This window comes from Drosophila pseudoobscura, chromosome 2 (genome assembly GCF_009870125.1).
Source record: "Drosophila pseudoobscura strain MV-25-SWS-2005 chromosome 2, UCI_Dpse_MV25, whole genome shotgun sequence".
NCBI classification, from domain to species: Eukaryota; Metazoa; Arthropoda; class Insecta; order Diptera; family Drosophilidae; genus Drosophila; species Drosophila pseudoobscura.
Genome location: NC_046679.1, coordinates 881467 through 996220, shown reverse-complemented (window position 1 = coordinate 996220; position 114754 = coordinate 881467). Strand labels below are relative to the sequence as shown.

The window sequence follows — 114754 nt, the reverse complement described above, 5'->3', positions numbered from 1 at the left end:
GAGAGTCAGAGATAGAGAGAGAGAGGGAGAGAGAGACAGGGAGAGAGTGCAGACATATGTTGTCTGCGAGATGGAAAGGTCTGCTCCAATCTGTATCTGCATCTGTTGGCTCAAAAGGTGGAATCAAGACAAATGCATTCCTTACTCTCAGATACTTTAAGACGTGGCCTGCCTAGAGAGTGGGCGAAGGAAAACCCAGGGAAAAGTGCACGCCATCAATCTTAATTGAAAGCCAAGTCGGAAAACCAAGAAAACCCCAGGAAACTTTCGGCAAACAAACAGGAACTAGAGTGGCGGATAGGAAGACGATAAATCTGAGAAATTATTAGCAGCACCAATCGAAAGCGAAGTGCAAAAGTTGCAAAGGAATATTACGTAAAGGATGAGGAGGATGCAGGGACAGCCAGGCGTGATAAATGGGGAGCAGATAGGGAGGGATGACGATGCCGGAGAGTACTGCGGCTAATTGAATTTAATTGCCACTTAATGGTGCAATGAGCCGAGTGCCAGAGCCTGAGCCAAAGCCAGAGCCAGTGCCAGAGAAGAAAGCGAATCCAACCGCGAGTCGAAGGTCAAGGTACGAAGGATAACCCACCCTCCGTTCCAGAGCGGAGAAATGGAATGCTATAGATGAGTAGGTAATCTGCTTGAAGTGTTCTCTAGGATTGCACTCTGCAGTAATGGAATGAGGAATGGAAACAATTTTGGTTTAGCTCTTCACATTTTCATACCAAAATTTTGAGACTGGGGACTACTTTTGCACTTGGAGATAATTTAACGATTTATATGATATGATTTTTGATAGATATGGAAGTGTGCATTTTCTGGTGGGATATACTCTCTATTGATCTTCTCCTCAACGGTTCTTCCCAAATGATTGTGAATCCAGCACATGTGTCATACTGCTTATATCTTTGTTGAAAGTAAAGCAAGTACAACCTATCAGTAATCACTGTGGCAATGTTCGTTAAATATGATACAATCATGTGACCCAAATACAAAAAAGCCTTCGACTCTTAGGAGCTATTTAACAGCGGAAGTCTCAATTAAATTGCCTGTAGTCCTTCTGCCGAGGTGGATAGTAGGTGGACTTGACAAACATCTGATCCCACTCGTATATCCAGCGCGTCATCACTGTACGGAAAGAGTAATACATATACATATATAGGCATACTATCTACGCGAGTATACAGATACATCCTCCCGACTCACCCATTTTAGTGCCAACGATAACGGGACAGGCGCCGTGGAGGGTGCGATAGTCAAGGTCGTATGTCTCGCCATCCATGTTGTGCCAGAAGAGGACTGCGCCCCGCTCCGTGGGCACCACTAGATCCAAATTGGGGAAGGCAGTGGCCCCCCCATGCTCCACATCGTTCAGCTGTGCAAACAGAATCTATAGAAATGAGTCGAAATTCTTTGGATTCCACTGGGAGTACCCACGTAGAAGATCACGGTGGCAATGCGATCACCATGGAGACGTGAGGTCGGTGTGTGCACGCTGAAGAAGTCGTGGTGAGGCACGTAGATCCCGCCAAAGCCGTACTTCAGGAATTGAATACGTCTCATGCTCGTTAGCATGAGGCCCGTGAGATCCGTCATTCGTTTCTGAATGCGCTCCACCAGCTGTAAATCCTCGGCCACCAGCTTGGGGTTCGGGATCTGGACTTCATCGGCAGTGCGGGCGGGTGAGATTTTCGGCTTTCTTATCCCGCTGTCGAAGACGCGCGCGCGGTGCAGCAGAGGGGTGCTCATGTTTTCCAGCCTGGCCATCTCTTCGTCGCTCAGGACATTGTGGTACAGCACGATGTAGGGGTCCAAGGAGAGCTCCTCCATCCGTAGGGGGGCCAGTCGCAGGAAGGCTGTGGTTGTGGCATTGTAGCGACAATGCAGGCGCGCAGGCTTCGAGTGGGCAGCGGATCCGTCCGTCTTCCGTCTGCTCATGGAACTGCAAAGTCGGTTGAATTTCTCCGTGAAGTTCCCGTTCTCCATGTTGATGGATTGCTGCGGTGGATGCTTCTGGAAGTGCGACACGATGTGGTAGGCCTTGTTCCCGAACGTCTTGTCCCCCCCCAGAAGAATCACTGCCTCGTCGAACCTGTCTGAGGCCACCAAGCAGCGGGCCAGCAGAAGGGTAATGCCACTGCTCGTGGCCCCCAGCTCATCGTAGTACTCCAGAGGTTGCTCCTCCATCAAATCTTGGGACAGGGTCAGCCACTTGATGGCTGTCTGGTAGTCGGCTACGTGGAAGTAGAACTTCCCCAGCGCCTGGCAGTCCAAAGCAGAGAGCCGACCCCTTTAAGAGCGAGGAATATCAACAATCTGCATCCAGGATCTCTCAGCGGTACCCACCTGTACTGGATGCCATCCAGGACTCCCTCGGCCACATCCTTCGGTTCGAGATTATGCGTGTGGACAATGCGGAAAATTCCCCACATGGCCTCTGCCACATCTTCCGCCCCGGGAAGATGCTCCCGCATCAGCTCCAACGCAGCGATCTGCTCTTGCCCCACGAGCTGCTGCATGAGCCTCTCCACGGGGCCCCAGTCCTCGTGCAACGTGCGGATGAGCGGGAAACTGTGCAGCGGATTCGATAGGTACTCCTCCTCCCTGCCCTTTGCCTCGTCCAAAGCCCGCCGCCAATTCTCAGCCACTCTAAGACCACAGATTATATCTAAGACTGGTCCCGTATGAAACTCTCCCCCTGAACTCACCTCCTCAGCACACTGATCTTCTTCTGCAGCTGCTCCGCGTATGCGTTGAGATTCGCCGCCAGCTCGAGGTCCTGCTCCACAAGCTGCAGTCTGCTCTGCTCCGAGACGACATAGTTCTTGCGGTGGGTGTGGTCTTTCACAGTCTCATCGTACCAGCCCTCAGCCACGGAGGCCAGGCCGAGTCCAAGAGCCAGCATCCGCATTATGGGAGTCATCTTTCGTGAGTATCGCTTTGCCAGCGAGTGGGTGATGGAAAATCGATGCATAAATAGCATGTCATCGGGCATTCGTTGCGGTCAAAAAGTGATGTAAAAATGTAGCTGTAGCACACCACAGCTGGAAGTACGCTTGATAAGCACTGAATTGTGATGCCACTGATTTACGGGGAATGTAATAAAGAGGAGTATGACTGGAACGCAACAAACACATTTTCAAATCGATTACCTGCATAAACAAACAGGAAGTCTCAATGCAATACAGAGCCCTATACTAATCAACACGAACAAGTGCGTTCTCCAGAAGCAATCCGACACCGATCGCCAGCTGCAGTCGCGCCTTTTATGCAGTCCCACCGTCTCCCACACGTAGGCCAACGTGCCGATCGCTTATCAGCCGCTCTCAAAAAGTCAACGACGCTGACGCTTTAAGCCGAAGTCGAAGCCGAAGCCGAAATAAGCTTTAAGCTCCGCAGCCGAGGTGCAACGATCAACAGCTTATGAAGAATAAAACAGTTCCTTGTGAGACTTTCTAGAATTCTAGTGTACCAAGTTCCAAGTCAAATTTATAGGTACCGAAAAAACTCTATTATAATTCACATCAGTTTCCATTGCAATCTTCAAACAGCGAATATTGCTCTCTGAGAAGTGCCAAACTATTCCTCTAAGACAATCATCGAAAGTCGCTCTTTCCCTTTCTAACCCATACACACTGCTGCAGAGGAACACGCTCAACGCGCGCTTGCTTCATTTTGTCCCCTTTGAGCCTCTCTGAGCGAGTCGTCTCTCTCCTGCGCACTCTCTCACTAACACCTACCCAGCAATGGGACAGACAGTGGATAAAAACAAACGGTAAATTGTAAAGAAGGCAACGAAAGAATACCCTGAGAAAAATACTTGGTCCCGAGATACATACATATATTAGTACCACTTAGGAAAACTGCTGAATACCAATAATATCAACCCCTTTCTGTTTTTCAGATGGTATTTTGTGCTTTTGATGACGGTTTGTAACTTATCACATCCAACACTACAATGCTGCCACTCCTGGTCCTCCTAATCCTCACGAGTGCTGCTGGTCAGAGTCAGAGTAAGACGAGCGCGGAAACGAGCTCCAATCCACCCAAGGAGTTTATGACCTCAATGGCTGATCGAATGGAGCTGCTGCTGCTGGACAGGGAGCTGATCTCAAACCTCGTGCAATATGCTGAAGAGTTGCAGGAAAAAGTCGACGTGCTGCAGAGGTGAGACTCGAGATAACTACTGAGAACCGTTTCAATCATTTGGGTGGTGTTGGGCGCTCCCACAGATGTGCAAAGGCGATGCAAATACCTCTGGAGGATTCGAAGGGCAGGGAGGAGGAGTACCTATCGAATCCGCTGCACAGTTTCCAACTCATCCGACACATGCACGAGGACTGGCGCCATTTAGAGAAGTTCATGCGGCAGCCTGTGGGGCAGGGTGAGTGCAAATCTACGAAAGAATAATGGATATAATCGCCACGCTTTCCATTCAGATCAGATTAATTTCCTTAAAAACAAGGCAACAAAATTTCCTTCAGTAGAAGGGACTGAGGAAGCCACGGAGGCTATTTATCGGATTATCCTCACCTATAATGTGGAGCCAGCGGATCTCGTCCAGGGGCTAATCGATGGCGTACAGTACAAGTAGGTCTCCAGCAAGATTACTCTGCTTTAGCCGGTTATTCCATAATCCTCCTGCAGCAGTAGCATTTCAGCCATCGATTGCTTCTCTATTGGAACTCTGTTCTTCCACTTTGGGGAGTACGAAAATGCAGCCCAATTTCTACAGTACTCCTTGGACCTGGTAAAACCAGAATATTATTCCGTCAACCATGTGCTGGAATTTGAGTCAAGCGAGGTCATCATGCTCCTGGCCCGATGCTCGGTAGAACTGGGTGAGTGATCATGATCCAACATTCCTCTGCTTAAAATCTATTTCACATTTATTTCCAGACATGGTAGAGGATGCTCGAAGGATACTTATGGGCCACCGTGATCTGGCGGAGCACTCGGACCGTCTGCTCAACTTCTACACACACACGAGACACGTCCCAACCTCGTGGGAAGAGAAGCCCTTTCTGCCCCTGGAATTCATTCAGATCTGCCGCTCCTCGCACCAAAATAAACCCTCGCGATTGCACTGTCGCTACAATGCCACAACCACACCCTTCCTGCGCCTGGCCCCGCTACGGATGGAGGAGCTGTCGCTGGATCCATATATCGCCGTCTACCATAATGTCCTCTCCGACGCGGAAATAGCCGAAGTGGAGCGCGTGATAGAGCCGTTACTGCAACGCATTGGCAGGTATGATGAAACGCCAAATTCGATGTCCCCCAGCAAGAGGCGCACGGGCTTTACAGGCCCCCATATCGATGATTATATGCATGTCTCGCGCGCTCCGGTGATCGAACGTGTCCACAGACACATACGCGATATGACCGGGCTGTTCATGAACGAGCATCTGATGATGATAAAATACGGATTAGGGGGCCACTGCGATCAACACTACGATTTCCTCAACGCTTCTTATCCGAGCACCCACGCTATGGGCGACCGCATGGCCACTGTCCTCTTCTACGTGAGTCGGTTCGAAGCTTTTTTTGGTCACCCACTAACTAAAGGATTATCGCTCTGTCCTTTGAAGCTAAACGATGTGAAACACGGCGGCTCCACTGCCTTTACCGATCTACAGCTTAAGGTCCCCTCGGAGCGGGGCAAGGTCCTCTTCTGGTACAATATGCGGGGGGAGACACATAATCTGGACAGAGGAACCGTTCACGGTTCTTGCCCCGTCATTGATGGCAGCAAAAAGAGTGAGTATTTCTTGTAGGTTTTTATTCCTCCAACTTAAATGTATCTCCCCTTTTGCAGTCCTGTCCTGCTTCATAAATGAGCTGGATCAAATGTTTATCCAGCGCACGTATCGGCCAGGGAATAGGCACTCAGAGAACATAAAGGAATGGCATTAAATTCGTGTCGTAGCCTGAAGGAAGCATTTCTTAGGAAGAGGTTGCGATACTTTGTTGTGGTTTCTATAGTTTGATTCTTGTTTAAACGATTAGCATCCGAAACCTGCCCTAACTTGGGAAATTCTGATGATTCGAATAGTATTTACTGAAAATCAAATTATTTCTGTTACAATATATTTTGTATGAAAAAATTCTTCAAAATTCTCTAAAATATATCATTTCTAGCAGACTATTGAGGATTAAGCGAAATACATTAGTTTTTTATCAAGTAAAATGGATCTAATCGAGTCTTACATGTGGATCTAAAAAGTTAGCTATTTTTCAAATGAATGTTCAAAGAATTGATTATAAAATAAATTTTAATTAAAAGTAATACATTGAAACTCATCTTTACTTTTAATAATATTCGTGCAAAGTAAAAATTCTCTATCTTTAAATTTAGAATAAATAAACACAATTTGTGCCGTGTGCTTTTTTTCAAAGCATTCGATGCCCACTAATTAAACACCTTATTATTTCCATTCAAACGATACGTTCAAGTCGCCCTTCACTTTTTAAACAAACGAAATAGCACAAAATAAAAGGTATTTTCTGCTTTTCAGATGATATGTTGTGCTTTTGATGACTATGTGTAACTTATCACATCCAACATTACAATGCTGCCACTCCTGGTCCTCCTAATCCTCACGAGTGCTGCTGGTCAAAATCAGAGTCAGACGAGCACGGAAACGAGCTCCAATCCACCCAAGGAGTTTATGACCTCAATGCCTGATCGAATGGAGCTGCTGCTGCTGGACAGGGAGCTGATCTCAAACCTCGTGCAATATGCTGAAGAGTTGCAGGAAAAAGTCGACGTGCTGCAGAGGTGAGACTCGAGATAACTACTGAGAACCGTTTCAATCATTTGGGTGGTGTTGGGCGCTCCCACAGATGTGCAAAGGCGATGCAAATACCTCTGGAGAATTCCAAGGGCAGGGAGGAGGAGTACCTTTCGAATCCGCTGCACAGTTTCCAACTCATCCGACACATGCACGAGGACTGGCGCCATTTAGAGAAGTTCATGCGGCAGCCTGTGGGGCAGGGTGAGTGCCCATCTACGAAAGAATAATGGATATAATCGCCACGCTTTCCATTCAGATCAGATTAATTTCCTTAAAAACAAGGCAACGAAATTTCCTTCAATAGAAGAGACTGAGGAAGCCACGGAGGCTATTTATCGGATTATCCTCACCTATAATGTGGAGCCAGCGGATCTCGTAAAGGGCTAATCGATGGCGTGCAGTACAAGTATAACTCCAGCACGAACTACACTGATGGCCCACCCAGCTCTGGCGGAGCACTCGGAGCGTCTGCTCACCCTCTACAGAAACACGAGACACGTCCCTGTTTCGTGGGAACTGATGCCCTTTCTTCCCGAGGAATTCAATCAGATCTGCCGCTCCTCGCACCAAAATAAACCCTCGCGTCTGCACTGTCGCTACAATACCACAACCACTCCCTTTCTGCGCCTGGCCCCACTACGGATGGAGGAGCTGTCGCTGGATCCTTATATCGTGGTCTACCATAATGTCCTCTGCGACGCGGAAATAGCCGAAGTGGAGAGAGTTACTGAGCCGCTTCTGAAACGCAGTGTCGTGTTTGATGGAAAGGAAAATAAGATGTCCACCAGCAAGAAGCGCACAGCCCTGGGAGCCTGGCTCCCCGACTATAATATGGAGGTCTCGGGCTGGCCAGTGATACAACGTATCTTCAGGCGCATACGATACAGGTCTATTTTTGTATCATGCAATAAAAAAGAATCAAGAGTTGTGTGGTGTTCCTAACTGTACCTAATTAGTCCCTAACTGTACCGCCACACTGAAATAAGTCTAAATAAACGGTCACTTAAAAAGTATGTAGATCGGCTTTCGGCCGATCGACAATCCTCGTCTCGCTCTCATATTTACTTACAGTGATGTTCGTGCCTGGTCTTTTGGGGTCCCTATCTCCTATAGCCTCTGAGATCAAGGCGGACGAACTTACAGTTAAAATGCTTGGCTCTCCGAATACGGCGTTTCACCGTTACAAAACTGGCACTAACACCGCATTCTTCCCTGATTTTGCTGCAGAGCGTTATTCGTTATAATGATAAGTCGCTTGGCTACTGGTGTAGTCGAGTGCTGAGACCCTATCACATTTTTACCATACCTCGTATTCTTCTTCATGACAAATACAACCAAATGTTTCGAAAAAAAAACAATTTACTTATAAGTACATACATACGTGCTCTAGAGACCGCATATTTTGTTGTTGCATTATTAATTAATCAATCTTTAAAATAAAAATTACTCCATCAAAATCAGTTGGTGGAAATGATATAACTTGGCTCGGCTTTACTTTTGAAAATTGTTGTTGGTTTATACTTGGGGGCTAGCCCCTTGCGCCAAACCCCGGCACACTCGCTTCTTTCACTCGCATCGATCTCTTTTATATGATCTCTTCTAAGCCTTAGCCTTACAATTGCCCCATAATCTACGTGATAAACGATCTATTCCCTGGATGATAGGTGGGCTGGATAAACATTTGATCCCACTCGTGTATCCAGCAGGACAGGACTGCAAAAGGGGAAATAAATTGTAGCTGGAGAAATGAAAACCCACAAGAAATACTCACCCGTTTTGGCGCCATCGATGACGGGGCAAGAACCATGAAGGGTTCGACTGTCCAGATCGTGCGTCTCCCCGTGCATGTTGTACCAGACGAGGACCTTGCCTCGCTCCGAGGGGACCTTCAGTTGTAGTACCGGAAAGACAGTTGAGCCGCCGTGTTTTACATCGTTAAGCTTCGGGTGATAAACAGAGAATCCATCGGTTAGTAAGAGCTTAAAAATAAGCTTGAAACCGACTCACGTAGAAAAGGACAGTGGCCATGCGGTCACCTAAGGCCTGGGTGATCGGAAGGGAGTCATTAAGGTAGTCGAAATGGGTGTCGTAGTGGCCTCCGTAGCCGTATTTTATCAGCTGCACGACCTGGCCGTGCTTTATAATCAGTCCGGTCATGTCGTGTATGCGTCTGACGATACGTTGTATCACCGGCCAGCCGGAGATATGCATATTTTTGTCGGGGATCCAAGCTCCCAGGGCGGTGCGCACCTTGCTCTTTTTACTGTTGTCCATCTCCCCCACGCCAATGCTTTTCAGAAGCGGCTCTGCAACGCGCTCCACTTTGGCTATTTCCGCGTCGGAGAGGACATTATGGTAGACGACGATATATGGATCCAGCGACAGCTCCTCCATCCGTAGCGGGGCCAATCGCAGGAAGGGTGTGGTTGTGGCATTGTAGCGACAGTGAAGGCGCGAGGGTTTATTTTGGTGCGAGGAGCGGCAGATCTGATTGAATTCCTCGTCCAGAATGGGCTTCATTTCCTCCGAAACTGGGACGTGTCTCGTGCTAGTGTAGAAGTTGAGCAGACGCTTCGAGTGCTCCGCCAGATCAGGGTGTCCCATAAGTGTCGTTCGAGCGTCCGCTTCCTGGTCTGAAAATTAATGAGAAATTGATTTTATGCTGGGGAAAGTCGGATCATAATCACTCACCCAGCTCCACGAAACAGCGGGCCAGTAGCATGAAGACCTCACTTGAGGTCAATCCCAGCACATGGAGGACCGAATAATGCTCTGGTCTCACCAGATCCAAGGAGTAGGCCAGAAATTGTGCAGCTCTTCCGTACTCCCCCCAATGGAAAAGCAGTTTCCCAAGAGAGAAGCAATCGATGACTGAAATGCTACTGCTGCAGGAGGAACATTGAATGTATGGCTGAAGTAGAGAAATCCTGCTGAACACCTACTTGTAGTGCACACCTTCGATTATCCCGTGGACGAGATCCCCTGGCCCCACATCATAGGTACGAATAATCCGATAAATAGCCTCCGTGGCATCCTCGGTCTCTGCTACTGAAGGAAATTTCGTTGCCTTGTTTTTAAGGAAATTAATCTGATCTGAATGGAAAGCGTGGCGATTATATCCATTATTCTTTCGTAGATGTGCACTTACCCTGCCCCACAGGCTGCCGCATGAACTTCTCTAAATGGCGCCAGTCCTCGTGCATGTGTCGGATGAGTGGGAAACTGTGCAGCGGATTCGATAGGTACTCCTCCTCCCTGCCCTTCGCTCCCTTAAGGGGTATGCGCATCGCCTTCGCAAATCTGTGTCGGCACCCAACCCCACCCAAGCGATTAAAACCGTTTTCAGAGGGTCGGGTCTTGTTATCTCGAGTCTCACCTCCGCAGAACGTCGACTTTTTTCTGCAACTCTTCAGCATATTGCACGAGGTTTGAGATGAGCTGCCTATCCAGCAGGAGCAGCTCCATTCGGTCTGCCATTGAGGTCACAAACTCCTTGGGTGGATTGTAGCTCGTTTCCCCTTTTGTCTTACTCTGACTCTGACTCTGAACAGCAGCACTCGCGAGCATCAGGAGAGCCTGGAGGAACACTTGCATAGATGCGAGTGGTAGCATTATAGTCTTGTATCTGAGAAACGATTCCTTATCCTGGTATTTTCGCCGCTTTCAATGATATTATAGTGTGACGGGAACACAGATGCTTGCGAGAAAAATACTAGGGTTGCTATTTAAGTTTCTGGCCTAGGTCGCTTTTAGCCCTAATAGGACCCAATGGTCAACGATGATTTTCTATAATATGTAATGTGTATTTTTAAGCAAAGATTACTTAGATCAGCTTAGTTCAACTTTGATTGTGACAAACCGGTAAAAGACTGAATTTCGCGAATGTTATCCGAAATCAGCTGTTATGCCACAAAATATTGTTCGCGTAGGATCCCAAATAATTTAAAAATCTTGCAAAAAGAGGCTCGTGTCGATTGGTGAAAAAAAATAATATAAAAATACGACCGTGGTGCTTTAAAAGCTGTATATACCATCTATACATGTTACGGATGAGATATATATAAATTTGAGCCCGAAACAAAACAGTTATCGACGGTATGGATGCTTTAAAGCGAGACAAATGTCAAACAGTCAATACAAATTATAAGGTAATTATCTCATATAAGAATTGTTCAAAATTAAATTTGTCACGCTAGGCTACATTGTAAAGAAGAGAACAACAAAATTTAAAAAAAAAATGCTCAAGAAGAAATATTAAGAATGGTAAAAAAAAACGTACAACTTTTCAAATGACCAATTTTTCTGTGCGTAATTAATAAAGACTAAGAAGGAATGCTATTTAAAAATAATATGAAAAAAATGTATCTTAAGTTAAATTTAAAATTGAGTCTTTGACTTGAAATATCTTCAACCTCTTTGTAACTACGGTGTCAGGTGATCTACTCAACCAAGTAGATCAGGCCTAAAAATTACTAATTTTTGTCTTGTGCAAAGTACAGCTTTATTGAGGCGTAAAGTGCTGCGATTGATTATTGCTCGGCTCCACACCGCATCGAATGGGGAAGAATGGGGGGACCGCTTCGCTCAGTCTTCCGGGTCCACGTACAGAAACTTTAACAAGACTGCAAAAAGAGAAGATTATCGATCATTGATGAGAGGCCATAACTGGTGAAGGACTGCCAAAGCTATACCCAATCCACTGCCCACCACATTGGGGCAGACGGTGTGCTCAAAGTCGCCTTCGTGGAATGTGATCAAGACGTCGCCCTGCCGCGGATGCACTGACATTGGATAGTGTGGTATAGTGATAGCTCCGCCAACCTCTACATCATTCAGCTGGAAAGAAATGGGAATCAGTGAGGGAGGCAGAAATTTCCTTAAAACCTACAAAGAAGATAGCAGTTCCCTCGATTTCGTTAAAGTCCAGGTCGGAAAACTGCAATGAAATCATACATAAAGGAAAGAGAGACAAAGAAACCTAAAAGGATCATCCGATTACTTTGGAGGAGTCCTTGAACAGCTGGAACAGACGGAAGGGCTCTTGCTGGGCGTACTCTAGCACATGGAAGTTATCTGCGGGCTTGAAGTAACCCGTCATGTCCTGCACCCGCTGCTCCAGGCGCTTCATCACCGGACTGTATTCATCCGGGATAGAACAGCCTTCTATACCGCCATCCATATGGATCATGGCTTCCAGTGGACACCGCTTGAGGGCGTCTCGGATATGTGCGACCTCTGTCTCGTAAAAGGCATCCCTGTAGATTACAATGTAGGGAGAGGAGAGCACCTCCTCGTAGCGTAGCGGGGCCAGCCACAGGAAGGGCGACAATATCGAATTGTACGCACAAACGGCGAAGTGCGCGTCGAAGCTTTCCTGACACTGGCGCTGCAGGGGACTGGGTGTAGTCACGGGCGCCTCGATGGGTTTCATGGGCTCGGGCTCGCGCAGGCTGCGCAGCTCTTGGACACCGGACTCCTGCAGCAGGTGCACGTTGTATTCATCAAGTATTACGGCATTCTGGTAGGCCAGGAACACCTCCTCTCGGTCTGCAAGAGAACCAAAATTTACGCGGAGATCTTTGGATCTGTGACCATCACCCACTGAGTTTGTCGTAGGTCCTGGCCTGCATTCGATACGCCTCAGAGCGAGACGTACCCAGCACGCTGTAGAGATCGCTGTACGGCGACGCGGTGTAGTTCTCGGCTGCTACGGTGAACCATTTGATGGCCTCATGGTAGTTCTCCTTCTTGTATATCTCCAAACCCATGTGGTAGCAGTCCAAAGGGGAAAGATAAAGGTTGCTAAACGAAACCAGGAGGTAAGGAGGGGGTTTACCCAGGAGAAGCTTTCCTTTCTCACCTGTAGAACTCCTTTTGGGCCACCAGGAAGGAAGGTTCGTATGCGTAAAACTCGGCCAGGCTCTGCACTGTTTGGGCCGCCGCCTGGAAGTCCTGCCGCTGGGGCAGCTGCGGCAGGATGCGTTCCAGCTTCGCCACCTGGTCAGGCCCTACTTGCTCCTCCATGTATACTTGCCAGCTGACCCAATCCTGGTGCATGTGCCGTATCAGCCGGAAGGCATTCAGCGGATTCGACAGATACACCTCCGGATCCTCGTTGGCCTCTTCGATCTCTTCGTTGTACTCCCTCAGAGCGCTATGGAGGACGAAGAGGTATCGATCAGAAGGGAAAGGACCCTCTTTCAGACTCACCCATTGATGAGGCTGATCTTCCCCGTCAGCTCCAGGGCATAGTCTCGCAGATTCTGAATCAGTTCCCGCTCTAGAGTTAGCATTCCCTGGAAGCGTTTCTCGTCAAGAACCGCCTCGAGAAAGGGGCAAGCCAGGCACAAGAGCAACAACGTGTACCGTAGCGCAGCCATAATGAGGAAATGATCTTCAAGAAATGCCACAAGTGGCCTTCAGATTTAGCCATTTGACACGGATGATTATGCCCTGACAAATTTAATTATCTGTGCCACTAAAAATGCATCGTTTATGCGTGCAAAATACAGAGAATACACTTTCATTGCCCCCTCCTCCTGAGGGTCTGCTCCTTCGCAGAGAGGAACTTCGTGGCTATCCACTTGTCGCCATCAATGACGGGGCAGCCAAAGTGTCTAGTGCGTGTATCCCCCACCAACGAGTCCAGCAGATTGTAGAAGACTAAAGCAGTGCCTGCTTGGGGCTTCACGGCCACTTCCAGATTGGGGAACACTGTGTAGCCGCCCTGCGAGACGTTGCTCAGCTGAAGGGAAGAAGGAAAGAAGGGAATAACGAGTCAGCTTATCCTGTATGAAGACCTGCTTCTCAACTTACAAATATCTGGATGGTGAACAGGCGATTGTCGCCTTGCAATTCCTCTTCGATCTGCAAAACGCAATCACAAAATGAAAATCTATAAGGTTAAAAAAGAATAACGTAAGGATAACCTCATCGAAGTAGTCCTTGTGGAGGCCAAGGAAGCCCCCAATCCCGTAGTTGGTAATAAGCCAACTCTCGGATCCGTTTAAACTCAATCCAGTCATGTCCCAAAGTCGCTGGTGGAGGCTCTGCACCAGCGGAAGGGATTCGGGGAGAGCGCAGTGCTTAGCCGAAAGCCCGCTTCTCAGGGGATCATGTGTTAGATTCGTCCTTCCGTAGTCCTTAAGCAGCTCCATCTCCTTACCGGACACCACGTCGTGGTAGAGCACAATGTAGGGATCCAGCAGGACCTCTTCAACCTTAAGTCGGGCATAGAAGGATGGTCTCCAACTGAACCGACAGTGGAGCGTCGACTTCCATGGGTACTCGCCGCGACATCCTCGCTGCACATCGGTGACTGCTGGCAGAGAATCCTCTTCGTAGTCCAGGCGGGGCCTCACTAGCCAGCGATTTTCCAGCCTCGAACGCAGGCTCAGCAGACGCATGTCAAAAGGCAGCTTTTCCAAGGCACCGTTAATGACAGCCAAGGCATCATCGTTGCGACCTGCGAAAGGTAATCTCTTGAAACGTAGAAATGTAAGAGGAAAATGGTATCCCACTCTGTCGCATCAGAGATCCCGCCTGCAGCTGCCACAACTCAACGCGATGGAAGCCCTGGACGGCATATATATCCTCCTCACTGACATTGTACCGATCCGCGGCCAATCCCAGCCAAACACTCGCCTGCACAAAGCTCTTCAGGTGGAAGTAATGTTTGCCCAGGCTCCAGCAATCCATGGCAGTGAGTTGGACGCTGCAAAAGAGGAAAATCAGTTCGGAATCCTTTCGCGGCAGCAGTATCTCACTTATGCTGCTGTCCATCGAGCAGTCCGATGGCCATATCCCGCTCAGTCTGCCCATACATATCCCGGATCTGCTCCAATCCAAAAGCAGCATCGGCTATGTCCGCCCGGCTAGGGAGCAGCAGTTCCAGAGAGCGGAAGTGCTTAATCTCCTCTGCACCAACAGGTTCCTCTACAAAATCCAACCAATTGGGCCAGTCGTGGTGCAGGTGTCTCAGAAGGGAGTACGCGTGCAGAGGATTTCCCACAAAGCGCTCTTGCTTGTCCTCGGCCGCCTCCAGGACAGGGCGCATCTTGGAAAGTGCCCTGACAAGAATATTAATCAATTAATTGTCAATTTTATTCCATAAAAATATTTATTTACCGTCGAATCGTGATCAATTTTGCCTCCATTTTGTCCGCAAATGCACTCAAATTGCCGTAATAGTAGCGTTCCAACGGTATCAGCTCCCCCAGGGAATCCACAGCCAAACTATAGTCAGCTTCCTCATCGGCAGAACATGCGCAGATATAAAACAATAGCACCAGCAACATGTCCAAAGAGTTTAAAACACTTTATATCAATGATCTCGGTTTCACGATTTCACACTAAAACAAAATATTTTGCACGCTCCACATTTAAAATTTTCCCCGCTTACCAATTTGCCAGTCGAGTGCTTTAATCGAGTGCACAAAATGTGCTCATTTGCGCAGAACGACTGTCTGGCAACGCCCCGCGCAACACTCAACAGCTGGCAGATTAGAAACTCATTTCGGAGCAATTTATTTTCGAACGTGTCCTCCCCAAAGAGTAATTATCTCTCTAGTTGCTTCAGCTAAGTTCAGTGTGTGTGTATGTACTTCTCTATTTATTTCTCTGTGCTGCACCGTGTGTAGCAGCTGCGGCTGCCCACGCCGACGCCACTTCAGTTGCTGTTCTCACGCGCAGCGAAAGAGTCAAAATAACTGTAAAAATAACTCGAGAATTTCAATCAATAATTCAGATAAAACAACGAAAACAAGAGCAGAAGGAAAGGAAGATATAGATATAGATATCGAAGAAGTGCAGCCATATTCAGAGGAACTGCGTCATGCTGCTGCAGCGGAACAAGTAAAAGCGGCTTTTGGCTTTCCATTTACATATTTCTGTGTTCCATATATAATTTAATTAGTGTCTCTCCCACTGCGTGTTTCTGATGTTTGTGTGTGTGTGTGTCTACCCTCCTCCCTCCCGCTTTGTGTTTTAATTATTTGTGTTCTCCACTCCTCCCCCTCTCCATCCTGTGACTGTGTCTGTGTCTACCTTCCCAGTGCCCGTCAACATGCTGTTAGCCAGGTTGTGAGAATATATTCCATTTATATGTACAGACGTTTCTGTTGCTTGTTTGTTTAACCAATTTGAAATTGCGTGCTAACCAAAAAACCAGTTCCTGCTCCCAAACTGTGCCCTTCACCACCCTCCCCGTGATCTGGTGTTCTCTTTGCTTTGATTTTTTTATTTACCATTTAAAAACATTTATTTTGAATAATTTAAATAACTGCATCCATACACTGCCACATCAAACAGCTGTTCGCATCTTACTCTGGCAGTCTGGCAACGCTGGCCGCTCTCACCTCACTCTATTTTGCGCTCCATTTTGCCTTCTATTCCAATTCGCTTTTATTTATACAAAAGAGGAACCGAGAAAGAAGAGTGCGGTCTGTCTTTTTTTATTGATTTCATGTTAATTGAAAGCGTTAATCAGGTCGGAAGCCCTTACACTCGGTTCGGTCTTTCGGTTGCTGCCTGCCTGCTGATCCACTCACATTCCGCCTTGCTGCTGGCACGCTCGCCACACTCTTATCAGCGGTTTTCGCGCGTGTTTTCCGAGTCGAGTGTGGCTGAGTGAGATTTCTGTCGCCTGCCCCCGATCCTTTCCCAGGTAATGGGTGGTACAGCTGATGCCTGCCGCTGACTGCATTGGTATAATTTGCTATATAAATGTGTGTGTATAAGATAAGATAAAAGTGGGACAGACATCCAGCTAATTGATATTACACTCGCACTCTGCACTCACGTGCTGTTGTTGAGTAGAAGGTCGCGTCGCACACACTCGACTCACTTGCCACTCATTTCTCACACTGTGTGTGTGTGTGTTCGTGTCTTTGCATAGTGGCTGCTCTTTGTTTATTTGTTCGTAGTCACATCTAACGGCGCTTTTAATATGCAATAGACATCCACCTAGACATGATTCGACTTGATACGAGTGATGAGTGCTATCTCGCAATGCAATGAGTCGAGTCATTCCCCTCCCGACGAATCGCCTCCTGGCAGGGGGCCAAATGGTGCGCAACAGCACAGAGATAAGCGGATAAGCCCAGCAAATGGCATTCCCACTCATTCGCCGACCCACCTGACTTGTTGCTCAATTTTCGGAGACATTAACTGTTTATTTAGAAAAAACGAAGCGGAAAGCGTACAAAAGGAACAATTACAGTTATCCACTTACTCTCTCTCTCTCTCTCTCACTCACTCACTCTCTTTCTATCGCCTGTCGGCTGCATCGAAACTGTTCGATTTGAGCTTCAGGCTACCCCTCGTCAGCTGATTGAGGTCAATGATGGAGAGGTAGGGCTTGGGGGGTACGTTCACGGGCAGCGGCACCTCGATGGTCACCCTCGCCGATCTCTTGCCCTGGCCAACGGCTCCTCCATGATCACTTCCTGTTTTGAGTGCACCCAAGGAAAAAGAGGAATACTGATCGTGGGCCGCAGGGCAAGTGGCAGTAGCCGCCCTCCGGTAGTTGCGGCAGCCGCTGAAGCTGCTGCTTCCGGGTGCCAGTGGTCGGACGGGGGAGAAGCCTCCTTCATCGGAGGATCCTCCTCCACCTCCTCCGGAATCGTAGCAGATGCTCAGATTGTTGTACGATATGGGGGCGTGACAGCGCGGGGTCTTGGGTCGGGGCTTGACCTCGTAGCGCGTCTTGGAACGTGAGCGGGAGTGCTGGTTGCGCAGGCGGCCCCTTCGTTTGCCCCGCACCTCCGGCACGAGGGGCACGGGCAGGATGTTGATAAAGCGGTAGTACTGGAGCAGGGTGCGGGCAAGATTCCTACCCACGCGGTAGTCTACGAAGAGGCAAGGGAAGAATTTAGCTAGAGAACATCTGGCGGAGTGACTGTACTCACATCCATCCTCGTTGTAGAGGGCCACCGTCTTGCCGTCGCGCAGAAAATGACCCGCCATGGACACCTCCAGGGTGTAGGCGTTTACCGTGTCGCTGAGGCGCTCGCAGCTGAATCTCCTGAGGCTGCCCGCCTTTCGGTCGTCGGCATTGAACATCGTGTGCTCGGCCACATAGTCGGGGGCATTGCTGGCGAAGAGTCGCGGGAAGACCAGGTGTCGCTCGTAGCGGTAGACATCCTCGTACGTGTTCCCGTACACGAAGCAGCCGTGCATGCTGCTGTTGGCATGCAGATCGATCACGAAATCAATCTGATATGTCTGCAAAGGGAGGAGCAGGTGAGTCCATCTCCATCTGAGATCCAATTCCACTTCCACTGCAAACCCGCACTCACATCCGAATTATCCAGCTCCTTCAGCATCCCCCTGATGGCGTGCAGCTCCGGCTGCGTGAACTCCGAGGCCAGATGCCAGTTGCGGTTCATGTCCTGGCCCATCAGATTGCAGCGGTTGTTGCCCAGGAACACGCCATCCGGATTGGCCATCGGCACGATCTTGAACACAAAGTTCTCGCGCAGGACCGCCGCTATCGGATGGTTGCCCACGAGGAACTCGATGAGGCCCTGGCAGACGTGGGAGGCGGGGGCCTCGCTGGAGTGCGTTCGACAGACGATCACGATGACACGAATGAAGCTGCGATCCAAGCGATTAGTGGAGCGCTGCTTATGCGTCACCTGATCGATGGTCAGCAGATCCACATTTCTGTTTTGCTGCGGGAAAAAGACGGTTAGAGACGGGAATCTGGAAACAGGAAACAAGAGAGGACTCCACTGCACTCACCAGCGACTTGATGAGGACGCATCGCGTGAAGCGCTTGTCTGTGCCCTGCCGTGCATCGATCACATTCAAATAGGACTGGAGGCGGGAGTAGCTGTAGGGCCAGGCCAGAGCGAACTGGTAGACGTCCTCCTCCTTCTCGAAGATGAAGGCAAAGCTGAGGACGTAGTGGCCCTGGTGCATGGCCGACCGGTAGAAGAACACCTGCCGCTTGGACATCCGCTGCCACTTGGGCCGACTGGAGCTCTTGACGAGTGGCGTGAGGCCGGAGGCGAACAGATTGCGGCTCTTGCTGAGGTTCACGATGTTGAAGAGCACCCGCTGGTCCTGCTTGACGTTGTCCACCGTGAAGTTGAACCAGAAGCGGAAGCGCGGATTGCACGTGTCCGGCCGCAGGAACAGATCGTACTCGAACTCCCCCACCAGCTCGGCCTTGCCCAGATTCCCCGTCTCGAAGGCCGCATCGAAGCACAGGTGGCCCCGCTTCGCCTTGCCGCTCTGCCCCGGCGGACGGATAATCACGCGGGACACATTGCCCAGGCCGCCCTCTCCATCGCTGTCCTCGCTGTCTGTAAATGGAAATTGGGGGAAGGTCAATCAGTGGAAGTGGACTTATAATGTCTTATATGCTCTTATACCCTCCGAGCCACGCTCGTACATGCTCGTGTGCTCAAGCGGATCACAGGCAATGCCCAGCATTATGTCGTTCACTGTTCCGCGTCTTCTGTTTTGTGCGTCTGCCTCTGGGAACGTTCTACTTTCCTCTAAGTCGAAGGGCCTCTGAAGTGTCGGACCTAATCCTCTGGCAGGCAGCCCCAACCTGTCATAACTTTCTTCGCCTGCGGATGGGCCGACTGCACCACCTCCTTTCTAATCCCTCCCAGATGCTATCTTTAAACTTGTGCCTCCCGGCCACAGCCCCTGCTCCTGCTGCTGCCCCGTTATGTGGCACATATGCGTGCCGCCAGTTTCCAGGGCACTCGCTGCCGCAACTGCAACGCCTCAAGAAAAGTCTAAGCGAGACGTCAAATGTGTCTAAAATTGAATAGTCGCCTCGTGGTTGCGTCGCCCCCTAAAAAGGAGCCTTGAAGTTTCTAAAAATGGCTTCATCGATACCCTAAGGAGCGAAATATGGCATCTATATTCCTATTCCCGCATTCCCTTAGACTATTAGGATTCCTAGAAGCCATACGACTATTCATTTTCCTCTACACGACGCTTATAGGAGAAAAAGTAAACGAAAATCGGAATAAAGCTATACGATAAGAATTAGTTCCCTGGATACTCGTTGTGGAAGTCCTTATCGCAGGCGCAGACATGTGATTGCTTTATCAATACTTCCATCCTAATGGAGGAATATTTAAAACGCCTCAAAGGTGTTCAGCACTTCCCCCAAAATTAGACCCGACTAAAAGACCCAAAGCACCTTCAACGTTGCCTTTGATTCGAGCTCAAAAAGCTCGATGCGCCTTCCCTGAAGGGTATTCACATCTCGCTCTGCCCACAAATATGCCTCGCATCAGACTCGCTTATCGCTGCCACATTTATGGCCATTTCACTCACCTGAATCGCCCATTCCTGCGCCTCTCTCTCCTCAACCCATGCACTTGCTGCGGTCCTGCTGTTGCTGCTGCTTCTGCTCCTGCTGCTGTCTCCAGTTCGCCCTTCCACCTCGAGTGACCTGCGAGTGAGTTTAGAAATAGAAATTCAATTAGCCACCGACACGCCCCACTGTACCACTGGCCTGTACCTGAAGATGGGGTTCCTTGGCTTTCCTTTGGCTTTCACTTTTCTTCGATGCCACTCGAATGTCGCGGCAAGTCGCGTGCGCGTAGATTTCTATCTGAGATGGTGCTAATCCCCGTGTAGCAGACGCTCCTCCGCTCCCTCCTCTCGCTCGACTGCCGACTGCCTGACGGTTCTGACTGAGTGGTGGTTCCGCTGTGGGTCTGACGGCGGCACACGTTGACGTTGCCACGCCACTCATGTGTACGGGGTGCCCCTTGTTTGATCGATACCGGATTACCCGAATACCGGAAGAGGGAATGCGCACTGGCGTTCGGCTGCGGTTTCTGTTTCGGTTGCGCTAGCCAGGGAGTCGCCACCGAACTGGGCAACAAAGTATCAGTAGCAGCAGCACTAATTGCGATTGCGTTCTATCCGTGGTTCGGTTCTGTGTTCTCTGTTCTCTGTTCTGTTGAGGAATTGGTTCACTGGGGCTAATCGATATACGTGCGGCAGGGCTCCCCAAGTGTGCGCGAGGGTAACGTGGGAACGGTAACGACTGCGGCAACGCGGTGGCGTATGCGTTATATTAATGGTTATGGGATTACGGAATACGGGAGTGAATGAACCCAAACCCAATCCCCAGTAGCATGTCCAAACGCAGGTAGCTATCCCCCCGCACCGCACCGCACCCATTCCCCATTCCCCGCTTTCTGTTTTTATGTTTTCTGTTACTGTTTCTGTTGCGTTTCCATTTCGTTTTCCCCCCTTACCCTGTTCTATGTGTCCCCTAATTATCGTGTGCTCTGATTACGTTACAGACTAGGCAGTGTGCGCCCACCGAAGCGTTGCAGGAGCGACATGGACAACACCTCCACGTCGGACATTGTCATCATCAATGGCAACTCGCACCCGGATCTCGCCAACATGGTCGCCGATCGCATGGGTCTGAAGAACGGCGGCTGTTCCGTCTTCCACAAGTCCAATCGAGAGACGATTGTCGAGATCAGTGACTCGGTGCGGGGCAAGGACATCTACATCATCCAGACGGGCACCAAGTAGACACAGTATCTGTAGAATAGCGAGTCGCCCATCTAACAATCTTCTCCTCTTTCCCCCAGGGACGCGAACAACAACATTATGGAGCTGCTAATCATGGCCTACGCGTGCAAGACCTCGTCGGCCCGCTCCATTGTGGGCGTGATCCCGTACTTGCCGTACTCGAAGCAGTGCAAGATGCGCAAGCGTGGCTGCATCGTCTCGAAGCTGCTGGCCAAGATGATGTGCACCTCGGGCCTCACGCACATCATCACGATGGACCTGCACCAGAAGGAGATCCAGGGCTTCTTCGATATACCCGTGGACAACCTGCGGGCCTCGCCCTTCCTTCTGCAGTACATCCAGGAGAGCGTGAGTGCCAGCCATAGAATAGTCCGGAAAATGCACAGAGAACTAAACTAAATGCATCCCTTGGCAGATACCCGAATATCGCAATTCCGTGATTGTGGCCCGCAATCCAGGCGTGGCCAAGAAGGCCAACTCCTATGCGGAGCGACTGCGTTTGGGCCTGGCCGTCATCCATGGCGAGCAAAAGGAGGCAGAAAGCGACGAGGTCGATGGCCGCTACTCGCCTCCGCCGACCAGGTAAGTCCCCAGTCCGCAGATCTCCATTGTAGGCCTCGCTGCTATCCCGGCCCTAGAAATTGTCTGTTCTTCCATGAGTTGTGTTCTGGTTGTGTTCTGTTGATCTTTTCCCCTAAACTTTGTTTTAAAACCGAAGCTGGAAGCACTTTGAATCACTCGATTAGCACTCTGCACTAGAATCTGTATTGTTTTATTTGGAAAAGCACTAGAATGTTCGTCATTTATCACCCGCAAAGCTATCAAATCATTATACGGCTCGTGTTTATCTCAAAAATATCATAAATGGGAAGTGTGTGCGTTTCGGAATTGTCAACAAAGACAAATGAAAGGAAAACTCCACTATTGCAGTGAGAATTCGCATATCTGATGAGCAATCGAATGCTTTATTCAACATCCAATCCATTGTCTGTAGATGAAGCTCATGCTTTATCTGCAAATATTGGTACCTTTCAAGTGTCTCACTCTTCTGAAACGCACCCTTCCATGGACATATGCCATTCGCTAGACCATTTAGATCTGTTCTGTCTGTCGTTGGCTTCTGTCCTGTAGACCGTACTTCACAGCCGTAGACAGACAGGAGGCACTTTATCCGTAGACTCCTCCGATTTGTAGCCGCTTGCTCTGCTTTCGCTTCTGTTTCCACCCACTGCCAGAAGCTCGATACGCGAGGCAGCTGGCAGCAGATGAATCCGAAATTCAAAATCCAACATTCGAAAAGACGAAAAACAAACGAAATTTCTCTTTATTTGTGTTCAAGCAGTGCGTATAGCAATTTATTAGGAAATTCAGTTGAAATGTGCTTTCCAGCGGCGCCTAGGTTCGTATTATTTTATTTATTTGATTATTCATTCGAATTAATTTATGATTTCTAATCGATTGCCACTCAACCCCCCACCCTTTCTCCCCACTCCCCAACCCCCGCCCACACGGTTCTGTTTCTTTTTTGGTTACCAACACACGACACCACACACTGCACCACAATCGACCCTCGGACCCTCGACCAACCACTCTAATCCGTAAAGAAACTCTACTCCACAACACGCACCCATTAGCAGCAGCAGCCGACAGCGCACCACCTCGGTGTCGGTGGGCGTGCCGGAGCATCCGGTGAAGGTCAAGCCGCCGCTCACGATCGTGGGCGATGTAAATGGACGCATAGCCATCATGGTTGTGAGTATAATTCCTCACAGAGAATGCCTATAGCACTCGCCATTAACCACGCCCCTAATCTCTGTCGGTCTCCTCCCAGGATGATCTGATTGATGATGTCCAGTCATTTGTGGCCGCCGCCGAGATGCTGAAGGAGAACGGAGCCTGCAAGATCTACGTGCTGGCCACGCACGGTCTGCTCAGCTCAGATGCGCCCCGTCTGCTAGATGAGTCCTGCATTGATGAGGTATGTATGAGCCCCGTTTGTCCATTCTGCTCTAAGGATAACTCTTCGTTCAATCTGTTTGCCGTAGATCGTTGTCACCAATACCATTCCACACGAGATACAGAAACTGCAGTGCCACAAGATCAAGACGATCGACATCTCCATACTGATCGCCGAGGCCATACGCCGCATCCACAACAAGGAGTCCATGTCGTATCTCTTCCGCAACGTTACCCTGGAGGACTAAGGATCCACTGCGAACACTACACACTCATCCCATGTATCCCATATACTCACCCACACTTTTTAGTTCATTCTGTTGAGGTCCCAAAAAAGTTTCATCCCCGGATCCTTCGGGGTGCTATGTTCTTTATATTGCTTGTTTTTTCGCTTTAGAAACCATTACAAGGCGCCCAGCGCTCGCTCGTTTGCTCAAATAAACAAATAATCCAGTCCAATAACACTTGTACACCGGCTATCAAGGCATACTTTCAGGCATTGCCTTACGCCCAACAACACCCACTCCACTACACTACACTACAAAGCAAGACTTTCACTCCACTCGTTTCGTGCTTCTCCAGGGCACCCTCACCAGCTCTCTCTTGTAGTCTTAAGCTCTAGCCCACAGTAGTTTGTCGAAATAAAATCTGATTGTACTCAAATCCGACCCGGACTCTCAGTGCAGATTAGCCGCCTCGTCCCACTGCAGCGATCCATAAAGGTGTATCTTTATGGCTAGAATTTATGGATTTCAATTGGCATCCACTTAATTGAACGGCCATTCCGTTCCATAAATGATCATAATTTTGAGTCGTGTGTTGGCGCACACAAAAAACCCTAGGTATATGACAGATGTCGTCTGTGTACGGAAATGTAGACATCCGATAAGATTACAACGGAGAGTGAAGAGTGTCCGACTGCATCTCCGGGCTGTTCCGCGTGACTAACGCTTGTGCAACAGCTACAGTCTGGTCTCCGTCTCTGGGACATAAATCAGAGACCACCTGCCTCCTCAGGGCACATAAATCATGGATCAGAAGAGCCACACAGATTAGTCTGGTATGCGATAAATTTGCATTGCTAAATGCCACAGCTCCAGAGGAATGCAGCTCCGATGACGATCGGTACTTGGGGTCTTTTATCTATATTTGATCTCAGACAATGCCGCATATTTGCCGGGTGCTGGCCTCTAGCTCTACCTCTGCCGCTGCCGCTACCGCTGCCTAGGGGCCAAGAGCGATAAACCTTGCGCTGTTTGCACGCCCAAATCCAAACAGAAACGGAACAGCACACAGCAGAGATACCTTTTCGCGGCTCGGCTCCATCAATGTGACATCTGCTGCTCCATTATCTAGCGACTTGCGGGGAAAAGCAAACAAAAACATTGTAAAAACGCGCTAGATAATCCCCAGGAAATCTGCCACTAATCTTAGAAGACACTGCTATGCTAATTGTTGGATTCAAATGGGAATCGAAACAATGCACATGCTCGGGTAACCCCTGGAATAGTCCCAGGCCCCCTCCCCACCCACAGGCCGAGTCGCGTGTGCCTGGCGTGGCATGGCATGGCGTGCATTGAACTGACTTCCGTCTGGAGGCACGGGTCTCTCGGGGCATGGGAACGGGTCCAGATCATCGCAGTAGTAGCGGCTCCCTTGCCATTAACGGGCCATCAATTGTAATGGGTCCGTGTTCTATCATTCCCACCCCGCGACACCAGCATTTTCAGAACCAATTACAATTTCAATTGTCTCGCCCGCTGAAATGTTTGGCATTTGGCATGCCTGATAACCGGGAACTCTCTGTTGTTTCCGTCGTGTGATTTTGTTTGATTTTTGTTTATCACTCGAGAAAATTGATTTGTTAATTTGGGCAGCTCGTTGGCGACCCATTAGCACGCCACTTGATTGGATTGGATTTAGCACCTGACTGCGAAATTAGCCGCCACATTTTAATGGACCATCATCGGCATATGCCAGTAGTTCCCATAGCATTGCCCTTTGGGGGCGGGAGAACGATTTCTGGCCTCTACGCTTCGATGATTTGCATTTTGTCTGGCAGTACGAATGAATCTATTCGAGATGACGACAGCAAAACAAAACTAGTCACACGACCAGATCGCTCAAAATTAGCATTCCGATGACTCGGACTCGGACTCGGAATATGCTTTACATTTAAATCATCATCGCCAGCAGCAGCAGGGGTACCCAAGCCTGGAGGGGGACTATTACTTTAATAGAAGGTGCTTTACCCTCTCGAGCGTTAGATGTCTTCTGTAAAACCCCATACTTCCCTATCTTCTCTTCGCTGAAATTCCAATGCAAAAACCTTCCTTTCACCTCTTGAGTACCCCTCTGATGATGGTGTGCGTAAAAATATACAAACGACAGATGCTGAAGTGCTTTTTCTTCTTTTTTTTCAGCTGGTTATATCTACATTTCGTTTTGTTTTCTTCTGGCCCGGTCATGTGACCAAAATTAATTCAGTTTCGCTGCCATTTCTGCGGTTATTGCCGCCATAAAAGCAACAAGCGTCTCCGCCGACCCGGGTCGCTTTGGATCGCTTTGGATCGGATACGATCACGTGAGAGAGAATCGCTTTGGCCAGGTCCAAGCGGGTGCTCGCTTACTTGTTTTTCTCGTCTGGCTGGAGGGGAGGTTCTTGGATGATCTGCGGGTCTGTTTTGCTGGACATGCCCCTGGCATTTGGCTTTGCCTGCCATTGAGCCTGGGTCCCTGACATCCATTACAGGGGGACTTCCTCGACTCTGACCTCAGACGTCGCCGAGTGTCGTCTCGCAGATAAATATCGACATGATATTCGAGCATGAACACCCGATTTGGATACCCGACCGACGGGTTTGAGTCACGTGAAGCCTTACTTCGGCGTTCGGGTACTTTACACGCCTCAATGCAGGCCGCTGCACACGAGTGCCAAGACTGCCAACATTGCCAAGAGGGGGTGGAGGTGATAAGCTTGCGTAATGCTTAAGCCTCATACAATTGACCGAATGCTCAATTAACAGTTTGTTTGTTTGTTTGCCATTCATTGTTCGGGGTTCGCCGCTGTTTGCCTTTCGAGATCTGCCTATAGACTCAGATGCAGTTGCAGTTATAATCACATTCCCTGGAACGTGCTTTCCATAAGCAAGTACATATCTGGAGCAAGCAGTGCATACAGATCGACAAGCCTTTCCGCCGTAGGGGGAGGCCATTCCACTCCCATCCCCACTTCCCACTCCCCACTCCACGTGATTGCGCTTATCAAACAGGCAAACACCTTGGGATTCCATGGTGCCCTCCCCCGACTATAACTGCCGAAATCTGGACCCGCTCAAGGGCCTAGAGAGATCACAAATCTCTCCAAAAGTAGGCCGCCTACGCACACTCAAGATTTATGCTGGCCAAGACGACTAAGCCTTCCAGACAGCCTCCCAGCATCTGTTGGCCACGGTTAAATGCCGTCTAACCAAAAAACGAGATAGAAGGGTGAAGAGAAACAGCAGAGACAAACAGAGAATCAGTCAAAACAATTATCCGCACGCCTGCGAAATTAAAAGCGAATTAAATGTACTCAAAAATTATAATTGTCTGACTCTCGGGTTAGTTATGCACATTTAATTGTTCTATAATGTTCCCCGTTTCTCTACGGGGGGGTTTTCGCTGTCCCACTGCGTATGAGTAACGCGAATCGCCCCTCCGAGTGTTACATATCTGATTAAGCCACAAAATCCACACTGAACGGGCGACTGAACTTATAAATATTCGCGGGGAATGGCGTGAAAGTATCGCAGAGAACAGATCGATCAGAGATCAATGCGAATGGATCCCAGTGCGGGGGGTACTCTCACCCACATTCCATAGAAGACCGCCAGAGAAGGGCAGGCAATCGTCGGCTTACGCTTACTCTGAGAAAAAGGTGTCTCTTTTCCATTAGTTTGATCGCTTTCAGCTCTGCGCAATAGATCAGCCGCTGGACGCGTGTTCCCCATTTGGTGGGAGACTTTGTTCCGTATCGAAGATGATTTAATATGCGATTAATAACAAAGAGGGGCACCATTTGGAGACAAGGTCTCCGGGGCAGAGTCTGAGTGGAAAAAACCCCCCAGGAAGGGATTCCAGTTTTTGTTACTTTATGTTCTGAATTCTGCAGAAAATTCTTGGTATGCAAATGCGCAAAAGAACCGCAAAAAAAGACACGACCAGAACTGCAGTCCGGCAATTCCCATTAAAGTCGTAGCAAGATCTATGGATCGCTCTACCGAACCGCGAATCTTATTTAATTGGCAATTGAGTTATTCCACTTACAGCCGATAGATGGATGGACAGTTTGACGGACTAATAATATGTACTGTGGCAGCTCGACCGGTTTGAGGCGATGCCGAAATGGTGGGAGAACTAGTACGGAGTGGCACGGTGTGGAGGAACCCTCCGTCAGCTAAATTCCGGCTTTTATCTCAGCCGTACTCGTACGATTGATTTATGAAGCGCGCACACTTCAAACTGATTTATATGCTCTTACGGCTGATTGATTTCCCGTGCCGACAAGCAGCGACGAAAGCGATAGACGGTAGCCGATAGCCGATAGCCCACAGGCAGTAAAGATAGCCTCCGCCTGTGGCGCTATGGCCCCGTTCATGGGGTACTTTCAAGAGGATACACAATTCGGTGAACAGAGATGCTTTGAACAAACCATATTGCATCAGATTCACTCCGTAATCATCCAAGTTCGCGCCCTTCTATGGCAGACTCCCACCTTCCCTTAGAACAAGTGATGCAATCGAATGCAATTGCATCAAGGCAAACAATTCGGATCGTATTTGCATTTGCATTAGCATTAAAGCAATGATGTGGAAATCGGCTTGGATGGGGAAGCCTGGGAATCTGCTGGGTCTTGTGCCTCCAATCTCCATCGTGGGGCGTGAAAATCCTATCGATTAGCATGGAATGGAATGCGACGGCTGCTCAGGTTCCCATGTTCGGGGCCAGCACGTGCAGAAAATCGCAGCAAAAGTTGTTGATTTTCCAAGCAGGCAGCAAGGGAAACATGCGAAGGTGGCTAAGGGATACCCTGTATAAATGGGCAAACCAGCAACATCTCTTAGAAAAATACCAGATCTTAAACCGCACAGGGAATGCCCTGTATATCAGTGTCAGAGACTTCCTTGCAGCACTCCTTCGTTTGTCTACTCGTGTATACCGTGTGCACTATGAGGTTAATAGAGGATTAACATAGGTGACACACACCAAACTAGTGGGGTTCCACGGTGCTCAGAAGAACTTTCTGGTGGGTTCAGCTCGGCTTGGAAGTTGAATATCGGAACACGATTCCATTACAGTTGGAGTTTCCCTCTGCGAAATCTGCGCCTTTTTCCCACAAAAGTCTCGACTTACAGCCGTGTCCGGGCAGCCCCTGATTCCATCCACATATGGGGGTTATTGTGGTCTGCGTCATTTACATTTCTTCGGGCAATTACACGATGAAAAGCCCCCCCTCCCACGCTCGGCCGACAGGCGGCCGCTCGTCGAGAGCCGGTTTGGGGCGTGTGGTTAACGCTGGGGGGTTCGCTGGAGGATGGTGACAGAGGGAGGGGGGTGCAGCGGCGATAACGAAAGCCGGCGGATAGTCTCGAAAGCGTTGCCGCTGCCAGCGACTCTTTATAATCAGTTCCCAGCAGTCGGCGGACTGTTAGTCTGCTGCCGTTTCTGCCGCTGCCGCTGGCTCTTGCCCGATCTCTGCGACAGTTTTCGATTCATTCCCCCAGTGGACGGGCACGCGAATAGTTCGCTTCGCTCCGGTACATTTCGGTTCTCCTCCAGCCTCCCAGCCTCAAAGCTCCAGAGATCGAAGATCAATCAGTGTTACAGTGAAGTGTTCCCGTGAGAGTGCCATGTGGCCATAGAGGCTACAAGAAGACAGAGAAAAGGAACAGACAAGAAGACACAACAAAATACTACGCACAACATCCATCCAGAATGACGCGCAGCGAGGACAACGGCCACACCAATGGGGCCTTCAACGAGGACTCTGAGGTGTCCCTGGACATCCCCACGAACACCCTCTATCACACGTCGCGCGACTGCATCGTCCAGGAGGAGCAGTCCGGGGAGTCGGAGAGCTGCCTGGAGGCCTCGAGGGGCTGCTGCCGGAGCCTGTGGCAGAACATCTTCCGCAAGAAGACGCTGTACAAGCGCTTCCCCATCCTGACGTGGCTGCCGCAGTACAAGAAGGACTACATCTTCGGCGACCTTGTGGCGGGCATCTCGGTGGCGCTGACGGTGATTCCCCAGGCCCTGGCCTACGCGGGCATAGCGGGGCTGGACCTGCAATACGGTCTGTACGCTTGCTTTCTGGGGTGCTTCATCTACATCTTCATCGGATCGAGCAAGGACGTGCCCATCGGTCCCACGGCCATCTCGGCGCTGCTTTCCTTCCAGATCGCGGGCGGGAGCTGGCAGATCGCCACGCTGCTCACCTTCCTCACGGGCATCATCGAGATCCTGATGGGCGCGTTCCGGCTGGGCTTCCTCATCGACTTCGTTTCGGGACCAGTGGGGGCGGGCTTCACCAGCGCCGTCTCCCTGATCATCTTCAGCTCCCAGATGAAGGACTTTCTCGGGATCCAGACCAGCGGCAACACCTTCCTGCAGGTGTGGATCAGCATCGTGAACGACATCCACAACATCAGCTGGCCGGACTTTATCCTCGGCCTCATTTGCATCACACTGCTGCTCAGCCTGCGCGCCCTCGCCAGCTGCAGCGTCGGCCCCAAGGAGGGCAAGTCCTCCGGCCAGTCGCTCCTCACGGGGATCTTCTGGACGGTGGGCACGGCCCGGAACGCTCTCCTCGTCTGCGGCACTGCAGGTCTGGGGTACTGGCTCTCGGTTAGCGGCCAGGAGGATCTCGTCCGCACGGTGGGATTTGTGCCCAAGGGCATGCCCTCCTTCCAGCCGCCGCCGTTCCACATCGACGCTGTTGTGAACGAGACCACCGGCGAGGTGCTGGTGGATGGCCAGAGCTTCTGGGATATGGTCAGCACTCTGGGCTCGGGCCTCATTGTCGTCCCGCTGATTGCCCTGCTCGAGACGATGGCAGTGGTCCAGGCCTTTGGTGAGTTTGCTAGTGATTCCTTCGATGTACTCTGCTGACTGCCTATGTTTCTCTCAGCCGATGGCAAGCCCACAGATGCCACGCAGGAGCTGATTGCCTCCGGGGTCTGCAACGTGGCCAACTCCTTCGTCCAGGGTCTGCGCAGCAACGGAGGCATTGCGAGGGGCGCCATTCTCAATGCCAGCGGAGTGCGCACCCAGCTCTCGAACCTGTACACCAGCGTGATCGTGATCATCGCCCTGCTCTACCTCACCCCCTGCTTCTACTACATCCCCAAGGCGGCCCTCGCCTCCATCATCATAGCAGCCGTCGTCTTCATGGTGCAGTATCGAGTGATCAAGCCCATGTGGCACAGCAAAAGTGAGTTGATCTTGCATATTTTGGAAACCTTAAAATGTTTATTCATGTTATTCCCCCCCTTCCTCCAATTAGAAACCGATCTCATTCCCGGCCTGGGCGCCTTCTTTGCCTGTTTGGTCCTGCCTCTGCAGCTGGGCATCCTCGTGGGCATCGGCATCAATGTGGTGTTCATCCTCTACCAGGCGGCCCGTCCCAAGCTGCGGATCGAGACGTTGGCGGTGAGTCCTCCCCAGAGTGCCGCGCCCATACAAAAGATCTCTAAAAATCCTTCTCCCTCCGCAGACATCGAGTGGCCTGAAGTACCTGATGCTCACGCCCGACCGCTGCCTGATCTTCCCCTCGATGGAGTTCGTTCGCAAGGTGATCAACAAGCAGGGGGTCAAGTCCACCTTGCCCGTTGTGATCGACTGCACCCACATTTACGGAGCGGACTTCACCGCCGCCAAGGTCATTTCCACGATGGTCATGGACTTTGCCCAGCGCCAGCAGCCGCTGTTCTTCTACAACCTCCAGCCGCGCGTGGCGCAGGTCTTCGAGGGCCTCAACAAGGACCTGGTCGTGATCTACGACCTCACCACGCTGCACTCCAAGCTGGCGGAGAAGGGCTCGGCCTGAGCCGTTTGAAATGCGATCTGCTGACCGCCACAACCTCGTCGCACTTAGTCTCTGCTTAGTCGCAGTCTCAGTCTTAGGTTAGTCTTGTGAGCCCCGCCGAGGCCACCGACTGGTCGCCCACGCACATGGCCAAAGTCGCGTCGACAGTAAGATTTCACATGGCTCGCAGCTTAATTAGCATTTAAGTTGGGCCAATCCTCCATTGTCGCCTAGTTTAGGTATACTCGTACGCATATTTATATTTATTTTACATTTGTTCGTTTCGCACCTTGGCCTCTGCCGAAATATTTGCGAATTTTGTTGAGCGAAATCCAAGTCCCACCCCCACGATATTACTGCTGTGCATAGTATTATATTGAAAACCAATAGCCAACGATGAGTATTATGATAAGTACTTAAATAAAGACAGAAAATGAACCGTAAAAGCCTGAACCTGTAAATTTTTAATTGATCTCTGGGATTAAGTGATTAACATTACTTGGGGGCCACGATCAGAATGGGAATCCACATCCAGGATCGTCCATCCTTTCACCGAATAATTATATACATACATACATAAGTAGGTAACAGGTAGGTAGGTAATCTCTCTAGAAACTTTGGGTACTTTCGACCATGTCACAAGCACTTTTCCATTCTTTGATCAGTTGAGAATCGAAAGCTTTAAATTGTTTCATTGGTACATCACTCGATTCTTGGATAGCCGTAATTATGTGTGGGTATTTCTGAACATTCATTGCCTGATTTTATGGTGTGACTATTTCGGGCATATGATTGACCACTCTATACCCTATTGAATATCTTATCGACTTCTGGCTAGATTTAAGGCTTCCTCGAGGGTGAGGTGCTGTGATTTGATTCAGGCAGTAAATTTCTACTCACAAATGGATCAATTTTTAACAAATGGTCCCAGCATTGCCTTGCTGCAGATTAGATTGCCTTTGCTAAATTAGTTACCATTGTCAGATGAGACACACCGACTAATTGTCTAGATTTATATTCTAGCAATTAATAACGAATTTGCTAATATTTGTACCCGTTGCTCTTAATTTAAGGTATAATGAAATCCTGCACGGTAAAAACTTATATTTAAGCCTTCTTGGTTACCCGCATCTTATAAATCTTATAAACCCATGTACAGTGCCGTTCCCGCAAAAAAATGGTCGTGTACCGCTCAGAATTGACAGTCCTACGTAGCTCTAGCGGAACAATGGCCACATGACCCATTCTCCCGAAGAAACGGGCGACCATTTTCTTCAAAGTGCCTCGTGCTCGAAAAACTTTTGTGGGATTTTGCTTATCTTGGAACTCCCACTCGATTGCTGTTTAGTTTCTGGCTCATAAGCATATACCTATCACGATTATATAAACGTCTTTTGAAGCACCACGGTCGAACTTTTTAAGCATTTAAATCTGTAATCGACGCGAGTCTTTTTTGAGCGATTGATAAATGGGGGGTATCTAATGGGGTATTGAAGTGCAACAAAAGTGCAAGGATGCCTCTATCTCACGATATGTAAAGAAATGTCACGATTAAATTCTACAAACCAGCAGTAGTATAGTCCTAACATATCACATAGGCACAAGTGCCGAATCATAGATATTGACCATATCTATCAGAGTGCCGAATCATCAGATGGATGGATCAGATGGGATTATTATTAAACCCTGCAGTGGATACGCAACGCCTGCCCCGCGCTAACTCATTCCCTCTCTGTCACACACTCTTCATTGCAGCGTGCTACCTGAATATTTTAACATTTCCTTTTGTAACATAACATGTTAACGAACAGCACCATCTTTTGGCATGTACATGAACTGTATCTACACGTATTCTACATCATGCTGGGGTCCAAATTTACTGCATACTTTTTAGCATAAACTGAATTCTAGTAAGAAGAAGAAAATCGAATTGATTGAGAGGGTGGCTAGGGAGTAAAAGAGATAGAGAAGGAGAAAAGAGGAAGGAGGAAGGAAACAAAAACCGAAACGGAAAAAGACTAAAAGACCGGCGAATAGAGAGGCATGAGGCAGAAGGCCACGACCTTACAGGGCTTTAAATGATCTGCTCCATCATCGGGTCAAACGACGAGACGACAGCCAAATTCCACCCGACCGAGTGCAATATTTTCGCCTATTCGAGCTCCAAGGGCACTATACAACGAATCGCAGCTTCTTCGGCGGGATAATCAGCTCCATCACTGATTTGAACCTGAGCAATTCAGATCGCTATATGATCTCAAGGGATTTTCTGAGCATAAAGGTTTGGTGCGGGACTTTCACATGGAAACCAAGCCCTTTGAGACATATCCGATGAGGGTGTGGATTCAATATCCGCTTTGATCCGGAACTACTTGTAACTGCAATGTAGCGAGTCACACAAGACAAAAATGTAATGATATTAATACCGTACAATCCCTGCCATGATTCATAGACACCTTACACCTCATGTTCGGATATACCGAAACGGCGGCGATCCAAACAATGTGTACGAAATGGAAAAATCATCATTACTTAAAAAGCCTTTAAGACTCCTCCCACATGTTGGCGGAAAAAACCAGTTAGGGGTACTTTTTGGAGAACCCGATCCCCACAAAACCGTATGCAAATATAAAAATTAATATTCATACACACATGTACATATGTACATTCATGCATGAATACATGACTATGAATTCGTGCACATGCCATTGATCAAGAGAAGATTTGCCCAAAATCAAATTCAAGGGCAGCCACATTATGATCCAAATGCTAAAAGTGCAAAGAAAGACAACGTCTACAGAGTAGACTATATTGTAGAATAGAATGGTAAAGACGTAACTATATCCATCAGGTTCTTCGGACTTTCGCGTTTTGTACAAGTTTCGGATCCTCCAAATAAAACAAACAAAGCCACGAGATATGCGATGTGATGGCTCTGACGTTCTTTCGGCATTTGACCGACCGGTTTTAGTGACAACAACTAAGTAGAAAATATGACTTATACGATCCTCAACACATAGCCGCGGCCTAGCTGGCGACAGAGCTTGAAACATCGTATGCAGATCTTAACTTTTATATAGTTAGGGGCTCAAGTCTGATGGTTTAGTATCGCTTGGTATTTTCAGCGCGCACCAACATGGCTTCAGCGAAACTGGTAAGTAACTACATACCACCTGCTCAGGGCAAGGGTCTCCAACCGACGCCCATATCGGGACAGAGATAGAGACTGAGACCGAGACCGAGACCTTAGGAATGCCAATGATCAGTAATTACAATGGCGTGTGAAGAATGTGTGCAAAACTAAACAGAAGCAATCAGTGAATGAAAATCTTGTTGTGCAGCTGTGCTAATAGCGATTACCGTCGGATCAGAATTAACTGCGAGTGTCTCTCTGATTTTCCAGCTACTTTTCACGGCATTGGTGGCCATCATGGCGGCCAGGTGCTCTGGAGGTCTCCTTGACTATATTTATCCGACGATTGTGACGGAGTTCTACAATCAAGCACCCACCAAAGAGGGCTACCGTTTCAAGTAAGTCACAGAAGACCCCACTTGGAGGCAAGCCAAACATTACGAGTACATTCGATTTGCAGCTTGGAGGAGCCCAACGGCAGCAAGCGGGAGGAGATCGGTGTCATTATGAATCCCGGCACGGACAAGGAAGAACTGGTCGTGATGGGTTCTTACTCCGTTTACGATGAGAAGACTGACACCGACACTGTCACCATGTACACGGCCGATAAGGACGGCTACAAGGCGCGCTATCAGCTGAAGAACCGCAAATTGAGCCCTGGCGCTCTGAAGTCCGCCGCTGGATAAGAACTCGGTGTTTTACAATAATTTGTAAATAAAAATATAAAACATTTAAAAACTAGTGATCGATCACCTTGAGAACAGGTTATAAATATGACACCTATGTATGGCATCTCGGACATACTCTGCCCCCCCCCCCCCCCCCCCCCCCCCCAATCTGAATCTGTTTCTGGCCAAGATCAAGTTTAGATGTTTCATTATCATCAAGCTCCCCTCTGGATAGACGAGTTTTCTGTTGCGTAATAATCTTGACCTTTCAAATAGTCTTAATGTTGTTGTGAAGACAAATTAGTGCGTTCTAATGGTCCGTACCGAAACTCGTTCCCCATTCTGTGGCCATTGTACACATTTCTGATGGACAGCTTGGTGTTTCTTTCCAATCAGTGCTCGATTGCTGGTACGTCGTTTTACGTGATTTTGAAACTGCCATTAAAATCAAAGGCTTAACTTTAAGCCGATCGTTAGACAAGTATAAGTTCACGGCCCTCTATCACGGGCCATCATTGCAATAACTTTGTCCGCGGAAACGGAATGAATTAAGAATTTAACGATTTGCCATCATCTTAGGGGTACTCAAAAGTTGTCAAAATGGGATTTGTTGGATGATAAATTGTATTTTTTTCGTTTTCGGGGATTTTTTCTCACGCCTACACGTGGAACCTTGGCCCATTGTTGCGGCTGTCGTACAGCTCGAACAAAGATGTCCAATTCGTTTTGTTTGCCCATGCATTATACACCTAATTTATGATTTACCTAATTAGTCGACTCAAGCATGAGCACACGTACTAAGTGCTTGAAATGGTTACACAGCACTCAGCATTTGTGCTAAGACAAAAGAGCTTTCTGGTGGGAAACCCAATAGGCTTTTGAGTATTCGGGAATGTACCTCTCGAGGGTGCGAATGGAAGACACGTTTGCATGGACTCTAGTGTGTGTTTGGGACAGGAGAAGAAGCAGAAAAATCCGATCTAGCGGCATTTTCCGATAGGTATGTACAGCTTTTCATTGTTTACCAAATGCGAACTGGTGCCTGGCTCGCTTTTCCGACGCTTGCCTGTTGCCGTTTCCGCCGTCGTTGCCCAGGTAACTGACCAACCGACCCAAACAGAGAGGGCTTATATGTACATATACTCGTACCTAGTATGTGGGAGCAACCACCACCAGGGCCGGGTATGTTTGGGTTACAATGGAGCGTTTAGTTCCCGGGTAACGTCCGACGGTGCAAGTAGCGCGACTGCAAACGAGCGTCCCAGAGTGGAAAGATTTCCTTCGAAATTGTGATTCCACTAAGAACTCAAGAGGGAAATGAAAACAGTCGCGAATGACCGCATAACTGGACAGTAATTCTTGTGAAAATGAAAGTTAAACGCCCGACTGCGATGCTTCTTATTTCGGTTTTGGCCATTCTACAGAGCCACAGCTGCAGCGGTCGAACGCCAACGTCGGAGCAGCTCGGACAGCAGCCGCTTATACAATTGAGTCACGGTAAGTTGAGCATCCAGGGAAATTCTAGTGGTTCTGTATTCCAGTACAATAGGTACTCGTATCACTCGGGTACTTGTGGGCCCCAGAGTAGAACTGTTCCCCGTTGGGTTGGCGGGTCGGTGGTGTTGACGGGGAGCAATCGGCTTGACCTTTGGCGCTATGCGTCAGTGCCCAGTGAATTATGTAAAAATGGTTTTCTAAAACGTCATAATTCGTAGAGCCTATGGGCATAAGCCAACCAACCAAAACACCAAAAATATGGGACAAGCAATATGGACTAATGGCAGGCAGAGAATCGTCGGGTCAGGATTGACCCAGGCGACCCAGGTGCTTTGACCTGCGAAATCAGCACAGGTGTACAATATTGTACAATGTGTACATTAAAGTTAATTGCACAGCCAACCCGACACGCAAGAACCTGGTTAAGTTCCTGCTCGAGAGCAGATTTTGGTTTATGGGAACCGATTTGCTTCCGCTAATCGATATACTTATAGTTGTCTACGGAGAGAAGGGGGAACGAAAGAGAGAGAGAGAGAGCCCGTTCTCGTCATTCAGGCCATCGAAGTCGTTGGCCAATTCAAAGGTATAGGCACAGTAGTTGAACCTCAAGCACAATTTGTCAATAGCAACAGCTTTTACTGAATCGTTACGTTAGATAAATTGATCAAACAAACTCCAAAGGGGATAAACAAACTGGGAAACAGAAAAATCGAACAAAAGAAGCAGGTATTCCAATGATTTATCCCTCTTACTCTTACGTTATGTCTTTATATTAGATGAATCAGACGATGATTATCTGGAAACCAAAGACGAGATCCATTTGGAAGACTTCTTTTGGACCGGCTCAGGCGATGGCCCGCCCGACTATCTGAAGAAGGTCCACACGGGCATCAGCAAGGGCAAGGATGTGATTGTCAAGACAGAGACTGTGGTGGCCACTGTCTATGTGGATGGCAATAATGTGAGTCCCCCAACTGATCCACTTCCGTTCAACTCTATATATGGGCTTTTTCCCTTAGGAAATCGATATTCCCATTTGCCTGGACTGCAGGCCTGACGATGGGGGCGGCACTTGGGAGATGGGCGCTCCTGGCATGCCCCCTTTGAACTACTCGGCAACAGATCGTCGCTACTGGTTACTGACAGTCACGTCGGGCTTCTACACGTCCAAAGATAACCCCATTCTGGAGGAGAAGCTGGCGCGTCTATATCGTCTCGCATTCACCAGGTAAGAACGATCAGAACCGAAACAGCCATAGAGCAGAGTGCATAGGTAATTATTTTGAACCTCTAAGGCAACAAACACGACATCTGGGAATAAACGGGGCCCAGCAAATAGAAGGCGTGCTAGTACCAGCTCCCCGAGAGCGTCGCAAGTCATCTCCCCTGGCAACATCGACAACAAAACCCCAACCCACGACCTTTTCGCCCGCCGACGATGTGGAAATATTGGATATGGGAGTTGACGATGAGCCCTACATTAAGACTGTAAGGGCGCTGGGCGAAAGGAGTGAATGGTCAAGTGATTCGGAAGAGGAGTCGGTCGAGATGGCCTCGGCCACGCCCACAGCGACTACCGAGTCCATAGATTACAGCGCCTACGTTACCCTGATTCCCTGGGAGCTCATACAGCAGAACGGCAAGTCGGAGAAGTTTCAGGAAACGGACATGGAACAACAGCAGAACCCGAACCCACAACAACCCGTACCCCTCTATGGGGACAGGGGCAGGGACGGGCGTGTCAGGGTGGTCATACACAACCTCACGCAAATTAGCGAGGCGGATGTGCAGAACTGGAGCACCAACGCCAATGCGGATGCCATGGAAAACATAAACTTTGTCAACCTCAAGTTGTAATGATTAATGAAACATATAGTTTACTCGTAGCTATAAATAATATGTATATTCTACAGCAGTGATCGTCCCATTGCTAATCAGACAGAGCTCATCTATACGGTTTTGGTGAACGGGCGGCCTGTGCTGGCGACCACAGCCGCCAAGGACATGGAACTGGTTAGCGAGGCCGAGGCGGTCAGCACTTTCGGGCAGGCCGTATACATGAAATCAGAGCGTAAGCCCTTATTACTTTGAATGGCTCATTATGTTATTATTATCTTGTGTGTGTGTGTTGTGTAGCCTACATCAGGGAGCCCACGGCCACAGCTCTGGCCCCTGTTCCGCGCAGTGGCCAGGCGGGCTTCTTCAATTCGGTCAAGAACAATGTGGCCTTGGTTGTGATCAGTTCCCTGGCCATCCTGCTGCTGATGCTCCTGCTGTTGGCTGTCCTGCTGCTGGGGCGAACACGTGCCCGACAGAGAGAACTGAGTGCAGTCAACAGGTAGGTTCTGCCTCTTTCCTGCTTTCAAAGGACTCTATATTAAGACGCTTTTTTACAGAAACTTTTCTCGCAACGAATTGCTTTCGGAAGGCCAATCCATGCGGCCTTCTACAACCGAGGCCATTGATGGCGACCGAGACGTCGGAGTGCAGAACTTTTCCTACGAGAGAGAGCCACGCATTAGCTTCCCAGCACCACCGGCGGACAGGACTCAGTCGCGTTCCCGACAGGACTCCATCTCTTCGACGGACAACACCTCCGACTCGTCGGTGTACTGCCCCATCAACCCCCCGAGTGCCGATGTGCAACGCATCCTGGATGAGAAGGCGGCTCGGCTCTTCGACGGCCACAAGAGGCGGCACCAGTATGACCGCGCCGAGGGGCACGAAGATGCTGTCTACACATCCGTGGTCTCGGAGAAGAAGAGCGACAAGTCCAGGCACAAATCGAGGCGGCGATACCTGAATGAGAACCGCGTTGGCTCCCTGGAAACCAGTCCTGTCCAGGGCTCCCTGGCCGGGCACTCTTCGGCGGAAGAGGGCAGCCGCGGCTCCCCGGATGCTCTCCGGCGCAGCTACGAGAATTTCCAGCGGAACGAGGCGTACAATCTGCACAACAACTATCACCGCAACAAACTGCTCAAACAGCAATCGGGGGGAGCCAACAAATTAGCTGGAGGCGGTGCTTCCCCTGAAGCCATTAACAACGAGATTATTCGCACCCTGCAGCCCTCCGACAAGTCCTCCGACACTGCCAGCGTGGGATCGTTCCTCTCGATGGCTTCCGTGCGCGCCTTCCCGAAGAGCACTTTGCCGGAACCCCTCAACCGCGTCCTGGATCCCGTTTTCGTCACTTACTACGACAATGTGAATGCAGTTTCCTCGAAGACGGGGGCCCCGCACAGCTCCACGAGGTCCCTGAAGTCACACAAGTCTGTGGGCAGTAAGGACAGCACCATAGCCGCCATAGCCAGCTTTCCCAGCCCCAAGGCCCCGCCGCACTCTGTTCGCAATGTGCGCTCGGCTGCGGCTGCGCACAGCGATAATCCAGATCCAGGTGTGGTCGGTCCCGTGGTGTGGGAGCGACACAAGAAACGCTTGGCTGCCGCCGAAAGTCAGGGTGAGGCGGGAGGAGACAAACACGGTCGTACTCGTAATAGCAATGATAAAGGCGATAAAGACGATAAAGACGATAACGATAACGATGATGATGAAAGTGACGTTCGATTTGGGGCGAAGTCACAACAGTCCCGCTACTAACGATGCCTGCTCGTACCGTAGTTGTTGCTTTAATTTATTTAGTTAGTTGTAGACACGATTACTTGATGAACAACGTAGATACCTCTTAGCAAGAGCCTTCCCCCCTTTCCAACTCGAGCCACACACACATTCCAACTGAACTTAAATTCTCCAATCAATCTTCCCCAGAGGCTCTGGCCTATGCAGACTATAACGCAAGTCCTTTTCACAATCCCTCGGCTATACGCAACCATTACGAGGGCCTACTCGAGGGCGCCCTGCAAATGTATGCCAGCCAGGACGACATTCCCATGCCCTTGCCCACACACAATTTCACAAACAGTAGACGCGCCACCAGTCGCGAGCATCGAGGGTCATCCGCCGGATTGCCGAGGTACGTACTTGCCTTCCTATGCCGAACGATTGTCTAACCAGTAACCGTATCGTTGGCTCTTCAAGCTTTTATCCAACAGCCAGCACCAGAGCTGCTGTCGATCGTCCAGCAACGGCCCAGCCGGAGAAGACCGCAAAGCTGGCATCCACGCAACCGCCCTCTCCCACCCACAGTGCGTGGGGCGGGGGCAGCATCTACAGCTCCCACTCCACGCTGAACCGTCCCTTGAGTGCAGGTCACTATCACAGGGCAGAGGACCCGGTGGAGCTGCCCAAGGAGGCAGCCACCACCAGGGCAGCCTCTGCAGCGCCTCTAATCGAGGCCATACAAAGCGAATTGCGAAGGTTTAAGCAGGAGTACGACTAGAAGGCGAACCATCCATACCATACAATACATATCTTCAATGCATCACAAAGTATCTATAACATAATGAACATTTTGAAACTAACTTGGAATAAACTTTTCTCAAAACTCAAACTCGTTTGTATTCCCAATAATCCCGGGGATTATCTGTTAGAACATGTTTATTTAAAATTTAACTTTTGAAGAAGTAAGCCCGATGTGCAATGAAAATATTAATTTTATAAAAGCTCTCATCAGCTCATTATTTATTACGTGTGTTGTACCCATTACAATGTTAAATTAGAAGCTGATCTCGTTAGTAGAACTCGTAGGTAGAAGTAGTAATAATTATTGTATGATAACATGCCGAATGTGTATCCTCTTCGTGGTGTCGATTCCTATTCGTTGCGCCGGTGTCCTGGAGGACACGGCTTAGTTGAATTCCTGCTGTCCCTTGCTGGCATCGGAAAAGGCCTTTGCGTCAACGCTTCGCTTGCCCAGACGAGGTCCAAACCAGAGCCCCGAGGAGGCACTGGGGCCGGTACGCTTGTCCAGCACCTGTTGCAGGGCCAGGAGGTGGGCAAACTTGCGTAGCTCGGCATCACTGCGTCCCACGCGCGGAAACGCGACTAGACCAGCCCGCTTTTGATAGTCCGCCTCTGAAATGGCACGTCCCCAAACACCCGAAGATATCAGTTATGCCAGCCAGCCCTCATTACTCCCCTGCTCCCCACTGTCCTACCGTTGTAGTCCTCCTGGGAGGCATCACCGTAAAGGCCGTCGAATACCGCTGCATCACTGGCATCGCGCAGACTGTTGGCCAGGCTGGGATCGCTGCGGCCGACGCGGGGGAACGCGTAGAGTCCCATGTTGGCACCACGCCGATTCTTGTCATGGTTCAGTTCTGTGCAAGCAGCCGAATAGAGTGTTTATCATTTTTTTAAATTAATGTTGCAATTAGGAGGGGTCATTATTTTCTCCCCTTCTTAAAGTTTCCAAAGTGTATTATAAAGATATTTCATGCAGAGTCTTGAAGCGAAGCAATCAAATTCAAATATTAGAGTACATATATGAAAAGAGTCAAGGAATTGAAAATGGAATATGGATGGGAGCTATTTTACCTTTTTCTTTTAAAGGTCCTGAAAAATACCAATGGAAATTATTTATACAGCATTTACTTAAGCATTCCGTTTGAAAATATGTATATTTTTTTGAAGTTTGGTTGGTTTGGTTAGGATCAAAATCATAGACGCCCACGAGATCTATAGGTCTCCTAGGGACCTTTTATTGGTGGTTTAATGGATGAACTTCTTTAAGGCCGAAGGATTCAATTGTTGTACACACGTTTAAGCACCATTTACGAGTATCTTAGTATCTTACGGGTAGTAGATTTTTCGCACTTACCTGCCGTACTGAATTCTGCCAGCAAAACGAGCAGCAAAATCGCACTAACAATGTTGTACAGACTGAAAATGGCTTTCATTTTTGAAAAAATAAGATTTCTAAGACTATTTTTTGTAGTTCTAAAACTGTTGGCTCCGGCAAGTGTTTCCTTTGGCACGTTCAATGATGTTCTGATGGTCCTGGTCGCAGCTCACGGTCTTTTATACAGACACAGAGCATAGCCGGACACGTAGATAAATTACGCCAAGAGCAACAGGGAGCAGGGAGCAGGGAGCAGGGGGCTGACAAAATGTTGCTGGACAAAATGTAGTGGGTGTTGGCAACAGGTGGCCATGGCAACATGCCCCATGCAACCCTCCAGCCAGGCAGCACATAAATGGAAATGAATGAATAAACGAAGGACCAGCGGGCAGTCGCAGTCCGAAAAGTGTCTGGGAACATGTTCCTGCATTCGGTGTTGCATTGGAAATTGCTTTATTGCTCGCATCCGATTGATTTACTAATACATTGGGCTACTAAAATCTAACATTATAAGAGTATCAGGAGAAATTGGGTGGTCTCTGGAGTTACCTACAGCCAGCCGGAAATCATGCGGCCCGTGACCGTAGACTTGCCCCGCTCGCCGCCAGCCGCGGCACTGCTCTGACCCACCTTGATGGCCGGCTTCAGGGGTGCTGGTGCTGCCTTCTTGTCCTTATCATCAGCCGGCTTCTTATCCTTATCGTCACCCGGCTTCTTATCCTTATCGTCCCCAGGTTTCTTCGCATCATCGGACTTGGCCTCACCTGGTTTCGCTTCGTCAGTTTTCGTTGGGGCTGGGGGCTTTCCATCAGAGGAGCCTTTCTGCTCCTGACCGCCCGACTTTTTGTCATCGGGCTTGGCTGCTTGCGTGGGTGCACTGGTGGTTTCGTTGGCAGCCTTGGTGGTACCTGGAGCTCCTGAGGCTGCTGTCTTCAAGTTCGGATCGGGTTTGGCATCCGCTGGGGCCGAAGGTGCAGCACTTTTGGCAGCTCCATTGGTTGCAGGGGGCTTTGCACCCTCGGTCTTTGCAGCTTCCTCCTTTTTGGCGGCTGCCTCTGGCTTGGCCGGCTCTCCTGGCTTGGGTGGCGCTGGCTTGGTGTCCGCTGGCTTAGACGGTGGAGCCGGGGCGGTTGGCTTCTGTTGGTCGCCGGGCTTTGAGCCGTTTACAGTGCCTTGGGGCTTGGGTGCTCCTGCTCCCGGGACCGGCTTCTGATCGGAAGCTTTTGTACCAGGTGTTGGGGCTGCTGGCTTGGAGTCTTGTTTCTTATCCTTGTTGTTTTCTTCGTCTGACTTTTTCACATCTGCTGTTGGCTTTTTCAGAGTGCTTTTGGTGCCATTACCATCCGATTTCTCATCAACGTTCTTCACAGATGCTCTCGCCAATGCAGCTGAAGCCAACGAAGCAGCCCCGCCTGCCGCACTTGAGGCGGATTTCTTGGACTAGAGTAAAATCGGGTTTGAATTAGTTTGAAATGTCACCCTTTTCCATAATTTTTACCATAGTACTATCCAGTTTCCTGTCCTCGTCGGTTTTCGGGGTCTCCTCGTCATCGGCCAGCGATACTTCGTCGGCAGCCATCTTCTTTCGCATAAACTTGACGTACGCGACTCTGGTGGCACGCGTGACTTCGCCCAAGTTCGGGTTGAATTCTGTTGATTGTGAGGAAGGGGTTAAACAGTTACTAGTTACTAGGGCTATGGATTTACTAAGAGTCCTTACCAATCAATTGACTCTGGTCCATTGCTAGACCCTCATTGGCCGTCTCAATGATCTTTCTCCTCAGACTGCGTTGACTGTGGCGCTGCATGGAGGAGCGCTTGGAGCCAATGGGATCCGCCGTAAAGGTGTTCTTCCTGGCAATGGCGTTCCAGTCCTTTTCACTACAAAAAGATGGCACTCTCAGCTATGATTTCTACTTCTACTTGCTAAGTATTTACCCCTTTTGCGTCTTCTTTCTGCCTATGACCTTCGCCAACGACGCGAAGATGTCGCGTCCGCTCTCGCTCTCGTTCATTTCCTGTTTCAGATTCTCCACAAAACCAATTTGGAAGTCCTTGAGTATGCGCCGCTCCATTACCTTGCCCTTGGTGGTGCGAGCAACTCCTGCAAATACAGAGAGGGTATCCTTATTAAGGGGATCCCCGTCCCCGCTTTAAACCTTTTAAAGTTCTATTACGCTACCCGCTGTCTTCTTCTCGATGTCGGGCACATCCCAGCTATTATTCGTGAAAATCTCCAGCAGCTCGAAGCGCAGCGAGCTAATATCCTGGCGCACCTCAATGATGTCATCCTCGGTAATGCCGTAATCGTCACGCTTCCTCTGCTCGGCCGTTACGAACCGCCTCACCAGCAGCTTCATCACTTTGTCATGCAGAACCTGTGCCCTCTCCATGGACTTTCGCTGTTCGACAGACAGACAGACAGAGCCAGCGAGGGGGAGAGTAAGAGTGGGAAGCAAGGATTGTATTAGAAAAGCTGCATGAGCTTGATTGAAAATGATTTGGTAAAGGCTTTGCCCTTGATTGCTCCGACAGTGACTACGACTAGATGGTGCGATGGTTAGGTTGTAAGGTGGTTAGGTGAGGTCACCTTTGACATACCATGAAGCTCTTGGTTCTTGATGGGCGCTTTCGTCCCAGGGTTTTGCGCAGCATCTTCATGTTGGGACAGAGGTTGAAGGGCGGCGGTATGGTGCCGCCATCCTCGAAGTAGCTCATCCACAGCTGGGAGCGTGCGAATTTCCACTCCGTGTCGGCCCGCTCCGAAATGATTTGGTACGAGTTGGACATCATGGCAATCAGCATGTTGAGCAGCACGATGATGTTGATTACCGAATACGAGCCAAACATCAGAAGGGCCCAGAACCGGGTGAAGCTCTTAATGCCAGCCAAATCGAACGAGACGAGATCCACCAAGCCGAAGGATGCCCAAAAGAGCGACTGCGAAGTCTCGAATAAGCTGCAGGCAGAGACATACATATATCAAGGGTACATATATCATATAAGGTTGGTAGCTCCCTACGCACTTGGAGAATCGTCGCCAGATGGTGCAGGCCTTTTCCTGATCATCAAAATCGGCCACATCGGGATGCAGGTGGTAGCACTTGTTCTTCTCCAGCTCCGCGTAGTACCACAAGAGCTGGTTCAGGCCGCAGCCGAAGGCAAACAACACCAGAGTGTAGATGAAGAAGAACTTTATGATGTCGATGATCATGCGTCCCAGGGAGACTTGCAGCGGTCCCAAATGTGGGTTTATCGAAAAGATGTGCACCAGTTTCAAGTAGGAAAAGACCATGCCTGCCGCGAAGGCGCCCTCCGAGAGCAGCATCGGATCAAATGGATGCCAATGCTCGCGGGGAAAGTACGGGTCGATGCCGCGGAACCAAAGATCTCGCTGTACGTGTGGAAAGAAACGTAATAATAGTAGCTACGTCATGTGGGAGGCAGTGGCCAACAGCTTACATGAACTATAACCCAGGCCGTTGCTCTGCAAAGAATCCACGTGACGTAGAACATGTTCGATATATAGTCGACAATGTTCCAAAGATCCATGATGTACTCAAACAAACCGTCGGAGTACAGAGACTTGAGTTCTTCCAATATGAGAGCCATGATGTAGAGAATGATGGCCAGTTCAATGGGGCCCGGCAGAGAGCCGCGTTCATGCTTGCGCCATTCCTCCAGCATGGTCAGCATCCACGGAAAGGCCAGCAGTTCAAAGGTGATCTGCACCACTCGCAGCGAGGCGGCACCCAGCAGCACTGCGGATAAGAATCGCTAGAGATCAATGCCACATGCAACGCCTGCCATACCCACTCAAGAAGAACATGTAGGAGCAGGAGTGTGTGATAAACTTGACGAAGGGCTTGCGCATGAACTTGGCCCCCTCCGAGTCCGGGGCCAAAATGTACTTCAGGCTGTATATGGGGAAACTGCATCCCAGCTTGATCACATCCAGGAGCTGCTGGGATGCCTGTTTGCGTCGAAAGCCCGGCAGGCCATCGTACCAAATGGCGGCCAACAGTTGCTGGACATTCGGATGGGCCACAAACTGTCGGAACGGAAAGCATTAAAATCCTATATCATAGAGAGAGATAGAGAGAGTGTGAGTGTGTGAGAGAGCAACCCACAGTCTTCTGCTTGTATCGAATGGCTAGCTTCAATCTTTCCAGGGTCTGCCTGTGGCCGGGACACCAAATCTCGTGCGACGGCTCGTGGTTGAAGTTGAGCATCACCTCCAGTTCCATCGATGTGCGTGCGTGGTCCAGGAGAGACGTGACAAAGTTCTGCACCATTTGACGCATTTCCTGTTGAGTAAACACAAACAAGTTGGTCGCATTCGAATGGCAGCGACGACGCTTACGCTTTTCTAGCGTACCGTATATTCGGCACGAAATTCCGACTCCATGGCCTGCAACCGCTTCAGCTCCCAGGACAACTGAAAGGCTGTCAGTACAGGGTCTCGCGAGCTGAGGGCTATCAAGGAACTGGCCGACAGCGCCCGATACGCGTTGATCCTCGACTGCGAATGACGCAAGGAGTCCGAGGTCTGAGAGGTAACGCACTCATCGCAGCCGCACCTGCAGAAGAAAGCACCCTTTAAATAGACATCGTCACCCTGTTGCAGGTCGACAGGAGCTCCTCCTAATTTACTAATTTGTCACTTGGCCCGCAACGATAGAGAAACGTGCTAGTTGGGTGGAAATGGGGCTTACTCACTTGACGTCGTGGGGCATGGGCAGCGTGGCACCGCGATCCAGCAGTATTTTAAGAATCTCGTAATTATTGCGGTGCGCAGCCAGAATCAGGGGGGTTATGTCCATGGTGAACGTTGACTTTGAACGGTCCACTGCCTCCCAGCTCTGTGTGGGCAAAGTGTTTACAATTACAATCGTTGGCTAATGGCTAATGGAAAGGTTAAAGGTGGAAGATGGAAGGTAGAAGGGAAAACCTACGTAGGGCTGGCCCTCTTTGTGGTTGGTTTCCTCCCATTGCAGCAGCTCCTCCACGGCCTCCACATACTCCTCGGATATGGCGTGCAGCAGAGCATCCCCCACTTCGATGTTGTGTTCCAGGAGAATCACCATCAGGTCAAAGTTCTCATTCTCGATGGCCGAAATGAGGGCCGAGCGGTTCATGGGATCCGTGCAGTTTATGTTGAACTTATCGGTGCCCTCAAACTCCTCCAGAATTCTTCAAGGATAAAGGCAATTATGCAACCACCACCAACCATCGCTTACGTCTGTGGAATAGCTCTTACTTCTTAACGCCCGGAAGGTCACCACGCTCGCAGGACAGAATAAAATTCTTCTCCACATCACTGAGAATATACTCCTCCGCCATCATCAGGTCATAGTCGAGCCGTGAGCCTGCGGCCTTTTCGGCATCCGATTCGACGCTAGTCATCTTGTTTGATTTTATGACTCTTTTCGACGCGAAATGTTATTCAAATTTGACTAGATTCGACCAGCCGTCACATCTCAATACCATATGTTGGCCCCACACTCGCTAACTGTCCTTGCACCTTATCCTTTTCCTTTTTCGCACAGTATCCGTTTCAGCGCTTAACGATCACGATGTGGTGCCTCCAATTAGCTGCATTGCACTGTTCAGAATTAGCAGCTACTGGTCGGTATATTCCACTAATTACATTAGCACTTTACGGCAAAAAGTCGGTCAATGTGTGGGCAAAACGACAGTCAATGGGCCCGTCAGCGGAGGTACGGTATGGTATGTCTGTTGCCACACCTGATGGGTCTCTGGATGCATAAGAGCGGGACGAAAGAGGGCAGCGTGCAGAGTGCAACCGATTCAAGCAATGCTATCAAATGCCCATGCTAGGCTGCTGCCCTGCACCTGCACGTGATAAGTGACACACAAATTATGTTCGATTTTCGAAACCCCCCAAGTGCGATCTATCAGCTCAGTTGAATGCAATGCTGATAGAACGGTGATGCTTACATTAATATATTCGAAAATGACAACAATAATCTTGTGTTTTTTAAAGTTAATTCAAAAACAATCAAAGTCAAAAATGCATGCAGAAAGGTCAATGAGTCATGATTGAGGCAAACTTCTAACAGCAGCAGTCAAGTCCCTGCAAAAAAGCTCCTTACCTGGAGCTCGTTAGTACTTTTGTTCCTAGTAGGAGTCGCAAAAGCTGCTTAAGCTAAGCTCTCAATGTAAGACAACGAACTTTCCAGGTTTAAGCTTTCAAGCTTTCGGGTTAGCATGTACAAATCACGTAGAAATGACCTTTGGGTGCGTCTCGACCTGGTATTGAAAACCAATTTGTAAAGTGCATTGAAATTCTGAGCGTTTATAATTTCACCAATTGAGGTAACTGTTGCGTTGCGCGGACCGGTATTAGCCAATAATCCACATATTTTAGCCAGTGGTGCAGCAGTAAAGTAAATCTCTATTATTTTTTGTTTTTTGCACTGCCCCTGGAACCGCATTGTAATATACATACATACATATACATATGTACAAACATACATACGCTCTCTTTCGTTCCTTCCCTATCGTTCTCTCGATCTCTCGCGCTCTCGCGTGCATTCGCACTCACTTCTTGCACGTCTACTGCGAATAGTTCTTCAATCCGACACCGACCGTCTTCAATCTGACTTCAATCGAACTAATCATCCAACCGACTCGTCGTGCTCTCGACGGGTGAACTGATATTTGGGCGCAAGACCCTAGCCCTGGACCGTCTAAGCAACAGGCTAGGATAATCCATCAAAATCCTATCCCAATTTGTACTGAAAGTATGGCTCGCCCTTTGACTCGAATGTGGGCTACTTCTGTGCGTATTGTGCGCTTGTTTCTATGTCAATGCTGGGAAATAAATTCCCATTCCAGAACCAAGAAAAGTAATATAAATACTCCAAAGGAGCGAGCGCTCTTTGAAATGTGTGCTTTGAAAGGTGGAGCTGAATGGGGGCCGTGGCTGTACGTGCTTAAGTTGTTAAGCCGAGGGCATTGCACTCCGCTCACATTTCTCTGCAGGACAGGTCCCCAAAGAATTTCCAAATGAAAGACACAGCGACGGATTAGGATTCATTGAGTGCGAATTAATTAGTGTTGATATTTATAACTTCAGCGGAATTCTCTGCGTGAGGTATATATTTTTTATTATTATTTAAATACTATTACTAATAAGCACGTAACACGTTTGATTAGATTAATTTGTCCGCAAGATAAAGGACGAGTGCAATAATAAATTTTAGGCCATGTCTGATAACCCTTTTATTTGGTTATTATGTATTTGTTTAGTGTATGCAAAGCTCACATATTCGTGTTTTTTACGGCCCTTCATGAAACATTGCCCCCCAAAACATCTTCTTCGTCCTTCAGTTGGATAGGAGCACTTGTAACCATATTTTCTGCTCATAGGAAAAAACACAAAGCTTTTTCTAGAAGCTTAAATTTTCACTAGCCACAAAGAGAACAAGAAGCCAGTCGAGTCGAAATCAGGGAAAGTCCAGAAGTATGGGGATACCGCCATATAACTGATTCAATGGGAATGAGTACAATAGTAAGCAGAATACTAGATTTTAAATGAATGAATTGAGTGAATGAAAAGCAAGAAATTCCCAAAAGTTCCAAAAATGTACTTTCGTACTCATTTCCACTCTACGGTACCAGAAAAGATAGTAATTAATTTATGTGCTCTTGTCTGATATGCTCAGTAATTCAAATATACTGACTTAGATAATGGGTCCATGAATCGAAGGCATGCTCATATAGTAAATACAATATACTAGTGCTGGTGTAAAATAGATTAGATTCTGATTTGATTTGGACAGGCTAGAGTGTTTGATTTGGTTGTCTTTCAATAAATTTGTTTAGTAGTTCGGTTTAGTAATTCGGCGCACCGAAATTTATATACCCTTCTCACAAAACCTACCCTGTACCTACCCTGTAGAATATAGGTGTTCTAGTACCTTCTATACGATAGCATACATTCATTTGTATGGCAGCTGTACGATATTGACTCACTGAAAGATTGTACATATGCTTTATGCCGTTGGAGATGTAAGATATACCCCTGAATATATAACGTCCATCGTATAGAAAACAGAATAGGAATAAGGAATGATTTGATATATTCTTAACTGGTTGATGACATTGGCTTTGATATAAATATTTGATTTCTTTTTGCGGAATGGATGGTGCCTATTCTTCATCATTGGAGAATTTCGTAATCCGCATCAATAGCCGAATCCGTAAAGCCCGGTTTCTGTTTTTCTGGTGATACCAAAACAAGCCACGGATTCGACATACCGCTCCCGATATAAACGCATTGATTGGGCAAAAAGCGAGTGCTGAGTTGAGTACCGACAAAACGGTTCATAGCAACTATTATGGAACAATGTTTAAGAGCTCACGCCGATTCAAAAACTAGTATTCATAATTTTTCAAATGCATTTATTAAAGAAACCCAAGAATTGGAAAATAGTTGGACTTTTAGTAAGAGATGCCGGTGTTGTCGCGGATCCATTCCAAGTAGCCGGTGACGCGGCTGAAGACAGCTGGGTGACCAGCCTGGCAACCAGCACCAGAAACAAAGGAAGTCACTCCCACCAGGCGGTTGCCGTCATGGGTGACCAGGGGGCCGCCAGAGTCTCCTCCGCAAGTGGACTTGCCACCGTTGGTGTTGATGCAGATCATGTTGTCGTGGAGAGACCAAGTGCGGCTGCACTCGCCCTGATCCATGATCTGGACATCGACGCACTGCAGCCAGTCGGGGAGTGGGCTGCCGTCATAGGTGCCACCCCATCCAGAGGCAACAGCCCATTGGCCGGCGTAGCTGTTGTAGCGATCGTTGAAGCTGGGCAGCTCAACCTTGTTGACCAGATGCCAGAAATCGACATGGGGAGTGCGGATCAGAGAGATGTCGTTGTGAAGGTTTCCACTGTTGTAGTGGTGGTGCTGGACGAAGTCGTTGCGGTGCACCCAGTGGGTGTACTGGGGCTGGGTGCGGAAGCTGGCTCCGTAGTTGATGGTCACAGACTCGGCGCCGTTCGTGCAGTGAGCAGCGGTCAGGACCCAGCTGTTGCCAATGATGGAGCCACCGCACCACCAGTTGCCGTTGCCGCTGAAGAGCAGTCCAACAATGTAGGGAACCTTGCCCTCGTAGGCGTTGTAGCCGTTGGTGATTCTGCCCTGAATGTCCTTAACAGGGACAGGGGTCTGCTTCTCCACGGGAGTGGGGACAGCGCTAGCTGCGGCCACAGCCAATGCCAGAAATAGGAACAGTTTCATCTTGATCAATCTGTGAAACTCATGCCTTTCCTAAAACTTTGCGCCCTTTTTATACTGGCGAAGCCTCTTTATCTTGCTCGGGCACACTTCCAAAAGTGCTACTCTTAATTAAATGTAACATTCACCTGCAATAAATTTTTCGAGCGTTTCTCTCATGAAAGTCTTGCGGCTGATAAGTCGTCTACAAGTGGACTCTTTGAAGAAAAATATGGCTCACAATCGGCCAACGGACGTGGGTGATATTTGTAATAAGTTCTCGATAAAGCCCATCAAAGTAATGCAAAGATTATATTTAGGATTCAGCAGCGTGCCCGAGCCTGTCTGATATATGGAACCCTTCTAATATTAACAAACCGGCAACTATGAGATTTCCGGTGTGTGTCTGTCTTATAGAAAGGGAGAGGGTATACTGAATAGGAATGTTGAACGAACAACGATAAGAACGAACCATAGAGAACGAGAAACGTTTGAAAATAAATTTGTATATGCAACTTAGGTAAATCTGCCAAATACAATTAAATTAGTATTACTGTCGTACAGTCTGTCATTATTCATGACATTAATTTGGTCCCGAGAGTGGAAAAATTTAAATTTAATTAATTTCACTTTCATTAAATGTATTTCCTACAAATTTAGTTTTTATTTGTATTTGGGCCGTGTTAAAAAGACTGTTAAAGACTGAATTCCATTTAATTTCTCTATTATAATTAAAACCCAAATTTTAATTTTAATATGGGTGTCTTTCTTTTTACTATGCCATTTTTCTCTCATTGCGACTGAAAATAAATAATCCCCATAGAAATTGCAGTTTCTTATGGATTTATTCAGCTTGATTAGGAAGATCAGATCTTTATTGTAAATACAAATATGACTGCCACTAGAACGATCGATAGAGAAACTGTACGACGAGTATCTTAATATCAATTTAGCTTAATTTAATTTATGTCGTGGGCTGCCCTGCTTCCTCATCTTCTTTTTTCCTCCATATCTATTTACGATGAGCGCAGTGAGTCGCGGTTGTGTTGTGCCCTGATCCACATTTTTGATTCCAAAACTAAGCGCGACTAAATCGACTCTGAGAGTATCTTTCCTTCTCAGGCCACGCTCTCAGCAAATACGAATTGAAAGAATAACGGATTGCTCTACTGCGCAGCTTCGGTCTTTGTCTATTGATCCTGTCTCTTGCTTCTGTACCTGACGCATACATACATCCACCCATTTATGGTCGTACACAGCTAATTTAATATACCCCTTGGTATATAAAGTGGCAATAAGCGGAGAATCAAAATGGAGTTAAAACAAATCGTGAAATCTGATTTTTAGCACTATGTATGTATGGATAGTGAAAATCGACACACCTATGATACCGAAATTTCAAACCTCTTTTCCCCTAATGTGCTATTCCCAAAGAGTGTTATTATTTTTGCTGCATAATCTTTTATTGAAGGATCCCAAATATAATATGGGAAAGGTATCAGGACATTTAGTAGGAGATGCCGGTGTTGTCGCGGATCCATTCCAAGTAGCCGGTGACGCGGCTGAAGACGGCTGGGTGACCGGACTGGCAACCAGCAGCAGAGCCGAAGGATGTCACTCCCACCAGGCGGTTGCCGTCATGGGTGACCAGGGGGCCGCCAGAGTCTCCTCCGCAAGTGGACTTGCCACCGTTGGTGTTGATGCAGATCATGTTGTCGTGGAGAGACCAAGTGCGGCTGCACTCGCCCTGATCCATGATCTGGACATCGACGCACTGCAGCCAGTCGGGGAGTGGGCTGCCGTCATAGGTGCCACCCCATCCAGAGGCAACAGCCCATTGGCCGGCGTAGCTGTTGTAGCGATCGTTGAAGCTGGGCAGCTCAACCTTGTTGACCAGATGCCAGAAATCGACATGGGGAGTGCGGATCAGAGAGATGTCGTTGTGCAGGTTGCCACTGTTGTAGTGGTGGTGCTGGACGATGTCGTTGCGGTGCACCCAGTGGGTGTACTGGGGCTGGGTGCGGAAGCTGGCTCCGTAGTTGATGGTCACAGACTCGGCGCCGTTCGTGCAGTGAGCAGCGGTCAGGACCCAGGTGTTGCCAATGATGGAGCCACCGCACCACCAGTTGCCGTTGCCGCTGAAGAGCAGACCAACAATGTAGGGAACCTTGCCCTCGTAGGCATCGTAGCCGTTGGTGATTCTACCCTGAATGTCCTTTACAGGTGTAGGGGTCTGCTTCTGCAGGGGAGTGGGGACAGCGCTAGCTGCGGCCACAGCCAATGCCAGGAATACGAACAGTTTCATCTTGAGCAAGCTGTGAAACTCATGCCTTTCCTTAAACTTTGCTACGTTTTTATACTCTCGAAGCCGCCTTATCTGGTTCGTCCACACATCGATAAGTGCTCCTCCTACTGGAAAGTAACATAAAATTCAATAGTAATAAATTTTGCAAACGTTTCATTCATGAAAGTCTTGCGGCTGATAAGGTGTCTTCAAGTGGACCTTTCGTTGAAATTATGGCTAGCACTCCGCCATCGTACGAGGATGATATTTGTAATAAGTTCTCCAGAAAGTTCGTATAATTAACCTAAAGATTACACATTCAGCAGGTTTGAATGATCATATATTCTGATAATAAAAAGCCTTTGTCCATGAGATATCCGGCAGTCTGTTTTATTATACACCTTATAAATAGCTTTCATAGGAAGGTGCAATAAAAGGAACAAGTACAAGTAGAAGACAACATGGCTACCGATCGTTCTATTAAAATGTTTGTATGTAAGGATATTAAGTCTATTTACTGTCCTAGATCCACTAGTATATCTTATAACTTAGCTCCTTCCGCTGTGTAGATCGAATTATTGCTTGCATGAGCCTTTTAGGATCGTATGCGGGTTTTATAATTTAATGTACCGCCTTTTATATTTATACTACTGGTACTTATATCATACATTTCCCGTAACTAGTATAAACTTTGCTAATTTAAGTGCATGCTTACCTCTTTTAGTAAAGCTTAGTTATAATTATCCTCGAATATTAGTTTAATATCTATCTTTCCTGCTTATACATATGTACATACATATGTAAGGGTCGATACAACGTTTCGTGCGTCAAGTGCACCTCTCGGTCGTGATCCTTTTTATTCGTTATGGTCGTATTCCAGCGTCGAATCTAGACTTATGTATTAGCTGATGTACTCTGGCAGTGTTTTTGCCAAAAACCATATTATAGCCAAATTTCAAAGTATAAATTCGCCGCTTGGCTGCTATCAGTTCGACGACTACAGTGGCTCCCAGCTTAAATGAACCGGAGCACTTTTCCAAGTTAAAACCCCTATAAAAATCCATTGAGCAGTCCTATAAGCAACAATTCCTAAACCAACAAAAAAGTTGGATATTCTTCTTCGTTACCCCACAAAAAGGAAAAAACTAAATGCGCACTAGAAAACACCCCCACAGCTTATTTGAACCACGCACTTCCCACTCCATTATCTCGCGATCCTCGCGACCAATAACTGTAATTCTTTTTCCTATGTCTTCTTTCGTATGTAAAAGAATGTGTTTGACAAAATGCAGTGCGATCTCAGTTTTTACATCAAAAGACCGTCGATCAGCGGGAATTGGTGATTCACCATTATAAAGATGGCCATTCTCGACGCAAAACTGCATAGTATATCCCCAACCAAAATTTTTGCGGAGGCGGAGGAGCGTCTGATCTTCAGAATAGTTAAGACAAACTCAAAATGATCGGCTGTTATCGGCTAACATATTTGGGTCCGATGGACACACATACATATGTCTGGAGAAAACCAAATAGGGAGATTGAGTTGAAAAACATAAAAATGGGGGAGGGCATGTAATGGCTTACGCCTGTATGTCAGCCGCTGGAGTCGGAAATTTTTTTTGATCGATGAAAACATGCACAAGATCATGTATCTTTCAATCCTTAAGTGCCGAAAGACTCGGAATAAACAATGGTTTCCGATTCTAACAAGATAATGATCCGAAACCCAAATCAGGACCTGGCTGATTTGGAATTGCCAAATAGGTGTAAACTTTTCATAAATAATACGGGAGGGCATGCATGGCATTAGTTTTTAGTTTAAAAGGAAATTTGAATTAACAATTTTGGTTCAAATAAGCTCTCACAGCATATCCCGCAGGTTGATATAACAACGCTAACAGCGTTTCCTATTCCATAAAATACATATATACATACAGTATGTCAAGAAACTCTTTACACACTGAAATTAAATTACATTTTTTGACTTTGGATAAGAAAATAATGGCCTTTGGTTCAAATTTATCAATTTTTTTTAATTCATAACCATTCAGGGATTAATTATAAAATAGTTGGTGAAAAAACAATAACAAAACTATAAATAGGTAACTTAAAAAATAACAAAAACAATGATTACTCATTTTTGACACTGTCAAGAAACTCTTTACACAAAATATTTTCATTTTTTAAATTCAAAATTCTTCGTAATTATTTAATATAATTAACTTATTTTAATATTTGGTATGTCCACCCTTAGCATTGACTACATGCTGGAGCCGTTTTTTCATCGAATTTATCAATTTTTGTAGGTCATACTCAAAGGGAATCTTTTGCCACTCTTCCAGTATGAATTCTTTGAGCTGATTGCGGTTTTTGGGCTGTCTTTTTCCCACTTTCTTCTTCAAATAGGCCCACAAATTTTCTATGGGGTTAAGATCGGGACTCTGGGGTGGTGTATCAATTACTTTTCCACAGTTGTAAAGCAGCCAAGCTCTCACATTGGACTCTTTATGTTTGGGATCATTGTCTTGATAATATTTAAATTTGGCCCTATTGTCCGTAATGAGACCAAATTTCTCCGCACTGCTTTTTAAATTTGTTTTTAAAATTTGGAGGTACTGTTTGGCATCCATTGTGCTCTCAATAAATGCAATATTTCCCACTCCTCGGCTAGAGATGCACCCCCAAATCATAACCGAAAGTTTTCCAAACTTTACAGTCGGAATGATGTTTCGGTTATCCAAAGCTGTTAACGGCTTGCGCCATACTCTGGGTGGACCATCATTGTAATATAACATCATTTTTGTTTCGTCGCAAAATATGACGTCATCCCAATACTCTGCCGGCTTACTGATCATCTGAACAGCGAAAGTGAAGCGCTTTTCCACATTGACCGACGAAAGCAGCGGTTTTTTTCGTGCCACTCTGGAAGAGTATCTATGGCGTAGAATAACCTGACGTACTCGAAAACGAAATGTGTAAAGAGTTTCTTGACAGTGTCAAAAATGAGTAATCATTGTTTTTGTTGTTTTGTAAGTTACCTATTTATAGTTTTGTTATTGTTTTTTCACTAACTACTTTATAATTAATCCCTGAATGGTTAGGAATTAAAAAAATTTGAACCAAAGACCATTATTTTCTTATCCAAAGTCAAAAAATGTAATTTAATTTCAGTGTGTAAAGAGTTTCTTGACATACTGTATGTTTGTCAGGTTTCCCAGCCCGATATTAGTCAACAAATTTATTAAATAATAGCCAGTGGTCCAGAGTCAGGTAAATCCACCAATATTTTTCGCTATTTACACTTCTCACTGTACCGTTAAGTGCGGCAGTGACTATTCTTTCGCCTTTCTCTCCACCTTCTTCGTTCCTGCAGTTCTCTCCCGCTGTATCTAGCTTTCGTTCCCGGCTTAGCTACAGCCCGAGCTTCTCTAGCGCTCCTCTCACTTTTGCTCGCCCTTGGTGAGAATCATCGCTCGATCCCCCACATACCAACATACCAACATACACACATACTTCCGCTTTCGACTACCAATAAATCGCCACACATGTACATACGGCCACGTCGCATATATCAGCACACATACATACATAGCTGACTCTCCTGCCACGCGCACTCTCTCTCTCACACACAGTGGCAGTAGCAGTTAGCAGTAAGGCGTGAGTCTTCAGGTCTGGCACGTGCCTAAAGAGAGCGCACAGCGTCTATCTCTCTCTCTCTCTTTTTTACCGCCAGTTCTATCCTAGTGTGACTCGTAGTCAAACTCCTTCCTCCGAACTTTGGACTTTCGTGATTTGAAAGATAGGCAGAAATGCAAACTACAACAAAGCATATGAACAACACTGTTTTTGTCTCAACAGTTTTTTTTTTTTGTATAATCTTTTATTGAGGGATCCCAAACAAAATATGGGAAAGGTATCAGGACATTTAGTAGGAGATGCCGGTGTTGTCGCGGATCCATTCCAAGTAGCCGGTGACGCGGCTGAAGACGGCTGGGTGACCGGACTGGCAACCAGCAGCAGAGCCGAAGGATGTCACTCCCACCAGGCGGTTGCCGTCATGGGTGACCAGGGGGCCGCCAGAGTCTCCTCCGCAAGTGGACTTGCCACCGTTGGTGTTGATGCAGATCATGTTGTCGTGGAGAGACCAAGTGCGGCTGCACTCGCCCTGATCCATGATCTGGACATCGACGCACTGCAGCCAGTCGGGGAGTGGGCTGCCGTCATAGGTGCCACCCCATCCAGAGGCAACAGCCCATTGGCCGGCGTAGCTGTTGTAGCGATCGTTGAAGCTGGGCAGCTCAACCTTGTTGACCAGATGCCAGAAATCGACATGGGGAGTACGGATCAGAGAGATGTCGTTGTGCAGGTTGCCACTGTTGTAGTGGTGGTGCTGGACGATGTCGTTGCGGTGCACCCAGTGGGTGTACTGGGGCTGGGTGCGGAAGCTGGCTCCGTAGTTGATGGTCACAGACTCGGCGCCGTTCGTGCAGTGAGCAGCGGTCAGGACCCAGGTGTTGCCAATGATGGAGCCACCGCACCACCAGTTGCCGTTGCCGCTGAAGAGCAGACCAACAATGTAGGGAACCTTGCCCTCGTAGGCATCGTAGCCGTTGGTGATTCTACCCTGAATGTCCTTGACAGGGACAGGGGTCTGCTTCTGCAGGGGAGTGGTAGCAGCGCTAGCTGCGGCCACAGCCAATGCCAGGAATACGAACAGTTTCATCTTGAGCAAGCTGTGAAACTCATGCCTTTCCTTAAACTTTGCTACGTTTTTATACTCTCGGAGCCGCCTTATCTGGTTCGTCCACACATCGATAAGTGCTCCTTTTACTTAATTGTAAGATTCACTGGCAATAAATTAGATTCAAGTTTATTTTTAATGAATGTTGTGTCGGCTGATAAGTCAGCGAGTGGAACACTTGTGGAAATTATGGTTAACACTCGGCTATCGATTTTTGGTCGTATTTGTAAGTTTGCAAAGCGTAATTCATTTAAAGATTGTGCCAATTGAGTGACCAGGTGGACCCCGAAATCAGTCTGGCAGGCAGACTATAAATTTTGCGGTATTCACTGCAATAACGATAAAGTAAATAATACTTATAGTATAAACATATATATATATATATATATATGTGTGTGTGTATATATATACAATATATATATACATATACTAGTGCGCCAACGCCTTACCGACTCGCCTCGCTCGAGTGCCCGCCAACCCCCGGCTCACTCGCTTCTCTCGTTCCCGTTGATATTAGTGAAATATCGGGACGACAACGACCCAAAACTTTTGTATATAATAGAGCTTCTCTTTGTACAATATTTCCCCCATAATAAAACGAATTCAATCGTTGTATTATTCTGCATGAATATCTGTTATTTGAGAAAAGAGAATTTACGCTCTATCTATTTGTTCGTATAACACTGTGCGACAATGATTTTGTACTTTACACTGTGCACAAATTAGTTGTAGTTAAAATTAGTTTTTTAGTAAATAAACTCCATCTTACATTACACTAGGCCATGCTTGTTTTCTACATATTAAATTCCAGCTTTGCCATTAAAAATATAAATCCTATGCATGGTCAAGCAGTTCTCTCTTGGTTTTAGAATTTAAAAAATAATATTTTGGCGGTGTATGGTATTTGATCTACTACTACCCCCTTAAAAATATAACGAATTGCATGGTACTCGAAGAAAGTGTTTATTCTTATATCGACACGGCGAACATCTTGAACTTTCAATAGAATATTCCCGTCTCCTCCTTGATCCACTCGAGGTATTTGGTGACACGAGTAAAACCAGCTGGAGCACCTGACTGGCAGCCGTAAATTGAAACGAAGGAAGTGACGCCGATCAGCTTTCCACCGTCATGAGTGACCAGAGGGCCGCCGGAGTCGCCCTGGCAGGTGGACTTTCCATTGGGAGTATCCACGCAAATAGTGTTCTCGGAGGCAGTTTCGGTGCCGTAGTAGGCCTGGCACTGCGATAGAGGGATGACCTCCACGTCTACGCAGCGCAGATCTTCCACCACATTGCTGCCGTCGTAAATGGCACCCCAGCCAGAGGCCAAGGCCAAGTAGCTGTCGAATGAGTTGTAGCGCTCATCTAGACTCGGAAGCTCAACCTTGTCCACCAAGTTATAAAAGTCCACATGAGGTGTCCTGATCAGGGATATGTCATGATCAAGGCCGCGGTACTCAGGATATCTTATGAAAGCGGCGCTGCTGACTGTGTGCCGGAAGGCCGCCTGCTCGTAGTTGGTAGCTCCGTAGTAGAGTGAAGCCTCATCAGCACTGTGTGGGGATAGAAAAAACTCTTCAATGGCCCTTCCATATTGAATTTGGGACGAACTTACTCGCTCGTGCAGTGAGCAGCTGTCAGAACCCAAGTGTTGCTGATGATCGAGCCACCACACCACCACCACCTTCCGTTGCTGTTGAAGCTGATTCCCACTATGTAGGGGACCTTTCCCTCAGTTGCCTCATAGCCGTTGGTAATGCGACCCTCAATACTTCGGTGTTCCACCTGCAGGTCCTTGGGGTGCACAGCGTCATGGGCCACGGCCGAGGCCACTAGAGCGAACAGCAAGAGTGCGATCACAGTCATTTCGTTGGACTAGCAGTGCTCTCATGGTGGTCTGAGTTTTATATAGCTTTAATCATTCTTCATTTCATTATCGATGCAAATACCCGAATCAACATCTAATCTACATTCATAAATTAACGAATATATTAAGAGTACTTTGTTAGTGCGCGATAGATTAGGGCAAAGGAGACATTTGGCATATACATATGTATATGTATTTTGCATTTAAACCAACACATCCCCCAGACTTAAACACCTTCATGAGGGGCCCATCAAAGTGGCAATGGAACCTGATATGAGACAAGAGGCATTTCTAATCGAATGGCACATAATATCCTTGAAGAAGTAGAGAAGCAGAGAAGAGACAATCAACAGGGGCACGAGTGTAGGCGTAGCAGATTCTCTTTAAGTGTGTAAACTGCTTGCAACACGATATGACTTGTGAGGAAGCCCGTAAGCGAAGGAGAAGATGGGTGGAAGCTTCGCACCCCATCTTGCTTATTAAGTGTTTGTCGGTAATGCGCTACTTTTTAAATTTACTCGCTTCTACTTGACCACACAGCACAACGCCGCCCACAACACAGTCCCTACTCAACACGAAAGCAGGCGAAAGCTCTGAGAAGGAAATTCACCAGAGCTCGAGAGCTAATAAAGCCGATGTCAGGCGAAGTGCCAAGCTCGTACATAACTCGACGTCCAGGCAGGCAGACCGACCTCGGATACAGCAATAGAACGGGAATTTCATAATAAAATTAAAACTGTTGCGGGCACCATTCGCATAACTCATCCGCCCCTTCAAGCAGGATTCCTTTCTGCAGTGGAAACAACAAAGTGCACGCTAAATGATTGCTCTGTGGATGCACTCGTATATAGAGAATCTATATTAAATAAACGGAATACCCAAACAGAGGCGGGGACTAAGTGAAAGTTTAGTTTCAGTTTGCCACTCGACGAGAGCCGTATTTAAGGATTGGCAACTGTTAGCAGAGTGCATGTTTACCCATTTCTTTGTTTTCCTGGTCTCAACCCACAACCCATACCCACACCTCACACCCACGATTGCTGGGAGGGTTCATTGACTACCACTAAAGGTGGAACGATGCGATGAAGTCATGCTAGCGCTTATGAGAAAGCCCCTCCTGGCGTGAGAATATGGGAATGTGTTGCTTCTGGATTCGTATTTGTGCTCTTACTTAGGCGAGCAAAACGAAATGTGCCAGCCTTAAGTGCCAGCAGAATAAGTAGCATCAAAAAAAGGACCTTTGCAAAATGCATCAAGTACTCAGCTACGAGACGGCTGTGCGGGCAAACAGCTCGCGCGAATACCGTGAATATGTCTCGAAGCGCACCTGTGCCTCTCTGGTGCTGACAATTGCCTTCTTCATGCTGATAACAGGTAAGTCGTCAGGGAACGCTGCCCTGGAGGCAGCACTTTCACTAACGAGTCCTCTTGTCCCTTCGGCAGGGTACTTGCTGGGCAATTTTGTGGCAGAGCGAAAGTACCACATTCTGCAGCTGACAAAGAGCGTAATCAAGGATATAGATGGGGAAAGATCCGTGCAAATGAACAACGCTGATTATGCCAGCCTGCAGGAACTAAAAGCATATCAAAAGACCAAGGAGCACATATTGGCCGCCGCCCAGGTGCTCAACAAACTGCAGCAGCAGGACGAAGGCGACACATACTTGGCCACATCGTTGAACACGGAGATCTTTAACAAGTACATCTCCTGCACGCAGGACATCCCACCAAACACCACCATACCAGCCAGCCAGTTCATCGAGCAGCTGATCGACAACACTGTGGCCAGGCAGCGGCACTGCATGAGGATCATTCAGGTCGTCATCGACAATCATCTGGCCAATAGTCAGCTTTAGGGGAATGATTTAGGAACGGAAAAGGGGTCCAAGAAACGGCTGCAATTAACAACAGGTGTGCTTATGCTAAGGTGTGCTCAATATGTGTGCTCCCATATACTCGGAAATCCATTTTGTTTCATCTTTGACTCACATATAAAGACTTTTATATAGGTGTATGCATTTACATTGGTGTATTTAAAGCAAGAAAAGTACTTATATTCATAGGTGTACTTATTTTATAGGTGTTGAAAATAAAATAAAACCACCTTGTGAAACATCTCAATATTACTTACATCGAAAAACGGATCAGATATTCGATTCCAATCTTAGTCGGATTCACGATAGGCGTTTACACCTTTGATCGGCAAGGGATGTCCTGCGCTGTTTAGGACCCATTCATCTAGTGAAATCACATCATCATCTGAGAACAACAGAAACAAATACTTGAGAGTCTTCCCCAAGAACCAACTTGGCTGCAAATCGTCCGATTCCGGGGGCATGTCATATACGTTCCTTATTCCGGTGTATCCGAATGGCGTCCGGCAATATTTTTCCATTGCCTGTACGATGTCCCAGCCAAAACTGCGATACCTCTCGTCATTCGTCAGTCGCCAAAGCAGAAAATAGCTCTCAACGACATCTGGATAGAGCATAAAGCGATTCTTCTGATGTGGCGATGATTGATCCTGTGCATCGTATGGGAAGACAATGACCTCCGGCCCCAGTTTGGTGGGTGTTTGCTCGTAGCTTTTGTGGCACGTTTCTGTAATGCCAATGCCAACCTCTGCGTACTTTTCCCAGTGCTTCATCAGCAGCTGTGACACACCATAGGCAAAGTGCCCACCGGAAAAACATGACACATGATCCATCCGATGGCTTGGGCTGCCGTTTATATAGTCCGACACATAGATATCACCATTGGTAGTTACAGTTACGATATTCTGCAAGATGCCCAGGATGGCATCAGTGTACATCTGCCTGGATTCTGCATCCATTTTTCCAGACTGCACCCACGACTTCAGCAAAGAGTCGTGAAATCTACTTATCGCACTATCCGCGCTTATCCATTTGCCCGTTCTTACGCTGATCAAGTTTGGGTACAATCCATTCGGTTTTGTCATGTTCCCCAACACCTTGCGGATTCCCTGGACCCGCTCTCTGTAGACTGCGATGCCAGTGATGTCGCTGAGGTACGAAAACTCCATATGCAGTGCTCCGAACTCGGAAATGTCATTGAAGTGGCTTGATTGGGCGTTCTTTGATCCGGGGTTTACTATGGACTTTGGTATCCCAGTGGGTGTTTCGAAAGCGGGCAAAATCTTATCGGCAATTTGCAATGCCTTATTTTTGTACAAGGGGTCTCCGGTCAACGCGTAGAGCGAAAGCATGGAACCCAGCAGGCGGGCAGTTAGTTCAAACACAGAAAGCAGAGCGTTTACATTGTCCATTTCAAATGTTGACTCGATCCAATCACGCCCCTGCTTATACTCGTCCTCAAATCCCATTATGTGCAAGGTATCCAAACCTTCGATAACCGAGGCGCCCAAGTTGTGGTTCACAAACACGCCGCCCAGGCAGCCACGCCGCGATATCGGACAAAGCTCATTCGATCCCCATGCGTATCGATGGTAGTTTCTCCAGGCATGCAGCATCATCTCCCGAATTTTCTGCCGCCTTCCAGACAGATCCAAGTGATGGTCCGTTCCCAGTTCTCCGTTTCCTTTGTCCTCAGGACATGATTCCGCCGACCATCCTCTGTACAAGTGCAATGCCATGGTCAGGACTATGGTGAGAAATCCAATAGCAATGAAGCGATTCCTCAAGGTAGAAGTATTCCTCTTAAGGTGTAGTCTCCGAATATAATTGAAGTAATGCATCTATAAATTTGTCAAGTGCGCGTCTAAGGTCGGTACTCTCTATTCTGGTCATTCTAAGCGATGTGCTGTGCAATGCTGGAAGCTAAACACTTAATTAAATATTATAACAAGCCGTTTCTTAGCAATTATTACTAGTATATAAATATGTACTAATCAAACAGTGCAAGCAGGCCTGCAGGTCTGCTGCAAGTGCGTTTAACTGGTAGAGTTGCAATAGTATGACTGAACTCCATTATTTATATACATAAATACATTTTGGGCTTAAGCTTTTTCTCTGGAGAGCTACTGGGTAGATATAATGTTGCGCATTTGCCGAATGGCAGTCACCAGACGTGGCTCACAGCCGCTGCTCAGGGTCAAGTACTGATCTGGTGCGGCTTTGAGCAATGTGAGGATCTGTGACAATTGCAGGTTGATGGACAGTCCAAGTTCCTCCAGGACATTCGAGAGATACTCAATGTCAACACTGAGTTGTTTGGCGGCCGAGGCCGGCAGAGTCTTGATTTGCAGTATCTGTGCCTGATACAAAATGCAGCACTGTTCAACAACCAGCGAGAGCAAGACATCGGCACAGGGTATGGCCTGTGTGTACTTAACGTTGCACACCTCTAAGGCCTGTTTTAGAAGAGCCGAGGGCGCGAGCAACAACGGCTCTAGATGCTGGGGTAGGGTCAACAAATATTGTCCAATTTGGGTGATGCTTTCTTGGGGAGCAAAACTAAAGGATGGCATGTCGATGCCCGTTGAGGGATGAGTCTCCGCTGCTGGCCGAATGTGCGCCAGGTGCGTCTCGATGGGCTGCAGCAATATGTTGAGAGTTATATCGTGAGTTTCGCTAAATTGTAATTTTAACGCGGCATAGATCTGCGGAAAAATGCCCAGGCTTTCGGTGGCCTCCGCTTTCTTCTGCTGATAGTCAGCAATGGCGTTCAGTAATTGGGTGCGTGCTGCGTGGTCGCAGGTTTGGAATATAGTAATATTCCCCCGACTCGACTGTTTCGTCAGCTTAGCAGCTAATGTAGCCATGCGTGCGTGCAGATCGTGCTCGAATTGATGAAGCTGCACTTGAAAGTCGGCGAGGCATTGCAATTGGGACATCGTGTACTGCAGCAATGACCAATTTTCGCTCTGCGCTGCGTAGCTGCTGGAGCCCAGGCTGAGGCCCAGCTGCCGCTGGATGCGCCCGAAGTTCTCCAGCTGGCGCTTAAAGATTCCATTCAAAAGGGTTATCAGCTTGCACAGGGCCAAATCGCTGGTAATGGCAGAGCAGCGTTCGCAGGCCTCTTTCAGCCACTCGTATAGCTTGCGGGTGCTCTCCTCCAGATGACGTACTGCATCGCTGGGCGTGGACTGATTCGATAGCAAGCGATCCACCTGGGTCGACAACTGAGTTTCCTCCAATCGCGGATACTGTTGTATAAATTTGTGAAAGTATTCAAACACCGCCTCGCCCAGCTGCCGATGCAACTCATCGGATAGTGTGATGTGCGACTGCTCCAGCAGAGAGTTCAAATGCAGGACGAAACTGTGGTTGACCTGCGAGAATAGTCCCAGCAGCTCCAATCTCTCATTGGAAGTCTTCAGCAGCTGCAAAATGTGGGCATCCCGCGTGGGCTGAAGGGCAGGCAAGAGCTCGGCGATGACTAGGAAAGGCTGGGTCGATTCTTCACTGAACAGATTCGAACACCACTTGACCTGCCGCTGGCAATGTTCGAGGAGCTGATCGTAGTAGAGTGTGAGAAATTGTTGCTGCTGCTGCGGCTGCGTTTCCGTCCCCTGCAGCTCCAGCGTTTGCTTCCATTGCTGCTGCCAGAGATTCTTTTGGACAGCACGATAGTATTGCTGGAGCTGTGGCAAACGTTGAATGCTGGCGAAAATCCGTACATAGTGCTGAGCCTGCTCCAAATTGGATTCCGCAAAGCACTGAACCACGCTGGGCGAGGCCAGGGCTTCCAGGCGGTTCTTGAAGTCCTCGACCTGAGTGAGACGCTCAGCATGGCCTGGCAGCTGTTCCTGAGCGAGCAGGGACTTTTGCAGCGATATGAGCTTCTCGCAAACACCCTGAAAATTAGCATTTTTAATGCAGTTACATCTCAGCTACTTTTGTTGTACGCACCTTCAAATCGTTGCGCTCGAATCCGTCTTCCAGCTCGGCTAATAGGTTGCCCCAACCATCCGACTCCTGCAGGGACTCCTTGGCTGCCTGCAGCTTCGTTTGCAACGTGTTCAGCCGCTCCAAGGTTGCCATGCATTCGCCCGTCTCATTCTGCACGGCGGCCACCTCCTGTCGCATGGCACTCATCTTCTCCTGCAGCTGGCTCACGTCGCTGTGCAAGGTGGTGGATTCCTTGGCAATGCGCGGCATGCTCGATACCACCTGCCGACTGGACTCCTCCACGGCGTAGTTCACCTGCTGAACATACAGCTGCAGCTTGGCCACGTAGCTCTGAATAAAAGACGTCGCGTCGCCGTCTTTGCTTCCATTCTCCTCTATATACTTTTTGTAGTTGGCATTTATCCAGTCTGCGGGACTAAAAGTTGCTTCCGAAAGTGCAGACACGTCCATTTAATATTCAATTTCGAGGCTGATTTTAGTAATTTTTTTATTGTTTTTGTTTTGTTGTTGTTGGATTTCTTCTGTTTGAAAGAACGGTAGCACTAACGTATCGATAACTATTTTATTTTCGGTATTTTCCGGTATATTTTAAGTGTCAATATTACATGGGACTTTTTTGGGATTTTCTCTGGGATTTTTCCTCGCCACAATGTCCTTTTTTCCACAACAATGTCCCTTAGATTCCATCCTCACTTACGTTTTCTTACGTCTAATGTTGCTGGCAACATTCAATTTGTATGGACCAGACTCATGTGCCGTGTTCCCCAACATGGCGCGGATTGAGCAACATTTTGCATACCCTGGGAAAAGGATATTATAGAACTGAGAGAATGTTTGTCATCTAAGGCACCAATAAAGTCAAAAACTAGTCAGTTTCAGTTTTATAGGTATTTCAACGATATTTTGAATGCGTATCGGGATCGAGATATATTTACAAGACCCTAATCATATGCATTAATATGTCCAAAACAAAACAATCTGAGATAATTTCTATATTAATTACGTTTTAAAACAGCTTGGAAAACCAGTTTCTTCATATATATCAACGAAATAGGGTATAGCTGAGCCCAAACTCCGGTTGACGTGACATTTCATACTCACTTACGTTGCCACAGTTTTTTTGTTGACCTTTTTCGCTAAAACCTTTTTTTAAGCAAAATCCAAAAAAAGCAAGTATTAAAAATAAGCCAGTTAAGTAGAAAATTGATTCATCAATCGTATAAAAATATGTGGGCATGGCTAAATGTTCTATATAGCTGGGAATATTCGACGAAATAAAGAATTGAGCAATTGGAATGATACTCGTTTGTTTATGCTACTGTTGTATGAACAAAAGTGCCTTGTGCGTATGCCTATAGTGGCTGCTGTAAGTCCTGATGTCACAGGGCACTCCCCAAAAACAGCCGCTGTTCCACGGCTATTCCGTGCTTTCCACCTTCTTCGCATTTACAGTTAAAGTCGAGCCACAGAGTCTGCAGCGATGCCGAAACGACCAGCGGCGACCTTTGGCGCAGTTTTGGCCCACTACTCCGCCCTACCCAAAAGACGAATTTCATAGGAAAACAATTGGAAAAGGAAGAAAAAGAACAGACCGCGGACTGAGGGTAGGGGTGGAACAGCTGTTCGTCTGAAAACGGCATCTGGACACCGGCGTCTTCAGGATTCTGGCGTCTGGTGCGATGGAAATACCGACAAGACAAGATCGCGTGTGCCGTGGGGAATGGGGCCTACGGCTATGCAGCGTATGGACTTCAAGATGCCCAAAATATGCGATCCTGTCACAATCCCTGGAGCGTGGGTGCTATATAGGTGCGGTGGTTCAATATACGTGCAAAAGCTGGATAGGGAAGGGTTCTATATAAGTGCGGGTGCCATATAGTTGCTGCGTGTACCTTTTTTTGGGGCTATACTGCCATATTGGTGCTTGTGCCCAAGATGTGCGATCCTGCCACAATCCCTGGAGCGTGGGTGCTATATAGGTGCGGTGGTTCAATATACGTGCAAAAGCTGGATAGGGAAGGGTTCTATATAAGTGCAGGTGCCATATAGTTGCGGGGTTCAACTTTTTTTGGGGCTATATTGCCATATTGCTGCTTATGCCCAAAATATGCGATGCTGTCACAATTCCTGGAGCGTGGGTGCTATATAGGTGCGGTGGTTCAATATACGTGCAAAAGCTGGATAGGGAAGGGTTCTATATAAGTGCAGGTGCCATATAGTTGCGGGGTTCAACTTTTTTTGGGGCTATATTGCCATATTGCTGCTTATGCCCAAAATATGCGATCCTGCCACAATTCCTGGAGCGTGGGTTCCATATAGTTAATGTGGTTCAATATACATGCATGTGGTAGATAGGGAAGGGTTCTATATAAGTGCAGGTGCCATATAGTTGCGGGGTTCCATTTTTTTTGGGGCTATATTGCCATATTGGTGCTTATGCCCAAAATATGCGATCCTGCCACAATCCCTGGAGCGTGGGTGCTATATAGGTGCGGTGGTTCAATATACGTGCAAAAGCTGGATAGGGAAGGGTTCTATATAAGTGCAGGTGCCATATAGTTGCGGGGTTCAACTTTTTTTGGGGCTATATTGCCATATTGCTGCTTATGCCCAAAATATGCGATGCTGTCACAATTCCTGGAGCGTGGGTGCTATATAGGTGCGGTGGTTCAATATACGTGCAAAAGCTGGATAGGGAAGGGTTCTATATAAGTGCAGGTGCCATATAGTTGCGGGGTTCAACTTTTTTTGGGGCTATATTGCCATATTGCTGCTTATGCCCAAAATATGCGATCCTGCCACAATTCCTGGAGCGTGGGTTCCATATAGTTAATGTGGTTCAATATACATGCATGTGGTAGATAGGGAAGGGTTCTATATAAGTGCAGGTGCCATATAGTTGCGGGGTTCCATTTTTTTTGGGGCTATATTGCCATATTGGTGCTTATGCCCAAAATATGCGATCCTGCCACAATCCCTGGAGCGTGGGTGCTATATAGGTGCGGTGGTTCAATATACGTGCAAAAGCTGGATAGGGTTCTATATAAGTGCAGGTGCCATATAGTTGCGGGGTTCAACTTTTTTTGGGGCTATATTGCCATATTGCTGCTTATGCCCAAAATATGCGATCCTGCCACAATCCCTGGAGCGTGTGTGCTATATAGGTGCGGTGGTTTAATATACGTGCAAAAGCTGGATAGGGAAGGGTTCTATATAAGTGCAGGTGCCATATTGTTGCGGGGTTCAAATTTGTTTTGTGCCGCTGGAGACGGTGCTGGAGAACGTGCGTCGGCCAACTTCAGCGCATTCTCCAGTACAGTGGATAGCAACCCGATGACACCCACATTGGATTCATCCCGCATTCTAAACGACAAAAACCAATCAGGAGTCATGTCATAGCAGACGTATTGTAGTCTACTGTTTTGGTAATGAGTTACATAACGACATCCTTTGGGGACTATTCATGGGCCTATTTCTGCTTTTAAAGAAATCCGTCATCTCTGACGGATGCACCGCAAATTTGAAGGGTTGCATGACTGCTGCCCAGGAGTTCCCAGTGCTCTGGGACGTGAATCATATCCGGAGAATTCTGGCGAAATCCAATCGATTCATGGACAGAGTGCTGGGACCTCTGTACAACAGTCATTTCAATACTTCAAATTGGCAGAACGTTGTGTACCCACCGGTACATAAAGATGTGCAGGAGCGGATCGCACAGGAGGTGAAAGAAGTTAAAAAACTGGTTGAGCGTGTCTGTCGCTACCCAGTGACATCATTCACGAAGTTACACCGACTAAATAGCACCAAAGACTATTGTATAGTCTTTGATGGCACTGACCTCGAGCTATGCGGCAGTGTTATTGTTGGTATGGTTGCTGATGTGATGGAAAATTTGCCGACGGAAGGTCGCCAAGACTTCCACAGAAATCCGCAACGATTTATGGCGACAGTCGTGGGAGTCTCAGAGCTGGATACTCCAAAACCGGAGTACTCTCGACCGAGTACACCGAGGGGATACCCTTCAGGATGTGGGCGATGCTTGAGCTATGGGCACCACACGCAAGTAAATGAAACGGAAGCTAGTTCCGTCCACTTTGAAGCCAGCTATTGCTAGCACTTTCCAGCGTGGTGGAGATACAGTCAAGAGCAGTGGGAAGATGAGTACAAATGGCTGACCAGTAAAAACCGAAAGGTTTGATAGTAGGTATATTTTTCCACGTTTGAGCCTTTCGACGTGCCCTGGTCGCTCGACATGCCGAATGGCTCTTTTAATCTCTAATAGTGGATGGTTCAACAGTTTTACCTCGTTGAAGGAATGCATAATTTGTTTGAAGCTACAGTGAGGTGAGACATAGTGGCAGGATCTGAAAAGAAAATCCGGTAAATTTATGTATGCTGCCCTATATACCGAGCTATATGGGTGGTGAAGGACGCCATCACGTCTTCGTCGAGTGCCATCGTTTCGAGTACGATGGGCGCGAGCCGGAGAAAGAGCTAGCCACCAGCGACAGCGTGGGAGGAAAAGCTTTGCGGCTTTACCGCGCACAGATATTCACCATCAGAGATCACTAGAAAACACAAATGGGACGGACACATATGTGTCCAGAAACAGCCGTTAACGGGACAATGATGTAGTATTGGTGGCGTCCCAAGTTAGATTTTAAACAAATTATTAAATAACACTCACTTCGATAGGCTAACGGCACAATTGAAAAGCAGGTAATGAGGCAAGTATTCTCGCAGTTTGTGAATAGAGTTGAATTGTTTATCCAAAATCGCAGGAATAGCTGGCGGCCTCTTTTGAAAGCGTGGGTGTGTTTGTGTTTAGCTTACAGCTATCGTGTAAAGTGACCCCACTATCAACTTGTTCCTTCGCTTACCTTTGCGCCACCAAGATGAAAGTAACATGCACAATTTGGGAGTGGATTACAGAGGAAGGAGGAGATACAAAACGAAAGAAAGAAACGTCAAATGAACCCAGCGAACACGAAAGTCCACCAAAGCCACCAAATTTTCCACCAAAGCCACCTAATAGTCCGCCTCCACAAACTCCCTCCATAAGTCCAGATCATCATATCAAAACAATGCCTCCAACACCTAAACCGCCACCAAAAGACGACTCTGGCTCAGACTCCGAAATAGGAGAATGGAGTGGAATTGTAACCCCAAGGCACGACGTAGCCAGCGTGTCGTCAGTGCGGACGGTGGAGCTGATAATAAACGTTTACGGGATTCTCCTTAAAGCCAAGTGTAAATCAGTTTTAAAAAAAGTTAAAAAGGAGCCATTGACGCCTGGAGACAGGAAGTTAATCAGAAAAGCTATTACGGCGTTTTATTCTGAACAAAATGTAAAGTTAACGATGTCAAAATCTCGCCAGCTTGTAGACGAAATAACCGAGTTATTTCCAAATGAAATTACTTCCAATTGGACCAGCGGGAGAAAAAATCGTGTAAATTTCTATAACAACATACAATCAAAACAGTATGAGATAAAAAAGAAGGCTAAGGTTAACAGTCAGATACCGCCATCCAACGCTCCTGCTATAACACTCTGCTGCCATGCAGACAAACTTACTTGCAGCACCTGCGAGGAATTCACCTGCACAAAATGCCGTGCATCCTGCAATAAGTGCAGCCAAGTGATATGCAGCAGTTGCGAGTTTTCCAAAAGAGCATTGTAACATTTCTAACATTCTAAAAAATCTAATATGATCGAATCTAATGTCTCTTGCACAGAAATCTGGAACTGCTTTGCAATATGTGCGAAAAGTTCCAAGCTCCAGTATAAGAGTCTAAATTTTACTTTCGTGTCAGCAACACATTTCAAAAGTTCTGCCAAAAGAAACACCTAATAATTAGGAAAATCATCGATGTCTGCAAAGTACATCCAAACATCGATGACAATGTTTCGACGTTTCAACAGCTCTAATTTCTTTAATCCAATTGAAATGTACTTAAATTTCACCACACGGCAAATCGGACTTCAATATTACACCATTTATTGTATTATAATTAGGATTAGCGTTAAAGCGGCGTATGCAATTATTTGTGTTTAGTAGATATCGACACTTATGCCAAAACTGTGAGGTAGCGTACGCTCCACCCACATTTTTCCGCCCACCAGGTCGAGTTGGTTTTTCCATTGGAGGGACCCGAGATCACGGCAGACGCCACTGGTTTATTTTAGAAAAGTAACCCAACGACGACGGCGCAAAGAGAGAGAGAGAGGAATACACCAAGAACCGAAAACCAACGGCATCGACACAGCAACGGGGAGGAATGCACCAAGAAACGAAACCCAACGACAACAACGCAGCGGCAGCCAAAGAGAGAGAGGAATACACCAAGAGCCGAAACGGTAGCCAACAGCATCAATTAAGCGACAGCCGAAGACGAGAAGCACCGAAAAGATAAGCCGCCAGCGTCGACGCAGCAACGAAGCGCCGAAACGGTAAGCCAACAGCAGCAACGGCAGAAGAGAAACACGGAAAACCAAAACCATGTAACGACGCGCCAGCAGCGAAAAAGAGAGACAAAAGTCACCGGCGCAGCGTAGACGCCGATACAGAGCGGGAACGACGATTGCCTAGGTACTCTCGGCGATACCTGTCGGCCCTCTTCCGCTTCGTAGTAGTTCTTAGTCCGACAGGGTCCCGTAAGTGTTGCCCGGCGAAAGCCTAGGCACTCTCAATGATACCTGCCGGTATTATCGCATAGAAAAGACCTTCGTATTAATTCTGAGTTCGATGGGGTCCTGAAGGCGCTATCCGGCGATAGCCGGAGCGTTCTCGGTGAAATCGTGGTGTGTACAACGAACGTAGAAGGTCGCGCAACGAGGCGGAGAAAGGCTACAGCCAGCGAAACCAGCAGACAGCAGTTTCTAGACGGACATCTAGGATTTCCACTTAGATCGAGACGGTTTGCCAGACAGGCACCGTATGCGGCTGCAACCAAGCTGGGCTGGGTTGTCTTTGGGCCGGTAAGTGCCTCCACCACGGTCTTGCCTCCTAGCTTTGTCACTGGAGGACACTATTCAGAGGATGGTGGAAGCGTGAACCCGCGCCACCAGTTGCACAGCGACGACGAGCGGGCGCAGAAGATACTACGGTGAGAGTGGGCCAACGCTACCAGACAGGACTACTATGGAAGGATGACCACATTGTGCTTCCACGGAGCTATGATATGGTGTACAAGCGGTTGGTCAACGTCGAGAAGAAGATGAAGCGCAACGGGTTCGCGCAGGAATACACCAGGATCATCAAGGATTACGTGTCTAAAGGATACGCTCGACGTCTGAAGCCTAACGATGTTCCAGTGGAAAGCGACAGGCTATGGTACTTGCCACACTTTGGAGTCGAAAACCCGAACAAGCCGGGAAAGGTTCGGCTGGTTTTTGACGCTGCAGTTAGAGTTGGAGGAACATCGCTAAATTCGGCGCTGGCCAACATTATAAACCCTTGCCAGCTGTGCTCTTTCATTTTAGAAAAGGTGCTGTTGGAGTCTGTGGCGACATCAAGGAGATGTTCCATCAGGTCCTGATCCAACCCCAAGACAGATGTTCCCAACGGTTTCTGTGGAGAGATGGCGATGACAGAAGAGATCCTGACATCTACGAGATGATCGTAATGACCTTTGGAGCAGCCTGCTCGCCAAGCGCTGCGCATTACGTGAAGACTGTGAATGCTGAACAGTTTCGACATTCGAATCCAAAAGCAGTCAAGGCCATCATCGACTATCATTATGTGGATGACTATGTGGACAGCATTGCTACCGAGAGCGAAGCCATCAGCGTATCTACCCGAGTGAAGGAGATACATGCGAACGCTGGATTTGAGCTGTGCCAGTTTTCATCCAGCTCACAAATTGTGGAGACGGCATTGGGCCCACCAGGACGAAGCGTGAGCGTCGGATGGAATGAGGTTGAACAGAAGATTCTCGGAATGTGTTGGCAGGCAGCCACGGACGATTTCAGGTTCACTGTGAAGTATCATCGAGTTCCAAGCAGCCACGAGGGAGTATTTGAGCTTGGTCATGTCCACGTTCGATCCCCTGGGTTTCCTGTGTTGCCTTATGATAACAGCCAAGTTGCTGCTACGAGAGATTTGGAGGCAGAAGATCCAGTGGGATGAACCAAGGGATACAAGGCCTTTGTGAACTGGCGCAAGGAATGGACGCCGTGGGACAGTTCCGATGTCCTCGCCATTACTTCGGGCGTGGACTCGTGAGGGCTATAGAAATGCCCGTCTTCGTGGATGCAAGTCAGTCTGCATTCGCGGCAGTGGCCTACTGGAGGGTCACCTATGAGGATGACGACGTGCTGGAGAGCTTCGTATGAGCTAAAACGTATGTGCGAGCTTGAGAACTACGGCCTCACTGCAGCAGAGTGTGAGGCCGCAGAGAAACTGTTGGTCAGACAGGCACAATGTGAGGCGTTTCCGAACGAGATGCGGTCGACAGAAGTCGGCAAGACGGTCGCCAGTGGAAGCGACATTCGGGGACTGGCGCCATACATAGATGGCCATGGAGTTCTGCGAGCATACGGCAGAGTGGATGCCGCATTGTGTATGCCATACAGTGCGAGGAGGCCAATAATCCTGTAACACAAGCACAGTCTTACGGAGATGATTGTGCATCATTTCCACGCCAAGATGAAGCATCAAAACGTGGATGCTACGATTGCGGAGATCCGAACAAGGTTCTGGATTACGAAGCTGAGACGCGCACTACGGAAGACGATCTCAGCATGCAACGTGTGCAAGTTGCATCGGGCGCGGGCAGCGCCGCCAATAATGGGACCCCTGCCGAAGGATCGCCTGGAGACCAATGCTGGCCATTTAAGAATACCGGACTGGATTACTTTGGACCACTATTGGTGAAAGTATCGCGGCACACGGAGAAGCGCTGGGTCGCCCTTTTCACGTGCCTGACGACCAGGGCGATACATCTGGAGTTGGCACATGACCTGTCAACTGATTCCTGTATAATTGCGATACGGAACTTCGTCTGCCGTCGAGGCCCAGTACCAAACTTCATAGGAGCTGACAGGGAAGTCAGACGATTTGGCGACGTGTTCGAGTCAGAAAGGATTCAGAGTGAGCTATTTGGCCGAGGCATCGAGTGGGTTTTCAATTGCCCAGTGAATCCATCTGAAGGAGGAGTCTGGGAACGAATGGTGCAGTGCGTGAAGAAGGTTCTGCGCTACACATTGAAGGAGATAGCGCCGAGGGATCACGTACTGGTGAGTTTTCTGATCGAAGCAGAGAACATTGTGAGTTCGCGTCCGCTCACCCACTTGCCGGTGGATGCGGACCAAGAAGCCCCCCTGATGCCAAATGATCTGCTCAAGGAGTAGCTAACCTGCCGGACACGCCGGCGACGATGTGGAGCTGCTCAAGGAGTGCGCTGCACGCAAGTAGTGGCGTATAGCGCGACTAATGAGGGACCGTTTCTGGAAGAGGTGGGTCTTGGAGTACCTGCCTACACTTGTGCGCCGAGAGAAATGGTGCCAGAGGGCGGACCCGATTCGCCAGGGTGACATGGTCTTCATCTGCGATCCAGCCTTGCCCCGAAGAGAGTGGGGCAAGGGCATTGTGGAAGCCGTTTACAAAGGAGTCGATGGAGTCATCAGACGCGCTAGAGGTTAAAGTAGGAGGACATACTGCGCCAGCACCAGCCAATGCCAGTGCCAGTACTTGCAGTGGTCAGCAGCAGAGGCAGCAACTTGCGACAGCTTAACTGCTGGAGCGTTAACTGTTAAAGCCAACTCTGTAACGTGCAACCACGATGTAGGCGAGATGGTCCTCTCAGCTTGGAACGGCACGCTGTCAATTTTCCGGCTACTGGCTCATCGGCCACGAGTGTGGTGTTCTTATGTATTTTGCTCCTAAGCTGAGGCCTATCCTATTATTATCTTACATTTAATGCGTGTCACCAAAGACTATACAATACCAAGATGTTGCATGAGCGACCAAAAAGCTGTTCTATGGCGGGTCCTAACATTAGAACCCAAACGGCACGAGGGAGCGCGCGGGGTTTCAATTCCCTTTTCGCCTGTACTTCGTCTCTACCGCGACCCCGCTGCCCATCGGTTTCGTCTGTTCGGCAATTCTGGACTCTCGAGCCTCAGCACCGTCGAAGCGGTGGTCGCGGATCGCCGATGTCTTTGGAGCGGCACAGTGGGAAAATTCGATTGGAAAATTCTCTATTAGAATTTATCTAAAGCACTCATAAAATTTTTTTACTATTTCGGCTGAGTCCCACTGTGCCGCGCCAAAGACATCAGCGACCACGCTGCCCTACGGTTTCGGCACGCAGACGATTCATATTTTGTTTTTGTATTCTTTCTCTCGAGACACACCGACTCGACGCTGACCGAGGCATTGACGAAGCCGAGTAGCGTTTCGGAGGCGAAGGTAGCGGAAAAGAGAATTGAAGTAATAGCCCCGCGCGCCCGTACCATGAAGCGTCAAACGAAAATTGAAAAAGAATTTGTTCCTCATGCAACATCTTGGTATTGTATAGTCTTTGATACAATACAATAACTTCATTTCGGTTATGGTAAAAATATGGGTAATGTTGAACGGGCAGCGGACCTTCTTGCTACCTTGGTGGTTCGGCGCGCAACGGACCAATTGTACCATCATGCGACTGCTTAATATTCGATGGCTTTCATCAAATGGGCAGATCAGGTACTCTTCTTTGCCGGACGGTGTTACTTTTACGGAATTTTTCGACATTTTCAGACCTGATTTTTTTAATTTTACAACTGATCAACTTATCGAACACACTGAAAAGTATAAACGGGGCCTTGGGTTAAATTAGTTTTTTCATCGGTATATTGTATATGCCTATATTCTTAGGCAAATCCCGAAAGCACCGATCAGCACTTTCGGATGAGCGGAATGTTCAATATTTGCCTCGTTCTCAAATGCGAGACTAGGAGACGAGGTGGATGTTAATACGCGATGTACTTGTTTGGAATTTCTGGAGCTATCGAATTTTCGAATTTCTGGAAAGTCCTATACAAATAACACTGAAACAAAGAACACACTATCGAACACAGTGAAAAGTATAAACGGGGCCTTGAGTGGGTTAAATTAGTTTTTTCATCGGTATATTTTTCGGTATATTGCATATGTGAGATGGTATATTTCGGTCTCTTTAATCTTCACAACAAAAACTACGTACAAACAGTTTCATATATATATATTTCGAGAGTTAAATTTATTAAGTAGGTGCGTTAAAGATGTCAACGGGCAGCGCCGATCCCTGGCAATTGAAAGATACAAAAACTGATCAGGGAAACACAGAATTCTCAAGCAACTGTGACAGTTTTGAAGATAATTTCATAGCTCACGACCAGAACCAGGAAGGCAACGAAAAAGACTTTGAAAATATTAAGAAAAGCAATGATAGGAACCTCCACGACCCATTGCCTGATTCTAGTAACTATTTGGAACTATTAGGTGAGAATATTCCATATGGAATGTGTACTTACACGCTTAATTGCTAAAGACAACTGAATTTTCAGAGCGGAAGTTGGCCAAGGTGCAAAAGGGCAGCAAGTTATTGGAAAATTTGCAGGACAAGCGGCAGGATTGCATGCGATCTCTCCTGTCGGCCAACGGCGTACCAGTCACAATATTTGAACAGCTCCTGGAGCTTGATACGCCGATCGACAGTGGTCGGCTGCATCGTCACTTGCTTCCTGTCCAAGCCCTAACAGTGGGCGAAACCGTTCGCATAGTGGAACACGACGCTCTTGAGCAGCGCGAAGAGGAGCACACTGAAGTGGAAGCGGAAGGCGATCACTAGTGGCAGCACAATGGACTCTACTTTCGGCAATATCTTCTTATTTCTCACTGAGCTGGCCTGGAAAAGTCGTCTGACCATACCGATTCTGGTCACCACAGCATTTCTGGTTATGGATATACGTTTGCAGATTGAAATCAACATACAGTCGGGACAATTTGTGAGTAAAAACCACCCGGGTCAAAGAAAGCCTTATATAAACGTAAACTCTCTTTGCAGAATGCAAGCGATTTGGATGATATGGATGATGCTTTCGATGACCAACTGGGAGTGCATGATGAGCACGACATGGGCGAGGACAGTGGCAGCGATAGCTATTCAGACGATCTGGAGTACAACAGCGAGTACTCCAATGAGGATGGCAACAACAGTGAGGCTTCCCACTACAGCCTAGACTCGTACGACCGCTGGGGGTTGGACTGGGACGCAGAAGATGATGTCGATGCCAACTATGCGAACGAGATGCCATTTTAAAGCAAAGCACATAACATAAATTTAAGAAGTAACTGGGCTTAATTAATTAGCTTTATTTTATATATACATATATGTACATATGTGTATATATTGTATGTAAATCCTCAGCAATGGCAATATGTAACCCCTATTTATCTGTATTTGTATGTATTCAACAAGAACAATTGCTATGCGTATATTATTTTTTTGTTTATTGTTTACATGTACAATTTGATCAACTCGTCGCTTACTGCCGAGGGCGTCAGTATGCCCAGATCGGTGAAGAGCAGCGTAATGTAGACCGGAGGTGTGTAGTCCACCAGGGGATGGACCTTGGAGACATCGTTGAGATGCTTGCGCGAGTACTGCAAATGATACCAGTCCAGTCAGAAAGGGGATCGGATCGGATCTACTGCTGCCACGGATCCTGCACTTACCTTGTACTCATCGGGCAGATCGCGCTGATTTAATGGATAGAGACGCGTGAACTTGAAGCTCTCAGCGAGTACGTAGAAGGGCTTTTTCATCTCCCGCGCACACAGGCCCATTGTGTAGCTTCCAATTCGGTTAATTATGCCGCCGCTTTCAACCACTGCCTCGGCACCCACCATCACAAAGTCAACCGATTCCATTACATAGCCTGTGGCCGAGTCCAGTATTAAAGTGCAGGCGATGCCAGCCGCATTCAAGTCGCGGATCATCTCCTCCCTGATGATAAAATCTGAGAATTTATGGAATCCGTAGACAGTTAGTTGGTACCCACCCAGAGTTTCCTGTGCCGCCCTGAGTAACGTACACGTGGAAGGACTTTTTGTTTTGCGAGGCTGTAATAAGAGCCTTGAGCACAACTCGGGATCTCGAGTGTGTCAATATGCGGCAGCCGTCGCTAATAAAACGTTGCGCCTGCTGTCCAATCACCTGCAAGGGCATAAATACTACGGATTACACTACGCATCTATATGTGTAGATCAGCGAAATCTACCTGGCGAGAGTTGTCCAATTTGTCCAGAAAGATTTTACCACGATTGAGCATTATTAGGCGGCACTCTTCCATATGCTTATCGTCCAGACTGAGCGTTATGAACCGACAGAAGAGTTCGCCGGCCGACACGATGGCTGCTATGGACAAATCCGTATTCCGCATGGCTGCCACCGCCTCCCTCATGGTCGTGTGCAGAATGTGGATCGTCCCAACTAAAAGGTATATGTGTTACCATAAGAAATGCCTCTCTGACAGCCTTACGCACATTGTTTCTTCTCCAATATCATAAGGAGCGTCCTAATGGCCGCAATGCCGTACGACATATCCTTGTCCTTGTCCAGGAGCTGCAGGAAGTATTTGACCACATCTGCGAGAAGTCGACGATTAATAGTTTGAAGAGCAAGCTAATGCACGATTCATGCTTACCAAAGTCCTTGCCAGATTCAATAATTTGCGGCATTTTGATAAAGTTTGCTAAAACATAAAACTGTTGCTGCACGTCAACAATGAAACAGCTGTTCGCGGCCAAAGCAGTGATGTAAATTAGACCTGGAGAAACATCGATGGTTGCGGACATCGCTGTTTTTACCGATGTTTTTCAAATAACCTATATACTTAATTTATATCCTGACTAGAAACTATCCGTTGTTCCTGAATGAACATTTTAGGGTTTTACGTTAGGATTTTAATTCCCTCTACCACATTCTGCCAACCACATTCTTATTAAATAACTCACGTACCTTTCCCCCTTATTTAGTAAATGTATTAGTACTTGTATTTTGAATGCATGCTTAGTTCTTTTAGTAATTTTCCTCGAATATCAGTCTATCAGCTATCTTTCTTGCATGTTCCTGTTTGGTTCTGTTAACGCGCCGCGCGTCTTGCAGCAGCACCAATCGGTTGGTTGGTCGCGAGGAGGGCTATGTTTTTGCCTGAGATGCGCGCATAGCAGCCTTCTGCTAACATCGATGTTTCTCCACCTCTAATGTAAACGTCCGTTGCCAACACTGCTTGCCGGGGCTAAAACGTAAACAATCTACAAAAAATTACAGGTAATATTTGCTTTATTTTATTTTTGGCTTAGCAACGACACGACACAAAATTTACAGCATGTGCTTCAAATACCTTTAAACGCGACGGCAGCCCGACGTCTGGAGTGAATCTTCAGCGCGTGAGAATCGACGTGGAAAACTGAAGGACGGGAACAACCATGTTCAAACTAGAGTCCTACATCACCCCGATTCTGCTAAGCTACGTGGCCAAGTATGTGAAGAATTTCCGTGACGAAGATGCCCAGGTGTCACTGTGGGAGGGTGAGGTGACGTTTCAGAACCTCGACCTGCGCCTGGAGGTGCTGGAGGAGGAGCTCAATCTACCCGTGGAGCTCGTTTCGGGGCACATCCACGAGCTGAGCATCCAGGTGCCATGGACAAAGCTCATGTCGGAGCCGGTGAAGATTATCATAAACACAATTGAGTTTGTGGCCAAGCTGCCGGACAATGAGAGCAGGCAGCGTCGTGCCTCGTACCAAAAGGAGCAGCGCCGGAAGGCGAAAAAAGCCGCAGTGGAGGCTGAACAGCAGGGTGCTGCCCCCGCCAGTAGCTCAGTCGTGGTCAAAAAGATAATCAACAACATCACCTTGCAGTGCCACAACATCATTCTGAAGTACGTCGAAGACGACATTGTCGTGTCCATGAATGTCCAGTGCATGAACTTTAGCCCCGCCGGCGAGAACTGGAAGCCCACAATGGTGGACGTGCACCCTGTGTCGGTTTCCATGCGCAAACTGCTGCAGATATCCGATCTTACCATCTGCCTCGATAAGCGGAACACGGCCGGAAGGATTGAGGTGTGCCAGGAGCCGGTCCTCTATCGCTGCACCCTGGAATGTCGCGTCCTGCGCAAGTACAATGCCACCACAGTCAGCACCTCGAGCACGACCAGAATCGGGGTCTTCACCAAAGCGTTGGACATTAACGTGTCCTCGCTGCAATTCCCGATGGTCATGAGGTTGGTCAAAATGCTGCTGGAACTCAAGCCTGCGGAGATGGAGGAGGAAGCTCTCAACCCAGACGATCCAGAGGAAACAGCGGAGGGCAACGAAGTGCCGGTGGGGGGTACACAGCCCGAGGGTCAGAGTTATCTGTGGTGGGCCTGGAACCTTTTGCCCAGCTTCGAGTCGCAGGTCCCCGACCCCGACCCAGAGGAGACCATTGGCCATGCCTTCGATATAGGCATATATGCTGAGGAGCTGAACTTTCAGCTGAAGAATTCGGAGTTCTTCACCGATCAGGCCATGGGAGGGATAAAGCGGATCCGCTATACACCCATCCTGCGCATCAGTTTGGGCGGCATCTACTACGAGAGATCGCAGTTGAAGGAGAACGACTGGACGAACGTCAAGGCGGGGCTCTCGAGCCTTTGCATGGAGCCCTTGGGGGCATACAGGAGCGAGGATCCAGTCGATCGGGTGTTGGTCAATACCCAGGAGGTGAGCCGACCATTCATTTGTGAGACAAAGTTGCATTTTCCACGATTTTATTGCAGTCTTTAAAGGGGCGCACATTCATCGACAAGAGCCTGTTCGACGAGCACTTTATGTTCTCGGATCGCACCTGGTGCCGCCACAACTACGAGGACTACGTGGCCAGGAACACAGATGAGTATATGCTCTTCCGCAGCCCCGTGCTGTCGTTCGATATTGTCGAGTACCGGGCCCCAAAGCCGAACAGCCATCCCCTGGCCGAGAGCCAGCTGAAGGACCTGGGACTGCGCGTTCAGTATCGTCTACTATCCGCTGGGATTACTTTCCACTTCTCACAGTCATTTCTCCAGGTTAAGAATGTAATTAGCGATTTATTGCGTCCTTACGATTACTCGGGATATCATTCAGAGTCGGTCAGGGAGGAGCCCCAGCACGAGGAGCACTTTAACACAGACATGACCTTGGCGGACTTGGAGTACCTCATTGGATTCGCTCCCACCTGCAACTACAAGATCGAGCTGCGGAACATGACCATTCAGCTGTATCCGCGCCAGCAGCCAGAAGAGTCCTCGGCAGCCAATCAGCATCAGCTGTCGACCACGGTCAAGCAATCCCTGCTGCCATATCTCCAGCTAAGACTACCCCTAGTCGAGGGCACGCTGTGCAAGCCAGTGAACGCACACCGTCTGGTCCAGTTGATCACCCAGCTGCAGGACAAGCCGCGAGAGCTCCTCAATTCGTGCTACAATTGCTACAGATTCAGTGTGAAGAATATCACGCTGATGATCCTAAATACCACGCCCGAGAACGGCCGCGCCAAGCTGCTGAACATTCCCCGGATGCAGTTGAACGTTAATCGTCTCCTGCTCCCCCATCTCTGGCGACCCAACGATGCTGCGCTGGAAACGGCGGAGATTCAGTCGGAGATCCTGACTATAGAGTTCTCGAAGCGCGAGCTGACCCTCGCCAAGCGCATCATTCCGCTGATAGCGAGCTTCAACGGCACAGAGCTCTGTGCTGTGTCCCATTTTGTGGCGCAATCCACTGCCAGTTCGGATGTGATCAAGCTGCAAACGCTGGCCACAAAACTGCGACTGAATTTCCACAAGTATCACACGCATCTATCGGCAAATGCGTCGCTGCGAAGCCTCAACACAGATGCCTACCACACGAAGATGAACATGCGCAACGTGGTGCTGTCCACCACCAAGAACCTGAACAACAAGTGGCTAGAGGTGCAGCTGCAGCTGCCACTGCCACTGCAGGAGACAGCCTTGCAGCAACAGGAGCAGATGCCCGGGACGGTTTTGTGTCTGTGGGTGGAGCATTGTCGCTTTACCATAGATATATATCTCCTGCAGTTCCTCAAGTTCCCAGAGCACACAACGAAAAGGAAATCAACGGAAAATGGTATGCCTTCAGGGAATAAAGCCTGAAGATTGAAGATTTCTGTTTTCTAAACTAAATTTTCGTTTTATTTCAGAGATCGAAATGGATGTGGATGCTGCCGCAAGCCCATCGGTGTCAAACTATTCCACGATATCTGCCACAGCGTTGCCCCTTCAACCGCGTCGAATCAGCCGCAACAATAGCCGCAAGATCTCCGTCCCTGAGGAGACAGTGCATCTCAGCTCTGAGCGGGATGAGAGGCACACACAGATGGAACCAGTAACCGGTTTATTGATGGACAGCAAGCCGCAGAAGACTGCTCTAGATCTTGGTCAGCTGGCGAAGCGTCTCGGCTCCATGGTAGTGCTCGCAGAGATTGCCCAGATCCGGGTAGACGTGTGCGAGCTCATGGTGCGCAGGAGGCCCGCAGAGTCGGATGTGGAATACACGTCCATACGGCTGCCCCGCATGAAAATCAAGTCCAGCAACTGCGATTTCGTTTCCCGGGGGAATATCAGGAGTGTCATTTTGGTGGATGCCGAAGCAGATCTGGTCAACTGGGTCACGGATCTGAACGACTTGAATGTCTGCTACTGCAGGGGAGACATATCAGAAGAGGTTTTGGCACCAGTCAGGACTACCATCACTCTGGCCATGTCCTATAAGCCAATCGAGGAGAAGCTTCCGGGATCCCTTCATTCCGAGAAGACGGCCGCGGTGGATCAGAAGCAGGACCAGACCTCCGATAAACCTGTAGAACAGCGAGGCTTTGGTACTTACTCAATAAATGTGCACGTGGACATGTCGCCCATTAATGTTTTTGCTCGAAGGGTAAACCATTCTACATAACAATCGAGTAACCATCTAATCGCACGATATTCCAGGTGAAACTTCTACACGAGCATTTTCAAATCGTTTCCGAGATTCACAGATCTCTCAGTCCTGAAGAGGATGGCAATGTCAAATGGAGCTCGGGTCCCCGACTGGAGGTTTATACGGGCAGCTCCCAAACCTATCCCGTGATAAAGGAGTTTCTGGAATTGGATCCCAACTTTGAGCCCCCTCAAGCGAAAAATGGTGATACAAGACACAGACCCGAGCTCATTTCGGCCTACATTTAAGTCTATTTTAGTTCCCAATTTAGATGTCTCGCTGATATTCTTCTGCCAGTGGACCATACCACGGATCAGCTTCGAAATGGAGAGCCCCACCGATCGCAAACAGAACAAGGTTGTCGTGACTTTCGAAGATCTACTACTGAACGTGGACAAGCATTCGGACTTTACGAAGGTCACCACCAAAGTGGAGAACCTGGGACTCAACTACTACGAGGCCAAGCCGCACGGGGAGTGGCTCCAGAAGGATGGCTTCTACGTCAAAATGCTGGGCGACAGCGGCAATTTGCCGCTGATTAGTGTGGTGGTTACCACTGTCAGCCTGCAGGATCTGTACTCGAAGATTGGAGCCAGAAATCCCCGCAATAGGCAGCACACAATCTCTGAGCTGCTGATCGAACTGCAGCCCATTGAAATGGTCCTCGACCTGGATCAAATCACAGACTTTGTGATTCCCCTGTGCGGAGTGATAGAAATAATGAGGGGCAATCATCAGGCACCAGCTATTGAGAGCCGCTTAACCACCGTTCAGGACTTGCCCATGGTGCATCTGAACAGCAAAGGAATCTATATCTACCTGCCATTGGCCACGGGCAGAAAGTGCTGCAGTGTCTTGTTGCTAAGGGTAAGAGTTTTGATCATCTTTAGGCGATATTTTTTTGTATAAGGAGAAAAGAATCGAGCAGGAGCAGGAGCGCCACCTAAACACGACCGTCTCTATTCACGACACTCATACCACCGATCCTTAAGCGATCTAACCATATTCCTTTGTTTCTTGTCGTAGATTGAGACTGTGCAGCTAACGCCTAGCCTGGAGAATCCTTTAGTGCGGCAACTGGTTCGCCAGGACATCTACCAGAAGGCCGCCGAACTGAACATGCTGAGCACCCCCGGAGCCCTGGTCGAGGATCGTCAGTACGAGCTGAGCGTCAGAAATGTATCCCTGTCCACTGGGAACTGGCTGCAGACCCAAAAGTATCACATGGAAAAGAGTCTGGCCAGTGAGCACAACAATCCGGCCTTCGAGTGGAACAACCAGACACGTCCCACTGAGCTGGACCACATGGACATATTCAGGGACTTCGACTTCATCATGGTCTATGCCCCGGCCATTATCTACGATCGGTTTTTCGTCTGCGGCCAGAGTGTGGAGTACAACTGTGTGACGGACTTTGTGGCCACTCTGACCACACACCAAATCAATCTGATATCCTGCATCCTAGTGCGCTTCCAGCGTTTGTACAGTGTCCTCGATCAGATGTATGCCAAAGAGTCGCCTTCGCTGACGGAGCTGTCATCACAGTCAACGCACAGCATCTCGTGCACCCCCGTGGACATTTCGGCCAAGAGCAGTCGGCTAAGACACTCTGGCCATTCGGGCCGGTCCAGCGCCAAGCGAAGTCGTTCCAGTTTCGTGGATGCCAGGAGCAGCAGCGAAGTCTTTGTGGGCTCCTGCCAAAGTGATTCCGGAATACACGTGGGAGGGGGTCGTGTAAAGGGAACTCAGAAATCGCAGGAGGAGCTGCAACCGAGTGGCGTACGCTACCCGCAAAGTGTCTCCTTTGTGGCTGGGATATTTGTGCTAAAGATCTACGAAGTCCTGGAGCTGGAGGAACTGGAGCAGCCAGTGATGAAGCCGCTCATTCTGCTGACAGTCTCGCAGCCCAGCTATATGTGCACCCAAAGTCTGAAGGCAACCATCACACAGGCATCCATTTTCAATCTAAACGTAACTGTGGCCACTCCTGGTACGGACCCTTCGGTGGACCCCTTCAATGAGTCTGTGTTTGACACCCTGCCAGGTACTCTCAGCAGTTCGGGGATTCCCCCACCGCTGCTCACTGTGCGGTCCCAGTGCGATCGCATCCATCAAACCGAAGTGGATGTGGAGGTGCGCAAGCCCATAGTGCTGCGCCTGTGCGAGACGAGCATCCAGCAACTGGTCAACAATGTCATCCGCATCTACAACGTGCTCCTCGAGACTCCCTGCTTCTCGGTGCGCAGCGAGCGGCCTGTGGTCCAGGGCACACAGTTGCGGCAGATGAAGAACCACTGTTACAATGCGGACCGATTGAATCTGTCCTTTGATCAGGTCACCATCACGCTCTGCGACGAGGAACGGTCCTACAAATGCAGCTCCGTTTGGCTGGACTTTAGCACCAGCATCAAGTTCAATCCGCGTCCCCAGAAGGCCGTCATTAGATCGACGATTGGCTCCTTCTACATCCAGGCTGGCGAGAAGATCTTCCTGCATCCCCTGTTGATGCGTTTGTCCGTGGATCTGGTCAGCGAGCCATGGTGTGACGATCTCCTGATCAACGCTACTCTCAAGCTACACTTTCTGCACGTCGATGCGAGTGTTTGGAGTATTCTGCAACTGCAAAAGGCCCATGAAGGTCTCGGCCGGATCCTTGAGTATGCCCATCAGGAGTGGCAGGGCTTTCTGGAACATCGTCCGGCAATGGGCACTCCAGCAGAGATTGCACCCGGAGCGCTGATCAAGTGCAATCCATCGATCGACTCGATCGGGCGCTGCAAACGCTCGCTGAAAACTAAAGCAGAATTCTATCAGGACGACCTCAGGGCGGGCGCCTTCCAATTTGTCTACTTGAACTCCGAGTCCGTGCTGCCTATGCCCTACCAGGTGCAGATCATCAAGAAGAACTACGGGATTATCTGCTGGCGCTATCCACAGCCACGCCAGATGACCAGCATCCACATCTATCCGATTCCCATGCCAGTAAGTTGCGCGCTCTGAGATCCACTCTGCTTCCGGCAGTCTAGTCAATTGATTTCTCCTTAAAGGTCTCAAACCCCATACACATCAAGTGCAGCATGGAGTACTTCAGTGAAACGCACGAGACTTTTCTGCACTACTGCGACTTCCAGCTGTCGGAGACGGCCACCAAGCAGCTATCCCCACAAGATCGTCAGATCTGTGCGAACATCTGGAGAGTGGTCATTCTGCAGTCGCTGATTTCTGTCGATGGCACCTGCTTTGAAGGAGATGAGGATGAAGATTTCCATTCTGTGCGTAATGTTTCTAATTGAAACAATGACATTATTATTCTATTATTCTACAGATCGACAGCAGTCGCATTGAGCAGGCCTTTAAGACCGATGCAGACAACGATTTCATATTGCATCCAAAGGTTCTTGTGGGCTGCATGCGCATCGATACCATCTTCAGGGCAGAGACAGTGCCCAGGCTGCAGCTGCTGCTCTGTTGCCAGGACATGGAAGTAAACCTTCTGAATCAGCCGGATGGCAAGGGGGAACTGCCTTCGCTTTTGAAAGAATACTCCCCCAAGCGGTCAATAGACTCCCCACAGACCTTTCTCACAGTGCACGTGGGAGATCTGCAGGTACACTCGGCTGTCTATGCCAGGAATGACTTCAGTCTGGAGACGGACTTCCGCGCGCGCGTGAAGTGCTTGGACTATGGCTTCCTTAACATGCTGGACATCGTGGAGCCTATGAAATTCTCCAGCTACGCGATGTTCACCCACTCTCCGCGCTCGCTGAAAGCGAACTTTCTGCTGGACAAGCTCCGCTTCAACTGCGGTCCCTACATGATCCACACTCTGCTCAGCTCCAAGCATCACTGGCTGGAAGTGCTGCGCCAGAGCGAGATCCGTCACACTTTAATGTCCAAGTGCGTGGTGGTCAACCGCATGCAGGCGGGCCTAAGCTTCGGGCAGACGGGCACGAACGAGCAAATATCCCTGGCACCCCATGAGCTGCAGCTCTACTACTTCCGCAGCTGTGCGCAAGGGCAAGAGCTCACGTTCTTCATTCGAAATCCAGAGACCAAGCAGATGGAGGCCAGCAGCTCGGTGCCCATAGCCCTGAAGTTCGAGGAGGAGCAGAGAGTGCGTCATCTGCGGGTGGGAAAGTGTTGCATCACCATCAAGGTGGGAAAACTGTCCGCCACGCAGATCTATATACTGGTGAAGGGCCAGATTGAGCTGATCAGCATGGTGCCCTTTGAATTGATCACCGAATTCCGCCAAGAGGGAAAACGCTACGACGAGAATACGAGACCACACGAGCACCTGCTTTTGGCCAGGGGAAGGGCATCCTTCTATCATACGGTGGTGCGTAATGGAGACATTAACTTGCGGTAAGAACATGCCAATTTATTCTCGCACTTTTGACTGGATTACTTCATTCCGCAGTCTTAAGTTAGCGGCTGGTCTCGGCAAGGGACGCACTGGAGATATTCCTTTGAAAACTAACAATAATCTGCCTTGGCTGGTCAAGGTGCCCATGCAAAACCCCGTCCAGCAGTTTGTCAGCGTGTGGGTGCGCATCCTGCGCGAGGATGTGGATTTGGACTCAGCCGAGCCGGACTTTCATCCGCAAAAGATATTGATTTGCATTTGGCCCATCTTCGAGATATGCAACATGCTGATCGACGATCTTCAGGCCACAGAAAGTACGAGTGGGCAGAGCTCCAAGATCACAGCCCATGGCGGAAGGATGTCTCTGCAGACGGCTACCACGCACAGCACAGAGCATCGCGTTGGCTTTCAGTTTCCGTAGGTTATCACACATCCTGTCGCACGGGTATCTCTAAATGCATTTTGTTCCAGGGCTCCCTTGTGCAGCACCTCCCAGGAGGATTATACACTCATGCTCAAGACCATGGACTGGCACAAGTTCTTTTACTTCGATCCCGCTCAGTGGACGATTGAGAACTCGCTGCACAAGCTGGGGAAGACGGTGAAGCCCAAGTGGCCGCTGAGCGACGATGAGGAATCGCGCGTGCTTCGCCGTGTGTCACTGACCAACGCATTCGATGTGGAATACCGCTTAAAGGCCACGCGGGACTTTTCCTGCACTTTGGGATTGGAGGTTTCTGCCTGGGGAATGCTCATCAATGCCACCGGTCTGGACCTGAGCATCTGCCAGACCAGGGACCGCGAGCGCCATCAACTGAACGCCAACTGTCTGGAAATGGTGCCCAAATTGTGCGGTCTGTTCACAATTGATGTGCCTTTTGGCTGCAATTGGATCGCCTCGACGCCCATTTACCTGGAGGAACTGACTAAGACAGTGGAGAACAGCCCCAAGCGGAGCATGATGCTCCGCTGTAATTCCTTTGTGGACATCGTGGTGGTGCGAAACGAGGAGGTGCTGCGAATGATGCTGGAGTATAGGCTGGAGGATGGGCGCCGTGTATTTAAGCTGCGCTCCAAATTCGTAATCACCAATTTCACAGATGTCTCTCTGAATGCCCTGCCCTTGACCATGGATCACAAGGAGACCTCCACAAGGGAGGAAGTGAATGCGTTCAGCATGGCCAACAAGAGTCGCAGTCTCGTATCTGTGGATGGGGCAAAGAATTGGTGAGAGATCCGGTCTATGTACCGAATTACTTATTTATGTTCTCTTCTCTTCCCGCCCAGCAGCGTTGGAGTGACGATGGACGTTTTCTACGATCTTAATGCCCGTGCGGCTAATCATACCTGTGATACGGCTTTCGTCTACTTTCTGTGCTTCAGTGTGGCTGGTAGTCGCGACATATCTATACCCATTCCCCTGGCCATACCCTTCACGAGACGCTGCTTCAGCCTGCAGTCTGGACGGGAATCGGTGCCATTCATGATCACTCTCATTGAGAAGGACAATGTCCATTATCTGAATATATTCCGCGATACGGCCCCGGCACTGATCATCAGCAACAGCACGAATGTGAAGTTCATTGTGGCCCAGACGAGTGCCTCCGGCAACAGCAATGTGACCTGCACAAACTCCGAGTTCGTTGGGAGGCATTTTGAATGGAATCAGTTGGTCCCGCCGAACAGTAAATGTTACTACACCCCGCCGCAGATGTACGCCAACTTTCCCGATGTGGAGTTTACCATGTGTAATCTGTCGTTAGCTGTATATAATGGTGGGTTTTACTCTCACTCAAAAGTGCAATACATCTAAAAGAGGTTCCTGCTTTCAGAAAAGTCCTGTGGCAAGAAGAAACTCGGCTGGTCAAAGCCCATAAGGACCGACAAGTCGTGGAAGAAGTTCTTGCATGTGCCGAATCATGGCGAAGTGAAGGTGGTCGTCTGTGATAAGCATCGCGTCATACGCGTCAACATCTACTACATAACCCAGCAACTGGAGTTTTCTGTGAAGGATCTACGCTCACGGTTGACAAAGCCAGAGAATCGTTTGTTGCCCTCAGAGCAGGATTCGGAAAGACAGTTGGACGAGATCGAGACTGTTACTGCTACGGCGTCAGCTACGGCTACTGATGCCAGCGATCCATTGCCGGACATTGTGGGCTGTGCCCATTTTAGCGAGGAATGCGAGTCCCCGCCACAGATCAAGATACGAATATTCGTGAAGCGCTTTGTGTTCAGCCTCCAGACGGACAGTCGGGAGAAGGACTACTTAAAGACGGAGGTGTGTAATGTCTATGCAGACGACTCCATGCTGGCCTACGACGACGACGAAGATCAGCGAGTGCTGCGCTTGCAGTGGCCGAATCTGCAGGTGGATAATCAGTTGTACTCCAGCGGGAAATACGATTTCCCTGTTCTGCTCTGTGCTGAGCAATTGTACGAGCGTCACAATGGCCTGCCGCCGGTATACGACCTGGATGATATGTACAAGCAGCAGGCCCAGAGTGGCCCAGTTTCCCTGCTTACGTTTTACTTGTACCAGGACGAATGGCAGCTGCAGTCTGTGCGGTGTCATGTACAGCCGTTTCGTGTCTACATTGAGGATGCCTATCTGAATCAGTTGCTGGAGACACTGGTGGAATGTGAGCCATCCCATTGTGTGCACACGCCCCGCGAGGAGCAAGAGAGGAGCTTGCTGCCCGATGGGCAAATCCTCTTGCCCGACCACGTCGTAGCGCAGTCATTGTATATAGCCGAGCCCTTTCGCCTGAACAGCTTCACCGTGGAGCCCCTCAGCCTGCTCCTTTCTGTCCACACATCCTCCAGACTTTACATAGCCCTGGACCACTCTCCACTCTCCTTCTCCCGCTACGAGCGCCAGCAGATCCTTACAGTTCCCCTACGCTTCGGACAGTCCTTGGGGCTGCACTATCTCAGTGGAGCTATTTTCGGAGCCGGCTGGGTGGTGGGTTCCCTCGAGATTCTGGGAAGCCCCAGCGGGCTAGCTCGCTCCTTCAGCACCGGTCTCCGAGACTTCATCTCGATGCCTGTGCAGGGGCTGTTTCGAGGGCCCTGGGGCTTTATGGTGGGCGTGACACAGGGTTCTGCCTCTCTGCTGCGTAACGTAACGGCGGGCACGGTCAATTCGGTTACTAAGCTGGCCGGTTCAGTGGCACGGAATCTGGACAGGCTCACTCTGGACGCAGAACACATCGAACTGACGGAAGCCCGACGACGAGCCCGACCCCAGGGCTTTGCCGATGGCCTCACGCAAGGCCTGACTGGCCTGGGCATCAGTCTGCTGGGTGCCGTGGGAGGACTTGCACATCACACCCTCGAAGCCCGGAGCTCTGTGGGTGTCATTGCGGGTCTTACCAAGGGCATTGTGGGAGCCTTCACGAAACCCATCAGTGGAGCTGCCGAAATGCTGGCCCTCACTGGGCAAGGCGTTCTCCACACGGTGGGCTTCAACGCCATGCCGCAACAGGTGGAGCCCAGCGTTTTTCGGAACATGGCTCTGCACCCCGGCTCGTATCGCATCTGGAGCAATCTTCCAGAAGAGCTGCGCCGCGCTCAGATATTGTTCTTCTGCGAGATCACGCTGCTCGCCAGGGATCAGCTGCGCCCGGCTCTGCTCTTCCTGACCACTTCGGTGCTGGCAATCATGGAGTCGGACAACGATAATCTGACCTTTGCCTCTGCAGTGAGCAAGGTGGCTGTTGCAGAGGATCGCGACGATCCCACAAAGTTTTACTTGAGCCTCAAGCCAGAGCAGATGGAGGACTTTGAAGGGGTAAGTGGAATCAAATCAGCTCAAAACGGTATGGGAATTAACTTTGTCTTAATTCCAGCAAATAAACTACACCAATGAGCGGATCATGAAGTTCTTGAATACCTCTCGACTGCACACGATAGCCAACGACTCGCTGAGCGATATTTTCCAGCTAAATGAACACGAGATGGACTACCACTTGAAACGCCAAACGCAGTGTATATTCTACATCCAACCCAACTACGGCAGGCATCTGATCCACTACTTGAAGGTAGTCGGTCGGATGCAGGCCTCACAGTAGCCAAGTATATTTAGGAGGGAGGAAGTCTCGTGACTAACTCCAGTTATGTTTTAATTGATGTGTACGATATTTTATGCCAAAAACAAAAGACAATTTTTGTTACCTTTTTGAAATAAAAATAGGAAAACCAAGCAGTGTAATAAACAAGCTTTAAGATGGTAGCCCTCCCATTGGCTAAAGCGCCAAAAGTTCGCTCCGCAAAATGCAATTTAATAAATTGTATTTTGGTTAGGAGCCACCCACAAACCTAAAACTTTAAACTATGTGCAGGCATTCCGCCAGTGAACTACAGCTCGAACTTGGATGCATTTTAATGGCGCGGACAGATAAATCGATCTAGACCAAAACAATGCAAGTAGCAGAAACTTGTAAAAATGTACTTGACGTCCACAAAAGCCGCCGATTGGAACGCTTCGCCTTTTTCCGCTTTCGCTGCCTGGCTGCTGGGCTGCTGGGCTGCTTGGCTGTGGTTGTGGCTTCTTGGCTCAGCAGCGAGTCAGTGCACAAACTGAGGATTCAATTATGGCTGGGGCTGGCGTACCGCAGCCGCAAGCAGCCCCCACACACCGGTTGCTGGTTGCTCGGTGCCTGCACAAGGCGCTTATTGACGCCCCAGGTTGACCTTCTTTATGTGTTTGACATGTCCCGGGAGGAGGCACAGCCACAGCCACAGCTACCGCCGCACCGAGACACTCGCACACACGAACTGAAATGCCTTCCTTCTATTGTTTAATGTTTATAAAAGGTGTGCATTTTACGACTCCCCCGTTTCTTGCCCTAAAGTTGGCTCCTATTGTGTCCGGTTCTCAGTCGTAGAGGTATTCATAAGCATGTACAATGTGTGTATAAGAGTACTGTGTTCTGCTCCTAAAAGTGGGCTTTCATATAATTTAGTAGTCCCTTTCAGAACCATTTGCTGTCCAATTAAAATGCATCCTTCAACAGCTATGCCTATGCATTAATGAAATTCAATAGATGCAACCGATTTCCATTCGAATGCGACAGGCAGGCGGACAGGCAGGCCTAATGACCTGCATTTAAAATGCTTTTTGTGCAGTGAAATTGAAATGAGCTTAAACAGCATTACTTCTACAACCATTTGTATACCATACACATTGGTATTCGTTGAGGGCCACCAACTTATGCATTATGGCAGCTTCGCCTTCTACTTAGTGAAGGATACGCGGGGGTTCTTCGAGGAAGTGCTGCCATAAGAGCTCTGGCTACGGCTCTGGCTATGGCTCTGGCTATGGCTCTGGCTTCCATTTACGAGTGTCGTGAATGTTTGTTCACATGCGGAATAAAATGGAATGGAATGGCATGTAAGTATTTATGCACAAATCTGGCCAAAGCACAATTTCATGTGACTTCCGCTGAATCCAATATTACTAAAACAGGCCTCGGGTGATTTGAAGCCACGTCACTGCGGGATTTGCGACGATTATTGCAAAAAGGACATACACGCAACTCAGAATGGAAAATGGAAACACAACGAATTATTCATAGCTTATAAGATTGAAACAGTGGAAAATTAACAACACATGCTATGAGCCATATACACGGGAGGATTGGCGGGCGTTCAAGTGGTGCGCACACATAAAGCACACATAAATAAAATACAAAAATCAAATGCAATTTCTCCTAAAATGGTTACTTATCAAAAATTGATACGCCAGCAAGCAGCATAGATAGCATAGCTGTTGCTCGAAGGGAGTTCTACGAATAAACATTCGAAGGCACCGCACCCTACGTAGATATGTACATATTCAACATATTTCAAATATGTTTTGACACTGATGCAGAAAGGGGAAGGAAACGGTAAGGGGAGGGAAAGGACCGCCCTTGGCAGTCGGATTATTCATATTTAAATACATATGTACTCGTATTGCACACTCACTGGGGACTTTGTACATTTGTCAGATGGGTTTCCAACTCTAGGCCAGGCCTCCCAACTCTCCCAAAGATTCCACACACCAAAAATACTCGTATATAATATAGATGGAATACTTAAATAAACAAGGAATGAGAATGAGGCTGAGGCTGAGGCTGAGCATAGAGGACTCCTCTCCTCTTAAAGCTGTTGGCAGTTTAAAATGTTTGCACCACAAAACAAAACGGAATCAAACGCTTTTAATATTTCATAAATAGCAAGTCGTTTTATTCGCAAAGAGGTTTACATTCAGACATTTATATTTACATGAACATACTCGCACTCGTACTCGTACTCGTATTCGCACTCGAACACGCACTCGTACTCGCACTCGTAGGTTGATTACTTCATTACATATTTTGTACAACTTAAGACGGCAGCTTAAAGCGGATTGATGGGATTGGGATTGCGATTAGACTGGATTGGAATTGGTATTGGGACGAGTGAAATGGAAACTCGAGGAACCAGTACAGTATTTACACCTTAAAAACAAACAAAATATGGGGACTCTTACTTTTTCGACTCTTTAGTTTGATGTATCCTTCCTGCTGATGAAATAGTCTTCAGATTTCAAAAGAGCTTTCTTTAAGTAGTGCTGTTAAATGAAATTCCACCGATTTACGTATGATATGTGCAATGGGCGGTCGCAGTGCTGGGGTTATATTGTGGTACTGTCTGTGGTATGTATAAGGAGGATATACAATATTTCTGTTTGGCTTTGACCTGCTAAAAGTATAAATTCGAGACCTAAATAAAGTAAGCTTATAGCCAGGTTTTGTCATCGGCTGCATCATTGCCATTCCCTGACCCTGTCCCTGGCCCAGTCCGGCCTCCCAGGTTGGCGCCTCTATAGTTATTGTTGTAGGGCGATGAGGAGACTATCTGTGTCTGCATCTGCATCTCAACGCTTTCCATCGGCATCGTCGGGTTTGTCGGGTTCGTCGGGGTCAGGCCAACCGGCTGTCAGGAGAGCAGCTGAGTGGTCTGACCTTCCATTCCCAAGGCGGAACTGCTGGTATTAGAGGCACCACTGCTCTGTCCGGTCCAGCGGTGCTGCAGCTCCTGCTGGTATGGCATTCGCTTCCTGTTGCTGTTGCTGTTACTGTTGCTGTGGCTCAGGCTCAGGTGCTCCGCTGGCGCCGAGTGGCGGTGCAGGACCTCATGCTGCTGGCTGGATCGCAGCGGCGCATTGCGGAGAACTCCTGGGAGCAAATGAGTAAAGAACATAATTAAGTCGTGGGCGCTCATCAATAACCATGAGAGGGCGCTTCTCTCACCACAATGGGAAATTCGATGCGACTTCGGTGAGCTGGGGCAGGTGTAAAGTATCGACTTCTGTGTATCTATCGACATATGGAACTCATTAGCCCTGCCATTAGGCTCTTGGCCGCCCTCCGAATGCTTACCATTGCGCTTGATGCGATTGTGATCTGGCGAGCCGGAGCAGGAGTACCGCGAAGTCAGGTTATCCCTTCGGTTGAGGGAGTCCGCGCCCACCCGCACAAACAGGCACCAACGAAAGACCATCTTGAACCCGTACCGAAAGCTGCAAAGACAGTGAAAATATACACTACAAGCTGGAACCTGCAGAATACCTACAGAACGGAATGTAAATAAAACTCAATTTTATGCGCAGGGCGTGGCGGGGCTTCTCGATTATCTATTTCCGCTTCCGTTCTATGGTTCTAGCGTTCGTCGTCGCTCCAGTAGATCGAGCGACAGGTTACTCGCGAGGTCTTTAGATTACAATTTATAGACCCTATGAGTAGCCCGTACCGCCGTATAAATTAACAAACACCTCCACTGTCCTTGTCCTCTGTCATTTGCATAAGGGGCTCCGTCAATGGACTGGCTCTGGCTGCGGTCCTGGCCCTTCCCTGTCCCCTTTGCAGGCCATCGAACCACTCCACCCATAGTCAGATATCCGCTGACTGAGCGAAATTAATTGCAATCGTTACGTTTTCCCGGATACGCACACGGATACGGACCCGGACACGGACACTGGCGCGTGAACAGCCAACAGTCAATTTGTACACATCCGCGTTGACATTTTGTGTTATTTTTCGTTGGGATATGAATATCCATCGGTTCGGTGTCGTGGATTAGCAAACTATGTTTATTGGAAGCGTGCATTGGGGTTCATTGACGCCAGCAGGGCTGTACAGAATGTACAGACTGCCAGCACAGCAAGTACTGTACTTAATTTCAAGCAGGGCAAAATCGAGAGCCAACCAATCAACTTATCTGTCGGCGGCTCCCTTGCTGGGATGCCCCCCAAAAGAAACTTAGCTGAGGGCCCCGTCCTGATGCGAATTCAACTGCAAATGACATAATTTGTGGTGCCGCAGCGTACTCACCGCGAATTCATCCAGCAGTAAATAATGGGATTATACATGGAGTTGCTCATGGCCAGCCAGTATATGGCCAAATAAAGTTCCTGGATGAAGGGCGCCTCGGTGATGGCCGGGTAGCAGGACGTGACGATGAAGTAGCTGTGGAAGGGCAGCCAGCAAATGGCGAATATCAGCACGACCACAATCATCATTTTCACCACCTAAGCAGAAAATGAATAAATATACATACATATATGCTGTGCCACTTAAAGAAGCTCCAAATAAATGCAAAATCAACTGATAGAAGCTAAGTTTAATATTAAGTACACAAGGATTCATAATTCATAGCTCTCACCCGCCGTTTGCTGCGGACGTTTTCCGTTTGCCTGGGCGTGCACTCGCCGATGGTCTTGGAGCCCCACAGCTCGATGCCCACGCGCGAGTAGGTGACCGTCATGGACACAATGGGCAGAATGTAGGTGAGTATCATGATGAGTATGTTGTAGCTAAACGAAGGAGCAGAGCAGAAGTCACACAGATAGTTGTTACAATCCTTTAAATTGGTCAGGCAATGCTTTTATGCCGTTTAGTATCTATGGGTCTATGGTACATTGTTGTTATGAGTTGGTTTATTGAGTAAGTAGCAATTTGGAGTGAATCTAAAATTAATGGCCTTGCATGTGGGACAGACAGGACACACAGGACACACAGCACACACAGGACACACCGACAGGATACAGTGAGCGCGTCAACCAAATTGCCGTACAAAATGGCTGTAAAAAGCAACACGTTTCATATGCCCCCCTCCCCCTGTGCTCCATCCTGTTAGCCCGAACTCTGTTCCGCCTCTCTGTCGCCTGTTTTTTATGTCAGTTGGTGGGTTGGCTGGTTGCCTTGGGTTTTGGCTGTTTCGTTTGTCAACTCACTGCGAAACTGACATTCGAAATGTCCGCTTTTACGACTTCTATCTCCTATCCGCGGATGCCATCCGGAGATCCAATGTTGCAGTCTCTGATTGCCGTCCATGCACCTTCGTTTCGGGAAGAGCTATGTACCCTGTCCAGTCCAGTACTGTTCTTGACTTGTGTGTTCCCCCGTGGGATTGTGGAATTGTGGGATTGAGGGAAACATGTCACTGAAAAGCCCCTATGCTCGTAAATTCACCCTCAGTGATGGGGACTCCCCCTTGTTTCCTGTGTCTCTACCTGGATTGATTTCTTGATGGAATACTCACATGTACTCCAGCATGGAATGGTTGGTCTGACCGTCCGGCCATTCCGGGTAGCAGACAGTCCGTGGGCTCTGGCCCTTGACAGGCACCTCCTCGGTCTTGTAGAAGATCATCATGGGGCAGGAGATGAGTGTGGAGGCCAGCCAGATGACCGCTGCAATGGCCAAATTGCATCGCTTGCTCATCCGGGGCTGCAGCGGCCGCATAATGGCCACGTATCTGGAGTAAAAAACAAAAGCAATGCAGTGGAGCGCCATTTTTAATACAATAAAAGGGGGAACACGTCCCTGAACATCCTCCCCTACCCATTCTGAAACTTTTGGCAGCGAACGAGCGACCCGGAAGCCGTAAGCTGATTACAGACCCCGAAAAAACTCCGTAAAATGCAATTTAGCGGCAGGCCCCAACACAAAATTAAATTAATCCCTTCACTTTTTGGGCTGCAATGTGGAATGTGGAGGCTCCTCATCAGATCAAGGACCATTAAGTGCGGATGCGGACTAGGATACAACAACAATCTACAACAAGTAACGAGTAACAGGCTCTAAATAATTGGTTGCCATACAGCTCTATTAGATCAATACGAATGGGGATGCCTCCAATGGATTTTCCAATAGATTAATTTCTCTAGATTCCGTTTTGTTTGGGATTTGCCTTTTTTGACAGGCAATCGTTTATGCTGGCAGGAAAAATCTCCCTGAACTGAATGGGTTATATGCAAAATAGACAGACATACATCGGCTCTCAGACGGAAATCTATCATATTTAGAGCACTTGAAGTCGTGATTGATATGGGTCTCTCTGGGATGAAGCGTGTCCCTTGAAGTATTCATAAGTTGCCGTCCTTTGTCGGCATGTCGGGGGGGTAGGGGCATGGGTATGGGTTTTTGTTTGGGTACTCACCTGTCGATGGAGATGGCCATGAGGGTGAAGACCGAGGCGCAGATGCTCAGCATGGCGATGAACTGCGAGATTTTGCAGTAGAGCTCGCCGAAGGGCCAGTCGCTGTCCAGCATGTAGTAGTAGTTGAAGGTTACGTTCAGACTCGAGACCATCGCGTCCGCAATGGAGAGATTCACTGGCGGAAATGGAAGCACCGAAAAGAGCCAAATCAGAAACTCTGCCTAAGCAAGTTATGGGACAAGGAAAAAAAACAAAAAAGGAACGACAAAGAACATTTCTAATTGCAGGGGGCTGGAGCCAGGAAGGACACACCTTTGGTCGTTATTTATGCGTTGTACATTTGTAATTAGTGGGGCATAAAGTGCACCTTTACTTCCAGTTCCCCTTGAGTGGGAGCCAGCCATATTTGTTTGCCTGACAACTGAATGGCAATCACGGGTCCTTGTCCATGTCCATCCGTATCCGCATCCGCATCATTCATTACTTGATATACTTTTTATTGTGTTCCATTTGCATGCCGTGTAACGATTCACATGCTAATGAATCAGCAGTCACAGCGGCCACAGAACAGCAGAAAGCGATAGGAAAAACGAAGAAAGGGAAAGTGTCTTCGCCTTTGTTTACTTTTCATTATCTCCCCGAAGATAAGGCGACAAAGAACACACGAAGAACAACAGCACAAACAATAAAACAAATGTTCTCTGCTGAACATTAGCCCCGTGTTCCATGTTCCATGTTCCACCCTCCAAGTTCCACCTTCCATGTTCCATTTTCTAGCTATTCTTCTCTCTGCCGCCCACGACACGTCGCGACGTGTCGCATTCGAATTTCGAACAAACGACCTACCCTACTCGATCTCCTCTGGTTGTGGGTACCCGTGAGGGCCTGTGGCCACGCCACGTAGCCAAATATCGATTCAGCCTCATTTTAATTAATAACAAAAGGAAACTTTTCAGCTATGCCGCCCCGTTCCGTCGATCCGCCGACAGATAAAATTCCATGACTACACTACACCGAAAATACTCTCAGTTCCAAAAACTAATTAATGGCAAATAATTAAGTATTAAAATCTGCTTGCAGCTGCCAGCTGGTCGTTCCTTATAATTTTCCTATAAATATTTACACAACTTTCAAGCAACTCTGGCGTGGCTCCAAATACTCTTTTCTGCTCGCCAAACTCAAACAAAAGATGCAAATACGCATTGATAATGAACCCAAAGAAGATTATCAGCCCCCCACAGCCACCCACTGCCCCCACAGCCGCCCACAATATGGCCCTCTGGAGGTGCCTCAAATGATTGTGATGTGAATGTACAATTTTCGTGCTCCCGAAATGATTAAAACGTCAGAACTTGTTAGCAATAATAATGATTGGCGCCGATGTGATGTGTAAGTAAGTATTTATAAATGCAAATTCATCATGGAAAGCCCTGCCAAAGCCTTCGAGCTCAACGGGCATTTACGTAGTTTACATAATAATGATAATAATCATTACTGAAAGAGCCGGCATCCGATTACCGATGCTAGGGGTAGACGCCAGAGGCAGGCCCGAGCCGGAGCAGGGGCTGGCCGAGCATCCACTTTGCCTTTTCCATTGTTTGATTTTGATCTTGGACACAGGACTGGGAGGACTGGGGGGACTGGGAGGACACGCAGGCCAAGGGGGGATGGGCTTAGCCATTGTTTTTGCCATGCTTTTGTGCACTTTTTCCGTCTTCTAGCCCTCTAATGGTTTCGACCCTGCAACTGCACTGCCTCCTACAGCGTACAGTATGCAGATATGTACGAGTATGGTATGATATGCTGCGTGCAATCGAATGTACATTTGTGCCTGGGTGTACTCGTATTGTGTATTGTGTGCATAGTGTGTGTCCATCAGGAAAGTTTACCGACACCCAGGAGGCATCCTTGACTGCATCATAATGCTCTTAATGTCGTTATCACGATTATGCACTCCTGCAGAAAGTTGGCACACACAAACACACACACACACGGACACACACACTTCTCTTCCGAAGAGTCAAAAAGTTTGTGTGTCAGAGCAGGCATTTGAATTATTAAAATTGTCGCTCAACTCAAAATGAACATTCCTGTGGATCCCAAGGGCCACCTGACACTGCAAAATGCACTCCGAGACGTGACTGAACGAGAGATTCAATTATTAAAGGCCATTGCAATCTTAACAGGCAAACTTGATGGCTTGATTGTACTGCCTGGCTCGAGGCAGAGGATATTAAAATTAATGACATCATAGCTGCCCCGCCCCCCACCTCAACATGGCCAAATGTTTGGTAGTTTTCTTAAGTTCCCCTGCAGGCACTCAGCCCTAAATGAAGCGTTGAAAGGTAATGTCCCCCAAGGAGCAGTGCACCTAATTGGACCTAGGGTACAGCTGCAGCTTAAACAGATTGAACTTAACCAAAAAAGATACAAATGCGAAGCATGCAAATACAAAAGCAAAGATAATTAACGACACAATCAGTGCTGTTGAATGAAGGGCTGCAGTAATGAAGGGGGAGCGTTAATGATTTGGGTCGATTGCTGTGTTCGGCCAGAGGGAAACACCCGCAGTCGTATGCGTGATATTTGCAATGCGTATACGCAATGTTTGCCCACGTGCCTGGCCACGTAACGTAACATAGCGCAACGTACTCACCTATGAAATAGTTGGTGACTGTTCGCATGCGCTTGGTGGTCATCACAATCCATACAACAATTAGGTTGCCGCCTGTTGCCACAATGACCATGCCGCCAAAGAGTATGCTCCACAGGATCTGACGCCACCAGGGCATCACGAATGCAAACGAGCCGGCTGTCTCCATTGCCGCCGCCGCCTCGTTCCCTTCCCCGTTGGGAGCCTCGGAGGATGGCAGGCCCGTCGGAGTCTGCAAACTGGAGGGAGGGAGGGAGGGAGGAGCCATGGAGCCATGGAGCCATGGAGAACGGAGGATGGAGGAACAATGGGGAATTAGTGACATCGAGATTAAGTGTGTGTTATGTTTCATGTCGTCCCACCGCTTCGCCCTAAACGACTGCCAAGTGGGCGGTGATGTGATGTGTCTATGTAACCAAGAGAATGAGTGTGCGGGCTGGGGTTTGTGTGTGCTAGGATCCTGGATTCCAGGATGTTGTCGCTATTAAGCATGTGTAATTGTGCGTGCGTTGACAAATCCGTGTTTCTCTGCATCGCCGTCTGCCACATAAAACATTGAGGGTGCTGGAGCTGCAGAGGAAGGAAGGTAGGCAGGGAGGCCGTGCTGGAGCCCATCGGTTGCTGCTGTTGTCGTCATCTTTTTAATATTTCGTGTGCCTGTGCCTCGGCGGCTTGTTTATTTAGGTTCACATCTACGAAAGTGTTTGAATAGACGGCAAGGAAATGGAGCACGGCCCAGGAGCATGGCGCGTGGAGCGTGGACCAGCCGCAGGAGGGAAAGGATTTCTGTGGCGCCAACTCAACTCCGTCCTGCAGCCCCCGATAGCCCTTTAGTCCGCTAGTCCGCTAGTCCGCTAGTCGGTCTTTATTGGACATACTATATACATCTTTGTACAACGGAAAGACGGAGAGGGAGGGTCCTGGCGATGTCATTTAATATGCACGTATTGTGTTGAAGAAGGCCCATAACTGTCAGGCCAGGCCAGGCCAGGACCACGACCAGGACCAGGCCAGCACCAGCTCCGGTGAGTCATTAGAGTTTGCTTTCGCTCTTCAGAGCAATTAAAAAAGTGCTCACATAAGTAATTCTCACTTTACAGAGCGGGGCAGAGCAGAGCCCTTTCCTCACAGGACGAACTGCTGGGGATTTACTACATAAGTTCCCATTTGTTTAAGGGCCCGCTGCAAAGAGGATTATTGATTTGTTTTTATGGGTTTCCAGAAGGGAAGGAGAAAAGCCTACGCAGAGCGGGAAGGGAGACCCATTCATGCAGCCTCCGGCGGCAATTCATGCCATGGCAAACAATGACAAAACGAAATGTTGATGGGCCTGCTTTCGAGGTTTAAATATCGCATTGAAAGAGGGCAAAGGGTATACTATTTGCTTAGAGAAACTGATAATACAATGATAACATGGGAATATCAAAATTTCATAATCAAATCTACTCGATTCCGGACTCGGACAATGAAGCCTTGGAACTTAGTAGGAAAGGATAGGGTATATGAGCTTCGTTTTATTGAAGCGGTCAGCTTTTGTTTAGTTTTTCCCTTCTTTATTTTCCCATGAATCAGAAGCAAGCAAACAGGCAGTTCGAAAAAGGCAAAGAATAGGCAGCAGTAGAAACAGCAAATGATACTTGGGGCTGTTATTACAGGATTGAGGACAGAGCCTCAGAGTCTCAAAAAATACGACAAAAAAACACAGAAAAGCCACTCGGAAAATGTATTTTCGATGCGTCAAACGCAGTCATGGCATAATAATTATCTGACTCTGAATGCCACAGCCACAGCCACAGCCCGAGCCGAGTCGAGTCGAGTCTGCAGCGGATTTTACTGCAGTAATTTGGTGGGGGGAGGGGAGGCCATGGTCTATGCATAAGAACTGTCGGCGTTTTTTTTGCAGCCTGGAGACGTTGCTGGGAGACGAGCCGACAAACAGCCCAAGGCTGGATCAAGTATGGAACCTATTCCTCTTCTGTGCATAGTATGTTTTCCTGAATGCTACGAGTCTCTGCTTTCCGCGTGCCTCTCCAGCGTATTTGAAACGGAAATAAAGAGCCTGGCACGGAGACTGCGATTGGGACTGGAGGGAGCAAGCGGATGTGTCTGAATGAATGATTGAATGGCGCAATGAAGGCATCATTAGAGATGCATACTCGCACTCGAACTCGCACTCGCACTCGTAAAACTCGTACAAAGGCGAAGCGGAGAGGCACGAGCTCCACGAATTTATGGGCTTTGCTTCCCCTCCCTCCGGTGGGGGGAGGGGGGCGCATGTGTGGGAATTAATTGAGTTGTGTGTCATAATTAGGCATTAGCAGGGGGGTCAAAGGCTCAACTTACGTTTGGCTGAGATTGTAGGCGTTGCTGGGCAGACCAAAGTCCTGGCTGAAGTCGGGGACGGGCGTGACACTGCTCATGGCGTTGTACAGCATGACTGCGGGTGTGCTCCAGTTACTCCAGTTGATCTCAGTGTCCGGAGAGTCCTCCACCCCGGTTCCGGCTCCGCTGTGGCTTTCCATCATTCTCCGGACGTATTGTTCTTTGTATCCTGTATCCTGTGTCCCGTGTCCCGTGTCCTGTGTGATGTGTGTGCTTAGCTAATGTTGCGTGTCCCTTTTTCGGTTCTCCTATTTGTTTTCCATTTACCAGCTTCGGAACCTGAAAGGACACAAGACTTAATTTCACTTAATTTCTTAAATGTTTTCTTTTATTTTATTTTATTTTAAAATCTATTTGTTTTGTTTCCTCTGTTGTTTCTTTGTTGCTTGAAAGTAATCTTTTGATACTCATTTGATTCAAAAGTTTTTCGAGGCTCGGCTCCCTCTACGTGCTCGTAGGCTTTCAATATCGATTTCGATTCTTTTCCTTTGTGGACCTGACTTCCAAGCCCCTCACCCCTGCCCTGCCCTGGCCTCATCCTCCTCCTTGTCTCATTTGCGGCCTGTCCCATGACCTTCCAGAGAAGTTTCTTGCGGTTTGTTTGCTAGTTCTTTGAATTGTCTGGCTTAGGAACGACTCTCCTCAAAGCGGAAAAAGTACCACAAAATGTTTAGCTGTTGATGAGGCCACTATTAAAAGTACAGGCCGTTTTCGGGGCTTAGACATGCTCCGGGTGAGAGTTTTTATTGATTGAATGGGAGCTTGTTCCGACAGATATTCGGTTTCGCGATGAGGATTGTCGCCGCAGTATTGAACAAACAGAGGGGCAATAAATGTAATTCATTCCTGAAGCTAATGCATCCCCAGAGCCAGATTAAATTCCATCTACAAGTATTTTTTTCAAGGTACGTTCACCTTTCACATTTTTAAAAGGATCCTTTCTCTGGAACCCCACAGATCTGGCTCGGTTATTCAATGATTTAATTCAATTTACTCTGCATACTCCACACTCTCCCCAACTTTTTTAATAGAAAAGCACGTTTCTCTAGAACTTATTTTGAAGCCACTTATATTTTTGTTACAAAATACTGTCCAAAAGCTGCAAAAAAAGTTTCGTTTACAAGTGTGTGGTCTGTCCTGAGTACTCGCCTGGTTGTCCTTCAATTATGACAGAGGAATGTCTCTGCCAGGTCAAGACACTCGTAATTGCAAGAGCAGTGCAGTCCGAGGGCCCCTTGAAGTTCAACGAAGCCCTGGGCCCTGAGTTGTACTCATTTTTGAGGCATTTTCATTATGTTTGGAATAGCACCGCACAGAATGTGCAACTACTTACTGCCAGAGCAAAAGAACAAAGGAAACACGGAAAGAGCCGTCCATCATGCGTCCAGTCAATACTCAAAATCAACACCTACGAGTACGAGCCACAAAGCCTGCAGCTGCAACGCCCAAGAGCGGAATAGAAGAACAGCAGAAGAGCAGAAGAGCAGAAGAGGCAGCATCGACAGCTATTAAACAAACACCAAGTCCGTGGCGCGGCACGGCGGGCCAGAAATCAATTGCCGGCAATATGTCTACTCTGAAAATGATTACTAAATACACAAAGCATATGCCACAAACAAATTAATAATAATTCTCCCAGGGAGTGAGCAGTGGTAGGGGAAGGGGCTGTGGCCATCCTAGGGGCTGGTGCAACGACGATGCACTCTTAATGAAATGTAAACAATCTTCAAAAGGAATGTCCGCTATAATTGGCAGATCGCTCCGGCAGTCTCCGAGTGGGACATGGGGCGACCACGACCCCCAGTTCCAGTACCATCGCCAGCGCCAGCGCCAGCTCCAGCCCCCAAAGCCTAGCAGGGTAGGGGAAGGGTAAGCCGTACAATGTGCGCAAATATTTGCCAAAATAGCGAAATGCCCGGCAGCCTGGCAGCGGACGCTCTGGGCTGGACTGGGCGGGTCCTTTGTGACTGATGGCCGTTCAAATTGCGTTTTCTTTCAATAATCACAAAAAATTACACTCGCATTTTTTGTGCCTAGAATTTCAGTGAACTTGAAAAATGGCCAAACTGTCACGTTCCATGATACAAAGCGTTGAAAAGTGCTGATACAGTAGGCCACTGGCTGGGCTCTGGGCAGGGCCTGGACTCCACTCTAGCCGGAGTACGTATACGCCACGTTGTGTTGTGCCACGACCGTGGCTGTGGGAGCTGTAAAGTTTAAATGAATTTGTCTGGCTCTTTGTCAGCTTCTCCTCGGACTGTTTTGCTATTTCTTTCTCTTTCTCTTTTTCGAAATCTTTATCTCACAGCTCGCACGCGGTTAAAATAGTTGAGGAGCCGCCGAGTGTCTGCTACAACACATCGGCTTTCACTGGAAATATCCCCAGGAGGGTACTCCTGAATCGCGGACCAGCTTGCCGTGACAGGGGAAATGACGAGGGGCATCAGAGTCTAAAAATATTGATAACGCTGGAACAGTACGAGATACTTGGCTTAGGCCTACGCGACCTTTTAGTTCTTCGGAAAACGCTGCAGATATTTATTTGAGCCAGGAGCAGGGAAAGCACATTCGGCATTCATTACGACCGAGAATAAAAGCTTCTCCCCCTCTCTCTCTCCCTCTTTATTGTGTGTCTTTGACAAGTCAAGTACAGGGCGGGGTGGGGGGCCCGGCCAAGCCTTGGTCTTGGTCTTAGGGTGTGGCAGCAGCAACCATAGCGCGTCTCCATGGACGCGTAAGTATGTGCCGCAACATATGTATGTCAATAAGAGCTGTCCTAGGACCTGCTACCCCTGCCACGGCGACTCGGCGGTCTACTTTCGGCCAGCATACAACAAACAGTATATAGCGTATAGCGTATATGTAGTACACTTTCACTTCCTGCCAGCCAGGACAAGGCCGAGGCCGAGGCAGTGAATTTCTAAAACAATTTATTATAAAACAAAAACCCGAACAAGGCCCTGCCTCCTTCGACTTGGCCGGGACTAGAGCTACAGCTGGAGAGCTCACAATAAAACGGAACGCCATAAGCAGCATTACCCGGCGCATTGGTTGGTTCTGTGTCTGAGACTGGCCCCAACCCCCAACCACATGGAAGCGAACTTGAATCGTAATTACCAACGCCTTTCAGCGGGCTTAAACGAGCGTTTTTAATTCCCCCCCACAAGCACCCACTCACGGAACCACATACGGAACAACAATTACGAAATAAAATGAGCTTAAAGTACGAGTCTATGGGGCTGCAAATTGGCGAAATTCGCCCCCATCCTCCAGCCTCCAGCCTCTAGCCCCCAGCCTCCAGCCTGCAGCCCCCAGCCTCCAGCTCATCCAGAGCCAGATTCTACAGCAGCGAACAGTGGGAGCAGAATTCATCAAAATGATTGTTTAATGAGCTCCATGCTCCCCATGCCCCGTGCCTCATACTGCCGGTGCTCCCATGCCTCGCTCCTAGCAAGCAATTCATTTACGAGTTTATTTCTTCTTTCGCACCTTTAAAAACAAAATCCAAAAACAACCAAACCCAAGAACAACAACATTCACACAAATTAAAAAAACACATCTAATATATAAATAAATCGGCATGGGATGGGTGATAAAAGTACCCACACAAAGACACAAACATAGAGATTTCCATGAAGAGCCGTGGGCAAATACTCGTACATTGTGTGCCCCACTGTTGGGGCAGGACAAGATGCTGGCTGCTTCTGTTTCTGTTTCTGCAAATTTAATTGCTGAAGCGTTTTCCGCTGCCAATTGTTTGCGTGTTTGCAGTAGAAATATTTGAAATTGAATCTGAATCTTCGAACGGGGAATGTTAAGTGCCTGAAAAGTATGGCTGGAGCAGCACTCCAAAGGTCACTCGTTTGTGCTTCTTTGTGGCAATTAGGCTTTTCTGCTCATCAGCTGCCGGATGCCGTGAAACGTGAGGCCGACTCGAAGTCCCTTTGTTATCTACGTGGCTTCCTTGTATCGTGCAGTATTTCGCTTTAAGTCCGAGTATCTTTAAGACACAAGCAACGAAAGGAAGAGCAGGAGAGTGAACACGGGCATCCTCTGCATAAATTGACCAGACCAGAGACCAGTTGTGCTCATATCGTAAGCATTATGGGATCCCCCAGCACATAACGAAGCCACAAAAGCCGCACCAGCACGGGAGGAGGAATAGTTCGCAGCACTCATACGACCTGTTGTACCATTGCCAATTGCCATTCTAGGTATTACCATTACCAATTACCAGCACCGGGCATAAACATAAGCTACCAGGTGAGTGGGGTCTGGGGGAGTGAGAAATACACACAAAAACCGAAACGAAGAAACATTTCAAAGCTATTCCAATGTCTTATCTTATCAGAGGTCGGGCAGGAGAGGCACCCGCTCCCCTCCGGTATTACGGTACTTGTGTGCCGTGCATACAAAACCGAAATTGACTCGAACAACACGCCAGACGAGGCAAATCGCCGCTTGCACTTTCACACTTGCTCCACGAAGGGGGGAGGGAGCATCAGACTACAGACCACAATAATGTTCGCCCTTCGCCCCGCCCCTCCGCCGACACCCACTTCAGTCAATTTATTGCAATTATGTGTAAATTGAGGAACAAAGCGGAGACAGACGACAACAGACAGGCAGCGGCACGGGCACTGGAATCGGCACCGGCACCGGCACCGGCCCCGAGCTCTTTAATGGGAAGACCTCCAGAGAAACTCCCTTTCCCGATCCGCACCCTGACTCTTTCCATTGAAGTGGACAGTGGATAGTGGACAGTGCATGGGCTGCTGAAGTTACAGAAGAGAGAGAGAGACTCCGCAGTAAAGTGAGGGCCAGCCGCTAAAATATGCACATGATTCACAGAGTTGTTTAGGATGGCCTTCATTTAAATTCATACCGGGCGGAGATGCGATACTCGTAGGGAAGTAAGCTTGATGTCCAGCTGGAGACTCCTTCGTGCACCCCACACCCACCAGGACCGCCCATCCTTGACTTGGTACGGATGCCGCATCGGTTTCAATTTAATTAAATGTTTTGATGCATGACAGCACAGTGAAGAGGACAGGCCAGTGGCAGGACAGGACCAGCACTCACGGCATTCACTTCTTACTTCTTACTTATTCGCATTCACATTCGTTTCGTTTCGTCTCGATTCGATTCGTTTAAAGATCCAAGTTCGTTCACGCCTGTCTGAACCTTTAAGGACAGTTTTTGGTTTGGTTTTGGGCCAACTACGAAGCTCCAGGCTCAGTCCCAACTAATGGCCTTTGGATGCTCCCCTCCAGCTTATACGCACTAATGCGAATGGAGGGGGAGGACGATTCGCGCTGAAAGGATTTCAGTTTCAGTTTGCTCAGCTGACCATTTGGAGCGGCTCGTGCGACTCCCAGCCTCCGGCCCGAATCCGAGCTGCGGATGCGTCCATTTAGAACCATTTATCCATCAAAGCACTCCACTCACAGAGCCCCTGCCCGCAACCCGAAAGATAATGCTCTGCTGCCGTCTAATAATAGTTGACATTAAATATTTATACGCAGCTCAAGTTGGGGCAGAGTCGTCTCTGATCGAGTTATGGGATTCGTGACGCGTAAAAACTATTAAGGGAACCTTTGGCCTTCCTCAGAGTCCAGCTTGATGTGATGTGCACCGACTGGGGCAAGAGATGTGAGTAAATTATTAATTAAAATTATTATCGCTCTGGCGGCATCTCGATGGGGAAAATCGCTTAAATTACTCGCACAATTATGCACCAAAAGAGCACTGATTGGAATCCGAGCAAATTAATTAGCAGCAATCCGGCAGGGGGAACCAAAGGATCCCCATTCGAGGAGATCAGACAGCAGATAGACCCTTAAAGTGGGCCAAAGGCAAACGCAGTTGAGCGTATTAATTGCTGGTTATTGGCGCAACTATTTCTCGCTTGAATGGCATCCTGAAACCCGACGATGCTTCAATCGCCGCCTGGAGTGGAACCCCTTGAAACAATCCTGCCAATAGGCCCTCAAAATTTGGTTTAATCGCTTGATTAGGCCAGGAATATAATTAAGTTGAGCACGGGGCTCCAGCAGCCGCCACACAAAGTTGTCAGCAGTTAGTAGTTGGCAGTTTCAGGTAATAGTTAGCATTTAATTAATTATTTGCCAAGCAAAAATGTCGAGAAACTTTTAGCCGCCGCCGCTCTGCCGCTCAGCCGCTTGCCGCTGGCTGCCGGTTACTGCCAATTTTTACTGGCTTCTGGCTGTGGGCTGTGGGATGTGGGATGTGGGAAAAACTATAAACATGGTCTGTAGAGTGCTGAGCAAATGTGCTGGCAAAATATTCAATTATGAGTGGTGGGAAAAGCTTACCAGGGGAACAACGACAGCTTCTGGTCTCTGCTTTGACTATGCCAATGAGGCGTATGAGCAATATCTCCCACTGGAAACAATGGAATTGTATTTAAAAATAAATTCCCTCTTTTTCGGGGGATCTGCAGGTCTGCAGATCTGCGATTCGGTGCTTATTGTTTATGTCTATTAGTTTTAAACAAAACACCAATTTGTATATTCACGTTTAACGACTAGTTTATTGTTTTTGCTATTCGATGCCGTTGCCGCTGCTGCTGCTGCTGCTGCTGCCGATGCCGATGCCAATACCGATGCTGCGTGGTTATTTGTGTTTCACAAAATTCAATTTTATTTTAAATCCACTGCCACGAATTCAATTACGATACGGATCAGGCTATGCCGCCGGCATTTTCTCAGCATTTTCGCAACATTTTCATTTCATTTTCGACCTGCCACACTGCCACACAACGCGAAGCAAAACGAGGCGAAGCGGACGTCGTCGTCTTTTCGAACTGTTCGCGCGCGAGTCTGCCGTTGAACTGACTGCCGCACGGAGTGCTCAACGCTGAGGCTGTGTCAGCTAGTATCAGTGAGACAGCCACTGGTGGAAGAGTGAGGGGGGCATGCCACCGCCACCCACCAGAGTCCCCAAGGGCTGGTGCTGATGCTGATGCCGCTTGTTGCATGTCGGAGAAAGCAAAAAGGGTCTGATTAAAAGGGTTTTCCTTTGTCAGAGCTTGCATGTGAAATTCTCCGAATTTTCATGCAAATTTGCATTTGGAATCCGTTAAAACCGTTGCCCAAATCCGAAATGTAACCGCCTAGGCGCCTCGGCCAGTGTTGCCGAGCTGCTTAAGAGCCAGCCAGCCGGTTCAACGCCTGCGCTCTGCCCTCTTTGGGCCTCCGCTTCGTCCACTCTCTCCTTCTTTATCTTTCTCTCTGTTTTCATACGGCCATTCGTAAACAATCTTCACGGAGACGATTGAGGCACTGGTGCGGCACGTGCAGCCCCCGAAATGGCTATGTTTGTTGCTCTTAACCGAACGACTTCACTCTTTCACACCAGACACCAGCTGGCTGGACGGCTGGACGGCTGGATGCTGGCTGGGATGCGGATCCGGATCGGGATCGGAAATATGCGTTAAGTAAGCAACACATCAAAAATAGTTGCTGCCGGATCGAATTTGCCGACTTTGATGGGTTAATGTGCTGCCCGGAATGGCATTCCACGGCGTCTCTCCGAAAAAACAGAATGCATCAATGTCCAATCAATCATTCAGGGTCTCTGTCGGGGTCCGACGTGCACTTGGCCACACCTAGTGGCCGGGCCAGTATCCTTCGGAGGCGACATTCATAATCGTTATGGCCAGCTTACGAGAAGAGAGGGGAGCAAGGGGGATCCTGCAATATCCCGACCAGCTGGGCATCATTAACTATCTGCAAGTCTCGCTCGTTACCAGTGCCATTGCCACACCAGTGCCAGTGCCAGTGCCAGTGCCAGTGCCCTGCTGATGACCCTATTTAATCAACGCTAAGCCCGGCTCCGACTCCGGCTCCGGCACCCACCCTGCGGCCCCCAAATGATAATTTGTTTGTCAACAGACTATAATGCGGGCGAAAATGTATATTTGGCTAAATACAAGCCCTGCCTCGGAGTGGCAGTATGGCACTCCGTTTTTTGATTGATGACCACAACGACTGTCCGGCGCGGCAGCGGCCTGTGGGCTCTGTTTAAAAAAATTTCCATTTTCATTTTCCATACGAAACGTATCTTGTTGCGCGTCCCGCTGTTTTTAAGTGCATGTCATTTGGCTGTTGCCTGTTGGCAGTTGGCCGTCGGCTGATGCCTGATGCCTGATGGTTCGTTGGGTGGTTGGGTGGTTGGGTGGCTGTTGGCAGGACCCTGTCATTGTTAAAGTGATGGATAAATTGGGAAAACCGCGCTGCACAGTGAAATTCACTTAACCGGGGTCATGTAATCAATTCAGGGCGTCCATCCGTCCCATCCCTGCCTCCCCCGAGGCCAAATTGCTGTTGCGTGTAGTAGAAGCCGGCAGTGGCCGAAACTTATTGGCACCCACCGTGAGGCTCGCCACGGCGCCCTTTAAAATATATATTCTAATATATATATGTGTGCATAGTTCGGTGCATGCACGGCTCCCATCCTCCAATCCGCATTTCTGCGGTAGGGCCAGCAGTTTATGCATGAGTATTTCCCGGCAATTAGCGAAGCGAAGGGCGGCTTCAAAATTGGATTTGCACTGGCCCTGGCACCGGACCGGCCCTTTGTTTCCGCATATGGTCATATTTTAATTTCCACTCAGCCAACCGCATTTCCCCCAATTAAAGTAGGTGCTCTTTGGCTCCTTTTTTGTGAAATGCTTTGCACACTTTCCGCTGCACGGCTTAGAGGAGTCAAGTCCCCGGGTCAAGTAATAAAATTTCATTGGTCTCAGGTGTCACTCGAGGCTGCGGAGGGGCGCACCACCTGCCTCTAATTTATGGAGAACAAAATGCAAACATAAGTTTCATAAAGCCAAAACTTTATTAAAATATGCGACTCTCAAGGAGAAGGAGACGTTGGGGATGGGAATGGGGATGGAGATGACGATGACGATGACGATGCCGATGATGGGGACCTGCCTCTCGTTTGCTGAGTTTTTTGTTGCTGCTGCTCCTGGTGCTGCTTCATTAGGGGAAAGTTAAATCTCCATGAAACACAGAGTTCCTTTCTTTGTTTTTTCTTCGGCTACATTAGACAGCTGCCTCGTAAAAGCAAAAGCAAATACAAAAAGCAAAAGAAACAGAAGCAGAAACAGAGAAAAAGAGCAGCAAATCAACTAAGAAATGGAGAAGGGGAGGGTGGGAGGATGGGGAAAACTTTTTGCTCGCATGTGTGCCCGGGGATCCGTTCCGTTGAAATATGAAGGTACCGTCTCTTAGTGGTAGTACATTTTGCAGACTCCCAAATTGAAAGGCATTACTTAGTTGGATCACAGTCCCCGTTCCTGCCCTTGTCCTTGTGCTGAAACAATTCCTGAATCTATGTTAATCATGTGTCCCCGTCCAGTCCATCCTGCAGACTCTCTTAGCCTTTGAAACAGTCCCACTTGTTGCTCTCCCAGATCAGGCCATACCAGACCACACCAGGGACCACTTGAACTTTGAACTCTTAAATCATACAACTGCCAGACGCACACACACACATTTTAAACAGCCGCCATTTATCAGGGGCCCCGCCAGCTAAGAATCTAATCAACCATCGCCCCTCCGCACCGTCTGCAAAGCAGACCCATGTGCCAGGCCGCCAAATCAATGGGAATTGGCTTCTTCCACAGAGGTCTGCAACTGTGACTACCTCGAATCTCGAACGAGGCACACCTGCCTGCCCTTTGCTATCTGCAGTGTAGGGCGTGGGGGCAACCCCTAGCCTGATCCTGGGGGGAGGGCCGTTCCTCTCCAGACTGCCGCTCGTTATTTGCATGCATGTTCCACAAATTGAAGTGCAAAGTTTCCGAATGCGAAACAATGTGAGCCCCAAGGAGGAGAGGGACACAGAGGTGGCGAACAGTATGTAAAACATCGCCAGCAAATGGTTTGTTGTTCCAAAAAACTTTGATTCGAATTCAGATTGTGTGCAGAACAAGGCAGAAAGGGCTGCGATGGGATGGGGATTGGGTTGAGTGGTTTGAGTGGGAGCTGGGATTGCGGTGTCTGTAATTTCGTAAAGAGAATCGTGCTTAGAGGTAATCACATCTCCTGCAACTGCCTCCCACTCCTGGGACGAAATCAGAGACTCTGAGTAGTTGGAGCTGTTCCAATCTAATCTGACTGCCTGAAGCAGCAAACTTAATTTGCTTAAAGACTCTTTGCATTTCCACAAAGGCCCCTAATCGAAAGCCACTGCTGCGTAACCAGGCAAAGGACTCCACAGCCCACAGCCAACACGTACCCTGAGTGGAGTAGAGTGGAGTAGAGTGGAGGAACACGGCAGTAGTTTCGGCGACTGCACATAAAAATTTTGTGCGCCATAAAAATCAGCTTTTCAATAAAAATACAACTTGTAACCACAATGGCGACGGCGACAGCGACAGTTACAGCACTTGGGTTGGTGGAATGGGGGATCCAATTGGCCAGCAATAAAACTTTGTCTTTGTCCGCGGCTTGGCTCTGCCTGTCCCTGCCCCTGCCCCTGTCCTGAGGAATGCCCCACGGGCTCTCGA

At 48.4% G+C, this 114754-nt stretch overlaps 25 protein-coding genes across 46 annotated transcripts; 10 read left to right on the top strand and 15 right to left on the bottom strand.

Annotated features, from left to right (window-relative positions):
* Nucleotides 1-933: 933 nt before the first annotated feature.
* Nucleotides 934-3251, bottom strand: LOC6896701 (prolyl 4-hydroxylase subunit alpha-1-like). The gene is made up of 6 exons (XM_003736168.3): nt 3159-3251; nt 2715-3088; nt 2353-2655; nt 1444-2296; nt 1213-1381; nt 934-1134 (listed from the first exon to the last, which is right to left on the bottom strand). The coding sequence occupies exons 2-6, from the start codon at nt 2999-3001 to the stop codon at nt 1043-1045; spliced, it is 1704 nt and encodes a 567-aa protein (XP_003736216.2). The 5' UTR covers nt 3002-3088; nt 3159-3251; the 3' UTR covers nt 934-1042.
* Nucleotides 3252-3355: 104 nt separating this feature from the next.
* LOC6896702 (prolyl 4-hydroxylase subunit alpha-2-like) lies at nt 3356-6126 on the top strand. 3 transcript variants are annotated; one of them, XM_002136880.3, is made up of 8 exons: nt 3356-3501; nt 3911-4173; nt 4239-4390; nt 4446-4596; nt 4654-4847; nt 4906-5531; nt 5598-5766; nt 5825-6126. In XM_002136880.3, the coding sequence occupies exons 2-8, from the start codon at nt 3965-3967 to the stop codon at nt 5920-5922; spliced, it is 1599 nt and encodes a 532-aa protein (XP_002136916.2). In that variant the 5' UTR covers nt 3356-3501; nt 3911-3964; the 3' UTR covers nt 5923-6126. The 3 variants fall into 3 exon arrangements, with proteins under 3 accessions (XP_002136916.2, XP_033233823.1, XP_033234081.1); XM_033377932.1 differs by lacking the exon at nt 3356-3501 and adding an exon at nt 3766-3781; XM_033378190.1 differs by lacking the exons at nt 3356-3501; nt 3911-4173; nt 4239-4390 and having other exon boundaries at nt 4451-4596; nt 4668-4847.
* A 309-nt stretch (nt 6127-6435) lies between these two features.
* Nucleotides 6436-7205, top strand: LOC117184456 (prolyl 4-hydroxylase subunit alpha-2-like). Its single transcript, XM_033382293.1, has 3 exons — nt 6436-6787; nt 6853-7004; nt 7060-7205. The coding sequence occupies exons 1-3, from the start codon at nt 6579-6581 to the stop codon at nt 7188-7190; spliced, it is 492 nt and encodes a 163-aa protein (XP_033238184.1). The 5' UTR covers nt 6436-6578; the 3' UTR covers nt 7191-7205.
* A 1055-nt stretch (nt 7206-8260) lies between these two features.
* PH4alphaNE3 (prolyl-4-hydroxylase-alpha NE3) lies at nt 8261-10833 on the bottom strand. The gene is made up of 8 exons (XM_015183339.2): nt 10663-10833; nt 10180-10589; nt 9952-10103; nt 9746-9896; nt 9495-9688; nt 8811-9436; nt 8575-8743; nt 8261-8516 (listed from the first exon to the last, which is right to left on the bottom strand). Exons 2-8 carry the CDS (start codon nt 10413-10415, stop codon nt 8434-8436), a joined length of 1611 nt encoding a protein of 536 aa, XP_015038825.2. The 5' UTR covers nt 10416-10589; nt 10663-10833; the 3' UTR covers nt 8261-8433.
* Nucleotides 10834-11285: 452 nt separating this feature from the next.
* Nucleotides 11286-13204, bottom strand: LOC4800288 (prolyl 4-hydroxylase subunit alpha-2). The gene is made up of 7 exons (XM_001357570.4): nt 13014-13204; nt 12664-12957; nt 12406-12605; nt 11803-12350; nt 11692-11739; nt 11495-11639; nt 11286-11425 (listed from the first exon to the last, which is right to left on the bottom strand). The coding sequence occupies exons 1-7, from the start codon at nt 13181-13183 to the stop codon at nt 11388-11390; spliced, it is 1443 nt and encodes a 480-aa protein (XP_001357607.3). The 5' UTR covers nt 13184-13204; the 3' UTR covers nt 11286-11387.
* A 31-nt stretch (nt 13205-13235) lies between these two features.
* On the bottom strand, nt 13236-15165 carry LOC6896705 (prolyl 4-hydroxylase subunit alpha-1-like). The gene is made up of 6 exons (XM_002136883.3): nt 14931-15165; nt 14570-14872; nt 14324-14517; nt 13733-14268; nt 13620-13670; nt 13236-13548 (listed from the first exon to the last, which is right to left on the bottom strand). The coding sequence occupies exons 1-6, from the start codon at nt 15098-15100 to the stop codon at nt 13327-13329; spliced, it is 1476 nt and encodes a 491-aa protein (XP_002136919.2). The 5' UTR covers nt 15101-15165; the 3' UTR covers nt 13236-13326.
* A 97-nt stretch (nt 15166-15262) lies between these two features.
* On the top strand, nt 15263-23747 carry LOC6896706 (phosphoribosyl pyrophosphate synthase-associated protein 2). Of its 9 annotated transcripts, none has more exons than XM_002136884.3 (9): nt 15263-15398; nt 15550-15656; nt 21089-21325; nt 21389-21677; nt 21745-21911; nt 22672-22728; nt 22934-23081; nt 23161-23307; nt 23375-23747. In XM_002136884.3, exons 2-9 carry the CDS (start codon nt 15637-15639, stop codon nt 23531-23533), a joined length of 1224 nt encoding a protein of 407 aa, XP_002136920.1. In that variant the 5' UTR covers nt 15263-15398; nt 15550-15636; the 3' UTR covers nt 23534-23747. The 9 variants fall into 9 exon arrangements, with proteins under 9 accessions (XP_002136920.1, XP_033237316.1, XP_033236082.1 ...); XM_033380191.1 differs by having other exon boundaries at nt 15339-15356; XM_033381425.1 differs by lacking the exon at nt 15550-15656 and having other exon boundaries at nt 15334-15356.
* Nucleotides 16955-20788, bottom strand: LOC4800287 (cytosolic carboxypeptidase 6). 4 transcript variants are annotated; one of them, XM_015183124.2, is made up of 6 exons: nt 20293-20788; nt 20106-20223; nt 18546-19111; nt 18101-18475; nt 17711-18026; nt 16955-17650 (listed from the first exon to the last, which is right to left on the bottom strand). In XM_015183124.2, the coding sequence occupies exons 2-6, from the start codon at nt 20116-20118 to the stop codon at nt 17070-17072; spliced, it is 1851 nt and encodes a 616-aa protein (XP_015038610.1). In that variant the 5' UTR covers nt 20119-20223; nt 20293-20788; the 3' UTR covers nt 16955-17069. The 4 variants fall into 4 exon arrangements, with proteins under 4 accessions (XP_015038610.1, XP_015038611.1, XP_033232381.1 ...); XM_015183125.2 differs by having other exon boundaries at nt 20106-20788; XM_033376490.1 differs by lacking the exons at nt 20106-20223; nt 20293-20788 and adding an exon at nt 19181-19334 and having other exon boundaries at nt 17711-18054; nt 18087-18475.
* A 5171-nt stretch (nt 23748-28918) lies between the features above and the next one.
* On the top strand, nt 28919-31796 carry LOC4800264 (sodium-independent sulfate anion transporter). The gene is made up of 4 exons (XM_001357572.4): nt 28919-30396; nt 30454-30756; nt 30829-30974; nt 31039-31796. The coding sequence occupies exons 1-4, from the start codon at nt 29262-29264 to the stop codon at nt 31369-31371; spliced, it is 1917 nt and encodes a 638-aa protein (XP_001357609.2). The 5' UTR covers nt 28919-29261; the 3' UTR covers nt 31372-31796.
* A 2600-nt stretch (nt 31797-34396) lies between these two features.
* On the top strand, nt 34397-35224 carry LOC4800284 (endocuticle structural glycoprotein SgAbd-9). The gene is made up of 3 exons (XM_001357573.4): nt 34397-34504; nt 34754-34881; nt 34944-35224. Exons 1-3 carry the CDS (start codon nt 34487-34489, stop codon nt 35167-35169), a joined length of 372 nt encoding a protein of 123 aa, XP_001357610.3. The 5' UTR covers nt 34397-34486; the 3' UTR covers nt 35170-35224.
* Nucleotides 35225-36344: 1120 nt separating this feature from the next.
* Nucleotides 36345-41095, top strand: LOC4800285 (uncharacterized). Of its 3 annotated transcripts, none has more exons than XM_015183127.2 (9): nt 36345-36648; nt 37425-37609; nt 37668-37876; nt 37944-38501; nt 38565-38719; nt 38785-38986; nt 39045-40105; nt 40414-40618; nt 40684-41095. In XM_015183127.2, the coding sequence occupies exons 1-9, from the start codon at nt 36519-36521 to the stop codon at nt 40982-40984; spliced, it is 3006 nt and encodes a 1001-aa protein (XP_015038613.2). In that variant the 5' UTR covers nt 36345-36518; the 3' UTR covers nt 40985-41095. The 3 variants fall into 3 exon arrangements, with proteins under 3 accessions (XP_015038613.2, XP_001357611.3, XP_033241879.1); XM_001357574.4 differs by having other exon boundaries at nt 38562-38719; XM_033385988.1 differs by lacking the exon at nt 36345-36648 and adding an exon at nt 37274-37374 and having other exon boundaries at nt 38562-38719.
* Nucleotides 41096-41193: 98 nt separating this feature from the next.
* On the bottom strand, nt 41194-42546 carry Capa (cardio acceleratory peptide capability). Of its 2 annotated transcripts, XM_015183059.2 has the most exons (4): nt 42365-42546; nt 42082-42099; nt 41703-41864; nt 41194-41619 (listed from the first exon to the last, which is right to left on the bottom strand). In XM_015183059.2, exons 1-4 carry the CDS (start codon nt 42441-42443, stop codon nt 41393-41395), a joined length of 486 nt encoding a protein of 161 aa, XP_015038545.1. In that variant the 5' UTR covers nt 42444-42546; the 3' UTR covers nt 41194-41392. The 2 variants fall into 2 exon arrangements, with proteins under 2 accessions (XP_015038545.1, XP_001357612.2); XM_001357575.4 differs by lacking the exon at nt 42082-42099 and having other exon boundaries at nt 42365-42544.
* A 256-nt stretch (nt 42547-42802) lies between these two features.
* On the bottom strand, nt 42803-47996 carry trp (transient receptor potential). The gene is made up of 14 exons (XM_001357576.4): nt 47646-47996; nt 47341-47578; nt 47105-47247; nt 46764-46965; nt 46516-46692; nt 46202-46436; nt 45848-46146; nt 45412-45779; nt 44987-45344; nt 44568-44787; nt 44324-44489; nt 44106-44266; nt 43884-44035; nt 42803-43825 (listed from the first exon to the last, which is right to left on the bottom strand). Exons 1-14 carry the CDS (start codon nt 47789-47791, stop codon nt 42935-42937), a joined length of 3756 nt encoding a protein of 1251 aa, XP_001357613.3. The 5' UTR covers nt 47792-47996; the 3' UTR covers nt 42803-42934.
* Nucleotides 47997-50835: 2839 nt separating this feature from the next.
* LOC6896707 (serine protease 1-like) lies at nt 50836-51681 on the bottom strand. The gene has a single exon (XM_002136885.3). It carries the CDS (start codon nt 51650-51652, stop codon nt 50855-50857), a length of 798 nt encoding a protein of 265 aa, XP_002136921.2. The 5' UTR covers nt 51653-51681; the 3' UTR covers nt 50836-50854.
* Nucleotides 51682-53077: 1396 nt separating this feature from the next.
* Nucleotides 53078-53955, bottom strand: LOC4800234 (serine protease 1). Its single transcript, XM_001357577.4, has one exon. The coding sequence runs from the start codon at nt 53931-53933 to the stop codon at nt 53136-53138; it is 798 nt and encodes a 265-aa protein (XP_001357614.1). The 5' UTR covers nt 53934-53955; the 3' UTR covers nt 53078-53135.
* Nucleotides 53956-57773: 3818 nt separating this feature from the next.
* LOC6896708 (serine protease 1-like) lies at nt 57774-58665 on the bottom strand. Its single transcript, XM_002136886.3, has one exon. The coding sequence runs from the start codon at nt 58633-58635 to the stop codon at nt 57838-57840; it is 798 nt and encodes a 265-aa protein (XP_002136922.1). The 5' UTR covers nt 58636-58665; the 3' UTR covers nt 57774-57837.
* A 927-nt stretch (nt 58666-59592) lies between these two features.
* On the bottom strand, nt 59593-60542 carry Jon99Ci (Jonah 99Ci). Its single transcript, XM_001357578.4, has 2 exons — nt 60271-60542; nt 59593-60208 (listed from the first exon to the last, which is right to left on the bottom strand). Exons 1-2 carry the CDS (start codon nt 60519-60521, stop codon nt 59653-59655), a joined length of 807 nt encoding a protein of 268 aa, XP_001357615.3. The 5' UTR covers nt 60522-60542; the 3' UTR covers nt 59593-59652.
* Nucleotides 60543-61137: 595 nt separating this feature from the next.
* Nucleotides 61138-62519, top strand: LOC4800276 (uncharacterized). Its single transcript, XM_001357579.4, has 2 exons — nt 61138-61896; nt 61966-62519. Exons 1-2 carry the CDS (start codon nt 61770-61772, stop codon nt 62376-62378), a joined length of 540 nt encoding a protein of 179 aa, XP_001357616.2. The 5' UTR covers nt 61138-61769; the 3' UTR covers nt 62379-62519.
* alpha-Man-Ic (alpha-Mannosidase class I c) lies at nt 62517-64267 on the bottom strand. Its single transcript, XM_001357580.3, has one exon. It carries the CDS (start codon nt 64235-64237, stop codon nt 62687-62689), a length of 1551 nt encoding a protein of 516 aa, XP_001357617.3. The 5' UTR covers nt 64238-64267; the 3' UTR covers nt 62517-62686.
* On the bottom strand, nt 64241-66929 carry Cog7 (conserved oligomeric Golgi complex subunit 7). Its single transcript, XM_001357581.5, has 2 exons — nt 66354-66929; nt 64241-66298 (listed from the first exon to the last, which is right to left on the bottom strand). The coding sequence occupies exons 1-2, from the start codon at nt 66801-66803 to the stop codon at nt 64520-64522; spliced, it is 2229 nt and encodes a 742-aa protein (XP_001357618.2). The 5' UTR covers nt 66804-66929; the 3' UTR covers nt 64241-64519.
* Nucleotides 66930-77476: 10547 nt separating this feature from the next.
* Nucleotides 77477-78200, top strand: LOC4800286 (uncharacterized). The gene is made up of 2 exons (XM_001357582.4): nt 77477-77818; nt 77884-78200. Exons 1-2 carry the CDS (start codon nt 77599-77601, stop codon nt 78165-78167), a joined length of 504 nt encoding a protein of 167 aa, XP_001357619.2. The 5' UTR covers nt 77477-77598; the 3' UTR covers nt 78168-78200.
* LOC6896710 (uncharacterized) lies at nt 78148-78814 on the top strand. The gene is made up of 2 exons (XM_002136888.3): nt 78148-78324; nt 78384-78814. The coding sequence occupies exons 1-2, from the start codon at nt 78178-78180 to the stop codon at nt 78636-78638; spliced, it is 402 nt and encodes a 133-aa protein (XP_002136924.1). The 5' UTR covers nt 78148-78177; the 3' UTR covers nt 78639-78814.
* On the bottom strand, nt 78803-80162 carry eIF2Balpha (eukaryotic translation initiation factor 2B subunit alpha). The gene is made up of 6 exons (XM_001357583.5): nt 80026-80162; nt 79865-79966; nt 79600-79811; nt 79381-79535; nt 79055-79325; nt 78803-78982 (listed from the first exon to the last, which is right to left on the bottom strand). Exons 1-6 carry the CDS (start codon nt 80057-80059, stop codon nt 78836-78838), a joined length of 921 nt encoding a protein of 306 aa, XP_001357620.3. The 5' UTR covers nt 80060-80162; the 3' UTR covers nt 78803-78835.
* A 310-nt stretch (nt 80163-80472) lies between these two features.
* Nucleotides 80473-92946, top strand: Vps13B (vacuolar protein sorting 13B). Of its 3 annotated transcripts, XM_001357584.5 has the most exons (14): nt 80473-80651; nt 80709-82090; nt 82147-83494; nt 83568-84304; nt 84358-84550; nt 84606-85213; nt 85373-87328; nt 87394-87618; nt 87672-88711; nt 88767-89129; nt 89184-89939; nt 90003-90487; nt 90545-92505; nt 92564-92946. In XM_001357584.5, the coding sequence occupies exons 2-14, from the start codon at nt 80810-80812 to the stop codon at nt 92783-92785; spliced, it is 11175 nt and encodes a 3724-aa protein (XP_001357621.4). In that variant the 5' UTR covers nt 80473-80651; nt 80709-80809; the 3' UTR covers nt 92786-92946. The 3 variants fall into 3 exon arrangements, with proteins under 3 accessions (XP_001357621.4, XP_015038547.1, XP_033232957.1); XM_033377066.1 differs by lacking the exon at nt 80473-80651 and having other exon boundaries at nt 80663-82090; XM_015183061.2 differs by lacking the exons at nt 80473-80651; nt 83568-84304; nt 84358-84550; ... (7 more) ...; nt 90545-92505; nt 92564-92946 and having other exon boundaries at nt 80662-82090; nt 82147-82434; nt 82493-82681.
* Nucleotides 92947-94919: 1973 nt separating this feature from the next.
* Nucleotides 94920-111075, bottom strand: TkR99D (Tachykinin-like receptor at 99D). 4 transcript variants are annotated; one of them, XM_001357585.5, is made up of 10 exons: nt 110553-111075; nt 104179-104496; nt 101839-102074; nt 99183-99357; nt 98283-98498; nt 97404-97554; nt 97073-97269; nt 96122-96261; nt 95993-96058; nt 94920-95917 (listed from the first exon to the last, which is right to left on the bottom strand). In XM_001357585.5, exons 2-10 carry the CDS (start codon nt 104358-104360, stop codon nt 95679-95681), a joined length of 1602 nt encoding a protein of 533 aa, XP_001357622.4. In that variant the 5' UTR covers nt 104361-104496; nt 110553-111075; the 3' UTR covers nt 94920-95678. The 4 variants fall into 4 exon arrangements, with proteins under 4 accessions (XP_001357622.4, XP_033241770.1, XP_015038739.2 ...); XM_033385879.1 differs by lacking the exons at nt 101839-102074; nt 104179-104496; nt 110553-111075 and adding an exon at nt 99550-99620; XM_015183253.2 differs by lacking the exons at nt 101839-102074; nt 104179-104496; nt 110553-111075 and adding an exon at nt 99495-99582.
* Nucleotides 111076-114754: the final 3679 nt, after the last annotated feature.

Coding starts and splice junctions, on each gene's coding strand:
- TkR99D (XM_001357585.5), bottom strand. CDS start 104,360: ATGATGGAAAGCCACAGCGGAGCCGGAACCGGGGTGGAGGACTCTCCG. Junction 97,555..98,282: donor CATTCCATGCTGGAGTACAT/GTGAGTATTCCA, acceptor TCCTTCGTTTAG/CTACAACATACTCATCATGA. Junction 97,270..97,403: donor ACGTCCGCAGCAAACGGCGG/GTGAGAGCTATG, acceptor TTTTCTGCTTAG/GTGGTGAAAATGATGATTGT.
- LOC4800285 (XM_001357574.4), top strand. CDS start 36,519: ATGAAAGTTAAACGCCCGACTGCGATGCTTCTTATTTCGGTTTTGGCC. Junction 36,649..37,424: donor GCTTATACAATTGAGTCACG/GTAAGTTGAGCA, acceptor TCTTTATATTAG/ATGAATCAGACGATGATTAT. Junction 38,720..38,784: donor CGTATACATGAAATCAGAGC/GTAAGCCCTTAT, acceptor TGTGTTGTGTAG/CCTACATCAGGGAGCCCACG.
- LOC6896708 (XM_002136886.3), bottom strand. CDS start 58,635: ATGAAACTGTTCGTATTCCTGGCATTGGCTGTGGCCGCAGCTAGCGCT.
- LOC6896706 (XM_002136884.3), top strand. CDS start 15,637: ATGCTGCTGCAGCGGAACAA. Junction 21,326..21,388: donor ATCATCCAGACGGGCACCAA/GTAGACACAGTA, acceptor TCTTTCCCCCAG/GGACGCGAACAACAACATTA. Junction 23,082..23,160: donor GACGCATAGCCATCATGGTT/GTGAGTATAATT, acceptor GTCTCCTCCCAG/GATGATCTGATTGATGATGT.
- trp (XM_001357576.4), bottom strand. CDS start 47,791: ATGACTAGCGTCGAATCGGATGCCGAAAAGGCCGCAGGCTCACGGCTC. Junction 45,780..45,847: donor CGGCCTGGGTTATAGTTCAT/GTAAGCTGTTGG, acceptor CCACACGTACAG/CGAGATCTTTGGTTCCGCGG. Junction 44,267..44,323: donor AGAAAGAAGACGCAAAAGGG/GTAAATACTTAG, acceptor ATCTTTTTGTAG/TGAAAAGGACTGGAACGCCA.
- LOC4800276 (XM_001357579.4), top strand. CDS start 61,770: ATGCATCAAGTACTCAGCTACGAGACGGCTGTGCGGGCAAACAGCTCG. Junction 61,897..61,965: donor CTTCTTCATGCTGATAACAG/GTAAGTCGTCAG, acceptor TCCCTTCGGCAG/GGTACTTGCTGGGCAATTTT.
- LOC4800288 (XM_001357570.4), bottom strand. CDS start 13,183: ATGGCTGCGCTACGGTACACGTTGTTGCTCTTGTGCCTGGCTTGCCCC. Junction 12,351..12,405: donor CAGGACCTACGACAAACTCA/GTGGGTGATGGT, acceptor GTTCTCTTGCAG/ACCGAGAGGAGGTGTTCCTG. Junction 11,740..11,802: donor TGTTCAAGGACTCCTCCAAA/GTAATCGGATGA, acceptor ATTTCATTGCAG/TTTTCCGACCTGGACTTTAA.
- Capa (XM_015183059.2), bottom strand. CDS start 42,443: ATGAAAGCCATTTTCAGTCTGTACAACATTGTTAGTGCGATTTTGCTG. Junction 41,620..41,702: donor CTCCCAGGAGGACTACAACG/GTAGGACAGTGG, acceptor GTGCCATTTCAG/AGGCGGACTATCAAAAGCGG.
- alpha-Man-Ic (XM_001357580.3), bottom strand. CDS start 64,237: ATGCATTACTTCAATTATATTCGGAGACTACACCTTAAGAGGAATACT.
- LOC6896702 (XM_002136880.3), top strand. CDS start 3,965: ATGCTGCCACTCCTGGTCCTCCTAATCCTCACGAGTGCTGCTGGTCAG. Junction 4,391..4,445: donor GCGGCAGCCTGTGGGGCAGG/GTGAGTGCAAAT, acceptor CTTTCCATTCAG/ATCAGATTAATTTCCTTAAA. Junction 5,767..5,824: donor CATTGATGGCAGCAAAAAGA/GTGAGTATTTCT, acceptor CCCCTTTTGCAG/TCCTGTCCTGCTTCATAAAT.
- eIF2Balpha (XM_001357583.5), bottom strand. CDS start 80,059: ATGCCGCAAATTATTGAATCTGGCAAGGACTTTG. Junction 79,536..79,599: donor AATTGGACAACTCTCGCCAG/GTAGATTTCGCT, acceptor ATGCCCTTGCAG/GTGATTGGACAGCAGGCGCA. Junction 79,326..79,380: donor GGCGGCACAGGAAACTCTGG/GTGGGTACCAAC, acceptor TTTTATCATCAG/GGAGGAGATGATCCGCGACT.
- LOC4800264 (XM_001357572.4), top strand. CDS start 29,262: ATGACGCGCAGCGAGGACAACGGCCACACCAATGGGGCCTTCAACGAG. Junction 30,397..30,453: donor GGCAGTGGTCCAGGCCTTTG/GTGAGTTTGCTA, acceptor TGTTTCTCTCAG/CCGATGGCAAGCCCACAGAT. Junction 30,757..30,828: donor GCCCATGTGGCACAGCAAAA/GTGAGTTGATCT, acceptor TCCTCCAATTAG/AAACCGATCTCATTCCCGGC.
- Vps13B (XM_001357584.5), top strand. CDS start 80,810: ATGTTCAAACTAGAGTCCTACATCACCCCGATTCTGCTAAGCTACGTG. Junction 85,214..85,372: donor GCAGTGTCTTGTTGCTAAGG/GTAAGAGTTTTG, acceptor TTCTTGTCGTAG/ATTGAGACTGTGCAGCTAAC. Junction 87,619..87,671: donor AGGATGAAGATTTCCATTCT/GTGCGTAATGTT, acceptor ATTATTCTACAG/ATCGACAGCAGTCGCATTGA.
- LOC4800234 (XM_001357577.4), bottom strand. CDS start 53,933: ATGAAACTGTTCGTATTCCTGGCATTGGCTGTGGCCGCAGCTAGCGCT.
- LOC4800286 (XM_001357582.4), top strand. CDS start 77,599: ATGTCAACGGGCAGCGCCGATCCCTGGCAATTGAAAGATACAAAAACT. Junction 77,819..77,883: donor TAACTATTTGGAACTATTAG/GTGAGAATATTC, acceptor CTGAATTTTCAG/AGCGGAAGTTGGCCAAGGTG.
- Jon99Ci (XM_001357578.4), bottom strand. CDS start 60,521: ATGACTGTGATCGCACTCTTGCTGTTCGCTCTAGTGGCCTCGGCCGTG. Junction 60,209..60,270: donor GCTGCTCACTGCACGAGCGA/GTAAGTTCGTCC, acceptor ATCCCCACACAG/TGCTGATGAGGCTTCACTCT.
- Cog7 (XM_001357581.5), bottom strand. CDS start 66,803: ATGGACGTGTCTGCACTTTCGGAAGCAACTTTTAGTCCCGCAGACTGG. Junction 66,299..66,353: donor TCGAGCGCAACGATTTGAAG/GTGCGTACAACA, acceptor GCTAATTTTCAG/GGTGTTTGCGAGAAGCTCAT.
- LOC4800287 (XM_033376490.1), bottom strand. CDS start 19,241: ATGCTGGGCATTGCCTGTGATCCGCTTGAGCACACGAGCATGTACGAG. Junction 18,476..18,545: donor GCGTCCTCATCAAGTCGCTG/GTGAGTGCAGTG, acceptor TTTTTCCCGCAG/CAAAACAGAAATGTGGATCT. Junction 17,651..17,710: donor CCTCTACAACGAGGATGGAT/GTGAGTACAGTC, acceptor GCCTCTTCGTAG/ACTACCGCGTGGGTAGGAAT.
- LOC6896705 (XM_002136883.3), bottom strand. CDS start 15,100: ATGTTGCTGGTGCTATTGTTTTATATCTGCGCATGTTCTGCCGATGAG. Junction 14,518..14,569: donor CTCGATGGACAGCAGCATAA/GTGAGATACTGC, acceptor CCTCTTTTGCAG/CGTCCAACTCACTGCCATGG. Junction 13,549..13,619: donor TGTTCACCATCCAGATATTT/GTAAGTTGAGAA, acceptor TCTTCCCTTCAG/CTGAGCAACGTCTCGCAGGG.
- LOC4800284 (XM_001357573.4), top strand. Junction 34,882..34,943: donor AAAGAGGGCTACCGTTTCAA/GTAAGTCACAGA, acceptor TTCGATTTGCAG/CTTGGAGGAGCCCAACGGCA.
- PH4alphaNE3 (XM_015183339.2), bottom strand. CDS start 10,415: ATGCTACCACTCGCATCTATGCAAGTGTTCCTCCAGGCTCTCCTGATG. Junction 10,104..10,179: donor AAAGTCGACGTTCTGCGGAG/GTGAGACTCGAG, acceptor GTGCCGACACAG/ATTTGCGAAGGCGATGCGCA. Junction 8,744..8,810: donor TGGCCACTGTCCTTTTCTAC/GTGAGTCGGTTT, acceptor TATCACCCGAAG/CTTAACGATGTAAAACACGG.
- LOC6896701 (XM_003736168.3), bottom strand. CDS start 3,001: ATGCCCGATGACATGCTATTTATGCATCGATTTTCCATCACCCACTCG. Junction 2,656..2,714: donor AAGATCAGTGTGCTGAGGAG/GTGAGTTCAGGG, acceptor CTGTGGTCTTAG/AGTGGCTGAGAATTGGCGGC. Junction 2,297..2,352: donor CTGGATGGCATCCAGTACAG/GTGGGTACCGCT, acceptor TCGCTCTTAAAG/GGGTCGGCTCTCTGCTTTGG.
- LOC6896710 (XM_002136888.3), top strand. CDS start 78,178: ATGGACTCTACTTTCGGCAATATCTTCTTATTTCTCACTGAGCTGGCC. Junction 78,325..78,383: donor ACATACAGTCGGGACAATTT/GTGAGTAAAAAC, acceptor CTCTCTTTGCAG/AATGCAAGCGATTTGGATGA.
- LOC6896707 (XM_002136885.3), bottom strand. CDS start 51,652: ATGAAACTGTTCCTATTTCTGGCATTGGCTGTGGCCGCAGCTAGCGCT.
- LOC117184456 (XM_033382293.1), top strand. CDS start 6,579: ATGCTGCCACTCCTGGTCCTCCTAATCCTCACGAGTGCTGCTGGTCAA. Junction 6,788..6,852: donor AAAGTCGACGTGCTGCAGAG/GTGAGACTCGAG, acceptor GCGCTCCCACAG/ATGTGCAAAGGCGATGCAAA. Junction 7,005..7,059: donor GCGGCAGCCTGTGGGGCAGG/GTGAGTGCCCAT, acceptor CTTTCCATTCAG/ATCAGATTAATTTCCTTAAA.